This window comes from Rattus norvegicus, chromosome 9 (assembly GCF_021556685.1).
Source record: "Rattus norvegicus strain SHRSP/BbbUtx chromosome 9, alternate assembly SHRSP_T2T, whole genome shotgun sequence".
In the NCBI taxonomy this organism is placed as follows: domain Eukaryota; kingdom Metazoa; phylum Chordata; class Mammalia; order Rodentia; family Muridae; genus Rattus; species Rattus norvegicus.
The window spans coordinates 10161824-10306002 of NC_141542.1; the positions used below are offsets into that span (position 1 = coordinate 10161824).

Genomic DNA, 144179 nt, shown 5'->3' on the forward strand with positions numbered 1-144179 from the left:
AGAAAGAGCAATTTGCAAATTCATTTGTAATAACAAAAAACCCAAGATAGCAAAAATTATTCTCAACAATAAAAAACTTCTGGGGGAATCACCATCTCTGACCTCAAGCAGTATTCCAGAACAATAGTTATAAAAACTGTATGGTATTGGTACAGAGACAGGCAGGTAGATCAATGGAATAGAATTGAAGACCAAGATATTAATCCACACACCTATGGTCACTTGATCTTTGACAAAGGAACTAAAACCATCCAGTGGGAAAAAGATAGCATTTTCAAAAAATGGTGCTGGTTAAACTAGAGGTCAGCATGTAGAAGAATGCAAATCCACCCACTCTTACCACCCTATATGAAGCTTAAGTCCATAAGAACCTTTGTGTTAACATAAAGATTCTTTATGTTAAGAACCTCAACATAAAACCAGATGCACTCAAACTAATAAAAGAAAAAGCAGAGAAGAGCCTCGAAATACATAGGCACTGGGGAAAATTTCCTGAACAGAACACCAATGGCTTATGCTATAAGATCAAGAATTGGCAAATAGGACCTCATAAAATTGCAAAGTTTCTATAGGTCAAAGGATGCTGTCCATAGGACAAAATGGCAGTCAACAGATTGGGAAAAACTTTACCAATCCTATACTTGATACAAGGCTAATATCCAATATATACAAAGAACTGAAGAAGATAGACTCCAGAGAAGTAAACAATCCTTTAAAAAAGTGGGCTACAGAGCTAGCCAAAGAATTCTTAACTGAGGAACATCAAATGGCCGAGAAGCACCTAAAGAAATGTTCAAGATCTTTAGTCATCAGGGAAATGCAAATCAAAGCAAAACAACTCTGAGATTCTACCTCACACCAGTCAGAATGGCTAAGATCAAAAACTTAGTTGATAGCAGATATTGGCAAGGATGTGGAGAAAGAGGAATGCTTCTCCATTTTTAATTCCACTGCCTCTTGGAATATGTCTATCACCTTTGAAGGTTCCCTCAAATTTGAAAATATTAGGTTTAGTAAAAATTTTAATATCTCTTCCCTTCACCTGTGTAATTCCTCGATTTTTCTTTGTGGTTTGGAATGGTACTAATGCTGGAGATAGTCTTGACTCTTTTTCACAGGAATGCCATCTTGAAGCTGCTGGGGACCAAGGACTCTGCCCTGGTTGTGCGGATCCCAGGCACAGTTCCATTGCCTGTCGGTCATTCAGGAGAGGGTCAGCTGATCCTGAACTGTCATGGGAGAGACTCTGGCATCTTCACTGCTATTACAACAGCCATTGCAGCTGTGGCCACTGCTGCTGCAGTGTCTGGGATTGCCTTCTCAAAATCTGTTGCTAAGGCAAACACAGTGGATAAACTTAAAGGAGAAGTTACTGAAAATTGGGAATTCTAAATTTAAATCAACAGACAGCGCTTTTACAGGAATACCTTGATCCCATATGGCCACCTGTCCTATTTTCCCGCATGTTCGTGTGACTCCAGCTTACAGTGGCCCTCGGTGTTATGGCCCTTGGCACCACAGTAGTTGGCCTTTTACATTTTGTCACATGCGTAGACAACATTCCCAGTCTGAGGCAGCAACTAAGCAAGTGTTGCTCTCCTTGGCCTTTGCTGTTTGGCCCATTGGCAGTAACACCGTGGAGTCAGTTCCTGCTTTTATCCTGAGAACGTAAACTTATTTTTGTCATTTCTGTGTTCCGGTTTTCATCCTGAGAATGTAAACTTGTTTTTCCATTGTGCTTCTGGGGGGTTTTCCACCCAGTGGACTTGATGTATATATACTGTGAACGTCAGTAAAGCTTTGGCACTCTCATAGCATGAATGACCCAAGTCTGTGTATTTTGTTTAATCCCCCAGGCCTATGCCCAGTTCTCGGTACTGTGGCGGCACGGGCGCCATCAAACCGTCATCTTAAGAATTCACAGGGATGGACCTATGGCTACATCTGTACATGTAGCAGAGGGTAGCCTTGTCAGGCATCAATGGGAGGAGAGGTCCTTGGTTCTGTCAAGCTTGATGCTCCAGTGCATGGAGATGGGAGGAGGTGGGTGGGTGAGTGGGTGAGGAAACACCCTCCTAGAAACAAGGGGAGTGGGGATGGGATAGCTGGTTTCTGGAGGGGAAACTAGGAAAGGTGATAACATTCGAAATGTAAATTTAAAAATCCAATAAAAAATAAAATTAAAAAAACTAAAAAACCCCACACATTTTCTTAGACATTTCTAATGTCTATGTAATCTCATTGTTTGTATATCTGTTGTCTTTTTAGTGTTTAAGTAATTTATTTACTTTGTAAAGAGTTGAATAGTTATATCTAAAATATTTAAATTTGAATCCTTTTTATAAAAATAGATAAAATTAACATATCCTGTAATTTAAATTTGTCATTTACAGATCTACTTTTTTAGGCCAGAAATTGTTCATTGTATCTGAAAGTCATGAAAAACATTAGAATATTGTCTACTGACAACTTTGATTTAATCCAAACTTATTTGATCTAAAAGTTTAATACACTTTCAACTATAGAGCAGTTTTAGGCTCAGAGCCAAAGTGTTTAGGAGGCATAGATATTCCCTATCTCCTGTGTTCATACACATCCCCCAAGAGTGCCAACACTGGAAATTCACACTCACACATGGTATCAGTGAACTCTCTCCCCGCCCTGACCCAGGCATGACAGAAACAACTTATGGCTGGAAGGGCATACTTGGGCTAACAGTCTCAGAGAGGGAGAAGTCCACCGTGACAGGAACTTGGCAGCAGAATGAGGCAGCTAGTCATGTTGCTGCAGGCAGCAAGCAGAAAGACATCAATACTGGTGTTCATCTTGCTTCCCCCTTCATCTGATCCATGAGATGGTGCCACCAACTGCCAGGTTTTTCTCTCCTTGGTTTAACTTCTCTGGAAACACACAGACAAACCCAGAGACGTGTCTTCTAGGTGATTCCAAAGCCATTCAGGTTGACAATGAAGATGTCAGCCATCACACACATCATTGTCACTGGAAGCGCATTATTCACAGTAATCCTCATTCTAGTGCAGTGCATATCATGGGTTCAGACAGATTTACAACAATGTGGACTTGATATACAGTGCTGTATCATTTTCTGCCCTAGAATCCTATGTGCTTTACCTATTCATTCTTCACTCTCCTCCAGCCTTTATCGACTGGTCTTACATCCACTTTGAAATTTTTCCATATATTGGTATGATCTTTTTCCTTAAATATGACTCTTTGGACAATATACTGTGGGAGTTTCTATTTAAATACATTTTTTGCTTTCACTAGCTTCCTTGGGCTACTGCTCTGGCAAGCTGGCAGCAAATCCAGCTTCCTTCTAGGACTGCAGGCAATCTTCCTGGCTAGCTAACATGGCAGTACCTGTCACTGCTCTTCTGGCAGCTTAATCTGATGCTCCTGGGGCAGAAATAAAAGCCTTGAAGACTTGACTGTGCCATCCAGTACCATCTTAGGGTCCTAAAGCATCTCTGAACTGTTGACTTCTTTCTTGTAAGTCTGGGATAGATGAAGCATAGAGAAAGCCCAGGGAGGGCTGGAGAGTTGGCTCAGTGGTTAAGAGCACTTACTGCTCTTGCAGAAGAATCTGGGTTTGGTTCCCAGCATCCAGATGGTGGTTCAGGACTATCTGCAACTCCAGTTGCTGGAGATCAACCACCCTTTTCTAGTGGTATCAGACATAAAGAAAAGGTGAGTGTCTGTTTAAAGATAGAAGAAGAAAACCTACAGAATACAGGATTACGCTGTTCCTTGACCTAAGGCCCCTAGCTCTCTGCTGTCTCCTATTAAACTCGCTTATCATAAACACTCCAGCTTTTTAGTTGTGCTTAGCAAAAATTATTATCGTTGTTGTTGTTATTATTATTATCATTATTATTATTATTAAAAAAGTATGCATCTTCCTTTACTAAAAGCAGCCATCTCATTTAAGAAAGAGTACATCTATGTATCTTCTTATTGTGTGTGTGGTGCTACTCTGTTCATGTGGAGTTCATAGAACAGTGTGCTGGAGTCAGTTCATGCCTTCTATCATGTAGACATTGGGTGGCAAACTCGAGTTTTCAAGCTTGGTGGCAGATACCTTTAGTGGCTACACCATCTCCTTGGGCATTGAGCATTTTTAAGACCATAAGGAATCATGATGTGAATAGATTTGAGAATTCAAGGATTCTTACGTTTAGGATTTTATGACTAGGCAGAACAAAACAACAACACAAAACGATGTTTACATGTGATCTCAATAAAGTCACTTTCGCCAACAGAGCGACATCAACCCAATCGAAAACAAATGGTCATTTTCTGATGTATCAGCATCTTTTCACCAAAGATTATTTACACACACACACACACACACACACACACACACATTGGTCAATAATCTGAAAAGAAAGTGCTGCCCTATCAAATGTATAAACATGGCATGATCAGGGGTTATTTTTCTTACCTCTCTGGTCCTTGGCAATCCAGGTAATGACTGGAAACAAACAGGAGGTCCAGCTCTCACGACATGGCTACTGTGGTGATTGAAACTGTTTATAGAACAAGGAGTCTAGAATTTTGAATGAGATGCTCCCCTGTTCATCCTCTGAAACATATCACAGAAAAGTTCTTTTCTTTTTTTTTAAAGAATTTATTATCTATAAGTACATAATAGCTGTCTTCAGACACACCAGAAGAGGGCATCAAGTCTCATTACAGCTACCATGTGGTTGCTGGGATTTGAACTCAGGGCCTCTGGAGGAGCAGTCAGTGCTCTAACCACTGAGCCATCCCTCCAGCCTGAGAAGCTCTTTTTCATACTTGACTTCTGAAGCCCAAATGATTTGTTCTTTCAGGACACTACCCCATACCTGCCCAGGTTCTAGAATGATTGTCTGATAGGGTAGACCTTAAGCCGTACCCCTGAGAAAGACTAATGTAGAAATTCATTTTTCATTTTTCATTATTTTTATTTTTTATGTGTACGAGTGTCAGACGCTCTGGAACAGTCCATGGCCTTAGCATCTAAGTCAACTCTCCAGCTCCTATTTGTTGCTATTTTGTGTGTGTGTGTAAAATTTTATCTTTCTTTCTTGTGCTTGCATACCTCCGGCCCCACCTTTTAAACCTAGGAGTTATTGTGCTACATAAGTTTTTAAAGCAAGTAATACATATCTAATTAAAATTATATTGCATGCCATCCCAGTGAATTTGGGCTCTGTAGCAGCTTTCTGTCAGACACACTGACAGCATGCGTCATCCTGCCTCTTTGGGTTTCTGGAGTCAGGGTTGAGATAGGCCAAGGCTGAGCCTTTGTGACTCCAGCAGTTGGGAGACCATTCACCTCGCATCTAGGCTTTTGGGAAGATAAGGGTTCTCTGTAGAGGAAAGAAACTCTCAGTTCCCCACAGTCTCTATTTACATCTATAGAACTTTTTCTAGACTGGTTTGTTTCCCAGAGGGCCACCTCCAGGACAAGTGTCAATCTTGTCTGAAGTCCTCCAAGGAAAAGCTTTCCGTTGTCCATGGTGCTGGCAGCTCAGGACGGAAAGGAACAGGCTCCAGCTTCCGTAGGGGCAAGGAAGCATGATTTCAGGAGCAGGGGAATGCCCTCACAGTCCTATCAATATCACAGAGCAGATGGATACAGCAATTAGTGCAAAAATAATTTTGCCAAGAATATTAACACTTCTAGACTTTTATCAAGAAGTGGGTGAAGTTTCGACTCAATAATTTTCTAAATTTGTAGATTATTTACTGGTGAGCAACAGGGTGTAGGGGTTTTGGACTTATACTCCAGAGGCCAAAGTAATTAATAGCAACAGATGAGTTGTTTTTATGCACATCAAGCAAAATGTAGAATTGGGAGCAGAAAGATTTTCTGGTTGATGTGTGCTACAATGCTTCAGACAAAATACTGAAATGATTGTTTTATCTCATTTTTCTCAAGTCACACAGAACAGCTTAGCTTAATGACTTGCATAGAGGCTAACAGACCTTTTCTGTAGAGGGCCCGAGAAAAAGCATCACTGGCTCGGTGGGCTACACTGTGTCTCTTACAAGCATCTGTACTCACCTGTTTGTTACACAAAAGCAGCTACAGAGAAGGTACTGGTGAAAGAGATGATTGTGTTCAGAAAGACTCTATTTACATCATGAGTGGCAGGTAGATGGGAACCCTGAACTAGAGCCTTAATCTAGCCATTTCAGCTCTGACCCCCATACAGAGAAATAGTCTATCGCCCCACAAGTTAGGGCATTTATTGGATGTATCAAACTTATGAATAAGCTACGCAACTAAAGGCATTAAAATAAGTCGTCTTGGCATGCAGTTTCCAGAAGTTTTTCATACAAGAACGGACTCTGTAGAAGGAATGTCTCTCTTCTGAATGCTGTTACTTACTGCCGAGGCCTCCCTGTCTTCTGACACATCCTGGTTTTCTTCTCTTTTTTTTTTCTTTTTTTAAGAATTATTTATTTATTTTATGTAAATGAGTACACTGTTGCTGTCTTCAGACACACCAGAAGAGGGCAGCAGATCCCATTGCAGATGGTTGTGAGCCACCATGTGGTTGCTGGGAATTGAACTCAGGACCTCTGGAAGAGCAGACAGTGCTCTTAACCACTGCGTCATCTCTCCAGTCTCACTATTTTTCTTCTTATATTGCTAGCTCTTTTTCTTCTTCCTTTCATTATTATATATTCATTTATTTATTTGTTCATTCATCACAAACTTTTTCCTTTCCTTTCCATTGGCCCAGTAGGAATTGTAAGCTAACCTGACACCCTAGTCAAGAGCAGTGGGTGAAAGTGATGTCCCTCATTATGAGGAAGAAAAGAGCAAACAAAAACCTCAAGGGAAAACACAGTGCTTTCCAGAGGTGGAGGTGCTCAGGGGGCAGAGGCAGGCAGGTCTCTGAGTTAGAGGCCACCCTGGTCTACAGAGCGCGTTCCAGAGTAGCCTTGGCTACACAGAGAAATCCTATCTTGAAAAACCAAAAGTAAATGTAAGTGAATAAATAAATAAACAAACAGACAAATCTTTATTTGTAAGCTGATGTATAGAAAACTTAAAATTATTAAATGATCTTACCGTAAATCCTAGGATAAATAAAAGTTTAACATACATTGTTTCTCTATATTTAAAAACAAACCATGGTAATACATTTTTAAAGTATGACTACATCGGAATAAAAATATGAAATAAAGATGAGCAAGGGATGTAGGACTGCCTACTGGAAGATATAAAACATTCTAGAAAAAAAATCAAAGATCTGAATAAACGAGATTGAATTGTTTTTATCGTTTTCAAAATTTATATTGTTGATAATCGTGTTTCCCTAAAATTTGTCTCTGACATTCGTTAAAATCTGGTTGATCCCACCCTGCCTTTGGTAAGAATTGACAGGAACTGAAAATGCCCCGAATACCGAAAATGGCTTTGAAGAAACTTTGAAGGTACAGACATCAAAGCTTCAAGGCTGCCTGTAGAAGTGCAGCTAGCAAGGGAAGTCCAGGGAGAAAAACAAAGGGCAAAAAATCAAGGCAGACTTCAGAACTGTGTACATGTGCACAGTTGATCGATTTTTGAGAAAGACGCAAAAGCTATTTAATTCTAGAAAGAATAAACGAAATGTACAGAATGAGAGAGAGAGAGAGAGAGAGAGGGAGAGAGAGAGAGAGAGGAAGGAAAATTGGAAGACTAGAGAGAGCTGTAATATAGATGTTGTAGCATGTATAGCTCAAAGTAGACCGTAGACCTGAGGTAAACCCTAAAATAATAAAACTTTGTTCATTAATTAATTTATTTATTTACTTTATATCCCAATATCTGCCTCTCTCCTGAATCTGATTCCTGTCTGTGGATCCCATTCCCCTAACTGGGCTGCCTTGTCTGGCCTCAGTGGAAGAGGAGACACCTAATCCTTCAGAGACTATAAAATGTTTAAGAGAAGAGACAGGGAAGAAATCTCTATGGCCTTAAACTAGGCAACCGACACGACATCGGGACAGAACCTTTAAAATACATACAGTTAGAACTTACCACAATGAAGGACACACCTGCTTCAAAGGATAGTTAGGAGGTTGAGACGATATGCCATAGTCTGACAGGAAACACTAGCAAACTACATGATATATAAGAGGATCGTCAAATTTCAGTAACATAAAACATGATCTAATAACAGGGAGGGAGGGTACAAGCCAGTTTGTGAGAATAGTGCCAGTCAAGAATAGAAAAGGGGATGCTGGAGAGATGGCTCAGCAGTTAAGAGCACTGGCTGTTCTTCCAGAGGTCCTGAGTTCAAATCCCGGCACCCTCATGTCAGCTCAAAACTGTCTGCAACTCCAGGTCCAGAGAATCTGACACCTTCAAACACCAATGGGCATTAAAAAATTCAAAAAAAAAAAAAAAACGAGCAGAAAGGGTAGGTGAGTAGGACAACTGCAGAGGTACTGGGAGCTGCCTGATAGTGGACACCGTCAGCTCTGTGTGTGTACATACGCATTATGTGAGACTTGGATGCACATCCAACAGTGTACCACACCGTACATCCAAGAGGTGCATTTTTTATATCAGTCATACCTTACAAGTTTGATGGTTCCCACTAGTAAAATGTATAGGATCTCATGTGTTTCTCTGTCATTTACCTTTGCTGGTTTTTTTTTCTTTTTTGTGTGTTTTTGTCTTTTACCTTTTTGTGTTTTCTGTAGAAATTCTGTATTACTTTTAAAATACCGTTTCCTGTGGATATATATGACAGTCTCAGCAAATTCTTTTTATAGTAAGATGCAGTAATGTTGCTATTTTTTTCAAGATCATAAGATATGACATTTAAAGACTTCCAGAAGCCTCTTTATATCTGTCTATTTAAAACACAAGTAAAAAGCTGGTGAGCTGGCTCAGCCTGCTGCGTGCGACACTTGCTGCCAACCCATGACCCGAAGACCCACATGGTGGAGGGAGGGAGCCAACCACCACAAGCTCTTCTTTACCTCCACGCATGTGCTGTGATGCCTAAGGATGTACACACACACACACACACACACACACACACACACACACACATCAATAGTAAACATGATTTCAAAAAGAAAAGTAAAATCCACGGTAAAGGGGCTGTCCATAGAATGTGATTCTTATTCCATTCTGTGGGATCAAAAGTTTTCCTACATTGTCTGTTCTTATTCATTCACTAATTCACTCATTCATTCCTCTATTTCTCCGCCAAATGTATTTCTGGGGCAAGATTTGAAAATACAAATCTCTGATAGTAAATTTATTTGAATGGATTTATGTATTACCTGAATAATGAGAATTGCAGGATTCTGACATGAGTGGTTTGATTTTTTTTGACATATTATCCTTTAAAAATAAGAAAACTGCCTCCATGAACTTCAGTATCTCTTAATGAAACTGAGTCTTATTTTGACTTCTTCTGAACTGCACCGTTTGGCGTGTGAATTTGTGAGTGCAGTTGGGATGTAGGCGCTGTCCAGCCCAGCTTGGCTTTTCTCTGGGATTCCTTGATAAACAAACCCAGTCTAAAGATTTTATTTTATTTCCTCAGGCAAAGAAGGAGCCTGTCCTTCCGTTTGCTTTCCTCGGGCACATTGCAAGCATCGTCCCTGTTTCTTCAGGTCTATTGTAGTGGAGCCAACTCTTCATTCTCTGTCTCTCACCTGCCTCTGTCTATTTATTTGTGTATAAGAAGTCAAAGGAAAGCAAAAAGCAACCTCAAAATACCACCTTGAAAGGGAAAATGCCAACAAATTCTTTTCTGCACCTGAAGCTTTTAATTCTTTAATCCACCGTGGAATGTTGCTTAATTACATATTTTATTATGCAGAACTGAAAATTATGTACTTTAGTTTTCCGAAACAGTTTGAAAGCACGGACTGTTTATAAAGGGAGGCTGGCCTGCCTCTGCTCTTTCTCTTAGAAATGTTTGTGGGGTTCTCCTGCATTCCCCTCTTAAAACCTGGCTTTTGGAGAATTCTCAGAAAGCTCTGGGGAACAAACACCAATATTTAATTTTATTTATTTACTTACTTATTTATTTACTTTTTAGAAATTAGAAGACTCATTACTTGACAGAACTGTAACATAACATTGCAGGATTATGATACGCAAAAACTGCCAAACAGCTGGGTTCCTTTTGTAGGTGCTTTGTCTTAATTTCAGAGTTTCATAAAGTATAAATAAAAAAATGTTAAGATTGTTGACTTGGAGGGTGACTATATGTTTTCTCTTTCCCACATTTTCTTTTTTGTGTTTTTGGTTTGTTTTTACAATTTTCCTAGTGGTTTCTTATGAAAGGAAAACTGGTGTGTATGTCTCTCATTCACACGAAGACAGCAGCAGAATTTAGGGTTGTTTTCCAGGGTAAAAACGTCTCATATGTTCGTTTACATCAGTGTTCAACTCCATCTTTAACAAGCTATGTGTTGTTTTCTGTCTATGGAAGAACCAAATTGTGTTGAATTTTCACTGTATTGGAGAAATTCACTGAGAAGATGGGGGATTGGATTTGAGGTTCACATGGCCTCTTTGTAGCTGAGCAAGTCAGTTAACATACTTGAGCTTTCGTGACCACGTGCCTTCGAAGGGAGAATGTCGGTGTCTGCCAGAAGTGCCTCCTAGCGGAATGGAGAGTTTTAAATAAGACACAGGGATGTCTTAGAAAGTGATGCACTCTTCAGATTTTGCTGTCAGCTTAAACATGTTGGAGGACAATGTTAGCAGAGAGGCCTCAGCCAGCATCAGACAAAGTTAAAAGTGCAAATGGCTGGGAGGGAAACTTGTCTCCACAATGGAGATGTTGTTCAGCAGTTTCTGTGCCCTGGACAAAACGCTCCTTTGCATTGTCTTGCTACAGAGGCAGTGCATTAACACACACACACACACACACACACACACACACACACACACACACGTTGAAGTATGTGTACTTTAACATTCTGACCTAACAGGCACTGTCAGATCGTTCATGGGGGGGGAGGGGGGACCAGACAGTGGCAGCCATCATGTCTTTCTTGGAAGATGCTGTGGCCTGAATTAGAGGCTGTCACTAGAATGAAGCCTTATTGGAATGTATTTCTGCCTGAGCTCTCAGTAATGAAATGATGGTCAGCATTTAACTGGGTGCAGAATAGACCGCTTGTCTTGGCTCTTCCCTTGCACACAGCTCCACTGTGTCTCTCAGCAGCCACAATTAAAGCCAAGTCCAAGTCAAGTGCTTTGGTTACAGTAGTTGTATTAGCAGCCGGAAATAGCCCACAGGAAAAGATGACTTCATACCCATCTTTGGCTCAAAGAAAACAGCCGAAATTTAACTTTACTAGTGTTATTTTTTTCTTCATAAAATTAAATGTGTGTATAAATATACATATATGTAGAAGAATATAAGAAAGGCTTAAAAATGTTGCTCATATTTTAAACATTAATTCCAAACTATTTTTATTTAACATATGGTATTGTTAAACAGGTATAGTACTCTTGACATACACCGTCCACCACATTTTGTTAGAGGGCACTTTATATTTTATCAAAAATTGTGCGTTTTAATAGATTGTAGCTCAGCTTTTGTCCAAAGACATGCAAGTATCCACTATTTACATTTAAAGGACCGCTTCAGGGGGACACCGAATCCCTTGAGAGACTTCCTTCTACAAACATTTCTCATGGCTCCTGCAATGGAGCTGCTCGGTCCCCACACTGCCATCCACATTTCTGGCTGGCTTTAGCACGAATAGTCCCATCTCCATTGCTAGAGTGCAGGCCACACACATTTTAATTGCTCTTGCTGAAAATATCACCAGGCAGTTCATAATATCTCATTTATTGAAAATATTGTGACAGGCAAGGACCAAAGGTGGACCAGTGGGACTAGGAAGAGTTTGGTACTAGCATGTATGGGTCCCTCATTTCCACTCACTCCCGAGCCATTTCAATTTCTTCTATTCAAGCTATGTATTTTCGATAAGCATTGTTAACTATAGATACTACTAGGGGCGGACGCTTAAGCTCAGAATTTCTTAGTACTAAATGCCAGTCAATACACATTTTATACATATGTACAGACTTTGTAACTCAGTGCCACACAGGTAGGGCACACACACACACACTAGTCGCCTTCGTTTTCAAAGGTTATGTGTCAGCTCTGCATATTGTGTGGCAAGAAGATACTATCGACAACATTTTTTGCATAATGTGCAGGTATTATATGGCCACGGAGTGTAATACAAATTAGTGGCAAAGTGCTGAGTGTAGGAATCTATGACAGACTCAGATGCACACGGTTGACTATTACCCGGAAATTACCTGACTCTGCTAAGGTTCTAACAGCACGAAGCACTATGTGGTGGCCAGCGTTCAGACACCTCCGAAACGCTGGGACACAATGAAGCTTGTTAAAGGAATCTTACCAACAGCCATAGGCAACAAGAGAGACATGGGTGACAGTGATGATGGGGGCACCATCCAGATCACTAGGAGAAATCTTCTGAAATATGCTGTATTGGACAACTTGGCCCACTCCATTTTGACCACTGTGACTTGCTAACATGTGCTTTATCCTATAGTAACAAAACTAGGCTGACCTGAAATTTAAAATATCTGATAATTTTGTTGGCACAATGACGTTGCTTTCCAACATACTCCTTTCCTTAGGGTGCATCAATTCCAAATAATTCAGACTGTTAGGAAGGGGAAAAACCTTCCTCGAAACTCAATTTCTCCTTCCAAAAACCTATCAGATTTTACATCTATTTGATATCTTAAGTGTTGGGCTGTTTTAAATTAAAAAAAAAAAAAAGGCATCAATTCTGCTCGATGCTGTGTCCACTCTTAAACCTGGGAAAAGGAGGCCACAGATGATAATCTGTAGTTAGCGGCACTGTAGTTACTTGTTTTGGTGTTTTGTTTTTTTAACATTTAAAACGAGCCTACATTATCTTAATTCAAATGCCTTTGGCTCAAGTAATTATTTTCCTAAACTCCAGCAAACAAGAAAGTTTGCATTGTTTTCTCATTTAATAAAAAGAATCAGAGATTCGTTTGCAGCAACAGCAGCCTTCTGAGGTGTGCAGCTGCGTTTCAAAGTAAAGCGTTAGTGGAAGCCTCAAGGAGCCGTTCTAGACCAACAGGAAGGTCCTGCAGTCCCCAGGCATGAGCTCCCCACGCCTGAGGAAATGCTCCTCAGGAGGAGGGTAGCTACAGAGCGCTGCCTCCATGAACCTAAATATCCACTTCAACTCTCAGGGAACCCTAACCAAGGGATAGCTAGGAAAGACAAACAGAAACACAGTAAACGCAAGTTTCCCTGGAACCACAGCACGCCATGTCTGGGCCACGATGCAGCAGGTAACAAGACTCGGAATCCAGGGGTTTTCCTCCTACCTTCTTCATGGAGTTTTGACAAAGGCAGGCAAATCGAGTCAGAGCAATTCACCTTCTGTACTTGGAACTTGTAAACCAAATCAAAACCAAACAGCCCCCGCCCCTCAAACTCTTTTCTAAGAAGGATTCATTTGTTCCCTTGATCCTGCTGCTATTGATGGCTTTTAAAAATGCACCCTAGCTTGAAGAAGAATACTGCCCTGATGGACGACTGTGTGGGAAAAGCAGATATGGCCACTCCAAGTATCTAACTGCTACAGTAGCATTTCAGTTGGAGTCCTTGATTGTCCTGTGTAATAATCAAAAGCAGATCACCATCTGCATTGTGGAATCCCACAACTACTGAGAACTGAGCATACGTGTAGCCTGAATCTAGTACCTCAGGGAGGGAGTGTTCGGTTGCTCTCCTCGGAACCCAAAGGCTATCACCAAGAAAGCATGAGCATGCACCTCCGTGGCACGGCCGTCTTGAGCTTGGTTAGTTACTTCACATAAGCAGACAAACTCTGCCATATCATACCATACAAACAATTTTAATCATGTAGTTACAGTCAATAACCACTCCTAATCCGCACATTTCTGCATAAAGAAAACTGTGATACACTTATAAAAACAGCAGCTGTAACAAAATAGCTGGTGTTTTCATAGCCATAAACTCATAAAAAAGAAATACACCTTTATACAGAAACTTTATACAGATGTCGCTTTAAAATTGATTGTAAACCAAAGGAAGACACACCGCAAACATCGATTATTTTCACATTAATTGCATAATTTTCTAAGGTGATCTATTAGTTTTATTTACCTAAGCTTATTTGCATGATAGTAAAAATTGCATACAACAACCGGGACTGAAGCTTCTAGAGTGAATTGCTTGGATAACATAGACTTTTATAGGCAACTGTGTAAAGCACATTTTCTCTATTTAAAACTTTTAAGACACTTTGTTTTACTGCCCATCAAAATACAGTTATAAATAGAAAGGAAATCAGTATGGCAACAAGAGAAGCAACATTACATTTAACAGAAATCTCCAAAAACTTAATTATGACATGATGCTGCAGGATCGACAAATAAATAACACGAGGACTAAATTGTGTTTCACATTTTCTTTTCCTTAAAAAAAAAAATCATGTAACAATGAGGATGAAAAAAAAATTACAGTGAACTTTTATTTCCAAAATAAAAAACAAATTTTAATTACGGCAGTGCCATATAATACAAGGCATTTGTTGGCATATGTCATCTTTAAACTGTATTCCACAGTTTATAGTTCTTCTTTAACATACAATCGAGTAACAAACTCTCTCTCTCTCTCTCTCTCTTTTTTTTTTCTTTTTTCTCTTTAAAATAAGGGGCCGGTTTCCAAAGACTAGTGTGGAGTGTTACAGAAATAATTAAAGAAAAGGCAATCATAATCACAGAAGTTATAATGCTTATTTGAGGCTCCAGAATAATAACCAAAAGGAAAACCAATTTCTGGTATCATGCTGACAGGGTACAACACCTGGGTGCAGCCCTTGAACACAAATTCTACCCAACAATCCTTGACGCTTCACCTGGGGCCGCCAAGCAGTTTGTAAAACAGAGTAAAACCTCGAGTGCAGTCTGTCCTGTCCTTCTGACTTCCTGTTTGTGCAAGTTTCCGAAGATTCATTGGCCAAACGATAAACGATGAAGGTTTTTCTGAGCGAACACAAGGTGGACTGACTTCTCATGTTGGTAGGAAATACCAGTGGCGCGGCTGGAAACGGTACTGTTCTCTCAGTCTTTCAGGTCGGCATTAATGTCTGTGCTCCCTTCCACGGATAGCTCTTCCTCTAGTTTCACCGAAAAAAGGGTGTTGGCGTTTTTATCCTGGACGCTCTCCTCCAAATCCTTAAGCAACTCCTCATCTTTGTACTCAGCCACATCCACCTCCAAGCCGGAGTTGTCCTTCAGCTTGCCGTGGTGCTTAAGGTAGTACCGCTGGTTCTGAAAGAACTTGATGATGGTGTACTTCGGGAGGTCCAGCTGCGCCGACAGGGTCTGGATGGCCTCTTCATCCGGGTACAGGCCGACATCTTGGATGAAACTCTGAAGGATGCCCAGGGCTTCCACAGAAATTTTGGTTCGTGGCCTGGTCTTCTGCCGGTTTTCCTCATCGGACTCTGCAGAGGAGGCCACGGTGGGCTGCCGGGGTGGGAGCCTGGGGCCTGCCTGGGGCTGTGGCTGTGGCTGTGGAGGTGGTGGCGGTGGCTGCTGTTGCTGCTGCTGTTGCTGCTGCTGCTGCTGCTGCTGCTGCTGCAAAGAGACAAGCAGACAGTCAGAGCTGCTTGGAGCCCGCAGAGGTGAGAGTGGGTGCTTGCCAAGCCTGTGCAGTGTCTGGGGGTGGGGGTACTGGAGGAAGGGGGGGAGACAGACAGACACACTGAGAAAGACCAGGCCAGCTAAACAGCCCACAGCCCTTATTAAATAAACAAATACACATCTGCGCTCAGAGCCCGGCAGCTAAGAAGCCACGCAGCTTGCAGGGCTGCCGTGCCCACACCGATCTGTGGAGAGGAAACAACTGGAAAAAAGAGGTGAGCCTCACACTCTCTGGTAAAGGATATGCACCAAAGGCGGCCGTGCCTGGCCGTGCTGCATTCACCACAGGGAAAGCATGGCTAGGCTGCATTTTGTGGCTGTTCCGTGAACAGGAGCACAGCAGTGGCTTCTCTCATTCTGCATACCTCTTGGAGGTGCAAGGATGTTCTATGAGACAGTTCCGATTACACACACACTTTCCTAGTGTTTGCACTAGGCAAACGCTAAGTTTTTTTCCTTACCCCCTTCGAATAAAGGTTCACTCCATTCTCCGCCAGCTGGCGAATTGTTTTGTCTATAGTAAACTACGATGTGATTAGGCTTTAAATTTAATGTATACAGACACTTTTTCATAATTAGTATCTGCATATGTGCTGTAATTCCTATACACAATTATACGCAACAAACGTGTGGCGTGTGTCTACTGTGCACTCGACACCCATAATTCTTAGCAGCCAAGCCAATCAACCCCGGGTGCGCAAAGCCGCATATATCAGAACATTCGTCCCGTGCTTAAGCACTTCCTCTTATCCCCCTAAGAAGCAATTTTATTAAAAACAATTTACATTTTCAAACAAGTACTATTTTTATTACTTAGCATATATCTTTCTTGTCTCTGTTTTAGCTGAAACAGTTGGGTTTCAGGCTTCCACGATTATTTTGGTGCTTAATATCCTAAGGGATTCTCTTTTTCAATTTGTTTTATCTTTAATAAATATTCAAGGACTTTTTTCCTGGTGGATAGATAACTCTATTATTTTATCTACAGATATCTATACAGCAATACCAAGAAGGGATGCAAGAGATACAACCAAGGTGTTAGGCAGGTCTCTGGGACCCCAGAGGCAATGACATTTCCCTCAAAGGAGAAAGCTAAAAGCAACCTTCGCATTTAGCAGAAACAAGTTACACAGCTTAAATTCAACTAGCCACAGGAGCCCCAGTACGGGGTCGGATCCACGGCCTTTTAATCACGTTCTTCATGGGCAGCAGCCTCTTAGCAGCACCATGTCCAGCATAGGCTACATCAAGCACGAGCTGAACTGTTGGCTTTGTGGGCTTTGGCCAGAGGCAAGGCCATTCTATCACTGTCCATTGTCTGTCTAAAAAGCCAGACTGAAGGAACTGGCCTTCACAACACCCTCCTTTCTCCCTTTCTCCTGGCACAGGAGACTGGTGCCCGCTCACCTGAGGGGCAGCATGGGGCCATGGTGCAGGGGTCAGCAGGCTTGGTAAGAAAACGCCTCTAGACTCTCCTTTCCCAAGGGTGCTGGGAGAGGGGCTCTAAGGAAAGACAAACAAACATGACTCTCCCTGTGCTGCCCTGGGATAGGTGGGGAGGCTATGTGAGGTGAAAGGCCGGATGAGACCAGAAGGATAAAGCAAGATGGTGGGTGGGTTTCCCTCCCCCTCACTCTGGACAGACTCCAAGGTAAAAAAACGTGTGACCTTCTACAGCACAAAGCTGGTACCTTTCCTCCAGGGCGGGATGGTTTTCATTAGGGAGTAGGTGGTGTTTTAAATTCAAATTTTAAAAACACACACCAAAAAATATGTTCTAAGCTTTCAAATTCAAAAGCCGGTGTTCCCCTGCCATGTTAAGGTGAGGACACTACAACACAATAGCTGGAAATGTATCCCCTGAGCAAGATGGCAGTGTAATGGTCGTCTCCTGCGGGGGGAGGAGACCCACAAATTCCCCTGCTAAGCTGAAGGCTTTATTTAGTTAATGCTACACTGGATTGGCCAAGGTAAACGAACCTGAAGCTGTTCCGCTGGAACATGGATGATGTGGGGAGGCCTGTCGCCATGGTGATGCACGGCATTGCTCTCCTGCTCATAGATGGCATCGCGCTCAGGCTGAGGCAGACTGAGGAATCTTCGGATCATTGACAGGTTCTCCCACAGGGTTCTGTTTTCTGGAGAAGGGTCTTCTTTCCAGCGCAGCAGCTCGCACAGCCATCCCTTAGGAGGAAAGGGTAACAGTCAGTCAGTGCTAGGGCAGGAATCATCTGTGGATGCTAAAATGGAGAGCCCTCCATGCATCACACTCCAATCTGCTTTATGTCCCCCCCCCCCCTTTTAACCCGTTAAGAGAGGACAATTGTGGCAATGGAGGAAGCAGGTTCTGTTTCTGACAGATGTTCAGAATTTCATCGTTAACAAGCAGACACATGTGCTGGGAAGATAGCTTGGTGGGTAACTGCTTACTGTGCCACCATGCAGATGCGTCCCAGAACCCACGTAAAAGCCTGTTACCTGATACTCCAGTGATGGGGTATGGAGACGGATACCAAGGCTTGCCTACAGCCAGTCTAGTCAAAATAGGGAGTTCCAGGCTCAACAGAGACCCCGACTCAGAACATAGGGTGGAGAATAATAAAAGACAATCAGCCATCAAGCTTTTGCCTCAACAGCTGTGTACCTAAGTATGTGAAACACACACTGGAGGAAAGTAAGGACGCCAAGAGCAAGAGACCATTCACCACAGACTGCAGTAAGAGAGACGGAATAGAAGGAAACCAAGGGCAGGACTGTGTGGCCCAGCCTTCTTGCTTGTCAATGTTCACTGGCCAGGAAGAAACCAAGGCGGCAAGTTGGTGTTAGAAACAAACTGTCCTCAAAGGATTTCCTAAGCTTATACTTTCTGTGGTAGAAAGGAAGGAGTGAGGGAGGGAGAGGGGAAAGGGAAGGAAAGGGAAGGGGAGGGGAGGGAGAAGGGAAGGGAGGGGGAGGGGAGGGGAGCACCAGTGCCAGCAAGCTTGGGCATGAACATATTTGGATTTATGGTTTTATTACAGGCATTTAGGAGAATTCTTCAACAAGAAACTTTCTTAAAGGGAACCTCAGAGTCACTTTTATGTCAGCTGTAGCACACGTATATGACTTTCAGGGAAGAACTTCAGTGAGTTTTCAGAAACAAGAATGAAGGACAAAAAAAAAAAATAAAAATAAAAAATCAACAACACAAAGTGAAGAACAAACTCAACCACGGTCACAATGCCACCCTCGGTGACCCTAAAAGTTTCAACAGAGGACACTTACCACCACCTCAAGCCTTCATCCTGACTACCCTACTGGACCACAAGCAATGGGGGTGGGGCGGTGGGAGGGGAGAGCGCACAACTGGAGTCTGGCAGCCAGAGCAGCCACCCCTCCAGCTAGTGCACTGCGTCTGACAGGACGGCTCACCCGGACAGACCGGACAGACCGGGGCAGCTCCACCACCTCACGGGCCATTGCCCCAGAGGTGACCTATGACTGGCATTACTGCCCTGTCTCATAGACAGCAGCCTAGCCCTTCTGAGCACTCCCCAGAGATGCCCTTCCCTATTCTTCTGCTCCCTCCCCACAGACCTCACAGAGGCCATCTACACCCTTTCCCAGTCCCTGTTCCCCCCACTCCTTGCATGGACAAGCCCCATTGCCCATTTGGGGCTCTGCTTTTGGGAAACTGGTCTAAAACGAATGGCTTTCTTGGAAATTCCCTGGAAGCTTTTGGATAAGAATAGTCCAGACGCTGTACCTCTATAACACAAATTTTAGATCTTTCCAGGGAGGGTTCTGCTTTTCACATTACTGTGAGATGAAGCCAGGAAATTACATAGTTTTCTTTTTTCTCTTTTCAAACTGAATGTGCCATTCAAAAGAAATTTCTATTTGTGATAGTGGTGAAAAGAAATAAGGCCTTCTTCTCCCAGGTTTGTGTGTGTGTGTGTGTGTGTGTGTGTGTGTGTGTGTGTGTGTGTGTATGTATATATACATGGACTGACACATTAGTTTCCTACTAGCCTGCCAGAATACTCATGATTTTGGGTGAATTGTTCAAATTTGACTCTTGTTTTGTTTGTAGGGCTCAGTATAAAACCCAGGGCCTTAGACAAACTAGTGAAATACCTCTAAAAAAGTTTGGAAACTTTTAGCGGTTGTTTCTAATTTAAGCAAATACACACACATACACACACACACATGCAAATAAATGTTCATATGCATATGCATGTATATATATGAATATTAACACATCTGTGTATATACATATATACACATATGAATGCTCATGTGCATATATATATACACACATATATATATACACACACACCCACATATATTTATATATATGGATGCTTACATATGTGTATACACACACACACACACACACACACGAATGTTCATATGAGAATCCTCTTATCTGATGCCACTGAACACACAATTCAAAGTGAGAAGGGGCATACACTGAAGAGCTAACCTGAAAGAACGGTCACTAAAAAGGAAGACGTCACTGTTGTTACAGTGGACCTGGAGCCCGCTTCTCATCTGACCACAGCTACTCTGCCCACTTCCAGACTGCTGTGGGCCGATGAGGTTTGCCTCCACTTGTGTGAACAGACTATAAACTACAAAGCTTGAGAATTTAAAGCATTCAAGGCCCACCTGCATACACGGTCTCCTGGAGATATTATTTACTTCTTCTGGGTAAACACTTTCTATCTGGAGCAAGTCATAAAACGTATCATGTGTGTTCCTAGCTCCACACAATTTCCTTACACCATGTCTCTAAATGTTGTTGGATGGATTTTCGATGTATTTTTCCCTGGAGGCATGAACATAACTGACTAAGATCATGTTCCTCACTGCCTTGTCTGCATCTTTCCACTATAACCTTGACACTACCTGGAAGCCTGAAAACTGACCTTATTCGACTTTCCAGAGAGGGGAGAAGGCTTGGGAAGAACATGGGAGGAAAGGCTTTCAAATTTGGCTGGTAGAGTACTGTGCTAAACGCTGAGCTGCTAACATTTATTTTTTTATTTTTATTTTTTTTAGAAACAAATGCCTGTAGCTAAAAATTGCCAAGAGTTATATTAAGAATGATTTGGGTAGAAAACCTTCTTGGAGAGCATTGAAAACATTGATGGTCTCACATCCCTCAGAAACTTCTTTAAGTAAAGGCAGAGATCACTCGGTTTCTTGGATGTAAGTGAAAAACATGTGGATCACAGATGTTCTTTGGAAAAGAAAATCATTAGTTCTTTTAAAACAGTTAATAATGACAGCTAATTCCTAAATAATCACACTCATGAGGGTTTAACAAATATTTCAGAAAGAGAACCCTGACTCATTCAACAAACATTTTGCCTATATTGTCACTTCTGTGTCTCCTGCACTTCCCAGACAGATCCTTGTTTTTATTAATTGCCCATGACTAACATAACACTTCCAGTACTTTGCTATTAACCTCTGCCCTTAAATAATACTTCTAATTCCTTATCTAAAAATAATGCGTTGATGTGCATTGATGTGCGCTTCCGCTAGCCTTTTAGAGGCAGGACGAGCTGAAGAGACTGAAATCAGATGCTTCATACAGAAATGTTTGACAGTGCATCTGGGAACTGTTAAAACTCTACAAGGGTGTTCAAAAAAGGGAAGAAAGAGGAGAAAAGGAAACGGGTCTTACTTGTGTGAAGTCTTAACTAAAAGGAAACACATTTCTGACACCTCCCCCCACACCCATTTGTCACAATAGAAAGACACTGATGTACCCCCAAGTAGGACTCGCCAAAACGACCAACCTGATCTTACACTAAACACCTTGTGACAACCTCAAATTCTATCCCTCTTCACTCCATAAGTCATGACAGTGACTATATCCTAAAGAGGATATAAATGCCTTCATTCCGCATACCTTTTCCTAGGTAAGCTCCCCAAACGTTAGAATGAATGTTTAGAAAGGTGACCTGGAGGCCTGAGCATTACTAGCATCTGACAAATAAAACCAAGACTTCTCCAGAAGTACCATGGTGCTTAGCGGGAAAGAGAGAAGAAGAAGACATGATGTTTTGTTGTGAAATGTGAACACTATCCTTTTAGGAAAGATCTCTGGGATTTTCTGAGCCATGTACAACCAGAGGCAGAAGTCTCTGGAACTGCTTTCAAAATTAAATTAGATCACAAGTCTTTGAATGGTAGAAAAGACGGTGGCCTAACAAGCCTTCACATAATGAGGCCGATCCATTCTCAGAAAACTAAAATGGCACAAGGAACAACCTAAACTTTAATGTGGTAAATTGCCAAGCGGCATCACACTGCATCTAATGAGGGCAAAATACAAACAGTAGCCACATGTAAATAAATTAGTACAACTTTCAGGATGTTACTACTTTTCAAACTGACAAAGTTTAATTTGACACCTTCTGTTCCAAACCCTTTGTTTCTATTCAAAATCACGCCTTGAGCGGTTGCTATCAATCACAGCACTTCCCTATTACTTAAAAGAAAAAAAAAGCAAAACCCAACAACGACGACAACAACGACAACAACAACAAAACCTGGCATGGACCCTTGTGTGAGCTGAAAATGCCATGCAGATGAATTCTGAGATAATATGTTCAACCTGTTATATACAACACAAATCCTGTAAAGTTATGTATTGTAAACCTACATTTATTGAGAACTAAAAGTCTTAAATCCATCTGCCACAAAGAAGACACTGCTCCGTACTTTACAGTAACCGCCAGCCATCTGCAAACGCCTTGCTATGTGGTGAGCAAGGAAGCAGTGTAGAGGATGCTGAAGGAAGACAGAGGGGTTCCGCTTGCCTGGTCTGGGTTTGGGGCCTGTTCAGGATGTAAGACTGGGGGAGAAATGGGAAAGAGAACAAGCAGGGTGACTGCCAAGCCCGTGTGACAACACAATGGCGTTTTATTATGGTCCATGAAGCGCTCGACTGTGTGCTCATTTTAAAGGAAGCGTTAGCAGCTCCAAACTCGATGTTCTAATGATGAGCTTTGCTGACACAATCTTGCTGTGCCGCATCTAAATCAAAACCCCGGCACCTCTAGCTCTCAGCTGCTAATTTCCTACCGAACTCAATCTCGGATTTCCACACGGTTCTCTCTTAGCGGGGTGAGTTCGAGTCAATCCACTACTAGCTGACGTTGCAACACAGAAGAGGTGCCCCATGTTTCCGAGGCAGGAACCTAATGCCCCCGAAGAAATCAACTTGTTGATACTTGCAAACCCTCTCCTACACAGACATGCTTGCAAGGTCTGAGACAAAGCGGGGAGCTCCTAACTTGACTAGTTTTCAAGGGGAAATTAGACTTTGGTACCGGGGGCGGGGCACTTAATGCAATACGCATATGTATATAATACCATTATGTACATATACATTTTAAAACTAGGAGCTATAAAGAGAAGGAACAATGGCATGCTTTCCCGCCGCACCTAAGAAGGAAAAATACATTAAAAAAAATAGAACGGTAATTTGAGTTCTAAAAGGCAAAACATTTTAAAGTCTGTATCCATCCCCATCTCCTTCTATCTTTTATGTGTTATTTGCAGGAGTATTCTCTTCCAATCTCTGGGGCATATCGTGCAATATACGATATTAAAAGAAATCAATCTAAATAGGAAAGTATTTGATACAAACATCTTAGTGCAAAGCATGAATTACAGTTTCGCAAGTGGTGGGAACAGGAACGGGGTACATAATCCATTAAACAGTACTTCTAACAAAAAAATTCACTATTGTAGACTAAACTACACCCGGCATTTTGAATGAGTACATTTTCAACAACAACTAACTATAAAGCTAGCAATTTATCATTCAGGAAATAATTTCCTACTTTTAAAAGAATCTGTAAGTGTTACTTATGCAAATGAAGACAGTTTTTAATCTGCCCACAAACATGCTAATAGAGGGCAATTTTTTTTATTTACAAAGCTGCCGGCACTCAAGGGTAATTTTACATCAGAGTTCTCCTATAACATGGGGAAATGGGTTCTAATTGTCAGAACTACCAAATCTGTCACCTTTAGCATAAAGGCTTAAGATGTAACAAAAGGTGTCACGTGACTGCTGCGTTTTCTACCACCTCTCAAACATAGAAAGGCCCCCTTTAACATCTTTTAAGATTTATATACACGGTTCCCCAAACATAGGACTTAAAGATATTATCTGAGGGAGTTCTGACCTCAGGATACTCAAGATCTAAGTGGGAGGCCTGGACACCTGTCTGCCAAGCCAACCTGCCATCTTCTACACCGAACACTGCTGACAAGGAACACTGGGAAGCAAAATGCCGGGCGGAGCGACACTGAAAGCATTTTAAATTATTTACTAGGTTAAAAGGGTGAAATGATACTTTAAATACATCAGATTTCATCATCTAGGCCATTTTTTGGTGGCAAAGTGGTATTGATCTTTCCAATCGCTTAAAATTAGCTAGTTTGCAGAAGGTCATTATTTGATTAAAGGCATTAAAGTTGAGGGCATGGGCCGACGCACTTTTCCTTCTTTCCCACTTCAAATCATCATATAATTCAATAAAGAGCACCCCATCGTGTCCTGTAATAAAAACACTTGTCTTAGACCAGTGTTCTTTACCTAACATAGTAACCTTAAATGCCACGAAGTTCTTTAGAAGGAAAATCTCTGATCAAGCCAATTATTCTATGGACTAAAGAGAGATTCCAGTCATCAACGCTAACGAAGCCCTGTGTTTTCTTCCATAGCTGTGGTGAGAAGTACACCCATCTTTCTCTCCCATTTAACACCAACTGTAGCACAGTGTCTGAGCAGACACTGGGGTAACTTCCCTGCTAAGTTAACATTGGTTTATTAAAGAAAACATGGAAAATAAATTTGAACAGAGATGTACCAGTAAAATCATTTCCACATTCAAAGGGGCAGGTTATGTTCACCTTCTCCTAAGCTCGGTTTTATTAAGAAATACAGCTTAAATATTCATGTGGGCCCTCTGATATTCATTTTCGAAGGTGTGGCATCTGATACATTCGTTAAAAGGGAAAAGCAATAATGAAAACATTTTTAAGCTATTGCTATTTTAAACCCTTGGGATTGTTGTTTTTACCCCCGCACTCCTTCCAGACTCTACACTTCTCCACTTTATTTAAGGGACATAATATCTTAGCCAAAAAATCTGTGGGTTTCTATATTGGGGTAATAATAGGTCCTAAAATGACTGTCTAGAAGTTTCTCATTTTGCCCCTTTGTTATTAGGAGGTTAAGCAGCCCTAACACAGCTTCAGGAAATTTATTAATAGCATAAAAACAGCATTTACATATGCCTGGGAAGGCGCTCCTGGAATTTAGGGATGGTGGAAGGGTGCTCAGTCACTGCACACCATCTGTACCTTTCAATTCTGCTTACAATGTAATCAGATAATAATAACAATAATTTCTACAAGTATAGCTTGTTTTCATGCGTCTGTTTTTATTCCAGCCTCTTCCCTACCCCTCTCTAAGTCGCCGACACCCAAGGCAGGAACATGGCGGTGTTTCTTTGGCTACACACACATTGTTCAGGTCACAGCAGCAGTATCAAAAAACAACTTGGCAAGAGGAAACACAAACGGCTCTTGCTAAAAGGCTGCTCGGCAAGGAAATCTCCTAAATTAAAGGTATTTTCAGAAGAGAGAACTTGAAAAGGTGAAAGAGGAAGAATTAAGACAAAAAAAAAATAGAATTCTAAACAGTCCACTAAAATATCTCAAACAGCAGTTCTCACCCTGGGGGCTGTGACCGCTTTGAGGGTCGAACAACCCTTTCACTGGGGTTGCTTAAGACCCCCAGGAAATAGAGATATTTACATTAGGATTTATAACGGTAGTAAAATAATTATTATGAAATAGTAACGAAATAATCTTATGGTTGGGGTCACCACATCATGAGGAGCTGCATTAAAGAGTCACAGCTCTAGGAAGGTTGAGTGCCCCGGCCTTAGAAAACAACCTCACTTGACAGAAATATAAGATTTCAAAACAAGACTTGAATTTTATTTTAAAACATTAGATTTGGAAAGTGCCTACCATAAAACTTTGATTTTCACATATACTTCAAATTAAGACCTGACAAAATCTTACTTACATGCCTGACACGTGAATGTGGACTCTGACAGAATCTTCCCTGCCCCCAGACACACACCAACCAACGGCATTTTTTTTTTTTTTTTTTGGTTCTTTTTTTCGGAGCTGGGGACCGAACCCAGGGCCTTGGGCTTCCTAGGCAAGCGCTCTACCACTGAGCTAAATCCCCAACCCCGGCATTTTTGATATTACATATGATTTAGCCTGTCTACTATTTTGACACCTGACCTCCAATCCTTAAATTTTCATTCTTATTCTTTATAAAGGATGTCTCAAAAGTGCAGAGCACTCCTGAGGTTCCTGCCATGAATTCTCATTAATTTTAGCCTCTCCTTCCAGCACTAGGAACCGCCTACCACTGGCCTCTTCAAATTGGGGCACCTCTTCTTGAACCCATTCTTACAAGCATCAGATTCTTTCAATTACTTCCAGGGGAAAACTTTTCCTCTCTTGACTTAGGGGAGAATCAGACCAGTAGTGACGACAGCTTTTATCAACAAGGAATCAGCAGCACTACCTAGAACGAATGGAGTCCTACAAAAAAGCAAATTAATGTGATTCTTAATTCAGCCTGTGGACTTGCGGGTGTGCCCTCCTGTGAGATACTGTGACTGTGACGTCATTTACAAAATTCAGACCTGGAAACCCCCAGATGAGTTACCCACACCCAAAGCAAAAAAAACACCCCGGAGTTTTAAATGAGTTCATGATATCTATGCTGGGCTCCATTCAGCTATTTTTGGCCATGTTGGGCCTATGGGTAGCAGGCTGGGCACGTCGACGAGCTCTGACAACTTCCAGATGGGTAAACAGACCCGGTTGATTTAGCTTTCTTGAATCCTCTTGACCACCTCTGAGAGGCTTTTGGGAATGAGGCTGCGGAATGAAAACCTTCAGAGCTCTCATCTACCTTTTGCCTGTCCACGCAGTCCTGTGGTTCAATGTGACCTGTAGAGACTCTCGACACAAGAGCACAGCTCACGCCCTCATGCTTGTGTTCAGTCCTAAGTCTGGTCACAGTCCTCACGCTCACCTGGGAGAGACTAATTATCATCTACTGCCCACAAAGCATCATGTTCTGCTTTCTATTTCTTTTACTCTAGAAAAAAGGCTTTCTCCCCCTCCATCTCCCTCAAGCCACTGCCAAACACCTCAGGAGACCATGAGGAGCGCACAGTGTGTAGATGGGAAGCATCAAAACAAATCTGAGCAAATCATCTCTCAGTTCTCTCGAAGACCCCTCCTCTACAAACTAAAGATGATAACGGTGTTACTCTCTCAGTGGCTGGTACAAACCAGACCATGCATTCAGGCTGATGCCTGATCTGAGATGGTGGAATACTGCGGAAGTTAAATAAAAGTACTTAAACAACACAGTCCATCTGGAAAGGCACAATACACAAAACTATTTCAAAGGTCAGCAAGGGGCAGACACCAAGCAGAACAAAAGGAGAGAGGAAAAATGGGGTGAAAGAGGCAAGAAAAAAGAACGCCTTTCCTGATGAGGGCGGTGCTGGTCAGGCTCTAAAGAATGGACCGTATTGAAGGGGTTAAACAGAAGAATGGTGGGAAAGCCCAAAGGGGATTGGCAAAGTGCTAGGGAGAAAATAAGCAATGTAGTTGGTTCAAGTGGATGCCTACTTCCCATGAGCCTTAGCGCACTGGCTTGAGAAAATGACTTCGTTTCTGCTTCTGAGGTCTACTAAGAAGCTGGCGAGAAACCTTGGGCAGGTTTCTTAACTTCCTGAGACCTCAAATATCTCCTTTGCAAAAGGAAGTCTAATTTTATCACCTAATTCAATATGCTGAGAATGAAAACAGAACACGTAGGGAAGGGGCTCAGTCCTCAGAAGCATCCCAACTATTACTGTCACATGTTGCAACCAAACGTGCATCGTGGCACAGGGACTGGGACACATTCAAGTGGCCAGAGAGAGGCTGCGTATTTCTCCCACACCTGGTTACATCCTAAACAACACAGCCCAGTTTACAGCTATCAACTACTATCAACTCCACCCAGAGGCTGGGACACTAACCTATAGAACAGACGCTCTTTTTTTGAAAGGTGGAAATGCAGATGGTAAAACTGTCCGGCAATGATGCTTAAAAGATAGATAAATGCCTTTCCTGTGCCAGTGACATCACTTTCCAATGCTTATTCCAAAGACAAGACAATGAGAGCGACACAACATTCTTTGCAATAGTGTTTACGTTCATATCATTCGTGACAGCGAAAGTTGGAAGGAACCTAAATTTACTGATGGAAAATTGATGGCTGCTACAATATGCAAATGGACACAGCACACGCATATACATCTATATACACATATGCACACAAGTACATGCCTGTGTATATAAAGAGCCTAAATCAGGATATTAAATCAGAATATCTCTAGGTGATTGAGATTATGGATATTTTTATGTTCTTCCTTATGCTTGGATTTTCTGATTTTTCTGTAGTGACGATGTAATAAAAATATGCAGAGCAAATGGCTTTAATTAAAAATCTAATTTTTCTTGTCTGTCTCCTCCATAACCAACATGAGTTCCTGTCAGTACTAGCCCTCAGGAAGGCCTCTCGAGTTTCTTCCACACCTATTGCTCTGGTCCTCCAGTCTTGCCCTCTGTGACTTAATCCCTGATGGCTTCTTTATTCCAGCCCAGCCCTGGCCCGACAGAGCTACATTTAGCCCAAATAGATGTGAACGTAGCCCTGTGAGGAGCAAACTCTCTTCTCTGCACTCCTCCCAGGGGACCTGGAACTATCCCAAGGCTCACACTTCAGGGAGGGTAAAAACTTGCCAGAGGACTCACCACAACACACTAGAATGCCAGTAAGTTGTGAGGCAGAGTTGTAAAATGGCCCAACCTGGGCAACAGTAAAAGATAACACACATCTCTGTTTTTCCTGGGGTCTCACATACGGCTGCAAAGTCCAGCAGTGTAAATGTACAAGGAAGATGCTTTATTTAAAAGAAGTAAAATTTGAACTGAATTTGGTTTCCTAGGCTCGAGGAGGCAAAGGGTCAACAAAGGATCCTAAGGCAGATAGATAGGAAACCTGACTTTCCCCAGACCTCAACTCAACCACACTTATGTACTTACAAAGTACATGTTCTCACTGTGTGGCTTACTAATCATTATTAAAATTTCACAGTGCTTCTTTCCTATTGAAATTTCTAAAAAAAAAAAAAAAAAAAAAACTTAAGAAAAGCATGAAGCTAAATGTGGACATATATCATGTGTGAGGGGGAAAAAATTATGAAAATGAAAATTCATAAAATAAGCAATCTTTGAAGTGACTTACCTGATAGGGTAGATTGTTGCCACTAGATTATTTTAAACAAATGTTTCTGCACTACATTTTCAACTGATTTATATAAAACTTTTCAGTACTGCAGACAGCTCCAGAAATGAGCTATACTTTCCATTATGCATAGTTAGAATTAGGGAATTAAAAATTTAAATCTTCCCTCTATGATGTTCTAGGAGAAAAGAACAAAGAAGTTTTAACCCAAGAGAAGGCAATCTGGGATTTATGAGTCGTAGGAGTCAGACCCCAAGAGGGACAACTGTCGGGGTCATTATGAGCCCCCAACCTGCTTAGGATTTTTCTGATAAGTCCGTCTCATGGCTTAAACCACAGAATATCCTCCTGTATTATGCAAACCTGTTTAGCGGAAGTTTGTCTACTTTGAAAGAATCAAATCTTATGATTCACAAGTAGCCATTAAAGACAGAAAGCATGACTATGTCTGGATACTATGCGGGTCAGGGTGACAATGGCCACACCCGGAAGGTTGAGCCTTGGCGCCAGCTACGTCTGTTATTTCTCACCCGAGGACAGCATAACTGGGGATAGCCAAAGCAGAAACACCCAAGGGAGAGGCTGAAGGGAGCTCTGCCTTCTGGGCACCCTCCCACTGCTCCACATTGTTTAGGAAATATAAGGTTTGAGGAGTCTAGTCCCGGGTCTCTCTACCCATCTGCAGGTCATCACTGGGGCCATCTCCCAGACGGCTACTTTGCAGAGGAAGGATATACGTGAGTACACATATTCTAGGAACTTGTTTTCCCCAAGAAATCTCATTCAATGAGGCAAGAGCCATCCAGGCCTCGGGTTTACATTTTTATTAAAAGTACAGCTCAACTGGTAAATAATTTTTTATCTGCAGCAAAGGCATTCTCTCATAAAGTACAGCACTTACTGTGGGTATCTATGCTAGAAACAAGTTTGTTGGTTCAGTTTTGGGTTTTGTTTTAGATGTTACTACAATTATTGCAGGCCCCCTCTTACTACACTTTGGAGTGACGGGCCCTTGAAAAATAAGCACACGAGAAAGCAATAAACAGACTTGAAAAAAAATGTTTCCCAGGTAAATTCGAAAATTCCTAAGCTAATATGTTAAACACGTAATTGTTCCCTCTACACAATTTATCATTGATCTCATCTCTTTGGTGCCACAGACCCTTCTGGCAGTCTGGGTGCCTCTTCAGAGGAAGGTTTTTCTATGTTTGAAATAAATACATGAGATTACAAAGAAACCCAATTACACTGATATACATAATTGGTTTATGGATAACTTAGACGGGGGGTGGGGGTGGATGGGTGGGTGGGTGGGGAATGGACCAGACTAAACCAATCTACTGAAAAGTTCTGATATAGTAAAAGGGGTGTGTGTGTGTGTGTGTGTGTGTGTGTGTGTGTGTGTGTGTGTGTGCTTAAGTTAACATACCAAGCTCCAATTTAAAGTAGCAGGTTCCTAGTGATGAACAATAAAACCAATATTTCAAGAGTTCTGTCAAGACATGATATGCTATAAAGATTTTTTTTTTTTTTGGTTGATGGCAAATTTGTATTACAAATGTTGCCAGGATTTGTTGCTGGTATACATGAAACACCAACTTCCATTCAGAAGTCACAAAATAAATCATTTCTTCCCAACCAAAATGTCATTGTCCCCTTGGAAAGAGTGAACACAGGATAAGAACCCCTGAACAGTATGTGCCCCCAACCTTAAATGTGCATCTATATACATATCTCAAATATACACTCACATGCTTCATATTATTTTTGTAACTAATCTAGATAGGACCCAGCAAACCAAAAGCCTTTCTCTCTGCATTTGTGAAATAATTTCCTTCCCTGACCTCAAAGGAACATGTTTCTTAGAGGTAGAGCAAAGTTAAACAGTTACTCCTAGTAGGATGGTGATAGCCCAAGGTGTCTCAGCTTCCCTCCAGGGGCCGTTCAGTGGTGTACTTTGAATATGTATGTGTGTTGGTGTTGGGAGAGGGTGATAAAATGGTTCCCACATCACCAGATCCTTAGGTCAGTCCAATGGGAGAGAGAATTTTTATCAGATTTATATGATTCAGTTCTACTCCTAAGATATTTCTGTCTTAAGCAATGTCAATGGGCAGCTACACTAATGTATATGAAGCATGATTGTTTCTTGTTTGTGCCACAAACAAAGAGTGAGTTTGCAAATTCCAAATGGAGCACCAGTGTTCTAAGCTGGCTAGCTTCATCCCTTCATCTGAGTAACTCTACAGGTGAGCAGAGCGGAGTGCATGCTTTGAGAACTGTTGAACTGCTTGACTTTTCAAACTAGGCTTTCCCAAATGGAAGGAGGTAAGAGAGCAAGGCAGACATAGGAGAGGCAGCATAGAGGACGGAACAAAGGCAGAGGTACTCGGGGGTATGGCTATGGGGTGGGTAGGGAAGACAGGAGCTATATTACTCACAGGAATCTGCCTATCAATCGGGGCACTTGATCTGCTCAGTAAGATCTAAAGGAGCAAATGGGCATCCGATATTTGCCTTTCAGAAGACAGTACAAAGCAGAGGACTCATCCAATAGAAAAGGGAAAGAATTTGAAAAATAAACATGAAAATTGGAGCGGAGGGTAGGAAATAACTGAATGCACGACCATGTCTTAACTTTATATCACAACAATGATCAAGTAAAATCTACCCAGCAACAAAAAACACAAACTCTGAAAATTCAGCTTGATGAATAAGCTTTAGTCTTTATGATTATCCAGGGTCCAAGTTATTTAGTTCCTTTAATCAAAATTACTAAAATAAAATTATTCTGCATTAGGCTATTACCCTTCCCCCAATCCAGAAACAAAAAATTAATTGCCAGCCAGGAAGAAAGAAGGCAATTTAGGCAGTAACAGCTTGGCATGGACTAAGCTGGATTTCCTAAGAGCATTTGTTTGTGAATCTATATTTTATATACAGCCTTTAGTTCCCTGACCTTATTGAAAGTAATTTATTTTCACCTAATCTGCATTTCATTTGGAGCACCAAACAAACTTCCAGTGCAGTAGCCAAGTAGCACCCAAGACAAGGAACACTCATGTCAGTGTTGGGAGTGAAATGTAAGAGATTCAAAGGAGCCACTCGGGGGTGGGACGTTTCTCAGCAGCTATGCATGCTCCGTGTTCTAAGTCATGCGCCTGCAGATATGGGTGGAAACTCACCTCTCAAGGGAGCTGTCTTACAGGACCCTTTCCTTTCCTAACCTCTCCCAAACCTGTGTCTTTTCACAAGCCTGGGGTTCCTCATGCTGCCCTGATTTCTACTTTTTAATGTGCTTGTCTTCTCAGAAAAATGTCCAAAAGAATAAAGACTGTTAAGGTGGATTTTCTACAAACCTAAACTGACAATCTCAAGGAAGCTATTAGCAATGTTCGAGCCACAGCGTTCTGGCAGTCACTGTCCCAGCACCCACAAAGCCAAGCCCAGGCTTCAACCGAATTCCACTCTTCTGCTGTACTCTGCCTGGACCCTGCCAATGTGCTGCATAATGAAAGGCAGGGCTTTCACTCATCCCTAACAAGTCTCCAATGAAGATGCCATCCATCCTGGGCTCACTTCAATGAGTTCAGACATGGGAACCCAACATCGCATGCTACTAATAATTTACTCTCCTTGACCTCAGACCCCAAGACAGCACATCCCCCTAAAACAAAACCTTTCCAGTATTCAAGGCATTACCTCTTATGTCATTTATTCTCAAGCTTAACCACCCATGGGCAGCACCGCCCATCAAAACAGCATCTTCATTCAGACTGTACACCTGTCTAGTCACAGATACACACAAAAGGGTTCCACACTGGACATCAGAACTAATGTAACTTAACCTACTCAACCTCTTGAAGAAGAGTAAAGAGCTTCAGATGAGAAACAATTTTCAGGGAAGCACACAGCGCAATAATTTCTAGGAAAACCGGACCACAGCTCTTAAGTCTCAAGGTTTTTTCTTGAAAGATGAAGTTCATGTGCAGGTGTTTCACCAATTACCTGGGAATGTGCCAATAGCTACACACCCTTTTCCCATGAAGTGCAGGGTCCTCCAATACCTGCAGCTCAGAATGCAAGTGTGATTTACATTAATGATTTCAGCAAGGAGGAGATAAAACAGGAACAAATGAAAATAGGAGAGTTAAGTCCACAAGAAGGTAGGAAGAGCGCTAAAAAGAACCCATTTTTCCAGTGGCACGCATGCAGGTCTGAGAGCCTAGAGCAGAGTGTAGGAGAATGGCTGAAGATGGGGCACTAAGTTGGGGTAGCATGAAGCAGAGATTGTTATGGCCACCAATCTTTATCTGTGACCTGTTAACACACACACACACACACACACACACACACACACACACACAAGGAAACTCTCCACACAACAAATAGAACCTAGCAAGATCCTAAAGACAAGTAATATATTTTCTTTCAACAGTGGGATCTGGCAACCTAACAAAATGGGATGAGAAAAGATCTTTTTCCCTTCCAGTCAGAATGCTGAACATTGCCAAACTCTGAGTACCAATTCCTAATGGTATCTGTCAGCTGACTCTGCTTCCCTCTTCCCTTTTGTATCACCAAGTGTCCTAGGCACAAAGAAAGTCCATCTCAGAGCAATGTCTACAAGCAGGAGGAACCAGGGAAGGAAATCTCAGTGGAGTACAATCTTTTCTCCAACTCTAAGAATCCATTTAATGGTGACCCGTGCCAGGGATTGTGAAATGTGCATCAAAGTAACTTGAACCAGTTGTGTTCCAGGATATTCAGGACGGTATCAGTGAAGTTCTGATTCTAATTCTCCCCAACTCTGACATGGAATCTCAAAATACAGGTGGTCTGCAGCGGGGATGGGCTCATCCACTGATTGGATGGGGGCCTCCACTTCTGTGTCAAGAAGGATTCTGGGTAATACCTGGACTCAGGAGGAAGTTTTTTATAAGTGATGGGCAGCAGGAAAGATGGAGGTTGAGTCCAATCTTCCACAAGAACAAACAACAATTTTGAGAACTGACTGCAAAGACATAGTAGACTGCAAAAACAAAACCAAGGGAAACAAGGAATCTACAAAGATAGATGAAGAGAACTGAAAGTGGTAGAGGACCTGAAATAACTCTGTGAATCTTCACAGCTAGAAGAAAAAGGGTCTAAGTAACAGGCAAATCCTTTATGAATGATTTATTTTCCTTTAGAGTAACACCAAAAAGAGTATGTGCGCAGGCATAAAATGTTAGATTTCAGAGCAAACAGAAAACACACGACAGCCGGGTGAGAAAGGAAGCTAGCTCCAGTGGTCTAAGGAACTTCCAAGCAAGAGGGAGAACAGCAGATACTAGAGCTCAGGAAAGACACTGTTCTACAGGAAGGGGAAACCAGAATGGCCAGACAATAGAACCACCGCGATGGAGCCTGACAAAGCAACGGAAAAGTTCACAGATGAAGTAGTACAGCAGAAAGATAAAAAGAGAGTATGTTATCTGGCATATGCTGGCATTAAGCCATGTGTGCGTTTTACACGGAGCAATGGGTGTTTCTATGCCTTCCTTGGTCTGTTTCCACATCTCTCTGGATGTTCCTTTCACACCTACTGTGGCCTTCTGTGAAGCTTCTATATACTGATGGGTGGGAATTCTGGACTTCTGACACCCTCTGGGGCGCTCTGGTGTACTAGTGCAAAAAGCACTGTTCTTCAACTTTCTTTGCAAATGGCTGACAGCCATCAAGTATCTATAAAGTAAGTTTTCTGGCTGAGACTGTTTCGTTTGGGGATTGTCTGATATCTGACCACAAAAACTTGATGCAACTTATTAACTAAAAAACCAGAGCAATAATGAAAACTATCTTTGGAAAGCTGTATGTTCAGCCTTAGAAACTCATTCAAAATCTTCATTAAGGAACTGTTAACTCTTTTTTTAAGAAAAACAGCATAAGGTCAAAGGACTATTACACTCCCACAGAGCAAAAGAAAAGAAATTATTTTTTTAAAAAAATACAATATTCAGAAAGTCCACCAGAGACCACATTCCTATTCCCATTTAAGTTTCAGTAAAAGTATTAAAATGGAAATGATGAGGTTTTGATAAATCTGGAGGAAAACTAGGTAATGTCTCCATTTTTCTAAACACTTAACTTCTTTTGATTGCATTTTATTGTTATTTAAGGACATCTTCCACACATACACGTACCCCAACCCTTACAAAAAAGGGGGCTGAAATCTTAGTTCTACCACATGTGGTTTTCATTTGTGAAAAATGAACAAGCTGTTTGTGGTTAAACTGTCTAATCGCCTGTTATCAATCTAGCGCTGCATTCAAGATTTACAGGATGCATCAGCTTCTGTGCCACATTAGCTGGAGGGGGGAGGGAGGAGGAGGAGGAGAGAGTTTATCCTGCGGAATAATATTTCCAGTGCAGCCACACTCGCACTACATCTGGTTGTGCTGGTAGCGGCAGTTAAATTGAAATATTTCACAGCGTGTGTCAGAAACATGCAGAATGGTAATTATGACAGATCTGATTAAGCCCGAGTGCCACACGCTCCCTGGCCAGCGATGGTTCTGCAGGTGTGACCTTGTGCGTGCCTGCGTGTGTAAATAAAATTAATTACAAGCGAGAGGGTGAAGGCTTCGGTGACATCACAAAGCGGAGAAACTCCCGAGGGGGAGACCTAATGGAATATTTTCCCTCAGTCTAATAATACAGTTCATATTGACTTGAGGTAATTAGTGGGATCATTAAAGCAGTTTTCCCGGCGTATTTGGCTGCCTGATCAGATTAGTGAAAATGTTCTTCAGAACAAGCCCTGTGTGGTCTGCCAGAGAGGAGGAAATAAAGAGAAACAAAGCATATTTTGGATGATAAGCAGTGCTGGACTTTTCCTCCAGTAAAACCTCCCTCCTTCTCTCCGGAGTCTGCAGACCCGACCGGCGCTCTGTCCATTCTAATTCTTCCTGTGCGTTCTTACCCACATTCTGAATTCTCCCTCCGTTTCCCCTTTCCCTCTGCTAACTCAGACCACTTCATCACTAAAAGCCATCCTCAGCTCCCCAACAAATCTCTTCTAAACAAGGCAATTTTAAAATCAGGGGAAGTATCTAAAGTGACTGTTTTACTACGAGCTGACAATATGGGGCAACTGGGAGAGGCTACCACACACATCACACCAGCAAGCACATGCAACAGGGAAAGAATGGCCACTTAAAAGGCACCAGATAAACAAAAGCTTCCTCCCTTAAGTGACACTGAGTATACTCAATAGTCCTCTGTGGACGTCAAGATAGGCTTCATGTAGGACAAAGTTGGGTCGCCCACTCTCCTGCGTTCGAACAGATCGCAGAGCCTCGTCAAGAAAAGGGCCATTTGTTTGAAAATACTCTACCGAGCACACTCTACCTTGCCACTGGAATATGCCAAGCGCTGTCACAGATGGCGGGCTCTGACAGTTCCCATCCGTAGTGTCGATACTCGACAGTTCAGCACAAGATCAGTGACATTCTGTCTCATTAGAACCACGCTAATTATCACAGCTAGTTCCAGGGAAACCATGTGTTGCGATGGTCAATTTGAAGGAGTCTGTGCATCAACAAACTGGTAATAAGGATCAGACACCTTATTATATGACAGCATGCTGCCTATGATCTGATTTACGGAATCAGAGGCACTGGGGCGGCCGAGGAGGCTGGCAGTTTATGAAACAGTGTGTTTAAACCCAATTCCTGAAGTATGCTGCTTGAAGGGGAATTGCTTGAAAACGCCACGAAAGCAACTGGAGATTTTGAATCAAAATAAATAAATAAATAAATAAATCAAAGGAGAATAGATTTTTTTTTCTATTAACCTACAACAGAAGTAGATTAAGATTTAGGGAGAAAAACAACTTCATCAATTTGACAATTAGAAATCAACTCCACAAATGGCTTGGGCTTCCTATTGTACAAGTTGTCTAGCTAACGGCCAATTAAAGAACAGCTTTATCCCTGCAAGTTGCTATGAACTTTTCTTTTTAGTTGGTAATCGGGCTTCGTGTCATTTTACACAGCAAAAGAATCGCATACAAAAAAATACTTAGAACAACAACCAAAAAAAAAAGTTAAAGTACTAAGGTTACTTTCTAAGAGGCAGGGGAGTGGGTGAGATCCGCAGTCTCTACCCAGGTCCTGTGACCTCCTGCACCTCTGCCTGATGTGAAAATCTGTAGTTTCCTTCGGTTATTTTCCTATTATTACTATGCATAAACCTATTTCATTGCTCATTCATTTCATGGGGCCTTTATTTTGAGTCCCCAGTGAGGGTGGGGGGAAAGCTAAAGTTAAAACCTACCTTAATTATCCAAACTATAAAGCACGACTGCTGTGACCCCCAAGAAAAGGCTCAAAAAATCAGGCAGTTTGCTGAAAGATCAAACCTGCATGGCATTCAGGGTGGAGTTTAAGGGGAGACACCCACTCATGGTGGGAGCTAACACCCTTCAGTCTGCTCCTTTCCCTTGTCTTGCTGATGCTGTCTAGGAAAAGCTAACCTGACTGAAGCATGGATACCACAGAACTTCCGGATCAGGGGCCTCTGAGGTTCTCAGTCCACACTGTGTGGCCTATGCCACCATTTTAGGACAAAAAAAAAAAAAAAAAAAAAAAAAAAAGTCCTGTGGCTAAGGAGACGCTAAAGCGACTCTCACTTGCTGCTGTAGCATGGCACCCACATAGTCCCTCGTCTCCCCTCTTGAAGACCTTCTTCACAGAGCTGGTCCAAGAGTCACAAAATTCTTTTTCTCTAAATTCTACCTAAAGTTCCTAAAAACGGAAAAAACTGAGCTCAATGAATCCCACTACATCTGCAACAGTTAAACCTATTAAGCTGGTAGCAAAAGGAAGAGTACATGGCTTCCAGTTAGCTTTCTAGAGGTTCTAAACCGTTTAAAAATAATACCAAGGTAGCCAAAGGTCTCTGACGGACTTAGGTAGGAACAGTATTTAAGGGGTAAGATATCCCTTTACATAACTCTTTAGTCAAAAATGGGCAATTACACACTTTATTTAATAATGCTGGACCTGAGAGACCAAAACATAACTTGTTTCAGAGCACCGAAATCTAATCCTGTTTAGATCCACCGATTTAACTAGTCCTGAAAACTGTAATCTGGCATACAGTGGTGACTGCCTGCCTCGTGGTCAAGGGTGGCTGGTGCTTAAAGCCACCAGCTCCACTAGGCTGGATTAGTATCCAACTAGAAATAGATCAACATGGAAACTACAATCCGGATCCCTAGTTCTAACACACATGCTATTTTCAGCAAACGGCTACAAACACTCTAAAGAGGAAACCGGCGAACCCCTCCTTCCTATTCAAGCATCTAGTACAGGGACTTGGTCGAGCATGAGCTAAGCTCGACTAGCAGGAGAGAGATAGGAGCTGCAGGGGTTAGGTGTTAGCTTCCAGCTCTTTTCTCCTCTTTGTTCTCATCAAAGCTCCTCCTGCCCTTCCTCCTTTCAGGCAAGCAGACAGAGAGACCTGAGCTGCCAATGACCAAGGCCTGGCTCCACCCTGCTGGAAAGAAGGACGAGACAGGTACAGTTTGCAAAGGAACAGCCCTCGGCGGAGAACCCGTGAGCATCTAGGAGATGGGCTCTAAGGACACAGCACCGGGATCTTCTCACACACTGCTGCTCAGAGTTGTAGCACCAGAAATAAGAGAAACTGTGACTCACACGTCTGCGGGGCCTCCTGAGTGCCTTAAATAAGAGTCTGCACAGGTGAAATCGTGCCACAGCAGCGTCTGTGACGTGAACATTCGAAAAGAATGAATTAGCACCCAGTTCTGAGTGTAACTCCGTCTGAATAAAACCAACCATGCCTTCCCTAGCATGCTAGGATCCGGTGTCACGAGCTCCCTGCTTTATCTCTAAGTGTTGCCACTATACATTCTTTTATAGCCTACGTTTTTAGCCCTATGTCACGCCGCCCACCCCGCACCCCTGATTTGTGAAGGTTTAATTGTATTTAAGACATCTCAACTCACCTAACCTACAAATAAGAGTGATGTTTAATTTTTTCTTAAACCTAGGACCAAAGGAACCCTGAAAATCTCTTTCTCCTCTCCCTGGGTCCCTCTCTTACTCCCATTACAGTCCTGCATCTCACTGACAGAAGTGTCTGAAATTTATAGGAGAAACAAAAATGGCTTTAAATTCTCTGGTCTATACTACAAGTCATGCTACTTTTCGGTTAAAAAGAAAAAAAAACTATCTTTTTAAATGTGTTTAAAAAATAAAAATAAACTCTACTTATTAATCGAGCTCCAAACCATGGTAGACAGAGTCGTCTCCTTTGCAGAACCTAAAGAGGATTCCATTGAAAGTCTGTCCAGTCGGAGGGCAATCACAGCAGCCCCCTACTGCACCTATACACTGCTCTGGGAAGCAAGTGAGGGCAGGCAGTCATTTGCTAACATGAATGGAGACACAGTAAACGCCCTCAACTCTGCCCATGCAGCTGGGTCTGCAGACTCCACTCCACAAACACAAAAATCAGTGTAAAAATTGCATGTACAAGGCAAGGCCTGTGGTGCAGTTAATGTCCCCTTGCTGGACACACACCTGAAGTCTCAAAGCTCTCGGGGGGTTTGCTGCGGAATAAAATTAGATTCCAACATCTGCCACTATTAAGGAAAAGCCTCCACTTCCATCTCCCAGATGAAAACACTGAAGTCGATGAACAGTAACGGAGCCTTGACACGGGAATGGTTATTACCCAAATCAACTAATTTTTTTAAAACAGTGAAATTAGCAAATCCTGCTCCCATAATAACTTGAACGTTATCAGACTAAACGTTTGATAAAATTCCAATCTGACTCACCTGGAAAAGCCAGCCGCTGCTGCTTATAGGAAACGGAAAATGTATTCGCTGGTAGCTATTCGCATTGCGTTCAAAGCCCATCATCTTTTTCAAGTTTGCATTAGCCTGCTTTTATAACCAAGCACAAAAGTAGCCTACCTTCGGTTTTCCCTTGCATATTTCATTCCGACACTCCTTTTAGAGTTAAAACAATCTCATTTCTATTATTCATCAAAAGGACGAGATGATGTAGAACAGGCTAAATGGCAGGCTCAACATGGGCAGGCTCCTTGTACAGAAAACACTCCATGTATCAGTCACTTGTAGCCATGTCCTTTACCTTCTAAAACGGGGGGTACTCGGATACATAAATACATGATAAATCACTGCTCTGCACGGAGAGAGCGGAGTCACTTACTGAGCATTAGGAAATGCTGTCCATTATGTATAGTGCTCTGCAACGTAAAGGTCCACACGTATATATTACAGTCTACACACCCGGAGGAATGCTATGCCCTCTGGTGAGCCCCAGCTCACTTATGTGAGGTGTAAAGAACTGTCTTAGTCGTAACACATTTTACCACGTGACGTGAAGACTTTTCATGAGCTTTTCTGTTTCCTTTGGGAGATATGAGGCCAGAAGAACAAAAAACTTCATGACCTTGTTGGTCAGATTTCCTCTGTTAGGATACAGGCTCTGGACTCACTGCACACAACCCCTCTCAATATTTGCATGCATTTTCACACAAAGGGCAGTATAATATCTAACTGAATAAGCAAGACAAAAACTATAGAAATGCTATAAGAACACATTAGAATAAAGTAGAATACATTAGGAATTGTGAATAACTAGCTATTCAAGGGGATAGGAGACACATGTCCACTTGGCCCACAGCTTCTAATGGGTTCCTTGGAGTTTCTTCAAACACTAAAAGGGGAGAGTAGAAGTTTGGGGTGTTCCTGGGATACAGAGAGATGGGAGATACTTAGAAGCTGCCCATCAACATCGTAGAAATGCAGACCTGAGGCTTGGCAAAGGGCAAAGTGACAATTTTTAAAAACTCTACAGGATACCAAACAGACCTGAACCAGCCGACTGTTGCTTCTTGCGTGGTTCCTAAACCAGTAACTCAACCCAAAGGCGAGGGGTCTCTGCTATCACTTAGGAGCTAGGCCCTGGTGATGGCTAGGCCCTGGTCAGAAAGGCGACAGGAAGGGGTACAAGGACAGGTGACAGACAACTAGATGATGCAAACTGAGAAGTTTTCATATGAATTCCTGTTTGTTTTGTTTCCTGGCTGACCTGATTATAATAATGTGTATCTAGCTCCTCCATTTTGAAGATTTGGAGAAAGTGCCTGGTAGGAAGGCAGTCTATTATGTAATTGAACAGGCTGGGGTACGGTGGGGTGGGGTGGAGGGGATGTAGAATCAGAAGGAAAGGCAAAATAATATATATTTAAATAAGAGATCCTCATCATAATTAGACTAAGTAGTCAAAACAAGAATGTGCCGGGTTGTGGGGGTAGAATGAGAACAGGACAGTTCTCCTTAACTCCTAGTCTTGGCATGTAAATGAAGACATCTGAAGAAGCACACAGGTTTGAAGCGGTTCTAACATTCTATCATAATTAGAAACATTTCAAGAGCCCTGTAATTTCCAATCAAAATTACAGTAATTTCCGATATGCAAGCCATGATTCATGACAGAATTTTACATTCCATGAGAGATTACGGTGGCCCGATGTATGACACGCTGGGTACAGCACTAACATAAACAATTCAGTTTAATGTTTAAACAGTACTTGATGTTTAGAATCTCACAATAAAAGAAACATATTATTGTAGAAATTATCACTTTGACAGTGATTGAAGGGTAGGCAGGCATGCGGCCTATAAAGCTATAATTTTTTACAGTCCACAGCTTGAGTTCAGTCATTTTTATATAACATTTCCAAGATACCCCTTAAGTATTCATCCGGCCTACAACTTAAACAGGAGCGACATGTTTCTCAAGGAACGCTCCCATTAAGTACCGTTATTAATGCACACAGAGTGAAATTTTTGGAAAAGTCAAAAAGTATTGTGTTATAAATCTGTCATGCAGCAACTACTCCAGAATTGTATATTTTATCACAATTGACAATGGTTAGGATGTTCTACAAAAGAGCATTTAGCAATTACGAAAACAGAATTGTGTAACATTTCAGGTTATTCAAATCTCACCCAAGCCGTTGTGTGCCTCTAAGTCCCACCTCGGTGTTACCAAGTCCTTTTGTGGAAGGGAAGGGAATTCTGTACTCTACGTCTGTATTCATGGCTCTGGGGAAGAGCTAATAGACAACCGTGAGCTTTTTCTACCAGACGACTCTAGTGAGCAGTTACCAACATACGAGAGTCACGCTGGTAAGAAGCTGGATGATCTAGCTGTTGTTTCTGAACTGGATTGAAGAGGTCTTAGATTGCCGGTTTAACTCTATGCAGTCATCAGTGTTGGTCAGGTTCTGAGTATAACTCAATTTGCCTTGTGTACAACTACAGAAAAACCAAAATCACTAACATGCGATGGGGTGTGTGATTTGTTTCGGCAACTGAGGAATAGCTGCAGGTAGACGAGTTGCAGATAAAGTTGTATGGGGATTTTAGGATGAAAACTGAAGGTCATCCGAGGATTGACCAAGCAACAGTTCGTGGCTTCTATGTTACATGTTCTATTATGATACACCAGCCTAGTAAACTGTACACGTGACAGTCCACTCCTGAAAGGAACCAATAACTGACCCAGAGAATGCCCAAGACATCTTTAGTCCAGGAGCTGGGGGACCAGGAAACCCAATGTCTACAACCTACATCTCAACACACTGCTAAGAGAGTTCTCTACATAGTCCTAGAGGCTGCAACCTCTCTGTGATGCCGGCTCACACTGAACACAGGCATGGCTGTCACTGACAGGCATCACAGACGAACATTCTAACGCCTGTCTGAGGATCTTACCTGGCTTTTTGTGGCAGCAACCTTTGCAAACAGTGCTTGGGACACTTTAGCACGCTTCATTTCCTGCTGAATCTCGTCATAAATGGAGGCGTTAATGTTCATAGTATTGTTCTCTGGCTTCCCATTCCTCTCAGTGGCGAGGGTAGCTGTTTTCACCTACAAAACATTTTGAGCGTGGCTGTCATTTTTCATTAGCCAAATTGAGTCAGAGGTTCTCAGGCTCGGCATCCAAGCTGGGCAGCGTTACTCCTTTTATGATCAAGGTGATCAACAGTGCGGTCATTCGGCATTAGTTACTGCCCTGAGATCTGATAGCGTAAGTTAAGGAAGTCACACTGTCACAGGTGATTGCATCTGTAATGTGACGGCAACTGCCAGCTGACAACCAGGAAAAATAACACCATAAAGGAAGTTTTCTGGGAAAGAGAGGAGCTTCAAGGACTTGAAATCGCCAAACTAATTGTCTCACAATTATCTCTCATTTCAGCCCTAACAAAGGAAATTCACAATTAAAACCGTAACGCACGGCACTGCGTCTTCACCGGGTGCCCGGTGCCTAATAGACAGTTAGCTCACTGATAGCTGTTATATACTATGGCCTTTTTAATTTCAGACTTTTTTAAAATGCCTTTCCCTCTTATGTTTCATTTTAAAATCTTCCATAATAAAGCCATTTATGGAACTGCGCATTTAAATCTTCTATCCATCCATGAAGCAGGTAGAAAGCCGTGTTCAATTATTATAAAGGCTGGTTGCGGTACACACGTGATGTCCAAACTGCTCTGCCTGCTTATTTCGCCGTTTCCTGGCGTTCCGGCATACAACGACTTCCTTCTGACTTAGAGAATTGAGACAATAAAATGTTTCTTAAAAAGTGACTGAACAGTTCTGTGAGCTCCACTATGGACACCATCAATGAACTCCACAAAACTACTCAAAATGTAGAATCGCTCAAAAATGTGTGCCATGCCTTTGATAACAGATCAGCAGGGACGGCTGAGGAAAGGTGTCCCCTCCCGACAAAGATTGGGGGCTGAAAACCAAATCGCAATCTAAAAAATTTGATACTATTATTTTTAATTCCAATTTTCATTTTTTTTATCCTGCTCCGTTATACAGAGCAGTCTTGATACTCTTCAAATGAGCCAAAGGCCCATGTTTTCCTAGCAACTGACAAAACTGCAGTTGACATCTTAGTCCAGAGGCAGGATCATGCTTCTTCTCACAGCAAGAGGACAAAGGAGCCCATTTTTGGGGGGTCCTTTAAACACCGAGGTTTCTCTAGAAACCTTGCAAATCAACTTTGAGCAACAGAAAAATGAAGCATGTGCTAGGAAAAATGCACAGATAATAAATGTCAAACTGCAGTCTCCCCATTGTTTTTCACTTGGTCCCCAAAACACTTTCCACGAAAGTGAGCAGAGGTTAGCCCAGAAGGGGATGATTTAAGTTCTTGAAAGTAAATGCAAGTTCCCTGTGAAATGCACCTTCTGAATCCTTCTAACTCCCAACCTTGAGGTCAAGACATTTCTCCCTAACTTATGTCCAGGAGACAGGACCCAGCAAGACACCTTCCATCCCAACTCCAGCAGCAGAAGGAAAACATCTGGCTGTGAGATGGCTGGCTGCCAGCACAGAGGGTTCAGTAAAACTGTCACCTGGTCTCAGTGGGAGTGGCAAGAGATCTTGGGGCTCCTTTTCCAGCTCAGGGTATATACCAGCAAGGGGTACATTAAGACTGGAGGCCACTAGAAACCCACAGGGCTTTGAAGCCATAATCTGCTAAATGGCACTTTAGGAGCTAGAAGAGTTAACACATTACCATAAATTGCCAAGAGGTTGCTTTGGTGAGATTTAAAACTTTGCTCTGGGGTGGTCTTGCTCTGAGGCAGAGGGGTAGATCTGATCACCCCATGGGGTCTCTTCTAATACCTATTTTTCTCACTGCTTTAATGAAAGAGAAAAGCCATTTCAATTGCTTTGAAAATTGAATGTTATGGAAATGGGGGCCCCCCGAAGTCCAGCACACTGGAAGAAACAGTTTCTTGATACAATCTGTATAGCAACAACTCTGGTTTAAAGAAAGTTGGGATTTTGCCTGGTCTTAACAATTCTCATTCTTCTGTAAAAATTAAATTGGGGAGCTTAAGTTTCTGGGATTCTGTTTCTAAAATTTCCTTTAAGTTTCCTATAAAGCAGTTACAACTTGAACCGAGAAGCAAAAATCCTACAGCACAAAACCCAAGCGAATAGCTGCTTCCTGGTCTGTTGGGGGTGGGCTGGGGTGGGGGGGGGTGGAGATAAAAGGCAAAAAAAGAGGCATTAAAGGAAAAGCATGTGGAGAAAGTCTTTAAAAATATACAGTTAGTACCTGGCTGCATTACTCAGTTTAAAAGTATTTAGCAAAGCTCCTCTTGCTGGCCCAGATATGCATCTTATCACAGATAAGCCATTAGAATTCTAGAACCACATTTTTTCCTAAACACAAGTGATTGCTTAAAGGGAACCGACTTGGGCAGCCTTTCAAAAGTATGAAAGCTGATTTTTTCCCCAGGTAAAAAATGGAAACAAAAATCTTTTCTCCGTCACTCTACTAAGTACTATTTTTGCTTAGTACAAGAAAAAAAATCTTCTTTAATCCTGGTTTAGCTTTTAATATTATATCATCCATTAAAATTCATAAAGTAGTTCATCCCAGGCAAAACAAACTACTCTTCACTCTCCACAAATAGCACAGGAGGTGAAATAAACGCAGTTGCAACTGGAAGAGCTTTTATCAAGGTAGGGCATAGAACTCCATCATTACGGTGGCGCCAGGGAAGTTGTTAGGAACGGGAGCTTCTATTTACCCTCCTGGGTAGGGGACAGGCTAGGGTCTACTGTGCACTAAAATTGCACAGGAGAGCACACATTTTATATGAAAATTTGACGTTGCTTCTTCACCGATTGCTAAATGCCTCAGATCTTACATACAGGCTTACAAGACTAACTCCCCTTTGTTATTATGGGTGGTGAACACACTCTACCTGGTACAGGAGAAGCTGCCCACAAGCTCTTTCTTACACAAATTAAAGTTTTACGATCTTCAATTAATTTTGAGAGTATTGATATTTATTGGCTGGTTTGTGTGCATGCGTATCAACCTCTCGAACTACTTAACAGCCTACAGCAGGTGCTACTACTACTCTACTTTAAAACTGGAAAAGTTGTTACAACAGGGGAACTAATAACCTCCTGCTCCAGGCTGAGCTCTAGACTTCAGTTTCCTGAAATCTGGGCTTCTCTCAAAGACTGGGGAGTTATATGCTCTTCTGTGGGGTCTTGTTAGTTAGAAAACTACATAGTGACCAAGAAAGTGGGCCTGCCTTGTGTAAGCCTTTTGCTAAACCTTCCTATTAAGTTCAAAGTTTGAGAAGCTAACGGTTTTATAATTAACATTAAAAAAATCTAATCTAAATTTATTTTCCACGGTATAACACTTACCTCTTCTTAATAACTTTGTAGACCTATTTAGGGGTGGTGAAAAGTGGTTCTATGTAACAATGCCTTAGCACTGTGGTTTGAACTTTCTGTAGGAACAATATTAATATTGCTTCTTAAATCTAGACCTGAGAAAGGCACACTCTATAAAAGTAACATTAAGAGAACCGTTCCACAAGTATGTAAAAGTTAAGGCTTTCCAGGGAATCCACAACAAGTAACACCATTCTCAAGCGCTAAGTGCACTCCTGGAACCAAACCTGAGTCAACATGAACTTGTGCTTCACTGAATCATGGAGGGATTTGTTGTGAAAGACAGAACAACACAGGGCACATTAATCATATAGTCCTTATATGGACTTGGAACATGGTGTAATACGTTTCTAGGAAACATCACATCTCGCTTAGAAAGGAGTTAAGAAATCCCAGGAAGACACACAGAAGACATGAAGTTTAAAAGAACTATAAAACTCATTTTAAAAAAATCACAACTTGTGAAACAGGTCTCACAGAAGTTAAAATTGGGAAAGTAACTCCAGAAGTCAACGTGTATGAAAATACACAAATAAAGACACAAGGAAACACCTTACGTAGAAGGCATTAGCCTAAGCTTATCTGTTCTGCAGGGCAAACCCTTAATGTTTTCATTAGGCAACTTCGCCCAGTCGGAAAGCAAATCCAGAAGACGGACCAAGGCATTTTCTTATGATGGCAGTTTTGAAGGTGACTTTTCTTCATCATACCAGAAATGTCACTGCGCAAAGCCATTCCAAATGGATCGTTTGTCAAATATTTAATTTAGGGAATCCAGCCAATAGTCTAGAACATTCCTCCTAGTCTAACAACACAAATTCCCATTTCCCCTGACTTTCACCCTTCTCCTAAAAACTGTGTTTTGAGACGTCTTGAGGTAAAGGAAAATGCAACAAATCTAATTAGGATTTGAACACTTTAATTAAAACATTTCACTTGGGTTTTTCATTTTTCTCCTAGCAAAAGGTTGGTGGTACTAGGATTCAATGAATTAACGTATGAGAAGGTGCTTAGAAAACTGTGAACCATTATACTGCAAGGTATTTTTCCTCTTTAAACTGCAGCACGGGATTTATGAAAATATGCTTTTGACAATTAGGTTTAGCCCAACGCTTCCCAGCCCGGGCTGAGGACAGTTCATGGCTACCTCTGCTGCTCTACGGGAGACAGGTGTGCGTTGGGCGCAGGGCAGCATGGCTGCGTGAGCATTAGCTTTGCTGTTTCAGCAGCTGGGCTGCCGTCTCCCAGTAAGGTACTTGTAGGACATCTTTCTGATGACTCAAAGTAAATCTCATGGTAAAGATGACTTAAAATCTAAGTTCCTTAACAGCTTAGCTCCTTGGTCTAGGGAACCACCTTTCAACGTGTGAGCTACATACAATGATGCTGAAGAGATTCTTGTCTCTCATGCTTAGAAATGTCGTGGGTGTCCCCCAGCGGCACCTTCCCTTCACTTCTGATGCTTTTATTTGTGCTTTTTATCAGAAAGAATCAGAGTTCAAGGCTAAACACAAAATTTGTCTCAAAATAGGTTTCAAATTTCTGTGTTTTACAGGAAATGCATAGTGATCTTGCAAAGATTTTTCTCTGGTAATATACAAAACTGAAGACAGTTCTGTAGGCTGGCGGTTTCTGTGGTGCTTCCCACCTTCTCTTGCCAGTTTGGTTACCTGAAGCAAGCATATGAAAACCTCTCTTGGGGGATCTATTTAACTTCAACTGCTGATTGAAAACAGTTCTAACTCACAAGCGGGAGAGCACGCTTTCCCCAACTTTACTCATTTTATAGTGAGGTAACAGATCGAGAACTTGGTAAAATTTAATGTGCTGTTTGAAGGGTAGAATGGAACTAATTGGCAGTGAGCACTGTTGCAATATTGAGTAAAGGAAATTAATTCTCTGAGATACAAGTAAGACACACAGACCTACATTATCAGACAGTCGCCTATGGGTTGGGTGGTTAGACGGCCAATGAGACCGTGCTAGAAATCTGGAAGCATCCCACGAAGAAGCTAGCGTATCTACCCATGCTTGATGCTCGCCGTTGGCTCAACATCCACCTAACTACAAGCTTGGTTGGTCTCAGCCCCCTCTGAGAACAAACAAACACAGCAAAAGGTGTCTCACCCAAGACCTATAACTAAAATCTTCTGGGTCACAAATCCTGACATGCGGTGTCTTTCAAATTCCCACAGGGCAGCTATTGAATAGTATCTTAAGAGTATACGAAAATTATTACTTAAGAGCTAATACAACTTTGGCTAAGACACCCCTCAATGAATAAGGATTAACGTGATCACCAGAATCCTATTTAGAAAAAAATAAAATAAAATCTCCCAAATCCTAGAAAATGAAAGCTGTATAGGCACTAAATTAAATAATTGGGCAGATTAAAAAGAAAACATGTTCCATGCTAAGATTCATATTGTTATTAGAAATGGAATTTAAACACCTCAAAGCAAGACAGATAAGGCCAGGTTAATGGATCTGGGTACAGAACCACCCTGGGAGCGGCAGCTGTAAAAAGGAAGGGCGTGGTAACCCTGAGAGTTTTATATGTCTTTACATAATCACCCATACAAATCATACACATTTATACAGAATTCCCAGCTCTGTATTTTAGGAAATCTTTTACAGACCAGGTTACCAATCCAATTCAGTAGCTATGTGTAGGCAGGCAGGCTGTGTATGAACACGGTGACCCTTGTCTCTTTCAGAACAGCATTATCTTATCACAGCCTGCTCCTATAGACATTAAGACAGATTGATTTTCATTAAAAATAGATTCCAGAAATAATTACTTTAGAACAGTATGTCAACAGTTCAAGTCCGACAAATAGCTGGAGAGCATGCCCAGGCCTCGTGTAAGCTCCTGGGACAGCTTCATTTCTTACTGTTGACTAGGCTTTTCCTATCCTTCTGTATTTGGAAATATATGGACTTTTTGTTTATTATTGATGAAATGAAATTACTATCAACGCATGATTTGATTGTGGCATTATACTGCATTAACACTCTGAATTTGTGTTCTGTATTCAACTTTTTTTTTTTAAAAGCTATTTTAGTTTTACAGGTTGTACTTGCCAAAAAACTAAATATGGAAGAAAATTTATTTGATGGTGGACTTTAGGTATAAGTTATGAAACTTAGATCATCTAACAGTTCGCACTGCAAGTTTGTTTGTTTGACTCCTCCTAGGAGTTATAAGGTACTTTTAAAATTTGGTTTATAATGCACAACAAAGTTACGTAGCAGGTAGATTTTTTTTTTCTTAAAAAAATAGAAAAATGTGAAGAAATAGAAAATGTGCCCATTTCTGGGAATATGGGTAGCATTCTTTATCAGTCCTTCAAGGATTGTATTAAACTTAATTATGAAAGACTACAAATGAGACGATATGTAATTGGTATCAGCTGCATCCTGTACTAGAAAGCATTAATATAAGTAAAATTATTTATTTATTTTTATTTACTATTCAAATGGCAGTCTTCAAGCCACTGACATCAACCAGGCCTTGTGACTTCTGTCCTGTGGTGTCTCAGCACTCTGTAGTAACCAGTGGAGGTACGGAAGTTGCTTCTTCAACCCTAAAGACTCGGACCAACATGAATCAGTCTTCTTCCCTCTCTGTCTAATAGGAATGGGCTGTTTTCCAGCAGAATTGGTGATTTGGGATGAAATTCTCAAGCAAATCTACACAAGTTTTAAACATCTGCATCTATTTATCCAATTTCTGGCTGACAGTCATCATCGCATTTTTTTAGGGCAGGAGAAAGAACTGCAAGAAAGAGAAGGCTGCACCTGAGGAGGGCGGCTGGGTGGCGTGCTCAGCAGCGGGGCAGGCCCCATGGCGGAGGCTGCGTTCAAGCTCCTTTCCCTCTCATCCTGGTATATCCGGTCTCTTTCAGCTTCTGGCAACTGTAAGAAATTCTGCATAGCCCGAAGGTTTACCAGCAGAGACTGGGATGCAGTCTTGGGGTCCTCTTCCTTGCGGAGGATTTCAGAAAGCAATCCCTGCAGGGAAGAAAGATACCAGGGTGAGGTTGCTCCCTGATGGGGGTTGGAGGTGTTTGTAGATGTCCCCTGCCTTTTCCTCAGCCTTTGGAAAGTGAGCAGTCAGAGGCTGAGTCTGCAGAGGAATATATTAGCTACAACTGGAGTGGCGGGGAAGAGAGCCTCAATTGTATCCTTGATTTTATTAAGCATCTGCTTTACATATAGCAGAAACTCAACCAGCCTAATTGGTCTCATTCCTTTTGAGTAGCTTAACTCGCCGTGAAATCTTTCACAGAGAGATGGCAGAGAGAAGTTAGGACTAAGTAAAATCCCCACAGCAGAACAGCATTGAACTGTATCGTTTTCTCAAGCTTCCAGACAAAGGCCTGGGCGGCCGACGGCTCGACACGTTAATGCACGAGGCCATGTCTAGAGGGATGAGACAAGTATTTGAGGGGACACCAGAAAACAAGCTGCAGCACATCGGTGAAGACCACTAAGGTTTTGGGTTATACAGATCATATTTTGTTATTCCTTAATTTTCAATTTACAAAGTGTCACAGGGAGTCATTTGAATTTACTGTTGAAAGGAAAACAGACTACCATAAGCAACTGTAAAACTTTCTGTGCTACACTGATAGGTAACAGGTTGAAAACTTGATGCTTAGGAAACCACAGATCACACATGAGATACTTAACTACCCTTCCACACTGTAAAAATCTATCCCAGAATTTGACATATTGAAAAGGATATCATCAAGTCTCTTGAGAACTAAAAATCACTATTAGCAACGGCAGAAACTTACAAACATCTAGAAACTTCTCTTAGGGTCTTTCTCTTCCCTCAACAACTCAGTATTACAATACTTTTGTTTTTCTCTCGGGGAGGATTTATTTTTTAAATGGGTGATTTCCTCCTAATATATCTGGAGGGTAATTTGAAGTCCAAGAACAGCAAAGGCTGTGCTGGCGACAGGACCTGGTAGCTATCTTCAATCTGCAGCCTGTTTCCTTTACTTAGACATATTACCATAGTATAGTTACATCAGTTATAGTTAGCGCAGTAGAATTACATCCAGATTTTTGCATAATTTGACAATCCACCTCTACCCAAACCCTAAAGAAATGGTCAGAAGTATATATTTGAGTGAGAGAAGGCAAAATAGACTCCCCAGAGTTTTAATGCTTGGAGACTGTTACAGTTTCTCATCAGTGTATCACGTTGCCTGATACATTACAAGTAAGAGAACATTTACCCCTTTAAAATATATCATTTGACTTATAAGCTGGTGCTTAAGGGGGGAAGAAATGGCCACCAAGCTCTGGGGAACTGAGTTAGTCACAAATAAACCTCTCAGTTGGTCTACTGCAACCAAAGCCTGGATTTAAGCCTGGACTTTCCTGTGAAATGTGACTTAAGAACTAAAGCTCTTGTGCTTTTGGCAAGGATACTAACGAGTAACTGAAACTGTGTCCACTGAGAACAAACATCCTGTCAACTGACCTCAGATTCGAACAGTCAATTATCCAGCTCTTTAACCTATACGAGGCCAACTAATTAGACCATTTCTGATGTGTCTTATGGAAATAAACAGACACGCCACACACAAAGTCACTGCTCCCACAAAATGTTATATACTTAAAAAACAAACAGAAACTACTTGGAATCAAGGTGGGGTACCATGCCTGTAGTCCTAGCACCAGGAAGGCTAAAACGGTAAGATTGTGCTTTTGAGGCCAACCAGACTACACAGTTAAGACCTAGTCTCAAAAACATACATGCATACATACATACATACATACATACATACACACATGAATGAAACAGACAAAAACACGGGTGGGAAAGCAACATATAGCAACTGCACAGTAATGCATGTAATATATAGCATGTCACGAAATCCTCAAGGATAACAGCATGGTTAATTTTGTCATTTTAACTCAATGCCTTGTGCTTAAGTCATTGATAAATACCAAAATAATTATGTGTATATAGACTACAGAAGTGAAAAGGGGGACATTAGAATACATTCAAATGGTCATTAGAAGCTATGGCGAAAGAATCAAGGCCAGGGGCTATTTCAGCCAAGGCACTCAGTGGCTTTGCCCTGTGAAACATCAATCTGCATGAGGCTACCTACGAACTAGTCAGTAAATTAAAAAACAAATCAGGGCAAAGGGTACCCTGTTGATATTTAGGTTTCTCATACATTGCACTTGACATCAGATATTTAACAATCTCAAAATGACAAAATAATATTTTACATATCTTTCACGGCAAAACCCGTGAAAAAAGCCACAGAAACACTCTCCTTCAAGTTAACAGAAGACAAAATTGGGGCTGTGGTTCAGGCAGAAAACATCATCACTTGGGTGAGAATCTGAAGTCGGCCAACCTTCCCATTTAAGCCTAGGAGAGCTGCCCCTGCTGCGCCCTTTCCCCCAGACTTAGTCATCCCTTTGAGTGAAGGCAGGCTTCCTGCCTGAAGTGTACCAATTCCCCAACAGTGTTCCACACCCCAGACACACAAGGGGCTCCAAAGCAGCCAGTGTAGACAATCTACTGTGTTTCAGAAAACTTTTTTTTTCCTTTTTGGCCCAGAGCTTTCAATGAGGGGAGTGCCCCCTGGTGGAAATGCCTGAAAATATTGTTAGACACCATATGATTAGTGTTAATTTTTTAAAAATTATTGGAGTAATGTAGAATAATCTGGATGCAAATGACTGCTGTTAGGACACAGACACTAGAGTCGAAGTCTTGGTCATGTTCTGGTTGTAGTTTGAATGGCTGATGAAGTCAGTATCTGTGTGGTCCCTGTCCCCAGTTTATACAGGTTAAATACAGTGCAGTCTTGCCGGGGACGGTTAAGGTCATTAGTATTAGTTTCTCATGACTGACTGATCCGCTATCGACAATCCAGCATACTAAAGAAACAGGAGTACGGAAGGCCACCCGCACCTGTCATACCACAGAACCAGCTGAGGTACCAGGTTAAAGTACAGCCAGTCTGTGTCCCATAGGTGCTTCAATAAATTCACTGAACTAAATTAGATAAAATCAGTAATCTTGTTTCTAAAAAAGAAGTAAAAAGAAGAGTGTATGTTATGAAAGGCGTTCCCAACACGTCACAAATATTATTCTCCCTGGAAATAAGAATCTGGCATTCGTTGGGACTTCAGATCATACAAATAATTAGATATGTGTGCTATGTATGAAAACAAATTATTCTGCTGTCATTACTTAGTGGCTAAGGGAGAGCCCTGATTCTTTTCAATTAAAGAATACATTTACTGATAAATTCCTAAACCTCTCTTTTTTTACATTCCGACAAAGAGTTACACAAGTTATTACAAGTAAAAATTCATTAATGATTGCAGAAGAAAGAAAACCTCCAATAAATATTATCAGTACTTCCAAAGGCTCATTATAAATTCTTTAAAACAGCAGACAAGTTAAAGAGCTGGCCAATCTGAACAAAAAGCCTGTCTGGCCTCCAGTTTGTCTCCTCTTTGAACATAATCACTGATTAAAATAGATTTTATCAGCTCTGTGGAACTTCAAAGCTCTCAGAAACAAAAAAAAAAAAAAAAAAAAAAAAAATTTGAGGAAACCTCCCTCCTAGAGAAAGACAGAATATTCTCCAGGCTACCGGCCTGTTTGGTGAGTTCTTGATCACGTGTCCAGGTGAAAGACTATTTTCAAACTCCACCTGCTCATGGCCTTGTGCCAAGTAAGTTGTAAGTAGATGCATTCATCTCTGTGTCCCTTGGTAGGTTCATCAAGAGCTGTCACACCAGATAATGGTACCTTCTTGCTTCTTACTCGATAGTGAGTGACATGGATAGTGGACTTTTCTTAAATCACACTGAAGAAGGATAGGAAGACAGTAGTGATTTCTGTTATGCTTCAGCAGGTGAATTTCTCTCCACCGCATAATTCACAGAACTCAAATTCAATAAAACATTACATGAGGGTCCATTACTGTTACCAGTTTCGAATAAACCATCTTAATTCTTTATTTTACTAGAAAATAAAGTGTGTCAAAGACAGAAGGGAGGAAGTCACTGAGCAGGATCAGAGTTAATCTCTGGGTTTTATTTTAGTTTTTAAAGAAATGCATTTCCTTGTAGCACAGCCTTTAAATGACAGTATCAGAGAGAGGTGAACTTAAAAGTGTGTAAGTGTTGAGGCACTGGCGTTCACTCCTGGCTATAGATTTCCATTAAAAAGATATCACGTAGACAGAACTGAACGGATGGCATATGCTAAAAGCTACTGTCTTCAGTAGCAATTAAATAACATATGCCTATCATTCAGAAAGGGAGAATTCCTTTAAACAAGTCATCATACAAATTTCACCTTAACTTTTCAGAAATGGTAGACTCTCTGTTCAACACTGTATACGACAGTCTTGGGAGGATTATGGTTTAATTTGGGAAGCCCTATTAAGATGATGGGAGAGGCTCAAGAGCTAAAACAGGAAGTCCAGGATTTTTAAAGTTGTCAATGACTAAAATAATTCTCAATTCCTAACCGTGCTGCCTATGACACCAATGTTTTAACACACTCCCTACCCATATCCGAGCTTCGCCTTTTTACACACGGATTTTATAGTAACGCTCAAACCCGGCTGGGTTGGAAGTGAGCTGCAGTGAACACACACCGACTTGAGATGTGCAGTCTAAGTGCAGAGCTCTCTCGCTACATATGCATCAGCATGTGTATTTTCGTACTGCACGCTCACACCCTACTCTCACTCTGCACCTGCTTTTATTGAAATGCATACACTCTGAAATAAACACACGACATGCATTCCTATGAATGTATAATCACCAAACTAAATGCAGCTGCGTGTGGGCGCGTGCGTGTGATTTTTTTTTTTTTAAGTATGACCACTGAAAGATACATACATGCTTGTGTGTGCAAAAGCTGGCTCCCAATACACATTTATATATCCACAGGAAACAATACATATTTTAAAAAATCCATACAAGGCTCAACATCTCTTTCCACTGAAAAACACCCATCACCAATATATAAATATTATAGATTTAAAATTTAATTTGTATTTATATTTAATTATATATTTAAAATTAAATCTGTTTATTGATAAGTCCAGGGTTCCAAATCATTCTGTTTTGTTTTTCTTTTTTCAAAATTGCCCATTTAGGGACTGGAATCTGGATGAAGTTTTGCCATTGTTGTCCATGCTCAGAAGAATGAACTCACTGTTCTTCATATAAACTACAGGGACCCACCTTTTGAAAGGTGCTAATTCATATGAAAAGAGGATTCAGCACTCCCTGTAATAAACCCTACAGAGAGCCACAAATGTTCTATGTAAGAACCAAAGACAGCACTTCACAGGCACAGCTAGAAATTGTGCTGACCGCACCCCTATATTCTAAGCACACATAGGCCATACATATCCTTTGTGCTTTAGCATACAACTATTTGTTCAATTCTTCAAGCGCCTATCAGTAAATCTATAATCTGTGTCTGTGTCAAGGCTGCCTTTGTCTGAAGGCTTTTAATTGCATTCAACAAACATCTGACTTTTATGTAGTCCCAGTTTTTGGCCCAGTACTAAACATTACTAGTAATTATTGTATTTACAAAATAAAGAGTGCTATGGCAAGTCAGAATTTCTAGACACTGGCTTGTGATTTGCTCATTTTTTCAAAAATTATCGCCCAAGGGAATTTAAGAGTCATACTGAATTTACTAGCTGATAATAAATATAACTTTAAAGCTGGAAAAACACGGATCCTGGTAAAAAAAATGATACAAAGTTTTTTAACCCAAGATATAACCCGGTGTAAAAGCCATCCTTCTAAAAGCAGAACAATGAGGAACGGAAAAGCAGCTGAGGGAACTGGTAGGAAGGACCGGGAAGGCCCCACCAGGCCTTCGGAACCTAAAACCCGTCGGGGCCAGCCAAATGCAAGCCACAGATGGGACTCTCCCAGGTTCAGGCACTGTGCTAACAAGGAATCAATACTACCTTATTTTTGTACCAAAAATTATTCTTATAATTGTATAATAAGAAAAATAACCTTAAAGGCAAAAATGAGTTTGGCAAAGGACAAATAAACCAAAAACAAAAGAAAAAAAAAATAAAAACAAGAAAACTGAAAAGATACTATGTCCTCAAAGCTAAATGTTCTTACTGTAGTATGGCTTGGCTCAAAATACACTATATTAGTATCTAAACATATAAACCTTTATAAACATAAAGATAAAATCCCCTGTAGAGATTATGTCTCACAGGAATCTGCCCCAGGAGAGAAAAGGTATTAACAGGGAGGGGCACTTTTAGGCCTCCAGGAGAAATCTAAATTGAACATTTAAACTCGTGCCTACAGGCCAACCAAGCACAAGTCTGCTACATAGACAGGCGTGAGATACCACCAAGCCACACCCATTCCTCCACTGTCCAGTGCTACTGGGCTACAGAGTGATAAAAGATTTTATGGCTCTCAAATATTTACTATGTGGATTTAAAAAAAAAAAAGGAAGGAAGGAAGGAAGAAAGAAAGAAAAAAAAAATCCTAGGACTCTAGAAAAAGGAAGCAGGAGGAGAGAACCTTAGAAGTGTGGTCAATCCTCACAGTGTGCAGTGAGAAACCGTACAGTGCATGTCACTCAACCATAAAGATGGGGGAAAACAAGAAGGAGGCATGAAGAACAGGGACAAATCATGGAGGAAGGAAGACAGGCTAAGAAATGCTGCAGAGTTAAACGACGGAAACCACTCGCACGTGGTACAATTTCAAAAAAAAAGAGTTGAAGAATGTCGACGAAGCACATTAATGTCCTTAGGTCTGCTGTGAACAGAAACGTGGACAAGGACACCAGGCTAGACCCTTCTTCACCGTCCACCGCTAACGCCGACTGCTCTACGGGATGAGGACAGACGTTTGCTCCTGAAAGGGGAGCAGGGCAGACGAGGAAGAGACTGGATTTAGGCACCATAGCCACAGGCAATGTGATCCCATGTTAAGGGACGTGAACCCAGCGTTTAAGAACGAACAGAACACCAGCACGGACGGGGCTCAGGATCAAAACAAGGGAAGGGGGAGAGGAGGGGCGGGACAAGGAACAAAACTGACCTGAGTTCTGTTAAAAGCCACTCGTGCAAACACTGCCTGTGAGATTCCGGCTCGTTTCAGTTCATCCCGCACCCACTGGTAGATTTCGGAAGAGACCTCGGTGTTGGTGGAAACTTGCTGCTCCAAAGGCTTGTTCATAGACCTACTGACAGGGGGAGGGTGGTTCAAGTACTGTTGGTTTAAGGACTGCTGGGCCAAGAGTCTGTTCACTGCATACTGCTGGTTCAGCAACTGGGCCATCACCAGCTGCTGGTTGACCAGCTGAGGACTGATAGGTGTTGACACAAGCCCAGGGTGCAGGTTCGGAAGAGGGGTCCGGACAGAGGGCTGGCTGCCGTGGGAGAGCTGTGCAGGGGACGGAGGCTGCTCAGCTGTGTTTCCTGGGACAGGCTGCTGGCCAAAATTGACATGGTTGGCGCCTTGCTGGGATAGCTCAGACAGACTATCCATCTCAACTAAAGTACACAAAAAGGAGAGAGAATCAAGTTCAGACAGCAATGAAGAACACGCCACACACTGCAGGACAACACTCAGCCCGTTTTGAAATGTGGCAAACATCTACCTCCCAAAATACTTACATTGGAATTTATAACAGTAGCAAAATTAGTTATGAAGTAGAAACAGAAATAAACTTATGGTTGGGGGGGTCACTACAACCTGAAGAACTGTATTAAAGGGTTACAGCAATTAGGAAGGTTGAGAACTGCTTGCTGATTTAAGGATAAAAACTACTGTATACACATTTTTTTTTTTTACATTTGCTTTTAGGGTCAAACTATTACTGGTTTTCAGTTATAAGCAAGAGAAGGCTCAAAAGCAATGGTTGCTTCTTTTAAGATGGCCTTAAGTACACTGTTTGCTAAATGGCAACTAGAAACCGTGAGCTAAACTAAAAGCAAATAAAGTATGAAACAACTAGTGAAAAACTTACAAATACTTCCTTATCTTAACTCTAGCAATCCAGGCAAAGGGAGGAAGCAGGCTGTCAGACGGGGTGTAATGAGATGGGCATAAGAGCTGGCTGCCCTGCTTGGCATCATAGGTGGCCTGTTCATTTAAGGCAACCACAGACACTAAGGATATCAGCAAATACTTCTAGGGATGAAGCAAACACATACTAGAGTAGAGCAAGCCAGCACACCCAGTGTGGCTAAAAGCTCAAATGCTTTTAATAGAAGCTGTGGTTCTCGGCAGATGCTAAGGAAGGGGTAGAGAGCTGTTCTGGTACAGTGGTGGCATTGTCACGATTCTGCGATTTATTCCCACCTACCCGGGATGAATGCTTCTCCCCTGGCTAGAACACTTGTGTGGATTGGCTGAGACTCAGCTCTAAGTGTGTCAAATGCTTTTGCTGCTACACAGAAGAGACTGGAGGGAGGCTGAGACCCGAGTGTAATATGAATAGGTAAGCCTTTTCAAATGGCCACACTTCCCGTGGGTAAGTTCGATTTGGATTCTAATCATCGTTTCTCTTTTCGTTAAAGATGCAGATGTTATAATCAGAGGAGCGGGTCATATTGCTATACTCAATGATATCAGCAACGTATAGCTGAGAAGGGGAGAAGCCTTCAGTTTCCACCAGTGATATCAGCCCAAGTGGGCCATATACATGGAACGGTAATTCAGGCAATTATTCCAGAAATTGATATATTGTCTTCATTATGGCCCGAAGCTATAAAAGGAAAAGAATCCGTTTTGGTAGATGGATGGCTTTTCTTCAAATATTAAAAGCTAAAACATGCTCAAAATTCTTATGTCTAAATCTGCAGGGAAAGTTACTATTGTTGTTACTATTCAATGAATGTAATGGTGACACACAAAGATTTACAGTAGGGCATATGTAATGTTTTGTATATCTATGAGACACTGCATTCCTATTTAATGTTGAGATGTATTATCTGGAAGGTACGGCGTATGAAAGAGGAAGGTACAGTAACCTTAACCATGGTGTTTGCTCCTGTGGGCTCTAGCGGATTCACAACAGAGAAAATGCTCTACATGCTCGACCACAGCATGCAACTGTGGCCTGCCGTTTGAGACCGCAGCTTGTCTTGTGCATGTCCTGAGTAAGAAATGCTGATCTAAGCAGTGTGTTCAGAGAGGCTGCTAGGCTTGGACTGAAAGTTCAGAAATCAAAGTGTTGGTTCTACTCCAGATAGGAAGACAAGCGTCTACCTATGGGGTCTGGAGCCATGAAAACCACTCCATCTCAATGGTGGAAACTGTCTTTCGCAGTTGAACATTGTTTGAAAGCTGGTGTGAAAACAGGCTCTTTCTCGTTTTTTTGCAAACAAAAGCAAAAATCCTTAAGCATGATTATCTCTGTGAGAAATCACAGCCGGTATTAGTTATTCAAGGCCTGGTTAGGTCTTCACTGAGATGTTACAAAATGACAGCTCTCCTCCTCACGCCTCGATTTCCTGCATGTCTGACAACCGAGTCAGTGTAGCTGATTTAAACACAAACATTTATTGAATTTAATTATCTCATTATACTCATACCCACTCCCCCACCCCCAAAGAAACATTCTAAATTGATCTCTAATTGGGCAATCAAAAGATCTGGCTTTCGATGTGACTTTGATAAACCCCTAAATGACATGCAATGGTATGTCGCCACTGCAAAAGGACGGGTTCTTTTTCTTTTTTCCTTTCTTTTGCTTACCCATCATATCCTTTGTCTTCTTGAAATGTTTGTACCACCTTCCAAACTCTTGACATTTTGCTGCTGAGACATTTGCATAGTACGTGCTGTTCACGATGGAGGAGATCATGCTCTGTGTGGAAAGGGGAGAGCTTGTGTGAGAACACACCATGGCACATGCGGGGAGCCCTCAACTTCTGCTCAGGGACCTGTACCTGGCTTTTCGTGTTTCTAAGTCAACTGGGAGCAAAGCTTAAGCATCTTAGAATTCACTAAGTAGATCGCCAGATGCTTACTACAGGGGCAAGCCCCAGCCCCATAAATACAGTATCTGGTCTTACACCCCCTTCCCATCTCCATCCACACCACCTACTGCTCACAAATGTGCACCAATCCGAATTGGTCCAAGCCCGCAAAGGTGACGTCGTGATGGAAATTGATACAAGCTTCTAGCATTGCAGCATGGTGACTGAACTCCGCATTTGCTGTTCAAAGCATACCCAGTCCCCAGAGTCATGGACATTGCCTGGAAGCTTGTGTGAAATCCAGTTTGGAGCCCTATCTCTGACCTCCCCGTCAGCACCTGCGCCCTCCAACACTCCTCGGGGCAGCCAGGCATGGTCAAGTAGGAGACCTGATTTCTATATCTTCATGCTCAATGTATAGATTACTGCTGGTGAGTTAGGGTCTTTAGGGGTCACACTGAGGAAGCAATTGTTACAGGAGCCTCCCTCAGAAGATCTTCAGACTTGATTGCCGGTTTTATCTAGTAAAACTTGAGATGATGGTTTTAAATGACCAGAAAATACTTAGATATATACATTTTGTGTTAATTAACATTTTAAGAGTTCCATCCCCCAAAAGAAAAGGAAAGCAAAAAAAAAGAAGAAGAAAATGTCTATTTGTTAATTTTCTCTTGCTTAAAAAAAGAAAAAGAAAAAGTTAAGCCTTGCAGAGCTGGATGCTATGGTGCTTAGCCCATCAGTCTGCAAGTCCAGCACTTGGGAGGGAGAGGCAGGCAGACCTCTGAGTTCTAGGGCAGCCTGATTTGTATTATGGGTTCCAGTCCGAATCAGACTCATAGTGAGACCCTGATTCAAAAATAAAAAAGTATTGAAAAATAGCCAGCCATTTGGTAGTACAAACGAAGACAATAATGTTAATGTGTCATTAAGAGAAGGTTTAAAAAACACACACACAACCACACTTCCAATAAACAAAAGCATTTTTCCCGGATAATTTTGGTTATAGTAATTGCTGTGACTTAATTCCTGGTTCACCCACAGTCTGTAGTAGCTAAATTAACTCCCTATTGAGTCTTAGAAGACTGAAGCACCGAGCCTCCTGGTCCTGTGAGTAGAAACTTAAGAGCTTAAATTTCAGACTGGTTGGTCTACAGGGAAACAGCTTACAGAAGACTCCATTGTTGGGAGGCAAGGAACAACCAGAAAAGCCAGTTTGGGGACAAGAATATTTTTATATCATTATCTTCTTTAATCTACTTCAAATGTAAAGCTCTTTGGGCTATTATTAACTCCGACATCCATCATCGTGTTAATTCTATAGCACATACATATTCCTGAGGTGTGTACGTTTAGGATCCTCTCAAGACCTGGGAGTGACAGAGAAGGTGGAGTTATGCAAAACACAGCCATCTCACCAATGAGGCCCTGGGACAGCTTTTGTCCCCCACACTTTCTACTTTTTAGTTGATTTTACACTTTATTTCTCTAAAAAGACATTCTTAATATGCTCTCAAAGCCCTGCCATTAATCCAATAACTTGCAATTATGCTAAGAGTCTCCCACGGTCCATAGTGCAAAAAGACTCTCAGCAAGTTGCCAAAAGCAGAGCCAGGACTACCTGATCCAGTTAGCAATCCACCACTTCCATCTCGGTTAGTCCACTGTAACACTGGATCGATAATGTGAGACTCTAATACAACTATCGCGATCACCAAGAGCGAGCCGTGATTCCCAGAGGATGCCATTGAGGCTCCTCCACTTTAGTCCAATTTCTAAAAGGAATTATCGCACTTTACCTAGACATTCTAACACTTTCCTATGTTAATATAACACCGCATAGAAGTTCATACACTGTTAGAAACATGCAGAGGTTTTCAACAAATAACCAGTGTGGTTCGCTGTCCTTGGTTCTCCAGGTCCCATTTCCTTGGCTGATATGGCGGATAGAGCCTCTCTGCCCAAGGAGTTTGCCACCTACTAAGAAGTAGGGATGTCCTACATCTTCTCAATATACTATGACTCTCTGCACCAATGTCGAGGGCGAAAGGAGAGTTTGCATAATGAGTGAAAACATTCTGAAATCCTTCAGTAAATTTAAAGCTCATGTATGAAAGTGCCGTGCAGTTCCTTATTATCCACGTATAGAAAACGCACCCACATGTGCCCTGTCACCACGGCTTCCCCGGCCCTTGCCTAACACTAAATCTGTAGGCTATGGCCTGAAATGATCTTACTTACTGTTTGCTAGAGGACCCTCCCCCTGCACTTCCCTACTTCCTCACTGGACCTTTATGATATGGTAACATGGATCTACCAAAGATGCTTTCAATAGTCACTGAGATGACAGAGTAGGAAAAAGCGCCTGTTCAACCTGATTAGCTGAGTTCAATCCTCAAGAATTACATAGTAGAGAAGTGACTTCCATACACTGTCCTCTGACTAACACACAAACCTGTAGACACACATACATACATACACATGCATACACACACACACACACACACACACACACACACACACAATGTGCTCGTGCGACACAAAAAATTAGAATGCTTTAAATAACAGAAGGTAGCATCTATAATTTTCAAAATGATGTCTGTGTGTGTGCGCACGCATGGGTGTATGTGTAAACCAGAGATTAATATCAGATGTCTTCCTTAGTCAGACTCCACCGTATTTTCAGAGACAAGTCTCTCACCAGATCTTAGCCGCCAGGATGCCCTGTTCCACTTTTTCAGTATGGGGATTCTAAGCCACTATGTGAGGCTCTATATGTCATGTTTAAGTTGGGGATCTGTTTCAAGTCTTCATGCATGTGTCACCAACACATTACCAATTGAGACATCGCCTTGTCTCCACAGAAGTCGTTTTAGGTGGAAACTCAAGGATGCTCTAGCTAAATGTCATAGCAGGTGAGGTCAAGGGCTGACAAGGGCAAACAGCCAAAAAAACCCACCTTCCCCTTTGTTTCAATATCTCCACTCAGTAGATCTGGGATGACCTCACAGCAAGTATAAGACTCATCCCACTCCTCAGACCTGGAGGTAGCCCCTCGCTCTTGTATCTCTGACTGGGAACAGCTGTTCATTCTTCAGGCTCTACTGTGGCCTGATTTCTGTCAGGCCTTCCTCCCTTCCCTCTCTCAAGCAGGCAAAGCCACTGTGGTTAGCACTTCCTACACTGAGCACTTCTTCTAGACTGATCTCACCACAAGGCTGAACACACCTAGAGATGGCAGAGGACCACTGAAAGGAGTCACTCCTTTGGATCACTGGGACATCCTCCTCACCTTTGCTCTTCAAGGTCAAAGGCAACAGCATCATTGCCAAGTGAACTTTTCAATCCCAAATTCTTAGCTTTGAGAGCCTTTGTTCATTAATTTGCAAGAGATCCCTCTCCGGGTTTTTCAAAATCAACCCTACAGGCATCTCCAAGGAGACTGCTGGTAGTCCCCACTCTGCTCCCTTGGTGTCTGTTTATATGAGCACTTTGAAAGCCACACTTCTGTGGCAACTTTCCTAATCAGTTGGTGGCCAGTAGGTGTAAAAACATTAACATTCTGGGAGTCAATTAATCCAAGTGACTAAACTCCTGTGCTAGAAATTCCGAGTTCAAATGCTGCCACAGGGCACACTAACCTAATAGCAGGCCTCAGATCCCAGTGTTGGGAGATACAATTTAAAAGTTGGCAGAAATTGGCCGTGGGTCTCCTAACCCCAGTGTGACACAATATTCTCATCCTAGGAGCCAAGTTGTAAGCTTTTCTAAGATCCATAAAGCACATGTCTACTCCCTATGAGGAGCTTGGCTCTTTCTGAGTCTGCTAAAGTTCCGATCTGTGAGAATGCCATCTTCCCAGAAACCCCAGCCCTCTAGAAGGATACCATCTGCCACAGGCTGAGCCTCCTTTTCAGCCAAATACATTATTTATAACCTTTCTAATTGTGAAAAGGTAAGGGTGGAATTTTTCTAAAGCCTGACTTACATATTGTTGGAACATTCTGAACCTTTGCTCGAAAATCTGCAGGTCTCTCTCTCAATGTGGAAAACAGAAGAAAAAATGCAAGGAACTGGTTGAGGTTACATAATTTCCGCAAATGTTAGCTTCTTCCAAGCCCCTGCTAGGGAATCGCACGGGCTGTAGTGTATATGTATAACGCACTGAAAAATGAAGCAAGGTGGATTTATCGTTCAGCTTGGTCACTTTAGTGGCCAAGAGGACTGGTTTGGGAGAGAGTGCGGCTTTCTCAAGAACAAGGTTGTCAGCCAGGAAGGGCAAGTAATCTGATTACCCTTCAAATTGCTTGTTGTGCCTTTAACAACCCCCCTCAAAAAAAAAAAAAAAAGGAAGAAAGAAAAAAAAGAAAAAAATACCCCAAAACAATGCTAATCAGGTTATTCAATCATTTAAACCAAAACTGTTCATGCTTTTCTGCCAAATCAACCAACCACAGCAAAATCTGTTATCTGTGATTGCTCAGCTTCCAGTCAAAAAAAAAAAAAAAAAAAAAAAAACCAGTTAACCCCCACTATTCCAAAAGTTTTCCAAAATACCCAGAAGCAAGGCAAACTGGGGAGAAGGAGGAGGAGGCCAGGCCCCTTTTAAAGGGGTAATCGGCTGCTCGGCATTTGCATATGACAATACACTCCTAGACGCCAGGCAGCCAGCAGCTCCCCGGTGTTTCTGAGCTCTCCATGTTGGCCTTCTGCTAGCTACTGGGGCTTTTCAAACAGGACTTAAATGTCTGGATCATAACTTGCTTGGGACTCAGGTCTGGGCTAACTGAGGTGGAGGAGAGAGACAGCATCTACAAAATGGTGGCTCACCCATGTTGGAAGCTCACGGGCTCCTTCAGCTGAGAGGGCAAGGGCTACCACATCTTATTTACACAATTATCTAAATACGATTAAACAGCTGATGGACAAATATTAAACTGGAAAATGTATAGTCATTTCAGCTTAATGTAATCCTCTTTCTGTAAACACCCAAGATGATTTTTTTTCCAACCAGAACAGTCCTGACATCTCATAAGCCTAAGGGTGAATAGCAAGAGATTGTTTTTGATAGTTATAAATATTCAAAAGACATGCAGACCATCTGCTTTCATAATACAGGTAAAGCAAGGCTGAAATGGTGGCTGCTGTATAAAAATGATTCTTTTAACAAAGTCTTCCTCTCCTCGAAACTATAAAGACAGATGTCAAAAACTGTTTACACAGAGCAATCAGGAGCGTGTAAAATGTAATATTCCTTTTACACACAGTGCTTGCTAAAGAGGTTTTTTTTTTTCTTTTTCTTCCCATCTGTGTGTTGCAACACATTTCTACAAGTTAAAAACATTTTTTTTTTCAAACAGAGATCTCATGAATACCCAAAAACATGCGATCTGGTTTCTGAATGCTAATTAATTTCAACTAAGGAATCGGAGTATCTTTTCTGTGTGGAAGGAATATATGTTTGGAATTGGAAAACTCCAGAGATAAAAGGCGAATGAAAAATCTCGCGCGGGTTAGATTCTGTGGGGCCAATCCCGCGGCTATGTCTCACCTGGATTCTATTTTTCCTGCTGGCTAATGTCTTTGTCATAAAGTTAAAAATCATTGTTTTCTGAAAGAAATACCTACACACAAAAAAAAATGTACAATAGCAAAACCAAAATAATTAGTCCTAACTCCTCTCTAGCCCGAATGCTGGGATAAACTCAATAGTTATTTCCAGTACCAGAACATGAATTCTGACATACCCTTTTCATTTATTAATGGCAAGGAGGGAATAAACATCTTTCTGCAATTTCCAATAAAAAGAACGTTTTTTTTCTGAGCTGCTGAACTACCAGATCTTTACTGTTGTTTGTTTGTTTGTTTGTTTGTTTGTTTTTGAGAAGCTCAATTTCCCAGTCTGTGTCCTTCCTCCTTAGGCAAGGCTTGACTACCTATGGCTGCATTTCCTAAACAGTTCTTTATGTGTCTGTGGAAAAGCCAAAAGTCAAACGTGAACTTGCCATCAAACACAGCTGAATCAACCATATGCAAACACTATTCTGATAGGGATTCTTTGTTAATGGGGTCTTGTTTAAATTTCAAAGGCTATAAAATACCACATGTAGGATCTTTTTTTTTTTTTTAAGGCATATCCTATGAGGCAGTGGCAGGGCCTGAAAGTGTTGGAAATTAGCAGGTAGTCCCCATCTGGTATTTGGGGCTAGGAAAAAGGGAACTGTGCTTCCATTTATGAAAGCAAGTGACAGGGTCACTAGGTGTCACACTCTGATGTCCTTGTTAGCTGATGTTCTCCTCTGGAACTTCTACTACATTCTAAGTTATTCTCTTGAGGGACACACCTTTGAAATCTCAATTTGTTAGGAAAAGAGAGACCATTTGTAAATCTCACTTAAACCCTAGTTGTCAGAGTTAGGGAGGGCTCTTGTCATTCTTGACCAATCCTGATGCCTAAAAAATGGCATTTGCATCCAAAGTAGCCAGGACGAGCCAGCAGAAGAAAACACATTATTGAGTTCTGACGGAATACCAAAGGAAGTGGGGAAAAGCACACCCATCTCTGCTCTCACTGTGCCCAAATCTATTTCCAGAAGGTGGAAACACCATCATTTTGCAAAGTGCAGATATCTTAAATATCTAATAACATAAGCCATGGCTTTCAGAGAAAATGCTGGTGCAGTGGCCATGTGTCTTCCACACAGTTAAAGTAATTTTACACAAACCCCAGATAATATCATTGGACCAAATCCTCCACTCTGTCCTCCTCTCTTCTATAATAAAACCCTCTAACCACTTAAATACTCAGAGCTGAACCTGTGAAGCATTTGTAAAAGGTCTCTCGTCAGGAGTAAAGGCTATGATATTGCAAAGCAAGTACACAGAACACAGAGAGATCTGAATCCTCATTGTGTCTTCCACCAGGGTTAAGAGTCTGGGAGAGGACTGTCTTTTCGAAGGCCCTCGGGAAGAATCAATTGGGCTTTATACACAGCACTCCACAAGCACACCCTGTACACGTCTCCAACTAGAGCTGTGTTTGCAGGAAGCTTAAAGTCTCTTAGCATCTTGCGTGTGATAAAATTATTAAAAATGTAAATGTTATTGGGTTAAACATCACAGTAATCTAAGTAGACTTCACTGGAGCATTTTCTTTAGATATGCCTAAGTTTGGGAAAATCTGATTAGATCTGATTTAGCTCAATCTGAGACTGCACATTTACACACCAGCTATTTCTGCTTATGTCTTCTCTGATGCCTGTGTGTAGATGGGTGAATGGGCCATCTTTACAGAGGACATCATTTCTAGTACCTAAACGTAGCAGGGAAAGACATCAGACTCATTTCCTTAGCTCTTAAACAGAGTACTTTCAAAAAGCTTTACCGTGCAAAATAAAGACAAGAGCTCCAGTACTTTGAATAATTCACTTTTCCAAGCATAACAATGTGTGCTAGCCTCTGAAGCTATCCACAAGAATCTCAACTCTCTTTGAATTGTTTCTTCATATAAACAGTTAAATTTCAGACCATACTGAGTGTGTATGTGGTGTGTGTGTTTGTGTGTGTGGTGTGTGTGTGGTGTGTGTGAGTGTGTGTGTGTATGTGAGTGTGTGTGAGTGTGTGTATGTGGTGTGTGTGAGTGTGTGAGTGTGTGAGTGTGTGTGTGTGAGTATGTGTGTATGTGGTGTGTGTGGTGTGTGTTTGTGTGTGTGGTGAGTGTGTGTGTGTGGTGTGTGTGTGTGAGTGTGTGTGTGTGGTGTGTGTGTGGTGTGTGTGAGTGTGTGAGTGTGTGTGAGTGTGTGTGTGGTGTGTGTTTGTGTGTGTGGTGTGTGTGTGAGTGTGTGTGTGGTGTGTGAGTGTGTGAGTGTGTGTGAGTGTGTGTATGTGTGTGTATGTGTGCGGTGTGTGCGGTATGTGTGGTGTGTGTGAGTGTGTGTGGTGTGTGTGTGAGTGTGTGTGTGTGTGAGTATGTGTGTATGTGGTGTGTGTGTGGTGTGTGTGTGTGTGTGGTGTGTGTTTGTGTGTGTGGTGTGTGAGTGTATGTGTGAGTGTGTGAGTGAGTGTGTGAGTGTGTGTGAGTATGTGTATGTGTGTGAGTGTGTGTGTGTGTGTGTGGTGTGTGTGGTGTGTGTGTGGTGTGTGTGTGAGTGTGTGAGTGAGTGTGTGAGTGTGTGTGAGTGTGTGTATGTGTGTGAGTGTGTGTGTGTATGTGTGTGGTGTGTGTGTGGTGTGTGTGTGGTGTGTGTGAGTGTGTGTGTGAGTATGTGTGTGAGTGTGTGTGTGTATGTGTGTGGTGTGTGTGTGGTGTGTGTGTGGTGTGTGTGAGTGTGTGTGTGAGTATGTGTGTATGTGGTGTGTGTGTGTGGTGTGTGTGTGTGTGTGTGTGTGTGTGTAGTGTCTGTGTATTTGTATATGGGAGGGGCTATACCCAACATATACCAAGTGTTGGGCCACAGGACCTCAGCAAGCCTTTCAGAACCCTCCCCTCCCCACTCCCCAACCAAATGGGTTATGACTATCAGTCTGGCCGAGCTCTCAGACATCTACTATGCGGTCTACACACCACATTCTCATATGACTGTGTTTCACAGAAAACTAAGAGAGTAGGCTGGCCCTTGATTTCAGGGATTGGGCTAACATTGTTAGCTCTCACTCAAGAATCCCCATGTCTACTACACAGATGTAAACCAGTATGACCTCTGCATCAAACACAAAGAGCATAGCACTGATCCGGCTTCCTCCCTAGCGATGTTAGAAAAATCCTTCGGTTTAGGAAAAATGCCTCTGGTCATCACCTCTGCAAGGAAATGGTACACTATCTCACTGGGCTGGAGTGCATGGCACAAAGTGAAGAGAGTTGCATCCATGTTGGAGGCATGGGTGCTCACCGCAGGTGACTGACCACTCGTCTCCCAGGCTCTTTAGAGAGTGGCTGACAACTTATCTACACTTGCAGCTCTCTAAATGCAGGGGAGTCTGGATCGCTACACAGCCTATGTCTCGGGCCCTAAACAAAGTCTCCCATGCCACAGACTGGCTTTTGAGCAGCAGTGGAGGAGACATGAGCCAACACGAGGTGAGGCCTCCGGGTTGGCAGTGTCAATACCTGTCTGTGAACTGCAGGGCTGTTTCTGAAACCTGACAGACCACTCCCCCTCAACCTTTTCCTTAAATTTGAGAAAATGGACAAACTGAAGTATTCATTTGAAAAAAAAAGCGTGAGTCTATGACACAATTAAAACTCCTTTAAAAAAGGTACGTGTGTGTGTGTGTGTGTGTGTGTGTGTGTGTGTGTAATAATAATGCTACAAGTAACAAACTTCACACTTAACTATGATATAGGATTAGCACATTTTTAGCATTTTTCATACTGTTGGGCCACTGTACTCCCAAGACTACTATTCTGCTTAAAAACAGCCAAGTTCTACAATCTATCAAGAACATTATAAATACACAAAAGCACAAGATAACCTGGGATCACAGTGAGCTTTCCTAAGCAAAAGCTTGGAAGTCATTTGCCCTTGGTCAGGCGAAGGTCCCATGCATAATAACTAAGTACAATCCGAAAGCAGTTTGCAAAGTCGGATACTGTAGACGTCAATGTCTACAGACCTCTACCACAACACTGCCGAGATCATCCACGAAATAAACATGGAACTATCATATGGCGATGCCTCCATTTAGCAAAAAGTCCTGAATTCTTGCTGGGTGCTAATTGTTGGAACAAGTAGAACCTAGTCCTAGGGCTTGTGTGATGCTCTGCAGGTAAGGGCACTTTTTGATGACCTGAGGACAACCCATGGGGTAGGGAATGAGAACCGACTTTAGAACACTGTCTTCTGACCTCCACACAAATCTCTCGGCATGATCGCATGATCTCTCTCTCTCTCTCTCTCTCTCTCTCTCTCTCTCTCTCTCACACACACACACACACACACACACACACACACACACACACACACAGCATTTTACAATGTGAGGGGAAACCCTTAATTCTATTAACACAGTTAACTACAAACAGTTTTCTTACTTTATAGGTCTTTTCTAGTGTTGCATGCATGAAGGGAAAGGGGTGAAAGTATTTAATGAGTTAACATCCCCTTTTGACATTGCATTGTCTAAGATATCCAATCTGCTTAATTTGCAAATGGACATAAATTGAGAACAGATTTATATATTAAACACAAGGTTTCAATCACCCCTCACTTTCATAAAAGTGTCATAATTTTATAATGATTTTAAAGGGTGATGCTAAAAGTATCTATTGAGGGGCTGGGGATTTAGCTCAGTGGTAGAGCGCTTACCTAGGAAGCGCAAGGCCCTGGGTTCGGTCCCCAGCTCCGAAAAAAAGAACCAAAAAAAAAAAAAAAAAAAGTATCTATTGAATGAGGGGTGTGTGTGTGTGTGTGTGTGTGTGTGTGGTCTTTTACATTTCACGAATAAAAAGATTTGGTTGTTTACATTAACATAGAAAAAAAAAAAAGCCTGAGTCAAAATATATCTAGAAACAAATTTTCCTTTTCTTTTTCATTTTTTGTTTGTTTGGTTTGTTTTATATGGTTTGTTTTGAGACAGGGTTTCTTCGTGTAACCTTGACTGTCCTATAGCTAGCTTTGTAGACCAGGCTGTCCCCTAACTCACAGAGATGAGCCTGGCTCTGCCTCCTGAGTGTTGAGATTAAAGGCAGCTGCCCCCACCACCCACCTACAAGCATGTACAGTACACATAATGTGATTTCAAGCCTCTCATGGCATTCAGACAAAGGAAGAGTTATTGTCCACTTTTGAACTGAGAATTAATCATTCTCCTTGGTTTTTGGGGGTTGGGGGGGCACTAACTCATTCTTGCAGCAATAGTACCAGTGTCTCCTCCTTTTACAGAGGAGGAAATCAGAGCACAGAGAGTCGGTTACTCACATTTCTGACAGTCAGGAAGCTTGCGCTAGCTTGCTAAAGTGCTGGGGAAAGGCAGTGACACGGAAACATGTATGTAAAAAGACAGGAAAAAAAGTAGCTGACAAAAGCATTATTCTAAAAAAAAAAAAAAAAAAAAAAACCAGCACAATTAAAAAGCCAATGAAACCCAAGCATCAATACACAGGCAGGTCCTGTGTATCACAAAGCCCTTACCTGTTTCACATTTTTGATAGTTTTAGGACAGCAGGTAATGTGGCAAGTGTGGGACAGTTAGTGGTACCAAGCCATATTTCACAGATAAGGATGAGATCTCAACCAGCAGTGGCCATTAAGGCCTCGAGCTCTTAATGTCTAAGGGATCATTTGGTTTGCATCTTTAACCCGAGGAGTAAACTAATAAATCAGCATTTCTATAAGAAACTATTACAAAATGAAAGAATATTTTCTAATGAAAAAGATGATTAAAGAGAACAAAGTTTTCAGAGAGAGAGAGAGAGAGAGAGGCAATGAGCCCCTTCCTGTACATACAAGAAGGGATTCTGCAGCCTAGCGACCCAACCATGATGTCATTCTGGCACCCCAAAATAACACTGCATATTTGTATTTCTCTAGTGCCCTTCATGCACACATCCCAGGGAGTTTTATGATCGTTATCAGTTAAAATTAAAACCGAAGCCCATACAATTCCTAATAGAACTATCTTAAAATGCTATACAGAACAAATACTGTTTAAGTCTAGATTTAAAAGTCCCAACAGCCAGTGTGGCCCTTGCCTCAACTGGCAATGCACGGCAAAGCCAGGCTGCTGCTCTCTCCTGTTCCATCAAGGCTTGCTCATGCTTTTACACCAGAGCATGCTGGAACCATGCCGTTTCCCATGAAAGAGAGAGAAACTGGGTGTGTGTGTGTGTGTGTGTGTGTGTGTGTGTGTGTGTGTGTGTGTGTGTGTATGTGATGCTTCTGAACTGGAGAGAGGGAGTTGTTTGTGCACTTGTTAGGAGTCCAACTCTGCCATTTAACTAAAGTGAATTTAACAAGGAATCCAGATAAAACCCAACTTGCATTTCAGTACTAATTGAGAAAGAAAAGGCTCAAAAGCAGCCTAAAACTAGTTCTGTGTAACAGCAGCAGCAGCAGCAACAACAACAACAACAATCAGGGCAATTAGCATGATTTGCCTGTCAATCTTTTTAACATTTATAAAGCACTGTTTTACAGCTACCATTCTCTCAGATTAGGCCCTGTTCAAAGCCCTGGAAACATTATTAGTTCATACATTAGAAGGAAGAGGACTGTGCTCTCATGATATGGTAATTTTCCTTGTGTTAGTGCCCTAAGGTCAAAGGTAACCTATCCAGATCTAATACAAGGCGTGGGTCAAAAGAGATTATCACGTGAAAATGATGTACTTGCAAATTATTAAACACTTGAAATTGGCAAGGCTTGAACTTCCCAAATGTAACTACTGTTAAGAAAAAGCCTATAAAATGTTTGAGATCAATTCATTCAGACTAGACAGTTGCTTCGTTAAGAGTTAGTTTTTAGGATTAATAGATATCAAGGTTAGGAAAAGCTAGCCAAGTCACTGTACAATTTCTACACATCTAAATCAGCTAAAAATGACCACACTCTTAGAATTTGGAGGGTGTCTCCTTCTACTATTGCTAAACAGAGAGAGTAAATGATGTGGCTCAAAGGGACAAAAAGTTAAATTATGAACTTTGTGCTAATTCACGTAACTACTAAATAGGGCTGGCTTGCCAGTTACGTAATGCAGCCCACCACTGATAATGGCGGTCACCAATTAACAGTAAAATAACAGCTAATTAGTTTACCAAAGATTTCAGCATGTGACAAAGCAAATACTAATAGCAAATATTAATAATCAGAACCCCCTCTGTGAGTTCAAGGCCAGCGTGGTCTCACAGAGAACTCCAGAATAGCCAGGACTACAGAGGGAAACCCTATCTCCAAAAGAACGCAAGTAGATGGACAGACAGACGGATGGATGGACAGATGAAGCAGAGTCCATGGTTAGTAGGATTGAGGGAAAGCTTTGTAATTGTAAAAACAGGGGAGAAGATCCTCTAAGGAGCTCCCCTCAAAGGTCTCTGGCATTCAGCTAGAGATTTACAGCTCTGTACTAGGAAGGGGCAAAGACATCCAAGCACAAAACTGTTCTGTGGGTAACTGTCAGTGACCTCCTTATCCATCAGTCCACCCATCCAATGATAAAAGGCTTACACTTTGAAACAGACCTGAGAAATTTAACTGCCCACTAGACCTAATAAAAATGCTAAACTTTAACTCTGGTCTTCAAATCAAAAGGCCATCATGAGCTCAATCGTACATACCTACTCCTCAGATGTTAGGAGCTGAGGGGAAGTGAGCAAAGCTGAGTGACTCTGGGCCCTCCTACATACAGCCTTAACCAGCAGATAATCCTACCCCCAACCTCCACCTCTATAATCTAAAGTATGCCTAAATGTGCCCTAAATTAGGGGTATGGAGCAACACAAAAAAAACAGGTACAAAACACATGTGGGAGAAAATCATCCCAAATTAGAATAAACAAAATGGACACCTTGAAGTTTATCAGAACTCCAAGGAAAAAAAGGTGTGTCGTGGACACCTGGAACCACCTTTATCCGTGTGTGTGTATGTGTGTGTGTGTGTGTGTGTGTGTGTGTGACCACAAGAGACTCTGGGTTTAGCATTTGGACTCTGAGTGGGAAATTTCTAAGAGTTTACTGTGGCCACAGCACCCATCCAAACATTCTGTGCCCAAGGCTCCTCCTCTGAACATGGGGCTAGAATTCCCTGCCACTAAGCACGGGAGAAGTGCCGGGGTACACCACAAGTACCACAGGAGTTAACCACACACTGCCTTCAGCCACTAGGAAGGCAGCCTGATGCACCGGCAGCCTGTCAGTATGTTTGAAAAGTTTAATAGATATTTTGGAATGAACAAATGTATTAATATGTGATACATTTCATAGTCTTATGTGAAATGCGATATATGAATACTGATGATACTCTTAGGAAAGAATGACTATTAATATTTTAAAACTTAAGAAATATGTCACTTCAGTCCATGTTAACTACAAAACACAAAGTACAGGTTAAAAAAAAAAAAAAAAACAACATTTCTATATTCACACCCTAAGGGTTTTAACACAGAAAACCAAGTGGACTCTAAGTTTATCAAATGCCTGTGGAGATGACTCTCAAGGCTCAAGGAACCCGCCTACTTACAGGCTGTGCCAGGAGAGGAATGTATTTCACTATGTGTTTTGCAAGCATCTGATACTAATAATTTTAAAATCCAAGATTTCTTAGATGCTGTCAGGAAAGGGAGAACTAGAACATCACTTCCCAGGTGTGATTTTTGTAAATGGAGTACTCACGCTTATTTCTATGTCTTTATGAATTGAAAATAAAACTGACAATTCTCATTCACTTTACATAGGACTCGGCTTGGAGCTATCTTTTCTCCAGGCTTAAAAAAGAAGACGAAATAGGAAAGGGTCCCAACTCCCTTACAACTCTGGAACCGTGATGTGTGCGTGCCCTTGCACACCAGCTAGTGTGCTAGAGGAGTGGGGGTTAAAAACCCTGCACAACGCAGACTGAAACAAAACCTCTCAGGAATATCTGCCCTCGACATTTCTAGGAAGAAACATTAATTAGGCAGAAATAACAATTGACCTTTAACTTATGGTACCTTTAACAAAATAATCTGTTCTGGTGCCAAGGCATGCTTTTCTTTTCTTTCTTTTTTTTTTTTTTAATCTAATGTTTGATTGAATTCTGTATCTAAAACTCTAGGGAAAACGAGCATCAAATCTAATGCTTTATTGTAAATCAAAATATTTACTTTTATAACTCCCAATTTACATCCTAAATCCATCGCCCTCAAAAGTTTCACGACAACAGGCTTTTTTGTTCCGGAATCAGACTGTTTTCTTCTGTGTAGCTGCCATTCAGAATGCAAGAACCGACCTATCTAACCACAGCCACTGAGAAACGCGAAGGCGGCGACAAAGCATCCAATCTCAGATCTGTAATGAGCTGAGCGTTTTTAACATCCTAGAACATCTCGCAAAAATAAACAGGCACGTGATACAGAGAACTTAATAAACACATGTCACTCTGTCTGGGCAGATTTATGGGAGGAAAGAACCAACAGAAATAAAAGCTGTAAATCAAGCCACATACCCACTCACGGAATCTCTCTGCAGCTGGAGAACCCTTAGGAACACCCGCATAAATACTGTTGCATCGAAACCTGAGCACCCATTGTAAAGAATCAACACCTATTTTTAACATCCCGCTGGGCAAAAACACAGAGCAAATCAGTCTCAGATCGGTCATTAACCAGCACCTTGACTTTAATCTAGAGGGACGCCAGCTCCCACACTGCTAAAGGAGAAACTAGGGAAAAGACAATCCAATCCTTGCCATTTAATGCTAAGATTCCAGGTTCACCTGGACATTTGCTTAGCACGCATCAGTCAATTCTCCAAGTGCTGGAGGCAAGACTTGGGTCCTGGTAAGACCCAATCCTACTCCCTGCTACCCTGTACTACCAAAAGATTTTCAACTCAACATACCACTTAGAGATCCTGCTTCTTACTGGAATGCCTTAACACATGGAGCAAAACCCTTAAGGTCCATACAGTGAGACAAACATTAAATATTATGCTACATGTTTTCATGAGGTGAAGCAAATATTGCTTCCAAGGCATGGATTTAAATCACCTCTGGGTATCAAGCTGCATTTTGTACATGAACAGCATTTGCTAGGAATTTTCAACATACTATTTCTATCGCCAATATCAAATACAAGAGAAAGGGGAGTTGTGTCAAACTTAGTGTATATTTCAGGTAGACAGGTCTTAGGAAGCCTTTGTCATTCATTTTCCTAACTTTATCACAAAACCCAACGGGAAGTAGCTACCAATGAAAACATTCTGAATATCAGAGCCATGGACTCATCCTAGGGAAACAGACCACGATGCTGCAGAACAGGAAATCACTTCATTTGGAGTTCAGGCTTTTCAGATTACTAACTTCAAGTATGTGTCGCTTCTGCTAACACGTGCATGATTATTTCCAGAAAGATCTTTGAAAAAAGGAGGACCTCCTTTGTAGCTGGGGCTGCAGTTTCAGCCTAGGTCAGTCACTTAGCTATGGTGATGGTTCCTCTGGCTATGCAAAGCCATGTTTTCTTTTGAAGACTGCTCTTTAGAAATCCACCAGTGTACAACTAGCTCCAAGACTAAGCCTCGGATTCCCTTTTGTCACTCGGCTTACTGTGACAACTGCCTCCGCTCAACTCATTTCTCGTGGTAGCATTAAGCAAATCCATAACTAATATATAAGCTACAAGAAGGTGGAGTTCAGTGCCTCACTGGTTGAATGTGACTGAGCAGTAAATACTTGTCCCAGACCCTCTTGCCCAGCACATAGAAGAGACCTCTAGTCTCTGCCTGAGCTGACTTCCAAAGTCAGTAGGACAGCAGATCACATGAAGACACAGGGTATTGCTACATGGGGTATTTAGAATTCTGAGCAAGAGCATCATGCTTCATTCTAGGTCAGCCTTCCGATTTCAATGCTAATAACCAGGCATCATGCTTTCTGGAGTTGTCTTCACCACTCAGCGCTCCACTGTGCCATCAGCCTGACTTAACTGTGATAGACTCATTCGAATTACTCTTACTGTCTGGCTATGGATCACATCCTTTTGATTTCAATGGTGAGAACAACGGGGTAGATGAATTGTTTTGCTTTGTTTTGTTTTTTTTTAAAGAAAAAAGTTTGGTCTCAAAAAAGAAAATGGACGTTTAATAGTACAGAGAGTCTGTGCAGTGTGTGGCGATAGCTTAATCCAGAATCGCTCCTGTCCTAGAACTGCTAACTAACATCGCAGCAGAACGCAGGTCTGCAATGGAGCAAGGCTGAACGCATGGACATGGCAGCATAAAGCCCACAGGGTTGCTCTTGGGGTACCCAGGAATGCTCAGGAGCCTTGCACAAAAAAAAGACTGGAATGAATGCAAGCTCTTCAGAGCCATGAAAATACGCTCTGAAGCACCAGACACCCCGGAAGTGCGGATGCGGGGACCGTACAAGTCCAAGGGACTGGCAGACTAATATTCATAACTACATCCTAAACTTGAGTTAAAAGACAACTTTAAGCAAGCACTCCAATTTTTACCGTATCTCTTAGTGTCCTCAGCTGAGGAGTGATGCTATACCACGCTCTACGGTGATAATCAGCTGAGTGTCATCAGAAAGGATGTGTGGTTTTACATTTGGCAACAACCTAGAGTTTCAGCCCTTTCCTGAATATCCATTCCAGAAAATGAAATTCAACAATAATAAACCTGTCTCATTTCAAGAAGAAAAGAAAAGGAGTCCATTTCTAAAAAGTGAACTAATTCTTCAAAATTGGTTGTAAACTCCTAATGGGAAACAATTATGGACCTTTTGTTCCAGGAAAGAGATTTCTTATATTTATAATTAACATACATACACAACTTACAATTATTTTCAGCAAACACTTTCTCATTCTTTATAGTAGAGCGAGCACCCTATAATGGTACCGTGATTTTCTGTAGCCAGCATTTGGAAGCTATGCACAGTTAACACCGACACCGTCATCCCATAAACCCAACGAGAAGGCCCCACCACTCTGAGTCCACCTCAGAGAGGGCTCAGAGTACTTGGGAGTAGATCTAAGAACAAGCAGGCAGAGTGCAGTGTCTTCTCCCACAACGTTTTCCGTGGGTACAGCCCCCACCCCACCAGGGGAGAAAGGGCATAAGAAACTGTTCAGAGCGAGCCAGGCAGATTTGCAAAGGTCACTCGTGGTCGATCGCTTAGCATTTTTAGCAAACTCTTGCTTCAGATACCAGTTGCTTGAAACCAGGGATCCCCCGTCTGACCCCAAGCGGTAGCTTGCGCACGATGTCTTATTATTTGTAACACGCTACTCTGAGTACCTGTGAGAGGGGGCACTCCTTGGCCAACGAACTCTGGTTCATGTCTTTCAGTAAGTCCTTCAGAGCATTCCTTACTGTGGTGTGGGACCATTGTTCAGGAGGCAAGTCTTCTAGTTTGGGGCAACTATTTGAGACACAGATTAGAAAGGGGATTATTACAGGATTGCATCCCGCTGCAGAACATTCCTTTAAGACAGACAGATTTCATTTTGCGCATCAAACAGATGCATCTGGAGATTGCTCTCGGCCTCCTGATTGTTCCGATTACTTAATTACTTTATACAACACATCTGCTGTATCGATGCATGAATTATACATCAGCTGCCTGTGGTGGCTATTTTTTCACGTTACTTCTACCTTCCTGCTCTGATGCACTTGGGAAGACAATTTAAGGTATACTGCTTTCTCACAAGCCACCGTGAAAAGCATTAACGCATTAACTGATTTCCTCCCATGACTCCCTTCATACGAATTAAAATGGCAAAAATACATATATAAATAAATGAGATCATGGCAAAAGCGAATAAGGCATTCTTTCACGAAATGTACACAGATGGCACTGTTCATGATATGCAAAAATATTTTTTTCTTAAGTAAACTTTATGTAAAATGCCTTCTTGTAATGCATCATTTAATTGACTAAAAGTAAAAAGTCCTATCTTTTGATAGCATGCAAAAAAAAAAAAAAAAAAAAGCCATAAATTTCGGGGGAGGAAGTAGAATTTTTTAAAGTCATAGATTGAAGATGGAGAAAATAACAGAAGGGGTGAAGTTACCAAATTAATTTGGATTAGCATGTCTCAAACGCTGAGTAAATAAAAAGCACAAGCCAGCCAGAGGCGCGTTCCGTCCACACAGTAGGGAGAATGTGTCCCCTGAGGACTGCTGCCTGGACTCACCTGTGCAGCTGGATTTTCAGAGTGACCACATGGTACACATCCTGAAGCATGTCTGCCACTGTGGCATCAGGGGCATCTGTCACATACGACAGTGGAACTGGATTCCACTTCCCAACCTGGATGAGCCCTGGTCCAGATAGAGAGGGGACATGCTTAGTGCTGGCTCTCAGGCCCATCGAAACACTGCTGTGCCCTTCCGCACTGCCCCCACCACAAGCAATAGTGTTGCTTCTGTCTGAACGATTCCCTTCCCCTCAAAAAGGCAGGTCAGTGAAGATACTCACGGCTTAGCTTCCCAAATTGTGAAATTATGCAAATGACTATTCGGCTGTTTATTATTTTGGATATAGATACCAATCAATAAAACCTGTGCATCAAGCCGCATTGTCCTAACTTACAGGAAGTTCTAATAAGACATAGCCGAACCGGTTCTAAATGGCTTTATGATTTAGATAAGATTCCCTATTGCAGTGGGAATCAGCATTGAAAAATACTTTACAGCCCATAAAACCATCAGAAACAGAATAAAAGAAACAGAACTAGATATTCAGTCATAAATGCAAATTGACTCTCAACAGTCCATCTGCTCAAACACGCTCCTCACTTCCTTGTGGGTCCTCAGTGGGGCAGATTATTAAGGTCAATAAGCATACTAATGATTCAGCTGAAGTAATTTAAAAAAAAAATTCACCTCGACATTCCGCACGAGCAAAATGTGTGTTAACTAAACCAAACTGAATTAAGCCAATTTCTAAAGCCACAGCCTGTAAGGAACCAACATAAAACACAGGCTGTAGCTCTTGGAATAAAATGTTCCCTGCTTTGTCTGAGAGGCGAACAGGAGGACCAGCACCTTCCCAGCCCCACGGGCGCATCCTTTACCTTTGGCTTGGGCAGCAGAGCTGTGTGAATAGCCCAGAGACAGCAACGCCATCTCTATGAGCTGGTTGAAAAGCATATCCTTCCTCACCAACACAAATTCCGCATGCTCCTCCTTGCAATCATACTCGATGGCGTTTTCATAATGTTCCACCACACAGAAAACGGGTAACATGGTTCCTATCAAAAAGACAGAGGGAAAAGAGAGAAAACCAACAATCTTCAGAAATAGTCTGGAGGGAGGAACACCTAAGCTATGAAAATAAACCTTGACAACAGTGAGAGTTGCTTCCCAGGCAGTCTGGGGAGGGACACAGGCACACAGACAAACATGCAGTCATTTACTGTTTCAAAGTTGCACAGGGAAGACTTGAATTTCCTCCACGTGTACCTGCTCTAAGGTAACACAGGCTCGCCACTCATTCTAACGGTGCATCTTCCAAAACCAGTGAATGCAGAATTACTTTCCTGATCAAACAATAATGCTGACGAGAGACAGGTAAGTGTCTGGTCTGATTTGCTCTAACTGCTACACAGAACGCAAACAGAAGCCTCTGCACTTGTCTTCGCAGAGCCCACCTTCTTCCTGCATACACACTTCTGTTAATAATAGGCTTCACCTGCCTGTGCTCAAATTATCTGACTAGAAATGGTTTTTCTGCCTGGTTTTCAGTATTTCCTCTAACTGGTCCCACAAAAGGAACACAAAACTTAACCAAACCGATGCTCACAGGCTCTGTTTGAATGCACAGAAGGAACAAAAAGAACACTTCTACCTATGACTACCCGTTTCATCTACCTGGGAAAAAGCCATGACAGCAGCCATAAGTCTTTAACATTAATAATTTCTGCTACAGTAAATATGATAAAAATAGCCGAGTGTGAAAGGAAAACTGGCCTTCCTGAGCTACACGGGAAGAACAGCCTCTGCATAGGGTGTGCTGCTTCCCCTGGGTGCTTACTTTCACCCAGGGCACCAGCCCAGTGGCACAGGCCACACTGCTGTTGGGAAAAAAGCTTGGTCCAGAAGCCAGATCCACCTGCAGTGGCACTCGAGGCAGTACACTGTCAGACTGCCAAGTTACAGAAAGGGTTAAAAACAGATGCATCGGAACAGTACTGTGGCACACTGCCAGCAGAGTATCATCTTTAGCATAAATGATGACAAGGGTTACTTTAACAGGGCACCCAGGATCCCCAATTAGTTCTACAGTATCCCTGCCTGCTTCGGCTCCACACTCTGGACTTAGACTGGACTGGCAGAACCCTAACTTCTGAAGGTGTTGGTTGCGCATCCAGTGCTGCTGACGACCAGCATTTCCGATTGCCAGAGAGGCCCTTTACAAATCCTCTGTTTGCTTGTTTCTGCTGAACAAAAGCCGGCCATAAAACGGCTACATCTTTCCACATGTGTGTCTTCACCGAAGCTTTGTGAACTGTTCACAAGAGATTCCAGTTCTGACAATTAAACCCCTTTAGGTTTACTTAGAAAAGCTCACAAACTCGTTCGGAAGTACCAGCAGGCTAGGCATGAAAAACAAGCCGCAGAGCTTGCCAATATTCTTGTCATTCATTCAGCTGTTTTATACCAGAGAGAGAACCCGTCAGGGATCAGAAGAGAACTTGGGGAGACCGCAGCAAAAATAGCAATATGCAAACTGGTGATTTCTTCCTTGGCTTGAAGGTATTTTGGCAAAATCTCTTAAACAAATAAAAACACCCAACCCCTTTTTCTTAGTGCTTTCTCAGCTTAGCCACAATTTTTATCTAGCACCTGTCAAACAGAAACCAAGCACATGAAAAATAAGATGGAAAAAAAATCTCCCAAAAGACTTTTGAATTTTTTTACTGTTTGCATCAAGCACAGACCCTTCTAGAATTAAACTGCATTTTTAAGATATGTAATTCTGAATGTAATGCATTTCCTAAGGCATTTGAGCAGAAGTGAGATGACCACATTCTAGCTCCTAGCTCCTTCTCCTCCTCACTCCTGATGTCTGTGGAGTTGAGTTAACAAGCCAAAAAAATGTGTATATTGTTTTTTCCCCCTCATGGAACCAAACAGAGGTGTCAAACGGGGAGCAGCTTTTCAGACCTCCGCTCTAGGAAATAACTGAAACCTTTTCAAACCACTGAAACAGCCTGGATTGAGTCTGTGTTTAATTGATCACATTGAAAGTTGCCCTTAGATAATAAAGGTGGCTGCGTATACAGTAGCAACAGGATCATCTAATTACAAAACCGGTGCTAGATCGTCCCGAGAACTGTCACGCTTGCCCTCCTGTTAGGAGGAGTAATGTTAAACAGGAGCCTGGGCTGGGCTGCCTGATTATCTGAGCTGGTGTTTGGCCAGACTTCCAACTACTGCAACTTCATAGGCTTCCTGCATCAGAAAGGGAGCACTGGCCACTGCTGAAAGCTAAAAATACCACATGATTTAAACCTGAAGGCAGTCTTAGAGGCTTTTGCTGGAGGTTTATGAGCCTGTGTAAACAGCACGGCTGCCATACGGAGCAGGGAAGTCTGTAGAATCCTTGTCTAAAACTGTCCTGGCATTAAAGTTTGCTGTGCAAATATCACATAATACCAGAGACAGCTGAAATCTCCTATTTAGGAATTTATGGAACTTGTGTGTTTGCAGGCGTCAGAAAGTCTTTTTTATAGAGCCTCAGCACTACACAGTACAATATTAATGCACTCTGTTTGAAAAGCCATAATAAATTATATTTTTAATGCTCTTACCCTGGCTTAAAGATGCATACATTCTTGGCAAACAATCAATAAATAGGGTAATCACGAGCAGAGGCCAAAGAATTTGCTGAAGGGCTGTTTTTCCATTTTTAATAGATAAAGATCTAACAATACGGACTGCTGTGTCTGTTTATTTCAGGATCAATATATTCTTTGTTTTCGCCAAACCAAACGAAAAAAATAAATGATTGTATGATAAATATGATAAATGTTATGTATCAAACACAATGAAATTCCTCAGCCTCCTAACTTTCTCTGCTTAATATTCGTGCTGGGTAAAAGATGGCATTATTATTCTTTGCTTAGCAAATGCAGAAAAAATCTGAGTCCTACATGTTACTCAATGACCAAATAAAGGCCCCTGGGAGGCATACAGGGTACCCCACACAGAACTGACTTGTTAGTCAGTGTCTAACTGACAGCAGTGTCTAACACAGGCAAAGTTGCTAAAAGTCCATCCATTTAATATTGGTAGAAAATCACTTGTTTGTATTTTTTCCCTGTATAAACTTGCCCAAATCTTCCTTCCCTTTACCAAAAATACTCAAAATTAAAAACCAGAATCAGCAAGTTCTTTTTTTTTTAAACTGTTAAATAGAAAACTTTGCTCTTCAGAAAATAAACCACAATAAATTGCATCACAAATCTTTGTTCTCATGTCAGGCCCATGTCCTGAAATCCCCTTCTACATAGTAATCTCAGGAAAATCCTCTGGTGATTCTCAGACAGCCAGGGTCAGCAGCCCCTGAGCATCCTCATCGGCAGTAGTGCCTATGACTCCTGTGTAAACGAGGACCATGACACTTAACTCAGACTTAACTATCCAAATACTCAATGCTTCCAGACTGAGGTAGAAAGAGGCACCACTCAAAACCAGCGCGCATGCTTTCAAAACCTGACTGGCACCACAGCCCAGAATGCCACTTAATTCCCCATCAGAGAGAGATGTAGAAAGAGACTATTTCCAGCATGTTCCAGCCCGACACCCCCACACAGGACGGCCTTGGGCAGACATCAGTCAGATTTCCAGGATTTGATTAGCAAGTATTTACCTTTCCTAAGGTTGGTTTTCATGAGGTGGCCCGAGTGTTTTAAAGGCACTCCCTGCATCTTTCCACCTGTGCTCCCAAGCCTTCCTCTTCCTAGTGGGCTCCCGTTCTGCTCCAGGCGGGCAATCTTGGCCGGCGGACCCTTCGGATCACTCACATTGTTAGACATTTCGGAATGCTCTTTCCCCTGAGTTGTCTCGTTCAAATGATCCATACTCAGTCACTGTCTTACAGATCACCTGCCAGAACTGGAAAAGAAGACGTTATCAGTGGGTGGAGGTCTATAGTTATGCCTGCCCCATGCACGTCTTATCCCTAGACATTTCCCTCCACAAACACATCTGTGCAACTATGTAATGATGCACAAGACTGCGCTTCTAGATAAATCAACAGAAGATTATGGAATCTGCACCAAGGTACATGAATTAAAAAGTAATTTCTTGTCTAAAACTAGGAGGAACATGGGCTTACTTTCAGAACAAAAATAACCACAAGATAAGAAGAAAATAACAAATTATACCCATGCACTCTCAATTTTTAAAATTAAAAATTATGACAGAGTGATCGCAATATTTTTAAGGAAGGATGGAAGGATCCTTCACCAGCGTGAAGGATTAAACTTAGATGCTTACCCTCTAACATACATTGCGATCTACATTACAAACGAAAACCTCAGCAGAGCTCCACAAACACCCAAATGCTTTTTAGCTTGCCACTTAGTTTATGAACTAAAACAGCAAAAAGTTTTCTACTATCTGAGTATCAAGAGTTCCATGCTGTTAAAGATCTCAAGTCTCTGGTCAAACATGTGACTGGATCATGTCACCCCTAAGCACATCCTTAACGGTGTGAAGGGCTTCTTCAAATGTCTCATGACTTTTAGCAAGACAACTTGTTTTTTTGGAGTTAATATTTTATTTAGGTGTCCAACGCTAACTGGGTGCTGTTAGTAATTCAAGTAGCAAGAAACCTGAAAATATGAAGCTCACAAGAAAAAATCCTAACAGTATTGACAAAACACAGTCTCTAGTAATAAAAAGTAATTAGTATGCAAGGGAGTTAGCATCATAATAATTTCAGAAAAATGTTAATTCTCAGTTCTATTAAATATTAGACTTCAATTTTGAATACTGCTCATAATAAAGCAATTGGTACAATATACTGAAGTTAGTTCTAAATTATAGTTTTAAATAGGGCTATGTTATAAACTTTCATTAGCCTTGAAGTATTGGTGGTATTTAGGAAAGCCAGAGAGAATATGACATCACTTTTTCCAGCTGGCTAGTATTTCGAAGTATCTTAGATACTTTTAAAAATAAATACTATGTACAAACTCTTTGGATCCGGATCAGTTGAGATCCAGTTTGTATTAGCGTGGCTTCTCTGTAAACGTTTTTCTCTTGTGAAGTCCACCCTACTTTGTCCTGTATGATCAAGAAATGGGCATGGGCATGTGACCTGGGGGCGGAAGGCAACCTTCAGAACGCCAATCCAAGAACTCCAGAGTCTGAGGAATAGCAGTAGTTATCTATCTTTGTACTTGAGGGTGGCGAGCTAAGAACTGAAGGTTTACCCTTGGTCAAGGTCCCATCTGGTTTTGGTTTTGAGGTTCATTAACAGTAAATTCATGTTTTCTAAACTACTTTTATCAAGATCACTCTTCCCCATTATATTAGACTGTAGTCTAAAGCCAAAATCAGAGCGATGATTATTAACTTATTCGAAACACTTTGCTTCATGCGAATCACAATGCAAAGCCAATTTTTCCAACCCTAGAGCAGAAGACAAATTTTAAAGCATAGGAATTGAACAGAAAAAAAAAATTAACCCTTGGGGCAACTTATGAGAAAAAAGGGGGTTGGGGAATTCATAAGAGCATCAAAGTTAATACTACAGAACATATTAGGTAATCATGAGGCTCGGCAGCACTGTGAGCTGCAAACGAAAGAGATGGACTTCAGTTTGATGCATTGACCGTCGAAACATCATATAGGTCTGGAGAAACTGTTTTTTGAATACACACCCAGAGCATCTACTAAGTCAGTCTCTAAAAGGTTTGCATTATAAAGCAAAATTACATGCACATAAAACACTCAATTTAATGCTCCTTTAAACTCTATGCCAAGGCAAAAGTTCACCAAACCTCAGGATAGGGCTGATTCCAGCCATTGCCAACAAGCCTCCCTGGACAACAGCTGGGGCTAACTGTGGTCTCAACCAAAGCCCAGCTCGAGAGTCTGAGCTACATAGTTTACCCATTTTAGAGCAGTGTGTGGATGGCACCCAGAAAACAGGCTACTTTCCCCAAGCCCCATTTCCCTGTCCATAAAATAAGACCAGAGGATCCTTTCTGGAACTAGCTGGTAAACTCCATCTCAGGGATTATTTCCTTTAAAAAGCAGGAAATAAAAGCGCGAAATTCTGATTTTAACCAAGTATTTTCTTTTTCTTTTTTCATCTTGAGATCCCTTCCATGAGTTCCTCTTAGGGTCCTTTCCTTGCCCGACAGAACCCCAGAAGCACATTTGAAGAGACTGTGCCCTTATCCATTCCATATGGCCGGCACGATCCAGGCCAAGCTTTCACTGTGACCTTTTAAAGAGACAAAGAAACAAACTACTATCTAGCAACAGCAAAGCTGCAGTTTTACTGAGTGAAATTAGCAAAACCGACCTGAAACTCACCACTTCAAAACTTGACAGCATATAAATAACAAAACAAAGGAGATTTCCTTTGCAGCCGGGGTTCCTGAAGTGAAGTTCAAGACTGGTGTTTTCTATGTCCTTTTTATTATTATTATTATTGTTTAAAAAAAAAAAAAAAAAGGCAGCAGACCTGAAGGCGACTTCCCCTGAAATTGTATTATTTTCTCTTCCCTTACCCCGCGCCCCGCTAGGCGGGGGAAGGGCAAAAATAAACGTCTAGAAGAGTAGATATGGGAGGAGGGGGTAAAAAAAAAAAGTCACAATTCGACAAACAGCATAGCTAGCTTGTAAAATGTCTAACCTCGGAGAACGGGGTTTGGGAGGGGAGGAGGGGAGAGTGGGAAGTAGGGAGGAGGGAGAAGGTAAAATTGATCTGACAAGTGATTCGTTGGGGTGGGGGGTGGGGGGAGTCGTAAAAACAAAGCGGAACCCGTTAGGAGCTGTACACTGGTGGTACTGGGGAGGTGGTGAGAGGAATCTCTTAAAAAGAAGGAAAAAAATCACTGCGGACAAGGACCTCAGAAAGGGTGGGGAGAGGAATTTAAAAAAAAAAAAAAAAAAAAAAAAAAAAGGTACCCTCACCCCCTCCTCCCGCTGAGCTCCTGGGAGAGCGCGTAAAGTCGGCTTTGGTGTCACCCTCGCCAGACTAGTCCGAGACCCGGGAGCCTCAGGGAAAGGCCACCTCGCTTTCTTCCCAGCCGCCCCCTCCCCCTCCCCAACAATCGCGACTGCGATTAACAAACCTTAAACTTTTTCCCCACCGCCTCGCACCCCCACTGAGGGTATCTAGCAGGGGCCTGAGAGGGTGAGGGGTAGAGGGTCGTGCCAAGAGCCCCGGGAAGGCACTAGGAGGCCACTTGGGAGGCCGGCGTCACCGACAACAACCCCGGGGACCCTCTCCCTGCCCATGGACGCGGGGACCCGGAGCGCCCGGGAGCATCGACGGGGAGGGAGGAGCAGGGGGGAGGGGGAGATCCGAGGGCAACCCCGCCGCCGCCTCCTCGGCGGCCACTCGCTCCCCGCCCCCTCCCCCCCCAAAAGTCGCCAAGCTCTCACTCAGCCCGAGTCGGAGGTAAACAAGGAGGTCGACAATGGCAGTGGGACTTGGGGGCGCAGCCGCCGCCCGGAGGCCCCCCAAAACTGATGCAGAGTTGCGCGGAGGGCGGCGGGTGCCCGGCTGCAGGCGGGGTCCCCACGCGGGCGGCGAGGCCGGAGTCGCCGGCGGCCCGGGAGAGGCGCGCGGGGGTCTGCGCGCTCGTGTGAGCGCAGCTCCCCGGACGGCTGCCCGTCGCTCGCTCGTTCGCTCGTGTCCCCTCGCGGCCGCTCTGCCCCCATTAAACCAGGAGTTGACTCATCCCGGCCGCGGTGGCCGCTGCCGTGCCGCGCTGAGCTCCGCGCGTCCTCCCGGGCTGCAGCCCTCGCCGCCGCCGCTGCTGCCGCCGCCGCCGCTGTGGCTGCCGCTTCTTCCTCCTCCTCATTTTAATGCGAGGCACCGGCTGGCAGCGCAGCCTCCTCCCGGCCGCCCGCAGCCTGCTACCCCGGCGGGGCCGCCGCGTCCCGGGCGCGGGAGGGGGAGCGCGGGCGGCGGGGGCAGGGTGCGGGAGGGCCGGGAGGGACCGGGCTCAAAACCCGGGCTGGAGGGCCGGGATCGGGGGAGGGGCGGGGGCGGCGGCGGCCCGGGAAGAGCTGAGTGGGGCGCGCGCTGGCGGCCGGGCGCGCGAGCATCCGTAATGAGCCGCGAGCGAGAGGCGGGCGGCCGGCCGAGTGTACACAATGCCCGGCGGCCGGGGGCGCCGGGAGGACGCGGGGGGCGCCCCGGGCAGGTGCGTGCGGGCAGCGCGAAGGAGGGGTGACTAGAGGACCCTGAGCCGCCCCGGGGGGACGGGGGCGGGGGCGTGCAGGTGTCACTTGAGGTGGGCAAGCAGCTAGTCGTGCTGGCGAGAAGAGCCCCGCGGAGTGCCTGGGTAGGAGGGCAAGAGAGGCAAGAAGCCGGGTGACGCTCGCCCTAGTACTTATTCTCAAAGGAATGTGGTCTCTTAACTGCCAAGAGTGACATGCAGTAACAACTGAGTAAGGGCTTTCCGAACAAGTCAGAGCCATAGATACTTTGGACTTCTGAAACGCGGCCCGTAGTGCTGGAGTTAAACTAAATTTGGGTCACTGGAAACACACACCTGACTTGCCATTACAAAGGAAAAGATGTCATCACTCTTAAAATACTTCCCATCGGGCGAATATAGGAAAGTTTGGGTTAGTGAATTCATCTGTTGTAGCAATAAATACTTTTGTCATCGACAAAAGATCCCCAGTTACATTACTGGCCATTATTACACAGTACGACCTTTAGGTAATTTACTAAATACAGTCCACATAAAAATGAACACCGTGACATCCACCTAAAATTTAAAAAAAAAATGCATCTTTTAATCACTAAGGTTTGTGCCACCGGAGGAGCCAAGTGTTATATTTTGAAGAACTGTTTTGAAGAATGCAATAGATTAGGGGAGAGATGTGTAGAACTGAAAAACACTGTGATACACTTTTTTTTTTAAAGCAACAAGTTAGGACAACCGCAGAGATAAGGACGAAGATATGCAAATGAAGCTCTTTAAAGCGACCAATACACTCTCAGGCACAGTGTTTACAACTAGAAGTCTAAAAAAAGCAGAAGGTAAAGTAGGGGAAATTACTGCCCCTTGGGGTGGGGTAGAGGGTGCAAGTTTAGGAGGAGCACAAAGAAAATAGATTGCTCCAAGAGCACCCAGGTTCGACCACAAACCGGAAAGGTTAGTCAAAATTGAGGAAGGCAACCGTGAATCTTGGCACCAAACCCTTGAGAAAAAAAAGAAAGAAAAAAAGGACATGTGATAGCAAGGCAGAAACATACCATCCAAAACAAGGGAAGTTTAAACCACCTTCACCACAAAGGCTAAAAGGACATTTTTTAAAGCTGAAATGTGTGGGAAATATGGAGGCTATTTACAGTATAGTAATCAATAAGGAAAATACAAATACAGCCAAATATAGCACCTGTGTGGGAGTCTGTATTGTGACTGGAGGCTAAGCTTATTTTGAAAGATATTTGATATTTAAAAGAACACACGTGATTATCTTGATAAGAACAATGATGTTTTTTCAATAGGATACATTAAACTTTCAGTCTCCACTGTGGATATCTGAATAGTCCTTCAAATTGGTAATGCCTGACATGTTTCCCTGAAACCTGACCTTTCTTAGTAGGAACAGTGTGTTCTAGTGTCATGCTGGATGAATTAACAAACAATAATAAAAAGAGAAAAATTATACAGGCCTACAAAGGCAGCAGTATGTCACTTGCTAATGCAAGTCAACTTCAATTGAATTCTTAGAAAAAAGAAGGAAGGAAGGAAGGAGCAGACTGTTGGTCAAAACAAATTCTGAGCTGAAAGACAAGAATACTAAAAACACAAAAAGGTTTCTGAGATGGGCTACAAGGGGATGAAAATACTATGTTTCTCCAATAATTTTACACAAGTAAATGTGACAAAATGCCTCCTGATTTCCTCAGCCTCCCGGGGACCTGATCCATGCTGACATAACCTGGGAAATTTTAGTCTTGACAGCACCTTTTACCCAGGAACCACAACCTATTTATAAACAAATGCCATTGAAGTATGGAGTAAGGACTAACGTGGCCTGGGGAACTGACGGAATGAAGGAGCAAAATGCCATGTAATAGTAACTGTTATAAAGAGTAACAGTATAGGAAAACCACCAACCTATTAGTCATGCACATATGTCACTCCTAAAGCTATCAGTTCTTAAAGAATAAAGTATATGTCCTGAAAACTGTCCGGGGGAGAAAGGCCCTCAGGCTGAGACCTCATGATGCACCATAGTGAAGGGCTGTCTTACTATACATGCTCATGAGAGTATGCGATGTGTGTAACCATCCTCATTAGTAAACGCGCTCTAGGTACTAAGTCCTCATCGGTAAAATCCCATCAAAATAATAAGAGAAAAAGAAAGGAAATTATATTGGCTTCCGAGACCTACGTGATCATAAGCGGTCAGGATAGAGACAAAAATGCTACCAGGTTCTACAGGGACATCTTATCTTTAGCCATAAAGATACAAGCGACTGTTGAAGAAAAGTTAAAACAAATTAGGATTTATAAATCTTGCTATCGAACTGGAGAACTTCAGCAGCAGCCTAAGTCCTGCAGCCCCAGTGCGTGAACTATTCAGCGCATGGGTACCGTCAGAACAGCACCTCAGTCCTCTCTTGCATGGAAAAGGGCATCTGAACTGTATGGAAAGGCCCATGGAATATCATAACAAATGCGCGAGACTTTTAAAGACTTCATGAAAGGACTGCTGCGTGCTTCAGATGTTCTCCGAAGGCGTTAAGACACATTTAGAGCTGTGAATGGTGTGTATAGTCTTAATAAACAGAGAAGGCATTTCGACCCTGAATGCTTTCCGATACTGCGGTTCCTCTGGTGCCTGTTAGTAAAGCAACACTCACCAGCAAAACGCTTTCTATGGACATGTCTTGCCTTGTGTTTATCTTTTTAATTTCAAATACAGTTGGCCGTCTCCACTCAAAGTAGCTCAGTCTGTGTCACACATTGCTTTTTGTCATGTCAACCCTTTGTTTTGGCTTCGGCTGCAGGTGGTGTCCTCTATGTGTGAGTTTCTGGGAATATGGTCCGTGTTGGCCATACAAGGATGTCTATTCCAGGCCATATGTTTTGCTGCCGTGTGTCTCATTTTGTCTGTCTGGGACGTCAGTACTGATTTCTACACATTTCTTGAATGGACCAAACACCACTTTGCTTGAGCAGGGTGGGGAACAGTGGGGCTGAAGCTTCATCAAGGCATATTTTCGTGAGGAAATGCAATATCCTGTAGATATCTGCAGCCTCTTATCTCATATTATCTATAACCAACATCATGACAACTGCGTACAGTTTAAGAAAGCAGCTACTTGCTCAAGTTTGTGAGCCCAAAGTGTGCGTGTAGCTTTTATAAACTACATGTCTTTGGAGGTCATGGCGGGGCATGTACTGACTGACTGAGTCTGATACCTGTGGGTCCTGTAGCCAACCTGACCCCACCTCGAAGTTAGCAAAGTTCAAGTGTTCTGCCTCATCATTTCCCGTACTAAAGCCCTTGACTAATCCTATAACAAGTTATGGGTCCTGGTGTACATTCTTCTACCAACCTGCATTTCTCCTTTGTAACAGCCATCACCTTCTTAATCAACTAACCACCTGAGTGATTATTAGTGAGGTAAGCATCTCCCTTATCAGGCTGCAAGCCCTTTCAGTGAGGAAGTCCCCACTAATTACCATAGATTGAGAACTGAATGCAGTATTCTCGAAATATTTGCCTTATGACTGCATAGAGAAGAGCAAAGAGCCCTTGGTGTCCTTTGCAACCAATCTTCACCAGTAGCTGCACTGACACTAATTTTAAGCATTGCAAGTTAGTCCCTCCATCCCACTTTGAGTGTTCCATGGTCCCATGTGGCTAGTGGCTCACACAATCGTACCGTGTAGACTATACGATGCTTCCCCATTACAGAACGTCCTACTGGACAGCATTTACCTAAAGAACTCCTGTAAGAGGTGAGTAAGTGAACCCAGGATCTGACCAGAAGGAAGCTTGGAGGTGCTGACTGGCTTTCAAACGTTCTAAAGATGTCTGAATGCAGGCCATTTTCCATTTTCCATTTTAAAATTAGCCCAAAGATCTGTAATGTTGCCTGAATGAGACTAGTGAACACAATTTAAGACAGCTTTCCAGTCATGCCTGCACTTGAGAGGGTCCTGTAACACACTCGGGACAATGTGCAATTACCATATAGGTTGTTTGCTGTGAGTACTGTAATACCATAGGCACACCGTTATAAGAGACACACAGCCATTCCACCTGTACTGCAGCTTCCTGTGATGCTAACACAAACCCCCTTAGCTATGGAGTTTTGTAATGGAGATACTTAAACAGAGTACCTAGCTACCAAAACCTGGTACAGTACACTCCAGAAAAAAAAAAAATGTTAAAGGCTAGAAAAGTTCAAGGAGAGAGCAAAGTATGAGGATGATGATGAGCAGGTCCAAGATTTCAGTGGTTCTGGGCTTTTTCCTACTCAAGGAAGCTGGGTTTCGGTTCTAGCCAGACTGATAGTGATGAAAAGATGTCCCCCAATTCCTCTGAGGTTGGATGCAAATTCGCAAAGGTAACTTGTGATGCATTTTCGGCAAGTCAGTATCACAGCAGTGCTAGCTATCATGGCTGTCAAGTCAGCTGGGCCTCTACACCCAACAAAAAGGAATTTCACTAACAAGGATTTATTGAACAGATTTTTTTTTTAAGCTACCTTTCCTTTCACAGACATTAATATAAACCTTTCATGAGGCCTAGTGGAAATAACTTCATCAAAATTAGTATTTCTATCTAGACCCAGATCTAAAGCCGAGTAAGGATCAGTAAAGATTCCTGCAGTGCCAATGAGCCCACCTAGTACAGGACCACCATTCTGCCTGTTTCTAGATGCCTGGTTTGATTTTATGGCTCTTGGAATAAACTTCAGACACCCCCCCCTTTTTTTTTCTCATAGGACCCTTCAGCTACTTCTTTTAATGCACAGCTTAGTTTAGACTTGCTGTCCAAAACCTGGTACACTGCAGGGGAAAAAATGACTACAGCTATGACTATGGCTATGCTACGGCTATGGCTATGACTACGGCTATGGCTAGGGCTAAGCTACGGCTATGGCTATGCTACCACTACTGCTACAGCTATTTCCCTTCCCTGCTCTTCTATCACACTACCCATTCTACTATCTCTGTGGCATTCACGTTCTAAACTGGTACCTCCAAATTGCAAGGCTCAAAACATCTTAAAATGTATCACATGTGTGCATATCCCTGGAGTCTTTCGCTGTGCCTGCGAAGAAATCCCAGAACTCTTTGCACAAAGGGATCCTTAAGAATCTTAGAAAGGCAGAGTATGGGGACCACAGCTTACTGCAACTGAATCGTTGAAGATGTGTGAGCCAGGCAGTGTTTTTAAGGTTTGCAGGATTGTTTCTGCTAAGTAATCAGGTCAGGCATCCACCAGTGCAGGTAAAATTTTAGAAGCAGGGACTCAAAGAAGCCCACTAGGTTATCCATGAACTGAAGTTTTTAACCTAATCCTGGGGACACTTAGAAAGGCAGGTTTGTTTTAAGTACCAGCAGTGAGAGCTCCAAGACTCAAGGAGTAGATGTGCAGGCATTTGTTTGAAACAGTCAGATCAGAGGGTAGGAACAGGATATTAGATCATGAGTTGGTAAAAAGAGGTATGCTGTCCAAGGAACCGTGATAAATTAGCATTTGGGCACTTGCTTGAGATTTACTGGGGTGCCAAAAATCCTATGCAGGTATGTGATTTATCATCGCAGACATAAGCGACTAACCACAAAATTACACATGGAAGCTCCGTTCTGCAACCAGTCTATTATTTACTGGAGCCAGAACTATCCAAGTTTCCTCTAACCCGCCCCTTTTTTCCAGCACAGATGAATGTGATTTTTATTTTCCCTCCCCTCATAACCACTATTTAACCTTGAGTGGGCTTTTCTAATAATTGAAAACTTTTCTTTGTCCTTTTCTTTTCTAGACTATCACTGCATTTGAGCAGAACCAAAGTACTCAAGCTGTACATGTCCTGGATGCCTTTACAGCCACTGAGGGACACTTCAACCTCAATTAAGGAGGGCAGGACTCTTGGGAATCCGAAAGGACTCTAATGCCAATGAATCCTGACAGCCCTTGCCAACCGTTAGCCAACATATACCAATCAGACTTCCTTGGAGATTCGGGTATTATTATTATTATTATTATTATTATTATTATTATTAATGTTTTCCGGGCTAGTTGCAGGGATAAAAAGTTTAGTTGAGGGATAAAGGCCCAAATGCTAATCCAAGTAATGTTTGTGGAGACATCAGCCAAAAGCAATATCTGGTAAAAGCAATATCTGGTACTGTACCGCTATGAGCAAACCGATGTCACAGGACACTAGAGCAAAGGAAAGGCATGACCTGAGACAAATCCTCAGCTGGAAAACAAGCTGCCCCCATTTTAATGCCTGAAATTTGATGGACAAAGGCAGAGGTCAGTTCAAAGGTAAATGCTACTGGGTTGGTAGAATTCAGAGGGGCCACTAGTGACAGCTGTTTATATTGGTGTAAATATAATCAATGCCGCTGAATTGTATCCTCAATATCATGGAAACGGCACGTTTTGGGTTAGATATTTACCACAGGAAAAAAATTTAAACCAAATAGCAGAGCCAACCAATCAGCTGTTCCTATATGCAGGAGAAATATATCATCATTAACACCTTACGCCAAGCCTCAGAGAAACAATGGGCTCCAAGACACTGGACAAGCCATCCCTGAACCAACTTCCCAGGGCTTTGTCCTTACCTGGCAACAGCCACAGTCCAGTCTGTAACAGACAACTGATTCATAGGACGAGTGTCTGACCCAAAGGACATATTAGCCTGGTAATCACCAACCAATATCTCACCCGTTCTGAAGGACCTCCAAATGCAAGAAGATGCTGCTCTCTTTAACACTGACTCAACACCGAGCCTTAGCAAAGGAGGAAGAGAGGAGGGAGACGGGAACACATGAGAACAGTCAGTCCAAATATTCTTTGTGTATCTTTTCGAAATGCACAATGATTACATTCACAAAATAGCACACCTTCCCTCAATCACTCAAGTAGGAAAGCATCCTTGAGAGGTTGACACAAGTGTAATAATAATCTATAAATTGTCTGCATGGGATGACTTTAGACTCTATTTTTTAAAACAAAGGTCTTAAACCTAAATTTAGTTAACTTCAAATTTAGTCAGTTACTTCTCTGGTAGGGATAGGGATCAATGTAGTTAACTTCTAATCCAACAATTACAAACATTCTTCCCTATGCTATGCTACCCTGGATAGAGTATTACATCATCTATTCCTGCTGATCTCATAGTATACATTTTTATATTAATATGTTGTAGACCTAAATTAAAGATATATTTATTATGATAAAAGCATTAATTATTATAAATAGGTTGACAGTTTAGCTGTGGAAGGCCTAGTTACCTGTCTGGAAGGTGCCTCTCATTAACATGTTCATTGTGAGACTTAATTTACTAGAGAAGTAACATGGACTAGTTTCCATGTAAACTTCCAGCTGATAAGAACCAAAATGTTTATAAATAATACTACACTATACTTTTCAAGAACTAAAGGGCCTTGAAGCTATTTTTTAATCATTTATTTTTACTTGGTAAAACCCTTTTTTTATTTGTATTTTTTATATATAAACACATGTGGGAGAGAGACAACGCGCTTGTTTGTACACAATTTTGATGGAGGCCAGCTTGTAACTGTCTGGAGACTGTACTGCTTGAAGGATGCTCAGTACCGACTTTTCTCCTGTTACAGTAGAAGCAAAGCACACTGAATAAAGATGAGACTTCTTTTCTCTCCTTGAGTTAGTAAGGCCCTTGAAACCAAGTCTTGAGTTCCCTTTGTAGGAAGGGAATTTATCACTAGAAGTTTACACAGCTTTAAACAAGTGTATCTTTGAGGCTGGAAGTGGCTACAGTTTAGGATATAAAGCTAACTCTTGTGGTATCCATAATAAACTTGCAAAACCCAATGGCTTGGCCTATATCTAAGTATGTATAAATATCATGTGTGTATATAATGTGCACATGGTATAACATGATAAATGTACAGTTAACACTTGCATAACATGCAAGAATAGATTACTCAATTAAAAAGTGGGGCACCGCTGTTTTCATCAGAAAGCCTTTAAAACCAACAGTTAGTGTAATACCCTATTATTAAGCAACTCCCACTGAAAGGGTCTCTGATTCAGTAGAAAACAAGAGTGAAGAATAGAAACTAGGTGTGGGTCTTCCTTCCCACCCCACTATCCAGCTGAGTGGCCATTAGCTAAGGGGGATTCCACATCTATAAAACAAAGGGACAGAAGCAGATGTTTAGGGACAGATCAAGGTGTCTGTGCCTTTACATTGAATGTAAAAACTCTGTTCACTTTAAAAGGGAAATAAAGACACAAGGAAATGTCTCACATGCCATATTAGATGTTTATCTATATATAAGAGACAGGTGTCAAACAAACAAATTAAAAAAAAAAAGCTAAGGCATAGAGAAACTTTAACTCACCAGATTCCATCTGCTACATTTGAATTCATGCATAATTGATTATCCATGACTGGTAAGTTCTTTTCTCAGTAGCCGTCCACAGTTTTCTAAACATTATGTATTAAATCACTACTAAAGTAGAAGGCATTTCAGAAACGGCAAGGCAGAGTAGGAATATTTTAAATGAAAAATTACATGCTGGTTAATAATAATACAGCTGACCTATGTTTAAGGGAGAGAAATTTTAATCATGTGCATATTAAATATTAATAACCTATTCTGTTATTGTTATAATAAGGTTAAGTAGGCTTCTCCATGCTTAAGGAAAGCGAGAGAAGGAGAAACACATAATAGTACAAAAGATACAGAGATGAGAGGCAGACATAAGGAAAATGTGTCAACAATAAACAAGAGGAAATGAGAAAGTAGGAGAGGATGAAGGCAGAGGCGAATCTCTATGTGTCATTATGACTGCCAGAGCACTGGCAAAGAAGCAGCATCCTTTTATTTCAATTTTAATCATTTCTGAATTTTAATACCCAGCTCCTTTTGTAATTCTCCTGGCATTCCCCATATGCCTTCATCCCAGCCAAAACACCAGTGTAAATTAAATGGCAGCCAACCACACTAGTGATGTAGCCTTCCCAAAGAACCTACCAGGTGACCAAAGGCAAAGAAAAAAAAGGTAACCCTACCTTTTATCCCTCAGGACCTCCCTCCAGGCAATTAACTGTCTCAATGTCTGCTAGTTTCTTTAATTTTGCAAAGGACAGTGGTTAGGGAAGCTACAGAGAGAATCGTTAAAAAAAATCAAGCAAGCCAGTGGTAATACAATAATCAGTGACCATCAGGGCCTGGAAAAATGAGTTTGCTCTCACTGGCACTAAGGAGCATCACATGATTATTTAATTACAGCTCTAATTTTTGTCTCGTGGATGGCAACATATCAACAATTAATAGGGCAGATAGAGGAGAGTGTGTTTTTAAAGAGACAGAATGTGTGTGATAACGCAATAGGTCACACAGCAGTGCACCACTTAAAGCATATTTTTTGGAATGTAACTAAATAGGAATGTCTTGCAAATAGTCCCACGCATGCTTTAAAAACACAATAAAAATTTTTAAAGAGGTCTCTTTTTTAGATAACTTTCAAAGAATGCCTGTAACCTTTGCAAAAGTTAACATCTAGCTAAGGAGCCCTATTGTTGACTCCTGTGTATGTTTTAAGGGGTGAATGGAAAGCCTCTCATATAAGCACCCCAAATCCTATCCTATTGGTACATGAGGCTCGTAACTACAGGGATTTTTTTGTCTCTATGCATTCATCATGGCTGACATCTACATAATGTGGTCCTGAGAAAACATCACTGGAGTTGGAAAGAGGGGGTAGAGATCAAGGAGACTGGCACCACTCACCAGCCCTTTGCTGGGCTCTGGAATACCAGCCTGACCCCTATGTGGAAGCCCAACCTGAAATGCAGGGTATTGCTTTGGGTTGATTATGGTGAAGTTTGTTACCACAGCCCAACAGCAAAGCACCATGAAGCTAAACAGAAACTTGACATAATCCTAAAGGAAAGGATAAGACAGAAACTCTAGTGCTGTTATCCAAAACCCAGCAGAGGACAGAGGACACGCTTAAAGAAGGGACACACTTAAAGGGAAACATTAAATAATCTACCCAACTGGATCACGGGAGGATCAGATGCTCATGTATGAGCAAAAAATGAAAAGCTTTGAAGAAAAGTCTCTTTTTTTTTTCAATAAACCTTTACCAGCACAAGCTATATTCACTATTACCCAATTATTAATTTTGCTCTCCTTAAATGAGTGCTTGCTATATGCAAGACAGAGAAGGCGAACTGTCCCTTCAGTTCAGTTTGTGTGGTACAGAAGTGTAGCTTATACTTAATTCCGTTTTTTAGTTTAATACCTTGTATGATAATACAAAACAGCAGTACCTATAGGCTTCCCAACATAGGAATGCGCCTGTGTTTTTTAAATGCTATATTATGAGATTACAAGGTCTACAGATCCATCAAGGGAATTCAGTTAACCAATCCACGGGAAGTGTTTAGGTATTAAAACCCTGTGGTTCCACTCACTTATTGTTTCGCTGTGACAGAAGCCATTGCTAAAACCTAGGTTTGAGATTTAAGCAATAAAATCATCGCTGTGGTCGGCTATTCAAATATATTTCAAGTATTGGGTTATATGGAATTGAGAATAATACAATTTGACTAAAGAACATTAGCTACAATGATTCCACACCAAAAAAAGAAATATATTTATCAAACTAAATCAACTCAGTGTGCTTCTCATGCTTCTTATTGGCCAAAGTCAGAAACAAGAACATGTGGACATCTCAAAATACAGGATGGAAAAGCTAATACTACAGAGTGATGGCCACGTGTAATGCCAGGAGCAAAAGCCAGGGAGCCAAAGCTAATGGAACAAGGGAAAACAAAGGCATTCCATAACTTGTAGAAGTTTTAAAATTAAAGTATCTTAGTGAAAACCCTTGATGATTCTTGACCAAAAATGTGACTCCATACATTTGTAAAGGTATTTTTCAAGAATCTAGCAAGCAGCAGCTTGTATCCAAGAGCATACATCATTCTTTCTTAACATGGCTGTTAATATACAGTTAACACGTCTCAGAAAAAGGCTGTAATTAACCGTCTACTGCTCTAATAACACTAATAAGCATACAGTATGATTAAAATACAATGACTCCATACACAGTAAGGCTGTCATTTTTAAACTTTTAAGATAATGTTCTAAATTGTTTCTTAGTCCTCTTAAACCATCAGAAGAGTAGCTCACCTCGAAGAGTTTTTGGAAGCAGAGTTCGTGCCTCCCACAGACTAGAGAACTGGTCTACCATTAAGCAAGGCATCTGTTGTTTCCTTTAGATTATTTTGTGACTTCAACAGAATCTCTGAAAATGTAAAGCTGTAAGCATTTGTATTTTGTGCTTCAATCACTAATAAAATATTTTCTTGGCAAAGGAACAGCTTGCTAAATATCAAGAATTGCATAGAATTAATTGTTGTTGATCTCCAATGATTCCCATTGTCTGGTTCCCTGGAACAGGAAAACTCAATTGCGTTCAGCATCAAACAGCTGATTATGGCTACAAACTACTCAGGGATCCCTTCACTTCAAAAGATATCTGCATAGTGATTTTATTTTGCTTATAAAATTATTACAATGAAATATTTAGAACATAAAATTTCTTTTGCCTTTAAGTCTTTAATATACTGAAAACATTAAAAGGCCACACTGTCATATACACCCTTTTAATAGCACACTAGAAAATACTGAGTAAGATTACAGAGGAATCTGTAGCCATCAGCTCTGGCTTCCAGGAAAACTACATCTGAAGAATTCCCCACCACACAGATGACACGCTGCCTTTTCTTTAAATACCTAAAGGAAAGAAGGTCTCCGAATTTCCCTCGTGGAGACTACTAGCACATCTCACCATCCAAGGAAGAATGAGGGCTGAATGCACACTGGAAACCTGTCCTAGGAACCTGATCCCAAATCACCCACAGTTAAGGGGAAGAAAGCGATATCCCACAGACAAATGCCCACCTACACACCAGAGCAATCCGTCTGTCAGTCCCGGTGGCTGCAATCTGATTCTCCACATGGAACCAAGTCGTAACTTCTGACACTTACCCTCTCAAATACCAGAGGCTGGTCTCCGACTCTAGCCCTAGAAGAAAAAAGTCTTTGATGGGGTGACAGTGCGAAGTTCTCTCTGGCACGTTAGCAAGGCAGGCTCGCCCAAAATGAGGTGGTTACCAGTTGCCTGGGAAGCAGCTGGACCATGTCTGCAGATCTGAGGGTGCGCCACAAATCAGGTCATAGCTCTGAGTAGAGTCCACCCCCTTCAGCTGGGTAGAACGCCCTCTACTTCCTGCACACCTAGGTGGAGGGAGTGAAGGGAGCAGCAGAGGGAGGCTGGCTTAGATCCCCAGGCATTCTAGTAAAGTCACAAGCAGGTGAAGCCAGACATCTACCTCCTCTGCAAGGGTTCCCCCTCATTACTGGGACCTGCACCCCTAGTATTCAAAACCGTGTTCAACAACAAGTGGGGCTCCAAAATGAGTGATGGTTAAAATAAAATAATACACATGTAAAAGCTTTATCCAGCAAGATATGCCCTCCCCTGGAAACAGAGCAGATTCTGAATGTTCGATTCCAAGCTACTTCTCCACTAAATGTCATATAACTGGACCAAATAAATTCCAGCAGAAAGCAGTGGCATAAATTCTGGGATATCAGCTAACTATTTTTCATCTCTTACAACTGAACTAGATCCCTGACTAACTGAATCACATCCTTGAAAGTCCATTGAAGGAGGAGGGGGTTAGAAATACTATTACAAACCTTCAGACAGCAACAACTGTGCAAGTGATACAGAATGACTTGAAGGAATAAAAATAGGCCAATATGCTAGAGAAATTCTCTACTACTAAATCTCACCCGGAATATATATACACACAATCTGTATCTATTTACTCTACAATGAAATATCTGATCTTAAAAAAGACTTTAAAGAAATAAACAGCAAAAGGTACTGTTGGCATAAGATCAAAAGTACAAAATAATGTGTGTTAATGTATTGATCACACTTTATGAAGACATCAAGTTTAAATAGACTCACCATTGAGAACAGCAGTTAGCAATGCTATATAAATTACACGGGAGATACTTTTCTTTGGGAGAGTGGAGGGGAAGAACCTTGTGTAACAGATTTAATTTACATGGTTGCTGTATTAAGAGCAGAGTCTGCTCTGATGTTTGTGGAGTATGTGGTTAGGGATTGACAACTGTGTACAGGCAGTAAGTCCGAGAGCTCCTTAGACAATTTAAACAACAATAAGCATTTTCTTGAGCTAACCATGAGTTTGAGCATTCAACGTTAGCAGGATTTTTGAGGTCTCAAGGGGACCCTGAAAGAGAGGGACCTTGAATTGAAGAAACAGGTATATTCAGTATTATAAAATAAAAGTAGCAACAACACTTATTTTGAGGATGGCAGATTAACAATAAAGAGAAAGTGAGGAAGGAAGGAAGGAAGGAAGGAAGGAAGGAAGGAAGGAAGGAAGGGAGGAAGGAAGGAAGGAAGGAAGGGAGGGAGGAAGGAAGGAAGGAAGGGAAGCCAGCCTGTTTAGAGCAAAGCTAAGAAGCAATCGCCCAAACAGTAAATTCTACTTTATAGGTATCTTTGCAGAACTGTATTAAAAACTGAAGCATTCCACCCAAGAATGGGAAGGGAAGGGTCCTTATCGCAGACGCAATCTAAGGAATCACATAGTTTGATCTGTTTGGAACTCTGTGGAAAGTTAATTTAGCAAAGGCATACTTGACTGTGCTTGTGCACATCCGTCCAGGGGAGGCCTCAGGATGACTGTGTTTAGTGGCATGCCAACATGCTGGGGGGTTGATGCTGCAGTGGGGGTGCACGGGAAAAGTGTCCAACATCTCTCCCAACTAGTTTTCACATGACAGAGATGAGAATATGAAACGATTCTTTTTTAAGAGTTTTGCCACCAGGGAACGGGAAGAAAAACTCCTGTCGACCCCTTCCTCCCAGCCAGGAACAGTGTGAATCGCTGGGTTACAGCCCAGGTAGATATTAAAACAGAGACAGAGCCATTATTTAGTGGTGACAGGAATATAAATACGTGCACTAACCTATAAACTGGTATTTACTTCAGGAAGGTAAGTAATATTTTTCCTCTGATTGCTGAGCTGTCAGTTTAATGCAGCGTAAATAAACAGTAGGTGCCTGCTAGCTCGAAGTAGGAAGTGCTCAGTGCACACGAGGAGCAGACTACTGAAGCCTGGTGTTCATCATGCTGAAACATAACTTTCATTTTACCAGAAAATATACCCTACTGTGGGTTATTTTTTTTTTGCCTGATCTATTAATTAACTTTATTTTTAAAAAAATCATCACACAGTTTTAGAATATGAGAACTAAATCAATTTCAAAAGCAAATACCAAAAAGGAGTGCTTCATATAATAAGCACAAACTATTTAAAGGCAAAAAGGATAAAGAACATATTTTAATAACAGAACCGAATAACCTGAGTTATTTACTTTACTCACAATCATCCTCCTCTGCTAATTAAAAGCAACTGGCACCTCTAATATTCTGTCACCTTATGCTGGTGTGGTCTCTTCTATGGACATGCACAGTTTGCTCTCTGGAACGTGTAAAAGGAAGCCACTTATAGGGATTAAGCGATGCTCCCCTCTTTCAACAGGAAGAACTCTGAATACTCCCAAGAGAACAGCCAGGTCTGAAGAGCCTTCCTACATTCCTGTACAATGTGCTTTTCTTTCCATTCTATGTATGGCACGAAGCTACTGCAAAACAGAGCAACTCGTTTCCCCCTCATCTATGGGTGCTGAGAAACAAAATTTTGTGGTATCATTTTAAATGAGAATTCATCTAAAAAGTATAAAAGGACACTTGGACTTGGCAAGGTTTTCCAGGTAAAACATGAACACGATTCTGACAATCAATCAATAATTTGCAAAGGAAAAACGGGTTTTTTTTTTCTTTTAAGGAAAAATATTTTCTACATTCCACTACAATGTCTAGACATAATTAGAAGATTGATTTAGTCATGCACTTATGTACTTCATCAGTTCCAAGTACTAACATAATATTAATTGCAATCATACAAGATAACATGTAGGGAAGAAATGGCTTCTGTGTATGTGCTGTTTAGACATTTACAAAGCAGGTAAAACTACTGGAGTGCTTTAGACAGCCCCTGTTCCATACCCATGTTGTGTTTAGCTTAACGCTGTTTGTAACCAAAAGATTTCTACAATAATGAGGAGCAGGTGCCTGTCACCTGACCTTTTAGGCCTAATTTACAACCCACAACCTGTCACATGAAAACAGCATTGAGATTCCCCCTAGATCTTCAGCCCTTGCTAGTTGAATGTGGTGTTTCTCAGCTATCACTCAGCGACAGCATGTCCTATTCAGTCACAGGTTCACAGAGCTGGCAACAGACTTCTTTGAAGACTAAACCAATATTCATTTTGTTGTTGCTTTTGTTGAAAATGCCAAGAGACAAGGAACTACTTTTGTAGATTATCAACTGAAGAAGAATATATTAATTTATTACAAGGGAACAAAAGGCATTCCTTGTGAATACTTTTACATACAAAGAACTATTATTTATTACATATTTCAGCTTGTGGGAAAGTAAGGAATGCATTGATTCTGGAAATAGCTGTGTGGATTTGGGAAGTTCTTTAGGTCTTTATCATTGTTCTCCCTCTCCTACCTCGCATACATTTTAAGAAGCTATTACTTCAGGGAGGAAATCCCTATTTGTTCTTTTTTCATCCATCATCTGGATTCATTATTCAGAAAGGAAAACAAAATTGAGCAGTGATTTTATTTCTCTTGCATAACCTTGTTACATGTAGCCATATTCAAATTTAACAATGCCTTGTATTTTATTGCTACTGTTTACATATTATGTATTACATACGACTGAACAACTCTACATTTAAAATATTGTTGCCATTAGAAAAATGAACTAATAAGTGTCAAATGGAGATGAAGAACAAACATACTTGGTATATTTATAAGATGAGGTCATTTAAAATGCACACAAACAGGATGGCTATTTCGGCACTTTTGCATGTTATATAGCATGCACATTGCTTAAAGTGTATTTATTTAACAATGCCCTTAACCAAGTTAATTAAAGTCTTTCTGCCGGGTAACTGTGTTAGAGCTTGGGAGGTAGTGAATGATGCCGCCAGTTACTTCTGCTAAGTTAAGTTGAAATTAAGCACTTATTATAACCTTTCCTAACAATGTGAGAAAGACTGAGTAAATATATTAAATTTGTTTCACAACAGATGCTTGGGTTGTTAATATTTAAGATGCCTATTCATGCTATTCCTGTCTGCACATTTGTCAAAAATGTAAGCTTGAATGCTAATGTTTGCCAGCAGACTGGAGCAGCCAGTGTATGCACTTACTACTGTTCTACAAAAATAATATGCCATAGAAATAAAGAACCGCTGCTAAGTCATAGCACGAGTCCTACATGGAGGATTCATAAAGGGGTTTAGAGTCAACACCGCAACACCGCTTTCCTTGGGTTTAAATTATGGCCACAACTTACATACTTACTGAATCCATCTATCTATCTGGAGAATCTGACTACGAAATAAAATTTCACTCTTTCAGAAAATCACTTTGAGCAAGGTGTGAATTTAAGTAAAGTTTGGAAGTCTGTCACCAGGTGCAAACTCTGTAAAACCCAGATACTGCTTAAAGACAGAACCTGACTCCTGGCGGAGAGAGGCCAGACTAGCTCATTCCCCTCTTCTGTCTTTCTGGGAAAGTCGGGTGCTCTGGCCTCCAAGGGTACAAATATGGAACCTCAGCCAATCAATCGGGAGCAGAAGAGGTTCTCTCCAGGGAATTAGGTGTCTTCCTGTCCCTATGGACAAGTGAAATTCAAGTCTTAACCCTGGGAATCCGGTATACCACAGAGAAAGTTCTCCCAGGAAGGGCGCAGGGGTCAAAATTGTCAACCGGGCATTTTTGGAAGATGACCCTGTGGCTGACATCTTGTTAAGTAAAACGTGGCCCTAGTGGAGGCCAGGGCCAAAACCTCTACCCTGAGCTCTAAGCTGCTGTCCTCTCGGTCTTCTGGGATCATCCCAGAAGGGACCTGTTTTGCTCGGCCAGGCACACGCACGTGTCACTGTCCGAGCCTGCCACTTGCCCTTTAATCCCTTGCATTCGGGCTCCCCAACCCCAGTTTGGCCACTCTGGGAGCCCTGCAGTAGAGGAACACTGTAGAAGGCCGCCGCTCTTGGTTGTGTACTGTCACAGGGAAATGAAGAGTTGACCCTGGGGCTGCACCTGTGCGGCCATAGCCCCAAAACTAAGACACCACGTACCTCCTCCAGCTTCCCGCCCAAGCCCAAACACCTCCAGGATCGACCCGCGATCGCCCGCGTGGGCTGCACGAGCGCTGTACTTCGGCTCTTAAACTCTGGGCTCCAACTTGAGCGCCCAACGCCCGAGTGGCTCCCGGGATAGAGAAGTTGCCACAAACTTCCCAGGTCCCCCTCCACCTCCGCTCGCCACCAGAAGAAAGGCTGGCCAGAAAAGAACAGGAGGAGATGGGCTGGGAGAGGATGATGAGTGAACTCTTAGATCGGGCGCCCGACCTTTCCAACTCCACCCGGCACCTCGCCGCCTTCCCGACACCGGGGCTCACGGAGCGGCTCCCCTTTCCCCGCTTGCCCGCCGAGGGCTTCCCCCCACTCCGCCTTCGTCCTCTCAAGCGGGCCATGCCCACGACCTGGACGAAAGTGTCTAACCAGGGACTGCGGGGCAGGTGTGCGGGAGAGGCAAGGACACCAAGTAAGTCCGCATCCCGGCCACGTCCCTCACTTCACCAGTCCAGTCCTCCCGAGTACCAGAGCGGGCGCGAGAGAAGGGCTAGCAAGACCGCGGCACCCTAGGGGTGCAGAGTCGCCCCAGCTGGAGCCACTGAGAAGTTTGGATCGGTTCCGCATCCGCAGAAAACGGAGGCAAGCCGAGAAAGAGACCCAGAGCAAGAGCAGCACCGGTAGGGAGCAAAGAAGCGGGACTCACTCAGGCGTGGAACCGGGGCAGCGCGGGCCAGCGGTGCGGGCCGAGGCCGGGTCGGCTCCCCGCGCGGGCGCGCCGGGCGGCGGACTTCCCGGGCGGCGGCTGCAGCTGCTGCCACCTCCCCGCCGCCGAACTGGCGGCCGCCGCGGAAGTTAATGGCAACTTGACTTCAAGTTGTCTCCTCTCCCCATCCGAAGTGGGCGTTTAAAGGGGGCAGAGCGCGGCGAGCAGCGAGCGGGTAGCGCGCGGGGCCGAGGGGGAAGGGAAGGGGCGGGGGCGGGGCGGGGCGCGGGAGGGGGCGCGGGAGCCGCTCAGAGCCCGCAGTGTAGAGCGCAGCGCAAGCGATCCGAGCGCCCCCACGAGAGCCCCCCAACGCCGGCCGGGGGCCGTGAGTGCCTGGGGCACTCGCCGCTTGCCGGCGTGGGGGGCTTGCGGACCCCACAGCCCGAGCGACCGGGCCCGGCCTGCCTCCCCCGCGCCCGCAGCCGCTTCTCCCCCTGGCGGCAGGATCCTGGGCCGCCGGTGGCTCCGAGAGCGCGCAGTGGAGCCCGAGCCGAGCCGAGCCCGAGCCACCGTGGCCGCCACATCCCTGAGCGCCGCCCCGGTGCAGGGTCGCTGCGGGAGAGCGACCCCGCGGCCGCCAGGGTAAGTGTGGGCGAGCCCCGGAGCCCCACCGCCCCGGCCCTCACCTGCACCGCCCCCGCCGCGCACCCTCACCGCCCGCCGCTTCCTCTTGTCGTTGTTTGCCTGGGCTTTGGGGGTGCAAAGCGCGGGGCATTGGTGTGTGTGCCAGCAGAGGAGGAAGTCAGGTGAGAGGCCTGAGAACAACCCCAGCACCCCGCAAGCCAGCCAGTGTGGGGTGTGTCGCTCCCCAGTAGGGGCATGCAGGCCAAGTTTTCCCCTCTCTTCAATGTTTGATGGAGATCTTTCCTAGAGGGGACCTCCTTCCCTTCAGGCTGATGGGCTCTCCCCTCTTCCCATCCTCTTCTCCTGGGCACCCCTATTGAGGAACACATAGTGGATGTAGGATGAGGGGGTCTGCAGGAAGCCCCCAGTTATTTGTATCAGTATCATTTTCCGGTCGGCAGCTGTAGGTCGACAGACCCAACCAGAAGGAGATGCTTAAGCGGATGTCCAAGTCACTTCTCCCACTCTGATCCACCCAAAAGCTGGGGCAAAAGGTCAAGAAATGAGGATTTCGTGGGAGGGGAGGCAGGGCCCAGGGACCTTTCCACGTGGTGAAGCTCCAAAGAACTCTCAAAGATCAAACTAACTGGAGGCTCGGGACCCCCAAGCTAAGGAGAAATTGGACTCTATCAACTTTAACCCACTCCCCTGCCACTCCCCCGGCCCCTCCAATCCCCAGCTCTAAGGAAGCTATCAACTAACAGGTCTTTTGTTTCCTGTTGTGTCGCCTTCAAGAAATTTGCATTGAACGTGACGACAGAAAATTACTACTGTTTACTCGAAGTTAAGGGGATTGCAGAACGAAAACAGTTTTTACTTTTCTCTTTGTGTGTTTGGCAAGGAGTGGAGCTGTTAGGTTCGTGGCAGGAATTGCAGAAGCTCAGTGGTAAAAATAAGGACTGTAGAACTGCCTGGGTCTGTTTTCAGCAGCTGCACTTTCTTGCGTTCTTTCACATAAGGCTTGCTCTCTCATTAAGTCCCCATAAATAATTGTATGTGGAGCGAAGGCAGTTAGGGTGGCAGGATTGAGGTTGCTAGGAGTTCCATCCCTCCAGCGCAGAGCTGTTTGCAGGCAAGTTCCTGGAAAGTGACTGTGGGCTGAGAATACAGTTTTTCCTAAAAGCTCTGTCAGGTCCTCTTCTGTTGGTTGCCTATGAATCAAACATGACACGGTGGGTGACTAGCGATTTGAGCCTTGGTAGCAAACACGTCGATAGTGTGTGTGTGTGTGTGTGTGTGTGTGTGTGGTCATTCTAAATGAAGCAAAATGACATAGGGCTGGCTGCTTCCTGAAACAACACCACCCCCCCACCCCCGTCTCTCCTTGAATTCTCCTGGAATTCTCTAGTCGTTTTTTTTCTCAACTTTTCTTTTTTTTAATTCAAGAGACCATTCCAAAGGCATAAGGATATAAACAAATATGAACTGGTGTTCATTTGGGGAACTACTTCCTCCTCCTCCCCCCAAGACAAAGAGCCCCCTGCAAAGCAAAGCAAACAGCAAAACAAAGTAAACCATGAGTTCCCCTTCCTGGCTCAGTTTTTCCTCTGCAAGTCCTGAGTGACATCAAATTCTCTTGCCTTGGTTGCCAAAATGCTGAATGGTCTAACTAGTACCAGTGTCTCCACTGAGAAGAGCTAGGCGAGCGAACATGGAGGCCATGCATGCTGAGGCTTTACTGATTATTATTGTGAACGCCTAAAGTTGAGGTGTAACAGAAACCCAAAAGTATATTAACATAGCCCTCTTTATACACTCATATGTTTACCTGGTAGCTCGGATTATCAGCTAAACCCCATAATTTAGAGTAAGATCTCTCCTGACTTAAAACAAGAGGACACCGTGCTCCCAACCTCCCGAATGTTCTTCTCTTCCCCTTTCCTTACATCCCTAACAACCATGTGCAGGCAGTGTCTAGGCTCTCTAAGCATATAGGCACCCACACTGACGTGGCATAAATTTACACAGCAATACACATATCTTTTTAAAAAATTTCCGGGTCTAAGGTATTTTGGTACAGGAGCCAACATGAAGTGGGATAATTATGTTTAAGGTATTTTTAATCATCTTATGTGTGTGGACCTTTTGCCTACATGTATGTCTGTTCATCTGCATGGCTGATACCAGTGAAGATCAGAAGAGGAGATCTGTATCACATCCCCTGGGACTGAACTTACAGATGCTTGTGAGATAGCACGTAGGTGCTGGGAATTGAACCTGAGTCTCTGAGGACACGCCGTGCTCCAAAGCCCTGAAACATCTCACTAGCCCCTAGTACACGTTTCTAACAGACCCAGATGTAGTGTACGTAGTTGAAAGACACGCAAATCTGAAACATATCAAAATATAGATCATAGTAGTTAATATCAATAGCCACTGATCTTTCAGAAAAGAGAGAGTACAGTTTTGCCTTCTACACTACATCTAAGGAAGGGGTAAAACGGAATTGGCCTTGGTGGGTAAGAAGCATGAGACGGAAATGATAACTGATTTGAGTGAAGGCTTTGAGTCAAGGAAAAAGACGTATTCCCCTTTCTGACTGTGGTAAAACCCTGAACATGCCTGGTCTCTAGGGCTGAGGAAACTGGGCCTGTGGTGGGTAAAGGTGTTTGCCACCAAACCTACCCACCTGAGTTTGGTCCCCAGGTCCTACTTGATGGAAAGAGAGAACCAACTCCTCAAAGCTACTCTCTGACCTCAATTCAAGAACCAGGCCCACCCACACACACAATAAACAAATGTAACTTTCAAATTTGTTTTTAAGGAGAACACAGAAGATGGGGTTAGATGTTAGTTTTATGGCTACTTTGCCTTGTCAGACCTTTACAGAGCATTTAATCAGATGCTTTAAGGGGATACCCTCATAATGGCAGGGCTTCCAGGTTCAGAGCTTACACAGAGTAGAGTTCAGTTCACTTCCCACAAAATTTAGTGGGAGAATGAGTCAATTTCATTCATTCCATCTTTATGCGCTTGACTTTTTTTTTTTTCTCAAGCTGTACGGAATCGGTGTTCTTGAAGCTCACAACCATAATTTATAGTCTTGTGTTTGTAAAAGAACAGAGCATTTTTGTCAGGGTGGGCTTTTTGGCTTTAGTAACAATTCAGATTTCTTGTACCTCGTGATCAGCCACAAGCCCACCATTCAAGCTAATGGAAATCACAGCTTGAAAGTTTCATGTGCTAGGGGGAACTAATGGTCATTCTGGAGGGTGGCATGCTAACACAGTGAGGGAACATACATGATTGGGTCTCAGCAGTACTCAAACTAGGATTCGTGTGGTCCTATAGACTCATCATACGATAGTGCCCATTACCTTGTGCAGAAGAGCTGTGGTATTCGAAACACAGATCTAAGGACTCTAGACTGGTGGTACCTCCTGTCCTCTGATTGCCTGCCATCCTGAACCATCACTCTGTGGCCCAAGTCTCCCATTGTCCTATTTGAGCCTCTCCCGAAGGGCACCAACTGACAAGGAGACATAATGTGACTTCTAGTGAAGCACAGCTCCCACCTCCACCAAAGTCACAGCATCTTTCACGTTGACTAATACTGCACATTTCTTTTTTCTTAAGACTTGTTTTCCTGGCAGAGGTACGATAAAAACAGAACTGTAAAAATGTGATCATTATCAAAATCTGAACATTGACCTTGAGCAGCCCCACCTCACACTGTGATCATCAAATGGCTTATCTACCCCTGTAATGAAAAAAACGTGTTCATTCACCATTTATCCCACATTGTGTTCATTTGATAAATACTCATTTAATACCTGGTAAAAGTTGGGAGCTCTACTGGGGGCTGGGGATAAGGACTTGATTAAGAGTTTTTCTCAAAGAACACATTCGCGATTGGGCTGGAAAACACTATTGCAATGTTAATAGAGGCACTGGGGCCTCTGGGAGGACAGAGCTAGGGTGAGGCAGGCATTCCAGCTGGAGGCCTTTTTAAAGTTCCTTAAAGGAACTAACACTTTAAAGTGGGATTCCTTGATAGAAAGGATAAGCAGGAAGGTTATCTGAAGCAGAGATCGGTGTGGCCACTAGCCCTTGATTAGGGAACTGTAGACTGGATCCTCATTGAATATATGTAAAGACTGACCCTAAGCCGATCCTCAACGTGAAAGGTTTTGCATTTGTTCTTTGGAGTCTGACCATCCCATATCCCCAGGATTGCAAACTTTTAAATTTTCATCCAGTGAAGCATTCACATAAATGAATGAAACTGACCAAATCAAGATCTTAAACAGTGAAGGCATATTAATTACTTCTCATCACTGTGACAAAACATCTCAGAGAAGCAACTTAAGGGTTTCTTTGGGGTTACAACAGGGCAGGCAGGGCTGGGGAGCTTGAGGCCTCTGGCCCCATGCAGGAAGCAGAGAGATGAGTGTTGGGTTCACCTCACTTTCTCATCTTCTTTAGTCCAAGACCCTAGCCCACAGGATGCTGCTGTCCATACTCAGTAAGGGCCTTCCCTGTTCCGTGAAGCCTCGCTGGAAACCGTCTTAAAGACATACTGAGGGGTTGGGGATTTAGCTCAGTGGTAGAGCGCTTGCCTAGCAAACGCAAGGCCCTGAGTTCGGTCCCCAGCTCCGGAAAAAAAAAAAAAAAGAAAAAAAAAGTTGAGAAGACATACTGAGAGGTGCGTGTCCACGGTAATTATAAATACTGTCCCGTTGACTTAAGATTAAGCATCAAAGGAAGAACCACAGTAGTCCGAAGAATGGATTCTGTCTAAAGAAAAACTAAATCCCATGTTTATATGAGAAAGTGAAATAGTAAATAAATATCATTAGCTTAACTACATGGTAAAGTACACGTGCTAAGATGATTTTGGCCTGTAGACATATTTTGTATAGTTTATGCATGTACATTTCTAGTGAGGCTAGGCTCTCCAGTAATAACAGCAGAGTATGTTTCAGTTCAGACTCCCCATAGTCATATGCCATAGACTTTTGAGATTTTTTCTTTAAAAATTGATTCAGGAACTGACTGACTAGATGGCTTAGCAGATAAAAGGGGCTTGCCCTCAAGCTTTCCCACCTAAGTTGGATGCCTGTGACGTATACATTAGAAGGAGACCACCATGGCTCCAAAATTTACTCATACACACATAGCATATGCATAAACAAATGTAATAAAGCTTTATTATAAAAAATTAATAAATAAAAATTGATTCCTCAACAGTCAGGCCTGAAGGAACTAATTCAGGGATCTCTTCACCCACGGTGGGGCTGCATTCTATGGATAGATTCAGAGAAAGGGTAACCGTCATCTTCAATTCTGTTCCTAGTGATAGCCCCAACAGATTTCAGTGGATAGATCGTAGCCTGTGCTCACACAGATGGCCTTAGCTAAACTAAATGGGTTACAAAGTGAAACCAAAAGTCATAAAACTGGGAAAAAGACAGATAGGGTTGGGGCATACAGAGATGGATGAGATAAAAAAGAAAGAGTAGGGGGTTGGGGATTTAGCTCAGTGGTAGAGTGATTGCCTAGCAAGCACAAGGCCCTGGGTTTTGTTCTCGGGGGGGGGGGGGGGGGGAAGAGTAACCAAATATATACCCATGTGAAATTATCAAATAGCAAAATTAATCAGCAAAAAGTAATCCGCCAATTGCTTATTCTCTCTGCCTCTCTTGCTTTGAGGCCATATTTCTCAGCTACTCAAATACCAGAAATACATGACAACGCCCCCACACTTTCCTTATGAACCCTAATATGTTAGAAACTTGCCCTTTGTAAAGCATGCTGCTCAGTCTCTTTTGTTTATTTATTTTTTTTTTATTTTATTTGTGTGAGCACACTGTTGCTGCCCACCAGAAGAGGGCATCGGATCCCATTACAGATGGTTGTGAGCCACCATGTGGTTGCTGGGAATTGAACTCAGGACCTCTGGGAGAGCAGTCAGTGCTCTTAACCGCTGAGCCATCACTCCAGCTTGCTGCTCAGTTCCTTGTGAGTTACGTGTATCTAATTTTTCCTTTTAAAGATTTATTTTGTGTGTGTGTAGGGGAGGTGTACATGTGTGCATATGCACTTGTGTCCTGGGAAGCAAGAGGCTATCACATTCCTTAGAACTGGAGCTGTACATGGTTGTGAGCCATGTGTGGGCGCCGGGAGACGAAAATGGGCTTTCTGGAAGATCAGCAAACACCCGACCATTGAGCCGTCTCTCCATCTCTTTAAATTCTTAATAACTTGGCTCCAAGGGTCATACTTTTCTTCAGGTTTCTCGACTTGAAAAAGTCAATAAAGTTGATTTTTATTGTATAAATTATATACAGTAAGAACTATCCCCTTTGTGTGCTTCATAAATTTTGAAGATGAAAGGCCACATGACCAAATCATATTTTAAGCAAAAGAAGCAAGCACACGTGGGCAAAACAGCCTAAGGTGTCCAACTACCTGGACTGAAATCATAGTTTAACTAGTTACTTCCTGTGTGGCCTTAAGCAAAGGCGCTCTGTGCCTCAGTTTCCTCCTAGCCTGATGGTGATGCTGGTGTATCCATCTGTCGGAACTGCTGGATAGACAGTGCTCGGACCGTGGAGTTGGAGCTCAAACACAACAGCTGTTCCTTTCTCACTAGTTCTGTGTTTGTCATTATCCAATTCTTACAGAAGTAAAATTCAAGGACAGAACAAGAAAAGCAGGGGGGACTGAATATGGTACAAGGTGGGGGTGGGGGTGGGGGGTGGGAGTGGGCTGCCAGTATGAGTTAGTGATGTGCTTGGAGGATACTTTTCTGATAGCAGCCTCACATCACAAATACAGAAATACCCCTGTGGCTTTTTTTGTAAAGATTTTAGTAGAGATATTCTATTATAAAAAGGAGGGTTTCTTATATAATGGATTAGAATGCAACATTTTTACAAGATTTGTTTTTAACAGGGAAAATACCTGCTGATTTCTGTTACTTAGTCTTGGTTTGTCCGAGGTGGTTACACGTTACAGCCTCCATTCCCTGCCTCTTTGTACCTGACTGGGATATTCTCCTGTGTTGTGGTCGTCACCTGCCCTCACCACTGTGGTCCTTTTGCTACCGAGCAGCCATAGCTCAAATAGCTGGAGGTGTAGGGCACATGGCCACCCTCCCAAAAAAAAAAAATCAATAAAGATTGCTTTTCAGAGGAAATGAAGGTAAAGTTTTCTAAAATGGCAAAGTGGGTGCCTGTTAGTCAGAACTCTAGTCCTCCATTCACTGCTAAGTATTTTGAGAAATACTTCCGTGAAGGACCCAGAATGCTACAGTGCAGCTGTAAACTCAAGAGAGGAAAATCTCAAGACCCCAGGCAAGGTCTGGGACTTCCTGGGACGCTCACAGTCCGAGGTGAGCTCATCTGTTTAGAGCAGTATTTGAGGGTAAATATCTCCTATGTGTTCGTCTTAGTTGATGCCCAGTTGCTATGAAGAGACACCAGAACTCTTGTAAAGGACAGCATTTCATTGGGCCTGCCTTACAGTTTCCGAACTTTAGCCCATTATCCCCAGAGCGGGGAGCATGGTAGCACAAAGGCAGGCGGGTACTGCTGAGAGCTCTACATCTTGCTTGAGCATTTGAAACCCCAAAGCCTATCCACTGTGAAACATTTCCTCCAACAAGGCCACACCTCCTGATCCCAGTAAAGTAGTACCACTGCCTAACACCAGTCATTCAAATACATGAGCCTGTGAAGACTATTCCTACTCAAGCCACCACAGTGTGCTGTAAAGATAACATAGACCCAGGTGGTCTCTGCTCTATGCCAGTCAGTGGCCTTTAAGACCCATTCTTGCTCTGAGTTCTCTCACACATAGATAAGAAGGGTAGCACTCACATGTAATCCCAGACCTAGGAGGCAGAGGCATAAGGTTGTGGAGTAAGACCCACAGGAAAATATCTGGTTTAGGTAGGTTTAGGTACCGGAAAAGACAACCAAAGCTCTAGTTGTGTTCCAGACAGTTTAGAGTTCACTGTGAATACAGGGTGGACCTGAACAGAGAAAGCCTCTTGCCAGTGTTAATCTCAAGTGCTGGCATTAAAGGCATGTACACTATCCCCTGCTTACTGTGTTTAGTAATGCTTGGTTGACACAGTCTGTTACATATAGTGTCTATCCCAGCCTGTATCTCTTCAGGCCTGGTTTTTTTTTTTTTTCAAGTGTTTAGAGCCCAAGAAAGATCCTTCAGCAGACAATGATCAGGCAGCAGTCTGAAATAAAGCAGTACTATAAGTTCTCTGATGTCAGACACATCTGAGGTGTGTGTTTCCTGTGAGTTCGTGGAAAAAGTCAGTTCTGGTGATGAATTTCAAGGCCGTTTTTTGTTAGTGAAGGTACTGTGATTTTTCTAAAACCCATTATAAAATTAATATGTATAGTCTTCCTCCTAGAATTTATTAGTTTCACATGGCTTAGCCACACCAACCAAAGCAGCGCTATGAACAACAAGGGCTCTCAGCAAACGGTGTCAGAATAACTGGGGATCCTGGAGAGGGTGGGCATAGTTCACTACCTTCCTGCATCGTACTCAAAGTTCATTTGTAGATTCTAGAATTAAACACAGACGCTTGGGGCCAGGGAAGTGGCTCTGTTGGTAAAAGTGCTTGGTAGACATGCTGCCTATTAGTGGTTAGCTACTGAGAGAGAAGAGCATCTTTCTGTGTCTCACGTGTTTCCTAGAAGACTCTGACTGGCACACTTAGGTCCAGCATCCACTGTTGGTCTCATACGCTGACCAAAGGCAGAATATTTACAGGAGCACGCAGCACCTTTTAGCCATGAGAAAGTAGGACTAAAAGTAGCACTTCCGGTTGATATTCCTTCTGTAGTTTGTAAGCAGATCAGCGGCAAAACATGGGGAAGAGTCCCTCGTGTTTGGTGGTGGTAGGCTTTCAAGGCCATACTATTACTGCATCTCGCATATTCACAATTGACTCATACGTCTCAAGAGCCATAAACAGTGCTTCATTTTACGAATGGGCACATTTATTTGCAAAATATTAGCCAAGATCTGTCCACAGGCAGACATGCTTGTTTCAGTCTGAATATACAATAAAATTGTTTTAAATAACTTTAATCAACTTCAAAAAACAGCAAATTCCAAGACAATTAGGTTAACTTTAAGAACTCATATTTATTGCGTTAACAGATGGTAAATTAAAAAACAATGAAGCTAATTTTTAAAATCATTCATTGAATAAAAAAAAAAAAACAGAATTATTTGACAAACTGTTTTTAAGCTGGTTTTTCATCCTAGTAAGCGAATTTTAAGATTCCAATTCGGGGAACTTCTGGAAAGATACCAAATGAGTTGCAATATATGAACACTCTTCCATTGAATTACTTTTTTAAAAGCTTTAGAATCATCTGAAAAATAATTTTATGTATCAGCAATAAAAATATAAGAAATAAGCATTTCTAGATACTGGGCAGACACGGCATCTGTTTCTTACGTTCTCATTCGCTCTCCACTGTGTTCCTGAGCTCCTTCACCTGCCTTGGGAGTTCCTTGCGCCTGCAGAATGAAGCCACCGCTGGCTAGAACTGCATTTCCCTACCTTCCTCTCAGACACGTGTGAGGTCTTCTGGATGAGGTACCCCAGTAGATTGAAATATGTTCGCTTCACTAACATCGTCCCCTCCACTCTTTTCTTCGCAGTGTTCTACTGTTTTGTGGTTTGGTTTTTTTTTTTTTTTTTTTTTTTTTGGTTTGGGGGGTTTGTTTTTGTTTTTCGTTGGATGTACAGGAAAGCATGGAGTCGAGGCTCCTCACCTGTTCACTAGGATGGGTTACTTCACAGCTCTTGCACTTGTACAGCAGACACAGCACAGCACAAGAAGCTATGCCTGCTTCCCCAGTGAAAGCTCGGTCATGACTTCTCCAGATTTTATACAGATTTAGAGGTGGTACCACTGCTACAGTAAGAGAAGCGGTTGCACTGCATTTGATATTAGTTTAAATAAGAACCGAGCTGTTAGAAACGGAGGCGCGCCCTTAAACGATTTCGAATAGATTACTTTATTTTTCAGTTGTTTTTACATTTGCTTATGGATTGGTCGCGGGCCATGCCAGAGGACAGTTTGTGGAAGTTGGTTTCTCCTCCCATCATGTGGATACCAGGGATTGAATTTAGGTCATTGAACCTGGCAGCAAGCTCTTTTATTGGATGAGTCATCTCCATGACCAGGAATAGATTTGTGGACATGTTAATTGTTCACCAGTGCTCTGCTCCTGCCTTTATGGTGACCAGTTGGAAACTAGAAAAATCTAGTACGGTGACCAACTAGAAACTCGGTCTAAGACCTATTGTTGCTTACACGGCCTAATTAATAATGTAGATTACATCTACTAACTAGTAATTAATAATGGATAAGACTGTAGTTTACTGCTTTGATAAATTAGTTATATTTTGAGTTGGCATAAAAACCCATATCACTGAGGAGTATGGTTAAAGAGAAACCTTATCATTGAAACTTTAGCCTTGGGCTATTTCCCCATTTGAAATAATTGCTTTTGCAATAACCTTTTGTAATCCAGGGCTTCTTAGGAATGTGATTGGAACAACATAGCAAGAGGGATTGTTGCTTTTAGTCAAACAAGAGCAGGTAAAAACACGAATGAATAATAATAAATTTAAAAAATACAGTAAGGAAAATTTCTGTAGATATTAGAGGTACACAGAGAAAAAAATCTGAGTCCTTTCTAGAAAATAAATAAAAGTTTAAAAAAAGAATGTAGTTGTGTGTTTCAGTGTAGAATGTGCCTCCTCCGGCAGCAAACATCACTTTCCTACCACTCTACTGCTGACTGGGGTACTACACAAAGTACCGTGTCATATAATACTAGCAGTATTCTATTTGAAGGAGTCTTTAATTTATGAATAAAATAAAGAGTTCTCCCCTAAAAAATGGAGCAGACCAACTAGAATAAAATAATGGACATTGTAACAGAAGAAATCATTTTGTGCATAAAATTGTGCTGATGGAGGGGCTAGAGCGATTGCTCAGTGGTTAGGGACACCTGCTGCTTCCCCAGAGGAGTAGAGTTCAGTTTCCAGCATCATGGCAGGCAGCTCACGGCTCCCTGTAACCTCATCGCCAGATCCAACACCTTGATACATTGATACATGTAATTAGAAAGATAAATAAATTTTGCACTTGCTTGTTTTTTTGAGACAGGGTCTCTAACCCTGGCTGTCCTGAAACCTACTATGTACAGCAGGCTGGCCTCAAACTCACAGAGATCCACCTGTCTCAGCCTCATGCAACATCATACCCAGCCTTAGAATAAACCTTGTAAGAAACAGCTAACATTGTAAAGTTCTTCATAGCAAAATGAAGGACTTCAGATCAATGCCTTTCATGGGAGATTAACTGTTAAAATTTTTAGAACAAAAGCGTTCCTGCAAGTGCATTGAGGGGAGAGGGACACACATCTGCATGTCTCCTGAAATGTGGTGTTTGGCAATGCTGAGGTAAAATGTAGGTCCCTTTGCATACCAGGTGTACTGGCTGGTTTGGTGTCAACTTGACTCAGGATAGTGTCATCAGAGAGGAAGGAGCCTCGGTTGAAAAAATGCCTCCATGAGATAGATCCAGCTGTAAGGCATGTTCTCAGTTTGTGATCAGTAAGGGAAGGCCCAGCCCAAGGTTGGTAGTATCACGCCTGGCCTGGTAGTCCAGGGTTCTGTAAGAAAGCAAGCTGAGCAAGCTGTGGGAAGCAAGCCAGTACGCAGCACCCTCAACCCCCATAGCTTCGGCATCAGCTCCTACCTCTAGGTTCCAGCCCTGCTTAGGTTCCTGTCTTGACTTCCTCCAATGATACACTATAATTTAGAAGTCTAAGCCAAATAAACCCTTTCCTCCCCATCTTGATTTTTGGTCACTGTGATTCGCCATAGCAATAGAGAGCCCAAGTAGGACACTGGCAAGTGCCCCATCATGGAGAATGAGCTGCAACCCCTTCTTCGGACAGGCTTAGGTTAGCTCCAAGTCAGTATACAACACAACTGGCCTCAAACGCATAATCCTCCTGCCTCAGCTGCCCTGCTTGTCCCAGGTAATGGATGGTAAGTGTGCACCACTGTGCTTGTCATCAGCCTTCTTAAAAGATCACAATCTTTTTCACTCAAAGATTTGCCATTACAGGAGAAACCGGCTTAATTCTGCATGTTTCACGCCCAGTTTTAGCTTATCTGAGAAAGCAGCCAAATAAACGTTTTACATCTTCCAGATATCAGAAGACAGCCACTGGGAGCTGCTTCTGCAAAACCCGCGGCGTGGTGTCGTTCAGAACTCCAGGGGCGGGGGACAATTCAAGAATGGGAAATTCAGCTTAAAAGATGAGTGCTCCGCTCGGAGGGCGAAGACCGAGGAGTAAGTGGATCGGGTAGGATGACGTCACGGTGGATTAAAAGCTGATACCGTGAGTGGAGGGCAGTCTGTTCAGTGTAGTTCCGAACGGGAGGCTGTTAACTAACAACCAGCAAGGGCAAGCAGGCCCAGGCCACAAGCAAAGCGTTCAGTCACTAGACAGCAATGCACTTTACAGTACTTGACCGCCATCCCATGTAAGCGCTACTTGGGATGTTTGTTTTCCCTAATAATTTCAGGAGACAAATGTAAATAAACATAGTCCACATACAAAAAAAAAATACGGGATAGGAAATGATAGAGCGCTATTGAAAAGTCCAATCAAGATGGAAAAATATGAAACATATAATCTAAACTTTCCTGTTCAAATGGAAAGAGAGGGGTGGAAGTCTAGTGGCTGGGTGCTGTGTTAGGCAAGTCGCATTTAAAGAAAATGGCAATGGTCTTGGCAATAAGTGTCTTTTTCCCACTGAGCCATTTTGCTGGCTCATGGTGGAGTATTTTTGAAAGCATTAAATAATATTATTTTAACTATCCCTGATAGAAAAGATAAAATATGAAAAAGAAAGTATTTCTCAACATGATAATCAAATTTTAGTTTTGCTATCAATATTACAATGAATGCAAAGGTTTTAGGAATTACATAATTGAAGTAGACAAAGTTACTATAATAGTTTTGCTACAGTGTTACTTAGTAGAATTTTAAAAGCCCTGATTAATGTAATAAGAAATGAAGGAAGAGCTATCTAAAGGAGAAATGATGTGGCTGATGAATATGTACCGGGAAAAAAAAGTTACACTTTGAAACCTTAATGAAAACACGAATAAACTTAGCAAATTAGTAAAATATTAGAAGTCATAAATATGAACAAAAGTCAACAGTATTTAAAAACAAGGGCAACCAACCGTTAACTGGAGCAAAATTCAAACTCACTTTTACAAGAGCAACAAAATCCATGACTCTCCCTGACTGATTTTAACCCAGAAGTATGTGACCCATACTTACCCCATAAGTATACAGAAACACAGGGACTCTTTGTTATTTGTTTGTTTGCTTTGTATCCTTGTTTTTGAGACAAGGTAGCTAACTAGCTGGCCTGGAATTAAGTTACCAGACTGACCTTGAAATCACCCAGATCGGCCTGCAGTGCTGGAATTAAAGGTGTGGGCTAGCACTCCTGACCCTAAACAAAAATCTTAAGAATTATAGTAACCTTAAATTAGTCCAAAGGCTGGCTCTAAATTTAAAAGATTTTTTATGTGTGTATATGTGTTTGTTTTTGTTTGAGACTGGAGCTCACTGTGTAGCCCTGCCTGGCTTGAAATAATTTTAGATCAGTCTGCCTTGAAGGAACCAGCCTCTGCCTTCCAAGTGCTGGATGTACAAAAGATTATCCACCTAAAATATATTTATAATTGCTCATTTCTTCCAAAGAATGAATTCAGTGAATATCTGATAGCAAGCTCTCTTCATAGCTTGGGATAGTGGAGAAGGAAACGTTAACAGAATTCTGAAAGAGAAAATAAGTAAAAACACAAACAAACAAACCTCGTTTGTTTGAGAAGGAATGTTAGTAAGGAGGACTATCCTTATCAAATTGTTAAGATGTATCGTAAAATTATAAAAGTTAAAACTATGTGATACTGGCAGTAAAAAAGATTGAGACAAAAATAGTGTCCAAATAAATTTTACAAAAGAATGAATTGTTTGATAGTGATAAGAGCACAAATCAATGTTGAGATGAGCATCTTGCAAAGTACAGACAGATTAATTTGCAAAAAAGAAAAATCAATGTTTACTCTCATATATATATATACATATATATATATATAATAAATTATCAAAACTCAAAGTACAGGAAGTCTGAGGGAGCTATTTTCATAGGGTTAGAGTGTTGTAGTATGGACAAAGAAAACAATAAAATATACTCGATTACATTTCAAACCAAAACAAGCAACAGTAGCCTATCCACAATCATCTGAACATAGCAGGAAAAGTCAGTATGCTCATTACACATGAGCATCTGTAGATTCAAAACAGCGACCAGCCAGAGTTCAGGACATAGGAACGGAATCATACTTTCCGGAGGATGAAGAGTGGCAGATTTGTAAACATAGAAAAACATCTTTCCTTAATCATGGAGTGAATGTTCACTGAAACAAAAATAAGTTGTATTGCAGTTTAATAGATTATCTTTAAATTAATGTCAAGGACTTATCCTCCCAGCTACTACGTTCAGATCAAAATGGATGAAATCCAGCAAAGATTTATTTAAAGATGTCAAGAGCTATAGGATGAGAGAGCTCAAGAGGGAAGAATCTAAGAATGCCGGGAGTTCAGGAGGAAGCGTTACCTGCCAGGAGCTAAGAGGCTCTAAACCTTAATTTCCCACCGTGGTAAGCACACCCGTTTTAGAAATGACTGGCCACATAAATCAACGAAACAATAATACGACGCTGTGAATATGCTTGGCCCATGGAAAATGGCACTATTAGGAGGTGTGGTTTTATTGGAATAGCAGTAGTCTTGTTGGAGGAAGTAACTGGGCTTGAGGACTCCTGGTGCTCAAGGTCTGCCCACTGCAGAGGGACTCTCCTCCTGGCTGCCCATGGAAGACAGTCTTCCCCGGCTGCCTTCGGACAAGCTAGGATTCTTGGCTCCTCCAGCATCACGTCTGCCTGTCTGCACGACATGATGCTAACAGACTGAACCTCTGAAACTGTCAGCCAGCCCCAACTAAATGCTGTCCTAAAGAGTTGCCTTGGCCATAGTGTGCCTTCACAGCAATGAAACCCTAAGACCAATAACAATAAAAGATTTCTATCTTTTGACTTAGTACACACGCTATTTCTTTATAAAATACTGCATTGTCTCATGCATGACAGTAACTTACTCATGCTGATTCCTGATAGGAAGGGCTCTCTGCAGACTGTGTTTGGCATCCTGGTGCACTTAATGCCCACAACAAGTCCAGGTGGACTTGCTGTTACTAAGTACACCATAGAGAGAAAACTAAAACTGACAGGTCAAGAACCTTGGTCAAGGTGATAGAGGCTGTGGTCAAGAATAGAGAGCTTGTCTGGCTTCATAGACACTGGAGCCTGCCCTAGGCATTTGGAAACACTCTAGCACCCCCACAGATGCTACATAAGCCATGTGTGCCCAATGGGTGTGAGTTTTTTGTAAGTATTAAAAATGGTCTTGAGCTGGAGATGGCATACCCAGAGCACTGAGTTCTATCTGTGGCACTACATGTCCTGGCTAGTTTTAGGTCATCTGGAGCCATCTGAAAGGAGGAAACCTCAATTGAGACGATGCTTCCATAATACCCAGAGGCAAGGAATTTTCTTAATTAGTGATCAATGGGAGAGGGCCCTAGCCGTTGTGAGTGGTACCATTCCTGGATTGGGGGGTCCTGGGTTCTATAAGAAAATAGGCTGAGCAAGTTAGTAAGCAGCATCCCTCTGTGGATAGACTCTGCATCAGCTCCAGCTTCTAGATTCCTGCCCTGTTTGAGTTCCTGTCCAGACCTCCTTGGATGAAGAGCTGTAAGCAGAATAACTTGCTTTTTCGTAATGGTGTTTATTGCAGCAATAGGAACCCTAAGGAAGACTTATAACCTGGGATAGCAGCTCCTTTGTGTCCCCAGCTTTTGTCTGAAAGACAGGAAGGAGGGAGTGAAGGAGGGAGGGAGGAAGGAAGGAAGGAAGGAAAAAATCACCCTAAACATTATCAGAATTGGGGTTACTGCTGACACAAAACAGAAAAAAAAATCATAGAAGTAAGACAAATTATAAATATGCCTTGACTGAGGATGTCAATTGCATAGGATTCATACATAATGCCTGGGTTCTGGCTACAACATAGGAAGAAAATGATTGGAAACAAATATTCAAAAAGGTAAGCATGGTGATATGAAGACAGTCACACAGCAACCCCTTTCCTCATTCTCTCAAAATCTTAGAAGTTATTATCTCTTACATGGGAAGTGCATATTAGCCTGCGTGTTTCAAGAGTAAATTAAGCAAGAGCGCAGCTTAAGCTGTGCGTTGTTGCATGTGTCTTCTCTGTCTCGGTGCATGGCCTTAGCAAAGACTCTTCCTAAGATTCCAGTGTGAATATGAAAAAAAAATGAAGATTATTCCAGCGACTACCTAATGAGATGATTGTAACATAAATCCACCTTCAAAAGTGTAGAACTCAAGTCTGGTTCTTAATACAGGTAAGTTGTTCTCTTACAAGCAAACCCATTTTCTAGAGTACTTTGGTGACTTGGCAGAAATGACAGTTCTTCCACCTGTAAGCACTCGAAATAGAAAGAACCTGTGTGTCTTTACATGGTTCTCAATCCGTGCTTACTGTAGGTTCTCCAACAGGCATATCTAGGAACCAACCAACCTACCCTCAGTTGAGAGTCTGTTTGTTCAAAGAAACTGACAAAAATCAAGTACCTGGGTCTTGGTTTGCAAGCATTCCGGGCTTCCTGCTTGCATCCCACCTCTGGGCACATGCACATGAGTAACTGAAGCAACCTGGGAGGGAGCGTTGTATTAACCCCACCAAGCACTAGATGACAGCTATCTCCATCACCCTGCTCCTGGTAGCCCGTAGGTCTGCTTTCACCAGCTCCTTCATCTGATGGGCTGAATGAGTATCAGGAAAAGCTGCTTCAAAAAGAAGACCCCCTTTAGTCCCAACACTTAGGAGACAGAGGTAGGTAAATGGATCTTCATGAATTTGAGGCCAGCCTGGTCTACAGAGTAAGTTCTAGGACAGCCAGGATTACACAGAGAAACCCTTTCTTAAGGAGTTAAAAAATGTAAGACCTTTGCTGTGAATTGAGGCCTATCTGACACTTTTTTCCCCGGTATGGAAGCTTTGGAAGCTTTTGGTAAAAAAATCTTCATTATTTGAAATAGCTTCACTAAAACTGTAAAAAAAAACATACATACATCTTTAATCGATGTCAGAGTTCGTGGTTAGCTAACTTGTTGGCTAATGAAATGGCAAGACTTTGAAATAACCTTGGCCAATTGAACTAACCGAGGTTAACTAGAGAGTCTGTTGCAAAATCGAAAAGGAAGGAAGAGTTTACACGGTGATGTCTTCTACCTGGGAGAACAGTCACCTCTGGTGGATCTGTTGTGTTTCTGGGAGGTTGCAAGGCTCTGCTGTTTCCAAAGTTTCCATACGAGAGTTGCTCCCAGCTCTAGGCAAGTCCACAGTACTCGCTGTTCTGTGCTATGGTCAATATTTAGCCTGCTGCTGTAACGTCAGGATGTTGTGTCTTCCTAAAACTATTATTTCTTTCAGGCTCATTCAGCTCTCCAGCCAGCTGTGTGATTGTCTTTCTGGTACTTCTGTTCTGAGATGACACAATGCCACCTGTTACTGACTATCTTTTTATTTGCTTGAGACAGGTCTTGTGTAGGCCTGGTTGGCCTGGAACTCATGACTCTGACTCCTGAGTGCTGAAATTTCAAGCTCATACTAGTCAGTAACTGGCCTGTGTTGGCCAGCTTTCCCCCCCCACTCATACAATTACATCCTGCCTGCAGTTTTTCCTCCCTCCATTCCTCCCAGCCCCTCTCCACACTTCCTCTTTCCTCCAGATCCATTCTTCCTACCTTAAAAACAAAATAGCAGGCCTCCCAGGGGATATCCACAGAACACCACCCAACAAGTTAAAGTAAGACAAGCACTGACCAGCTCATAAATAAACCTGAAAAGAGGTGGAATTCTCACCTTTCATTCATTTGTTTCTGGGCAGCTTAGTAAGTTTGCCCTCTAGAGGAACTGGTCCCACGAGAGACTAAAGGGCTGAGGTTGTCAAGGACATTGGTGACCCCGGGTAAACTCTGGTTATAACAAAGGAGGTGGCCAGCCGAATAAGGACTGGTAAAGGGAGTTAAGGGAATGATTCTCAGAGGAGACTTGTGCGAGCGGGCTTACAAAACAAACGAGCCCTGGGGAAACAGAGTGAGAGGGACCGAGGGAGTCCAAGCTGAAGGTAGATGTTTGGAGGAACTGCTCATCTTGGTCTTCAAAAGCAGAGCTGGGTCTTTTAATGCGGGCACTTGGGAGGCAGTCAGGGGGATCTCTATGAGTTCCAGGCCAGCCAAGGTTACACAGTGAGACTCCCATCCTAAAGACTTTGGTGAGGGTCAGTGAGATAGCTCAGCACGTAAGAGTGCTGGCCAGCAAGCTCCGTGATCTTAGTTTGGTGCCCAGTACCTGCAATGGCAATAGGACAGAATGGACTCCTGCAAGTTGCCCTCTGACCTCCACACATGCACCTAAGCAAATACATAGTATATGTTCCTCACCCCCAACACATACACAGTTTTTTTAAAAAGTCATGAAACGTTTTTAAACTGTTTGTTGAAATAATAATCCATCGATTGCATGAGTCCATGAATGAGTGACTGACGGATGAGTCATAGGAAGGCCGGGAGTAGGAAGAAGAGGCTGTGAAAACAGGGAAGGAGGACTTCCGCCCTGAAAATGTGACCTAGAGCTGAGAGTCAGGAATGCAGATGTGGTTTCCTGGAAAGGGACGGGCAGTGCGGCCAGAGAGCCACCGCAGTCAGCATTCTTATCTCTAGGAGCTTAAAAGAAATGTAACCCCCACTTACCGGATGTGCCTCTCCGGGTAGGCACAGCACCTTTTAACAATCTCTCTGGGTTAGGCTGTGTTGTAAATCCCATGCTAATGAGTGTTTTTAAATGTGAATGGTCAAGATCAAGGTCATAGTTCTAGTATCTCCCTACAGGCAGGAGGTTATATCTAAGAGATACTTACTGTGCTATGACTCTAACTTAGAAAGGACAATGGACATTCCAGTCCATTCTGAGGTACATAAGGGTACCCCGAAACAAACAAACAAAAGACACATAGAGTGCCAACCCCAGAGTTGCCATTCTTTTATTTTTCTAATTACAAATAATATCCACATCGTCACTAGGCCCAGAGTGGATGAGCCCTGGGAAACTGCTTGGTCTGTGGCATCTGGTAAGGGTGGAGTTTCAGTAGAAATAAGAGAGACCCCAGTCTTCCTGGCCCCGTAAGACAGTAATAGAACCGCCCAAACCAAGTAGACACCTGTTCGCCACAGGCCCTGCAGAACGCACTCTAGGGTGAGAAGTAGGCTCACATTTCCTGGAAGAGAAATGAGCTTCCAGGGAAACTTTTTTCCTACTGGGAAGATGAGTCATGACAGAACGATTTTTATGAGTGACTGTGTGGGTCACAGAGAAAGCAGGTGTGAGCAGCTGAGATTGTTAAATGACACATCTAGACTACTCAGGGGATAGGCATCCCAGGAACCTATACTGCCCGGGGAGTATAGCCCTGCCTCAGCACACCCAATTGAGAAAGACTTGAAGGACAGGCTAGGTCAAACAAGGGTAGTTGGTCCCTACGTGAGGCCTTACCACCTGTGTTCAAAACCTGGGGAGAAAGCCGGGTGAAAGCCTAAAAAAGACTGCAGCTAACCTTGATTGTCAAAAGCAACTGGCAACATAGGCCTGGGAGCCTGCAGACTTTCAGGTGTGTAATGGTGGGCCTGTAATCCCAACCCTCAGTAGGCTGAGGCAGGGAAGTTATAAATTCTAGCTCATCGGGGCCACATCCCAAACCCATTGCAAACAAACAAACAGAAAGACCACCACCAACAAAAAGTAAAGTCATGGAAGAGGGTGAGAAAGGAAGGAAGGTTCTTAAGCCACACCCTAGACCTGCTCTCTCTGAACTACACATTGCCAAGGGCCCTGGGTGACTTGTGTGCTTGTCAGTAGCGACCGCTTTCAGAAGCCTGTACCTAGCAAGCAGCATCCCCTAGTAAGATAACATGGTACATAGATGGTTAGTGTGCAGGTTGATTATCAGCCCTCCAGGAAATCATCAGGAAGATTATGCTCATGGCCCAGGCAGAGAGAAGAGAAGATGGTACCAGTTAGCTAAGAGAAAACTCCTGCCCCCAGCAGGCAAGTTAGAACACGAACCAACTTGGTGGAGATAGCCAGGAATTGTGTGGTGAGGTGAAGCTAGCAAGCCGCTCATTTTGTAACTATGTAACTAGAATCTAAGGATTCTAAACTGATGTGGGCTGGAAAAGTGGGTTGAGCTTGGGAAAGTGGATCGACAAGCCATATGGGTAAACGTGTACAGAATTAAATAACAAAAAACCAAAACAAACAAAAAAACCTATCCACTAACTGTGCCATCTTGCTATCTTGGTGTCACTCCAGCATGTAAAGAAAGCTCCATTTTCTATTTCTCTTTACCCGATCTGATCTCTTTAGGCCCAGTTCGAGAGTCTAGCAGGGACAATAAACGCTTAATGAATAGTTCCATTCTCCTCTAGCCTGACATAGATGGTTCACTTGGAGCCTTGAAGACAGCTGTGGCTAGAGTCAAACAAGCTTCCGACTCTCTTGGAGGGCTTGTTAAAACAGATTGCTGGGCCTCCTCCCAGGGTTTCTGATTCAGGATATCTTGGGTGGAGCCCTAGAATTTCCATTTCTAATAAGTTCTCAGATAGTGTTGATATGTCTGGTCCGCAGTTCAAACTCCAGCACCTCCAATGCAACCTATTTGGGGTTGAAGTCCCAGCTGCCAAGGGCAGCCGCCTAGTAAGTCTTTAGAGTGATGGTTCTTAAACTGATTGGTCTTGCCAGTTGGTTGTGAGCCACATAGGGAAGGTTCTCAACTGTGCCATAAGGAATTTACCATGCCAGTTCATCACACCCGAACCGGGCTGTTCCCTAATCACCCATGCATGTCCTCCGATAAAGAACAAGGATGTCATGACATCAATCTGTAGCAGAACCAACCTTTCCTCCTTCCTTTCTCTGGTTGTATAAGGGTTTTATTCTTACAGTTTATTTTATTTATATGAATACATTGTAACTGTCTTCAGACATACTAGAGAAGGGCATCTGATTCCTTTACAGATGGTTGAGAGCCACTATGTGGTTGCTGGGAATTGAACTCAGGATCTCTGGAAGGGCAGTCAGTGCTCTTAACTGTTGAGCCATCTCTCCAACCCCATAATATAAGTTTCTAACCACAAGTTCTCCCTTCTATTAATCTTACTTCAGACCATTTTCAGGTAGTAAAGTGATACTGGTCTTTGAAACACTCATTGAGTAACTGTATTATAGATGACAAGGGAAGATGCATGGGTTTGCTCAGACTTTTAGCCTTCCTTTCTCGGGACAATATCTGGGTGCCCAGTGGGGGCCTTGTTCCTTTATGACACCCATAGATTTCTTCACACAGGCGCTTTCTACTATAGAAGCTGAATTTCTTTTGGAATCAAATATCCTGGCTGGAGGGTACGAGTCCCACTGATCCATCTGCACCCTGGAGAGGGAATTAGATGCCCTTGAGTCCCTTCCCATACAAAGCCTGTGTTGGGGCAGGAACGTGTCTGGTGTGCTATCCCTGTGCTGTGGAGACAGACGGCAGGTAGTGCTGAATATGAACACAGAAGAGCCAAGGTGGGTGTAGGCAGCTCAGGGGAATTTTGAGTGGGGCTCTGTTGCTAATACCGTCTCAGCCATTTACCCTAGTTACCTTCCCTATCTTCTCTATACCAGAAGGAACAAACTTCTGGCTCTCTGTTTCTCTCACAGCTTAGCCTTTTGCAAGATAAACACTCATAGCCTAACATAACCCCTGGTTTTCTTCACTGAAATCTATAAGCAGTTGACTAAAGCTGAGGGGCAGAATACAAAATACATGCCCAGGTTTATTCAAAAACAGTCAAGGCCGTAGAAGATAAGACACGGTCAGGAAATGACCACAGCTTAGAAATGAAGGGGACAGACGCTATCAGAGAGCTTTGGGAAATGGGCGGAGTCTAGCATTGTATGAATGGATGCTCACGCCTTACTTTCAGTCACTGCACCCGGTTACCGTAGGATACAGACATCAGGCGAATCGCTCTGTTCTGTCTTTGTAACATTTCTAAAACTATAAAACAATTTCAAAGTAAAGCGAATGAAGAAGGACCCATGCCTCGTTGGTGAAAAGGAACATCTATTCTGTGGAAAACTGTTCTGCAGCCACCTGCTTTGTGGTATGATAAGGAGAACAGATAGGGACCGTGGAAAGATGCTTTCCTCTTAACAAAGTTTGGCTCTTGAGTCTCTTATCTTTTTACAGAGTAAAGAGTGTCTTGGAAATTCATAGACTAAATACTAACCCTTGTTTTCTCTATGGTTTTGCTCTAGAAACCTTCATCTCTGCATCCTGCGAGCAGGTAACCTTGGGCAGCAAAGGCAGTCACATGCCCAGAAAGCAGATCTGTGCAAGGAGAAGTAAGCCCTCGTCGCTCTGAAAATGGGCCCCTGTTCATGTAGCATCTCTTTCTACTGGAGAGAAGAGCCTATGTTCCCAAGGAGCCTTGATATTCTGAATTCCGACCATAGGCCCCATAATGTCAGATAGCTGCTGGTGTGGCTTAGTGTGGGCCCTCTCTGAGGCAGAGTCTGAAGAGGGAACATACCTTCTGGTCTGAAGCACCGGAAACAGCAAACAGAGCACACTTAGGAAGGCTAGACCCAACACAAGGTGCTAAAGCAGAAACACTCATGGAAACAGTGTTATTGCTCACACAGGGAAGGGGTGGAGGCAGTGATGGACCTGCCAGGCAGCCATTGCCTCCCAAGCTTATGTTCCCTGCAGGGATCCTTAGATCTAGTCACTTGCCCTATCACTGGGGAAGAGAATCAGAGCTGCACGGTGCTGACTACCATGAAGCTCCTACCCATTCCAAAGGGTGAGAGTTTCTGAAAAGTAATACATTCCCTTTTCACTACATACTTTTAACCCATAGAATAAAGTATAAAGGCTCAGGGGTTAAGAGCATTTGCTGCTCTTGAAGTAGACCGAGGGTTCTATTCCCAGCACTCACCTGGCGGCTCACAACCATTTGTGGCTCCAATTCCAGAGCTTCCTCTTCTGGTCCCCATAGGCATGTAGTACACAGACCTACATGCAAGCCATAGACCCATACACATAAAATAAGACAATAATAAAATTATATAAAGAAGAATAATCAATAAAACCAAAAATTGCTAGAAAAACAAGAAAAATGTTTTAGAATTTAGAAGATAATTAAGTGTCATTGGTGTGTGTGTGTGTGTGTGTGTGTGTGTGTGTGTGTGTGGTTTTACTTTACATAACTAGACTCTTCCAAGGTAAAAATGTCAAGGCATTTCCTAGATTCCATGGATGCTCTGGCCGCCCTTTTCATGACTTACTGATAGAAGGATCGTCTTGACCCCAGTACATCCAACTTACCTAATTGTTCGTCCATTCTTCTGTCTCCAGTTTCTTTGTCAAAGAAGGAACCATTCTTGTCTCCCCAAATATGTATCGTCTAGTTTTCAGAAAATTGACATACGCTCCTTTGTCCCGACGGCAGAGTCAAGTTCATGATAGATTCTCCTAAAGCATCTCCCACCATTGTTCAGCTCCTTTGACCTTTCACTTACTCAGCATCTCTGGGGATCAGTAAAATTTTCTTCTTCCCTAGGAACCAGCCTCATCCCTCTTTTGTGTTGAGTTGTTTGATTTTTTTGTTTGTTTGGTTGGTTGGTTTTGTTTCTCAAGACAGGGTTTCTCTGTGTGGCCTTGTGTTTGAGAACTTGCTCTGTAGACCAGGGTGGCCTTGAACTCAGAGTTCTACCTGCCTCTGCCACAGAGAAGGCCCACACTATACCATGCCCAGCAACTGTCTGGCATGATAAGGTCTGTGGGAGGAAATCATAATATTGGACTTCACTCCAAACCTACTGCCTCTTGCCTGCCACTGAACCGGATGCCAAGGGCACACGTGCACGCCCGAACCTTGAAGTGCTACCTGGGGACATGTGCTTTTCCCTGCTTTTCTCCAAAGTAGTGCTGAGATTAGAGGTGTGCACCAAGACCTGGCATAATTTCCCTTTAACAGTGCAGCATTTGTATAAAGGGTCGTTCCCTTTAAAGAGGTTTAAAGTCTCCTAGGACTGGAATCGTACAAATAGGAAAAAGCAATGTATATTGTGTCTCATCCTCCCCCTCTCCGACTACCGATAGGCACAGCAAACTGGTAGAATCTGATTGGCTTTTCTGCAACATGGCTTGAAAAAGATGTTTGGAAGCAGTCTAAATCTTATTTATTTGCTTGAGGTTATCTGTAGGGATGTGAAGGTGTGTGCTGTGGCAGCTTTGTCCCTTTGAAGTATAGCTGTTCATTTTTTCTTGTGAAATAAATATCAATAATTATAAATTATTAAAATGTGGTTTTAATGTTTTACAAGCAAGAAGTCTGATGTGTGTATTAGCCATGAAGATTGGAGTCTCGAATAGAAACAAATGAGTCACAAAGCCAAGTTCAAGTACAGGTAATATTTGATGTGTTTTAATTTTTTTTCTTGCAACTATTGGTTCATTATAATAGTAGATTTGACCCATTATTTCATCTGGTGTTGTGTCACATAATAAAATATAAATATGTTGTTTCAAATTCTTTGTGTAAAGTTCAGTGTGTAACTAAATACAAATAAGTAGCAAGTGATCACATTTCACAGTCATTTTCTATGCAAGTGGAACTGCGATCCCTTAGTCAGGACTCTGTGCATAAGTAATTGTTAGCTGATCCCTGCTGTTTCTGAGAAGCAGAGTTGAGGGATCTTAACTAAAGGTGAAGAATATGGTCTTTAACACAAATATACTACGAACACAGAAAGCAGTCAGGCAAGTTGAGAAATTGTTTCTTCTCTTTGCCCCTTTATCCCCCTAAACTCTGGACTGAATCTAGGGCCTTGCTTGGGCAATCTTACCTAGACCCCCAAATGATGTCCTTGATAAGAAATGTATAGGGGCTGGGGATTTAGCTCAGTGGTAGAGCGCTTACCTAGGAAGCGCAAGGCCCTGGGTTCGGTCCCCAGCTCCGAAAAAAAGAACCAAAAAAAAAAAAAAAAAAAAAAAGAAATGTATAAACGTGTAGTTAGGAGCGTACTTGTTGGGCTGCATCACCTCTCTTAGCTGCAGCCATGTTGCCTTGGCCTTGTGCTTTCTGCGAAGCCCACAGTGGGTGACGTTTGTTTCAGGAAGCAAGTGCTTAAAAATTAATAAAAGTTAGAGGGCAAAAGAGCACCCCCGTAATAGGAAGAGGAAAGTGTGGCTTGACTTTGTCACCTTTTGTGAGATTCTTTAGAGAGATATGTGGTCCCTGCCAGGATGGCTCAATGAGTGAAGACGGTGCCTGCTGCCAAGGCTGATAACTTGAGTTAAATCCCCAGCCCTGTATGGTGGAAGGAAAGAGCTGACTCCACAGCACACAGGGGTGTGCATCACACACACACACACACACACACACACACACACACACAGCATGTTCAAATGCATACACCTACACACATGTGCATGTTTGCATGAATAAACAAACTTTATAAAAAATACAAAATGATATTTTGTGTGAAAATTGCTTCAACTACCAATGAATGGGATGGTAGATCGACAATATTTCTGATAGGGAGGGAGACACTGGTCCTTTAAAAAGGGGAGTGGGGGTGGTCGTGGAGGCTATCCATGTAAAAACATTCCTCTACAAAGGAAACAATTATGAGTGTGTTCAAAATTAAGCAAACATGTTCATCTTGGCATAGCATCCACTAAAGGAAAGTAGGAAACCCACGAATGTCCAAGCACTGAGAGTCATTTAATAACTTATGATATCTAAGCTGAAAATCTCTTCACTACCAAAAGGAGCTAGTCATGTAGAAAAATATGTAACCACTGAAAACAGTATTATCATGAATCCAAAGGAAAACTCAAAACTAACTTGTGGGTCACTAGGCTCAGGGGGAAAAGCCCTTGGGGGGCACCAAGATGCTCCGTGGATAAAGGACTTGTGGGGACTGAGGTGCTCAGTGCGTAAAGCCCTTGCTGCTGCATCTGACAACCCAAGCTCCATTCCTAGAATCTCCAGAGGAAAGAGAGAATCGACTCTTGTTGGAGCCATGTTTCTTCTTCCACCATGTGTCCAGGGGTTAAAAACTCATCAAACTCATGCAAGAGAGCTTTTACTCGCTGAGCTGTCTGGCCAGTCCAGCCTTATGTTTCCATTAAGGAGAACCCCCTCACTCTGCACAGATTCAGGGACTGACCTAACTGGGGCAAGGAGGGAGTGAAGGCACTGCAGATAGGCACACAGAAAAGCTGGGATGGGATGGGCTGTGCTGGTGCTAATGCAGAACACTAACTACATGCAGAGGTCAGCTTGCTTATCGTACACATTTGAATCAAGAAGGTAGGCTCGTGGTGTACAACTCAACAGGGAGATAGATAGCTAATCTTGGAAGACTGTAGGGGAGTGGTCCCGGGATGCAGTCTTCCTGGGGGTGGAAGCTGTGGTTGACAGCCTCCTACGTTTACCCGTGGATGAAAGGAAGACTTTCCCTGGGTCTGAGGCTTTAGCTCCCTTAACAAGGCTTTATCCAAGTCAACAGTACTTATTCACTCAGGATCCATTTATGCTCCACAGAGAATAATAATTTACCTTTGAAAAATGAATTCTAGAGCTAGGATATAGCTCAATTTTAGGGTGTATGCCTCTGAAGAATGAAGGCTTGGATTTGATCTCGAGTAAGACACACACACACACACACACACACACACACACACAGAGAGAGAGAGAGAGAGAGAGAGAGAGAGAGAGAGAGAGAGAGGGAGGGAGGGAGGAAGGAAGGAAGGAAGCCACAGCACATAACTTATACATAGGAATAAATCTTTGCACTTCTTATATTACGGACATAGAATATACTGCAAAAGCCTAAAAATTGAAAGTATATTCACAAATTATGTTAGCTCCTCAAAACATTGAAAAAGAAAAAAAGAGAGAGTATAAATAGGTCAGGTGATTATTCTAAAACAAAGCAAGTAGTTGTGTGGAGTAGTAAAGTGACATCATCTATCAGTCAGATAAGCCATGAATACCTTGGTGAACTATTTCCTGGTGAGAAATAACTTCTCTCACTCATGGTTACCCTTTCTTACAATATCACTAGACACAGTAACACTGGCCTAGCTAGTCCTGCTCTGGATCTGGAGTCGGTTTTAGCATTCTTGCACAGATAAGAATGCTCCCAGAGTCTTCCCTCTTCAACTGCTGCCCTACACAGACATACTAAGCTTCAGGCACTGCTGACGTACCTGAGAGAATGAGATACAGCTCCTTACCTAAATGAACTACACTATACCGAAAGAAAAATAATCAGAAACAATAAAAAGTTAAAAATACATAATCTTGAGTCTGTGAGATGCCTTAGCACAGAGGTTCTCAACCTATGAATGGAGACTCCCTTGGGGGCATAGGGTGCACATACGATATCTTGCATGTTAGATAGTTATATTATGATTCATAACAGTAGCAAAGTTGCAGTTACAAAGCAGAATTGAAATACTTTTATGGTTGAGGGTCACCATACCATGGGCATTAAAGGGTCACAGCATTAGGAAAGTAAGAACCAGTGCATAAAAGCAGATAAAAAGTGCTTGTCACCGCCGAATGACCCACAGTTGATCCTCAGGACCCACAAGGTGGGAAGAAAGAACTCACTATCACAAGTTGTTCTTTGACCTCCACATGTGCACCATAAACACACACACACACACACACACACACACACACACACACACACACACACAAGCGTGTTTCTTTAGAAGCAGTTCTACAAGGAGACCTGACACACCCTTTCTTCCATTCCCCAAAATCTTTGCTATCCTTTAGACTGGGATTCCAGCCTGATTCTCCTATGAAGGAGCCTTAATGGCATCTCATTTCTGTCTTATTATCCCATATCATGGTGTATAAGCAGGCAGCCATTCCCCCCCCCCCCTTACATCTGAATCACTGGATCTGAACTCCCCTATTAAGTACTAAATTATATTCTACACCAAGAGTTGGGAAACTATGAAAGCCAAACAAATCCTGGCCCACTGCCTGTTTTTGTATGGCCTGGAAGCTAAGGATAATGCTTACGCTTTTAAATGACTGGAAAAGATCAGAAGAAGAGTAATATTTATGGCATGCTTCAATTATATAAAATTCAGATTTTAGTGACCCCCTCATTGTCCAATAAAGTTTAATTGAAACCCAACCACACCATTCATTTATGAACCGCCTGTAGCCGTGGCGCTACAACAGAGCTGATAGCTACAACACAGAATATATGGCTCACAGTAACTAAAATATTTACTATCTGGCCCTGCACAGATGAAATTTGCCAATCGGAATCTTTGTTCTGAGCTCTCTGCCGACTCTATCATGCACATGAATCCTGCCTCTCAAATTCACTTGAAATCTACTTGAAGCCAGGAACACTGTCATATGCTCCTTTTGTCTCTCTGGCACCTGATGCCATGTAGGACAGTTATGAATTATTTCTTTGGCAAATTTTGACATGTCAAGTACAGGATTTTAAGAAATGAATCTGACTTCATAGTGCAGGATGAGTTAGAAAGAAGAAGAATAGCAGCTTATGTGCTTTAAGCCTTGGGGGATGGGGTGTTATAAGGCCTGACTACGCGCAGCTGAGACGGTGGAAGAGCCCGGAACCTGGTAAGAGATCCGGTTAGGTGACTCAGGACAGACGGGAGAAGATGGGAGATTTAATCTGGCAGGTGAAACTCAGTATTCAGAGGACTTAGCCTCACACAAGCCAGAAAGAGGCAGATAACTGAGACCAACAAGCCCCTAGGGACAAAGTGGGGCTGGGCAGAGTCATCAGCCATCTGGAGGCCCACAAGGCAAGCAGTTAAGCCCCAGTGACCAGAGAAGTCAGGGGTCTGCAATTAGGAGAGAGCCCTTAGTCAACCTGGGGCTTCAGGGAAGAGCTAAGAGAATCCAACAGCTGGTGAACTGGTCTTGTGAATACCAGAACCGTGGTCTTCTGAAGACCAGAACCAGCCAGCTCTTAGGCTTTGAGCTCAACCCAGCACAGAGGCAATGACATGCCAAGTCCTTCAGGACCAAATTGGAGCTTAGCTACCTAGCTCCTGCTTAGACTAGAGACTGCAGTGGGCGTGGCCACACGGTGTATCTACAGACCCCCACCCCCACCCCCAAGCTCCCGCCACTTGGCAGCTGCCTGAATCACGGGACTTTAATTGCAAGGAGACTGTTGCAGCCTTCAAGGAGGTGCTGGGCGGCCACTCCCCTTCCCCCAAGCCATCAGTACCAGGAAGGCTAAAGGTTAGCTATCGTTAGCTGTTCAAGAAGAGGAGACTTGGCAAAGCGGTCTAGAGTCTAAAATGGTTGTTTCATGAAGCCAGCCAGCCCCGCCTCATCTGACCACATTCCCCGGAGTTCACCTCTATAGGCAAAGAACTTCTCTCACCAAGCACCCATGCCCATCAGCATGGGTACTCAACCTCAGTGTGCTCGGTTGTCATCCGCGGTCCACAGTTGATCCACGTGGTGGGTAATTACCCCACATTCCCACTGCCCCGGTGGAATAACTCAGAGCACGTTCTCCCTTGGGACAGTAGCCACTGACATACTGGGCACATAAGCAAAGACCGGTGTGCCAGAGGGATGCCACTTTAAATCCCACTTGATTTCTATTAATTCAACATTTTAAAATAATCCCGCCAGACAAGACGGTGCATACCTTTAATTCCACCACTGGGAGGTAAGGTAGGTGGATCACGGAGTTCTAAGTCAGCCAATGTTACCCCGTCTCAAAAGCAAACAGAACAAAACCCCTTATTCCAGCATATGGAAATCTTTTGAGCATGATTACAAAATCCTTGGCTAGAGTAAATACATGCTAGGAAATGCACATCAAGATGGAGTGGGGGTATCCTAATTGAGTTATGCTGTAAGTATAAAATACATCCTTACTTTCAAAGGCTATCAAAAATTCAGTATATCACAAATAATCATTGAAATGTGATATGTTGGATTTAATGGTGTAAGAGAAACGGTAATAAAATCAATTATTTAACCTGCTTTGCTCCTTTTTTATTTTTATTTCTTTACTTATTCACTTTACATCCCATCCCTGCCCCCCCCTCTCTCCTTCTTTGAGCAGGTGGGGTCCCCCTGGGTGTGCCCCCCACCCCCTAGCGCTTCAAGTCTTCCTCTCTGGCTGAGGCCAGACGAGGCAGCCCGGCTGGAAGAACATATTCCACACAGAGGCAACAGCTTTTGGGAGAGCCCACATGAAGGCCAAGCTGCACATCTGCTACATATGTGCAGGGAGCCCTGGGTCCAACCTATGTGTGTTCTTTGGTTGGTGGTTCAGTTTTTGAGAGCCCCAAGGGTCTAGGTTAGTAAATTCTGTTGGTCTTCCTGTGGAGTTCCTATCCTTCCTCCTATTCTAAAGACATATACAATAATTAATAAAGAAAACAGCTTACTTTAAAAGAAAATAGCCTCAGTATATAGCTCTCACTGACCTGGAACTTACTGGGTATTCAAGGCTGGCCATGAAGTCACAGAGATTTGCATTCTTCTGCCTCCCAAGCGCTAAGGTCAAAGGTATAACTCACCACATCTGGCTAACGGTTTTCTCTTTTTTTTTTTTTAATATGGCTAGGGAAAGGTTTGACGCTGCCAATCTGGCTTGCATTGTATTTCTATGGGATAGGTGTCACCTACTAGGTCCCTAGTTCCCACTAGAACTAAGAGGCAGGGTAATGCAGGCCTCATCAGCTTCCTCTCCTAGCTCCTCCTCTCTCCTTCTAGTTCTCCCGAGGTGATGCCTTTCTCAGTCTGAGTCTCGTCGTTTGTATTTTGTTTTGTGTGCTGAAACAAGCTCTCCCTAGGTTTCTCAGACTGGCCTAGGACTCACTATGAAGTTCAATTTCACTTGAAGTCAAGGTGAACCTGGAAATATAAGCCTCTTCCTCCCAAGTGATAGGATAATAGGCATTTGGCCCTGTGGTTTTTTTCCTTGACCAACAACACTGAGAACAGGAACAAGTCTATCCTATCCTAAGCTCTCTCTCTCTTTTTAAAATAAGTTTATTTATTTAATGTATGAGTGCTCTGCTGCATGTACGTCCACCTGTCTGTAGAGGGCATCAGATCTCACTAAAGATGGTTGTGAGCCACCATGTGGTTGCTGGGAATTGAACTTAGGACCTCTGGAAGGGTAGCCAGTGCTCTTAACCACGGAGCCATCTCACCAGCCCCCTATCCTAAGCTCTTAATGCTCTCATGCAAAACCTTTAAAAGTTCAGAATTTAGTCAGGCTGTTCAGATTTCAGAATCAGCTCTTGCCTTCTTTTCTTATTACTTCGCAATGCCCTTTTAAAGATGTCTTTGTCTGCCTTTTAAAGATCCTTGATTTTAGAAAACTCGGGTACACGTGAACCCAGTGGAATGTGTAACAACAGTCCTTAATAAACACATGTACGCTCCTTCTCTACACTCTCCTCAGATCTGCTCTGGTGGTGGCTCTCTTTGCCCGGGTTAAACGTTTAGACAAGTTCGTGCATTCTTCCTGTCCTCCCGTCTCTGGGCATTATAGCCAGGGTCTCCAACCTGAAGGCTGTAAAGCTCCATACTATCCTTTGTTTTTCTTCTTCCTCCAACCTGCTAATGCCCATGAGCCCCAGAGCATGGAGGGGAGAGGCAGAGGATACGAGAAGCCCATTTCACTGAGGCCGGATTAAGATGGTGCAGTTCTCGAAGGGCAGACATCACAAACTGACACTTTCTCTGCTGACACTGTGGAGGGTTGTTGAACGTTTCCTCTTCTGGGTCTCTCAAGAGCTTCTTTTGATGTGGTGGCATCTGAAAGAGGTGTAGCCACCTCCCACTTAGCCTTCCTCTGCCTGGGTCTCTGATTATCTGGCCTACAGGCCCTCTTGGGAAGAATATTTCCCTACTCCTATCTGAACTCTGTTTCTCTTCCCCATAACAACTTCCCCGTATTCCCTGCCCCTCAAACTCCTTCTGTCAAAGAGAATTTGCAGGAATTATCTAGGCTAGCAATGGTCCTCTCATCACGCAGTCTGAGGTGCAGCAGTCCGACTATACCAGCCCCACACATGCTCAACTCCTTGGTCATAGGCTCAACAGTGGCCACCGGTTCTTTCTTAGACCTTTGCAACAGGTTTGGGGAAGGTAGTAGAGTTTTCTGCACAGCCGTGGGAGGTGGATTCAAGGGTAATTCCATTTAAATTCGTTCTCCCTACATAGCTAGCTGTCTTTGAACTTCAAATCTGACACACCTATATACTCCAGGTGGCCCAAAGTTTCCAGTAAATATGTCATCAACTTTCACCTAGGGCTTTTGTAAATTTCCATCTGGCCTAGTACCTCTTTTGTGCCGCGAAAGGCTCTAATGTGGTAAGCCACCTGAAACTACTGATTTAGTATTTTGATAGACCTGATTATATCAGGATAAGTTGTGCTGGGAATGAACGGAATAGACATGGTTAATGCAGGCCCATTATAATCGGAGCTTGGAGATGTTAAAAAAAAAAAAAAAAAAGAGGTGATGTCTAGGTAAGCAGTCCAAGAAATAAAGTTTTTAGTTTAAGAGTTTTGTGATTTTTATATGTTCGCAAAGATCCTAGGTTAAATATGAGGAGAAAGTAATATTTTGTTGTCCTTTGTCTCTGTGTGTCTCTCTGTCACTCTCTCCTCCCCCTTTTCTGTTGTGTGTTTTTAATGAAGTAATAACCATTGAATGTTTCAAGAGCTGTGTGATTTCCTTTGATAACTGTTAAGACACCAGAGGTTCTCACTGTTTGATCGTCTTTGATCTCCGCAGCTGCTCTCTTTTTTCCTTTAGCATTGTAGCAGTTTTAAAACTTTTTACATGCATGTGAACAGCAATACTTAGTACTGCCATCACAGATGTACGGAGTGTGGCTCTGTTTACACAAAAAAGCCATTCGCAACCACCCTTCTTGTCTTTTTCTCCGGTCTTCTTTCTTCGCAGGAATGGTGCCTTCCTGTAGCCGCAGCCCACATGCTACTTATAAAATGAACAGGGTTTGTAAGTGTTTGGATCACTTCATGGTCTTAAAGGTTGTGGCAGAATGAGCATCAGTGTTAGAAAACTTACGGAGTGATTCTTACAGGGATAAGGAGGTATCTAGTACCCAATTTCCTTTCATAGGTGAGTTCAAAGTCAAAAACTGGCAAAACTGCTGTTTTATAGGTCCTTTCCAGTATCATTCTGAAAACGAAGTCATGGATGGTTTTTTAGGTGGATAACACATCGAGGATTCCCACTGATGGGCACGTGAATTTCATTCAAGGGAGCACTGTCCACTGTGAGGCTAGACAGTGTACTGTGGCTGCTTCCTGCCTTGGGCCACATCACTGTGCTTTACAATGAACAAAGAAGAAAGGAAAAGCAGGTTGTAATGGTAAACGGGTTCCCTCTGTCTCGGAGGGAGGTGTTCTTTTAAATAAGGGGCTTGAACTTGACCTTCGAAGGCACAGAGATCCAAGGCACACTTTTAAAAGTAATGTTTAAATTTTAATAGAGTTAGTGATCACCAGACTCTCAAAACTGAAAGGTTGGTCTTTTAAAGTAACTGATTAGCAAAGAACCAAAATTTTAAGAAGTCTGCAAATAGAAATGAAAGTCTTGTCTTCATTCCTCCAACCCAAAGAGGCCAGCTGCCCGCTTTCACGTAGCCCCACAGAGTTCACAGACGTTATCTGCTTACAAGCTCGGAAGTCTGCTCTGAAGGACGTGATGCTAAAAACTGCGTTGGAAAACGTATTTATCTGTTGTGTGTACAAGTACACACAGACCGTCCATGGCACACATGTGAGTGTCAGAGGAAACCTTGTAGGAGTTGATCTCACCTTCCGCCTCGGTTTTGTGCTGTCTGCTTTGGTATGAGCCCTGGGATGCTTTGTGCTAGTATTGTCTCCTTCGCTGGCCTGGCGTGTTGGCTGTAGGACCGCTGGAATTACACATCTGGACTCCGGACGGAACTCAGATTGTCAGGCTTGGATGGCAAAGAGTTTTTACCAGCTGAGCCATCTTCTGGTCCCTCAACTGGATTTTTAAGATTAAAAAAAATAGTGTATTTTCCAGTGTTGGCAAAATGGTATGAAAAGAAGAACTGTCATATGCTGTTGGTGAGAGTGTAAATTTTTAAAAATCTTTCTGGAAGGCAGTTTGGCCATATCTTTTGAATGCCTTAGAATTTTGTATAAAACCTTTAAACCAGTGTTTTCACTTTAGGGGATTCATGCTAAGAAAATAGTCATAAATGTTTGCAAAATTTTAGCTATAAGATTTTTATGGAAGTTTTTTTTTGTATGGACAAGAACTGGATAAAACATAAATATTTAACAAGCAGGCTCTATTCAGCCATTAAAAATGATACTAGAGTAATATTTAATGTCACAGAAGGTGGGGAAGCTGGCTAAAAAACAGAAGGTTCAATGAAGGTTCTATTTTTAAAAAATACTTTTTTTTTTTTACATCAAAAACACCGGATGAAAACAAATTGGAGCATTAACAGTAAGTAGTTTCCCAAATAACGGAATTATTCATGACATTTTTCCAACTTGGAAGTAACTTTACATTTTTAGGTTTTAAAACTACTTAGTATAGTAGGTATAGAAATTTGAAACTGTAAGAAAGTAAAATAAATTTGAAGCTCTGCTCCCTGCACAGGGAGACAAACACAAACACACAAGACTCACAGAAACACGCTCGTTGGCACATGTACTCAGACACACATACACATACACACACACACATACACACACACACACACGCACGCACACACATGTAGACACACACAAGTAGGCACACATGCACATGTAGACATACACACACATGCGCACATACACACACGTGCGTACACACACACACACACACACACACACACACACACACGTGCACGCACACTTCATCCTCCTTCCTCAACTTCTCAAGTAATAAATTACAGGGTGAGCCACGTGCTTGACCAAATACTTTTTCTCAACACCTGTCCATAGTGAAGACTGGCAACTCCCACTGCCCTACAGCTAAACAGATACTTAGTGGAGGAAAAGCTTGCCTGGGGGCTGCAGTGGTTCACCTCCAGAAGACCCAACACCTGGCAGGCCTACTTTCTCTGAGAAATTGTTGTCTTTGCTTCAACAGTAAGACTTATCCCATCTCTTCCAAAGTCTGTCTCCCAGAGCTTGATCTACCTCCTAATTTAGAGAAAATACCTAAACAATTTCTAAAGTTTCTAAGTCATTTCTTTTCTTCCTGCTTCCTGCTTCCTCCTCCTCCCCTCCCCTCCTTTCCCTCCCCGCCCCTCCTCCCCTTCCCCCCTCCCCTCCTCCCCTCCCCGCCCCTCCTCTTTGGTTGCAGTGCGTGAACTTTCACCTGCTTTGTACTTCGATGTTTTATCTAGAAATTTTGTATGTTTCATTAGTTTATTAGTTCTCTTCTTTATAACTACTTTCTTTTCTTGATATCAGGGTTACTCTGTTTGAGTCGCAAAATAAATTGGGGGATTTTATATTAGTTATTCCTTTTTTGAAGCGTTCAAGAATTTAAAGAGCCAAGTGAAGCAGCACTTAGAGAACGGGCTTTGGTAGAGCTCCAGGTGACGACGCATGGGTGAATATGGGCGTGTACATCGTTGATTCTCCCCTGTTCTTCCTCTTCCTCTTCCTCCTCCTCCTCTTCCCCTTGCTAAGGTCTCAGCTTTCTTCCTGTTTGTCAGAGTCCTTTAGGTCACTTGCGTCCTCATAAAAAAGGCCTACACAGCCCTAGACATCTGAAGTCTAAGGACATTTCCTTCTTGTTCATTAAAACCAAAAACTTTATTAAGATAATATGTGCGTGTTTCCTGATCATGTTTATAACCCTTTCAAAGTGTTATTTACGATATACTCAGTAACTTCATGGATTAAATCTTTTTTGTATAAGGTACTATGTATAACACATAGCATTTCGAACAGAGAAAAGGAAGCAAATAGCCAGGCCAGTAAGACGATGGCCTTCACTGCCCTGGGCCGTGCAACAGGGGTGGCTTCCGCTGCCCTGTGATCTGGGAAGGAGGTTTTTTTGTTTTTAAATTTGTTTACTACATCAGTTATTTTGTGTACGGAAGTGGGAGGCTGTTGTAACCAGGCCACTTTATACATGAGAGGTCAGAGGACAACTTGTAGAATTTCATTCTCTTCTACCACATGGGTCCCAGATATTGAACTAAGAATGTCAGGCATGGTGGCAAGCATTTTTACCCACTCAGCCATCTTAGCAGTCCACATTCTTTAAAGAGCACTTCAGAAAGTTGCCTCTGTTATGTAGTTACTTCGTATTACAAGGTTTGTACTTGCAGTTCATAAGTCATCTGTGTCCTAGACTTGCTTCCTTTCATTATCTCTGTGAATAGAGACAAGAATTTCAGAAATCAAAATAGAGGCCCCTGAGTCACTATTGTGAGACATTGGCAACTGGGCATATTTGACAACAGAGAGCCAGCCAGCTCCCTTGCAGGATCATCTGGAAGCCAGGAGCTTGGAGATCATGTGAAGTCCACAGGTGGGTTTGATGATGACCACAAGGG

At 42.6% G+C, this 144179-nt stretch overlaps 2 protein-coding genes and 1 long non-coding RNA gene across 51 annotated transcripts in view; 2 read left to right on the top strand and 1 right to left on the bottom strand.

Annotated features, from left to right (window-relative positions):
* Positions 1–13913: 13913 nt before the first annotated feature.
* Positions 13914–107042, bottom strand: Satb1 (SATB homeobox 1). 49 transcript variants are annotated; one of them, XM_087565723.1, is made up of 16 exons: positions 106580–107042; positions 100593–100629; positions 99732–99846; positions 96927–97012; positions 95160–95327; positions 83999–84243; positions 80199–80375; positions 79317–79443; positions 78418–78541; positions 60271–60382; positions 57607–58061; positions 50299–50511; positions 42985–43140; positions 17726–17929; positions 17153–17248; positions 13914–15676 (listed from the first exon to the last, which is right to left on the bottom strand). In XM_087565723.1, the coding sequence occupies exons 6-16, from the start codon at positions 84207–84209 to the stop codon at positions 15161–15163; spliced, it is 2391 nt and encodes a 796-aa protein (XP_087421849.1). In that variant the 5' UTR covers positions 84210–84243; positions 95160–95327; positions 96927–97012; positions 99732–99846; positions 100593–100629; positions 106580–107042; the 3' UTR covers positions 13914–15160.
* Positions 87755–94550, top strand: LOC134480317 (uncharacterized). The gene is made up of 2 exons (XM_087568290.1): positions 87755–88523; positions 94349–94550. The coding sequence occupies exons 1-2, from the start codon at positions 87792–87794 to the stop codon at positions 94439–94441; spliced, it is 825 nt and encodes a 274-aa protein (XP_087424416.1). The 5' UTR covers positions 87755–87791; the 3' UTR covers positions 94442–94550.
* A 34306-nt stretch (positions 107043–141348) lies between the features above and the next one.
* Positions 141349–144179, top strand: part of LOC148003300 (uncharacterized) — a 5188-nt gene continuing 2357 nt past the window's right edge. Inside the window, exons 1-2 of the long non-coding RNA XR_015629313.1 lie at positions 141349–142126; positions 144006–144154. This is a non-coding gene — a long non-coding RNA (uncharacterized LOC148003300). The remainder of the gene's footprint in view (positions 142127–144005; positions 144155–144179) is intronic.

Excerpts from the sequence above, each read along its gene's own strand:
- Satb1 (XM_087565708.1), bottom strand. The coding sequence starts at position 84,209 with ATGGATCATTTGAACGAGACAACTCAGGGGAAAGAGCATTCCGAAATG. Across the intron at positions 50,512-57,606 it reads TGGCTTTTAACAGAACTCAG|GGATTGCTTTCTGAAATCCT; the intron begins GTCAGTTTTGTT and ends TCTTCCCTGCAG. Across the intron at positions 17,249-17,725 it reads TTCCAGCGGAACAGCTTCAG|AGCCCCTCTCCCAGCACCCT; the intron begins GTTCGTTTACCT and ends GTCTTTCCTTAG.
- LOC134480317 (XM_087568290.1), top strand. The coding sequence starts at position 87,792 with ATGGCAGTGGGACTTGGGGGCGCAGCCGCCGCCCGGAGGCCCCCCAAA. Across the intron at positions 88,524-94,348 it reads GCGGGGGGCGCCCCGGGCAG|ACTATCACTGCATTTGAGCA; the intron begins GTGCGTGCGGGC and ends TTTCTTTTCTAG.